The sequence below is a fragment of the Cucumis melo genome, chromosome 1 (genome assembly GCF_025177605.1).
Source record: "Cucumis melo cultivar AY chromosome 1, USDA_Cmelo_AY_1.0, whole genome shotgun sequence".
NCBI lineage: Eukaryota > Viridiplantae > Streptophyta > Magnoliopsida > Cucurbitales > Cucurbitaceae > Cucumis > Cucumis melo.
Window position 1 is genome coordinate 7,690,648 of NC_066857.1, and position 144,179 is coordinate 7,834,826.

Genomic DNA, 144,179 nt, shown 5'->3' on the forward strand with positions numbered 1-144,179 from the left:
CCTCCGCTCCGGGTCACGGTGAGTCTTCGGTAAGGTTTGTTCTGATGAATTCCCTAATGTTACCTCGTCCGATTCGAGTTTGAAGGTTGGATTAAGATGTGGCCCTACTTTTCTCCCTTGAAGGTAGTACAGAGTTGACGCTTAAGTTCTCGGGTTCCGCGGCAGACCTGGTTGGAGATAGCTTCCTTTCCTTGAGTAAGTCAACGGATAACCTTTTTAAAACAACTGCTACTAACGTCATCAACTAAAACCGTTGTGTTTTCGTTTAGGTTGATCTGTTGAGCATGGATTCAATCGAGAGGCATAACCGAGTATCAGGTAAGGGTTTTCCTACTACTGGACCCCGAGTCCAGGCTGAAAACGTAGTAGTTCACAGGGAATTACACGTTAGTGACTGTACTGAATAACTGTATGCGTGTTGGCTGTTAAGTACTGATATTATATTCTGTCTGATGTAAATATACTGTGACTGATAATTGTGGATTGAGATTTTATGTTGATGGACCTTGAAGTTATGGTTCAGTATGTAGTAAACACCGGTCTGGATGTGGTTCATGGAATTTGGACGGGGATGGACCGTGAGTCCGGTTTTGGTTGGTTAGTTGATTGGACCTAGGGTTTTTCCCTATTGGTGTGCGAATCGGTAATGCATATAGCAACTGAGGGTGTTGATGTTTAAACTTATACTATCTGACTGATAAAGCCTATGGCGGAACTGTGATATGAATGTCGTTGGGATGTGATTGATGTAGACAGTTTAGTTTGGACTGAGGGGTAACGGTTAGCTTCATCTATGGGGTAGTGTGCCTTACGGATATGTGCATCCTTCGGGAGCACTAGACTGATATGTGCATCCTTCGGGAGCACGAGACTGATATGTGCATCCTTCGGGAGCACTAGACTGATATGTGCGTCCTTCGGGAGCACTAGACTGATATGTGCGTCCTTCGGGAGCACTAGACTGATATGTGCGTCCTTCGGGAGCACTAGACTGATATGTGCATCCTTCGGGAGCACTAGACTGATATGTGCATCCTTCGGGAGCACTAGACTGATATGTAGGGTACCCCCGAATAGGAAGTTAACTGTTGTCCCCTAACGGGCCCAGTAGTGGGTCCCTTACTGGGTATGTTTATACTCACCCTTTCTCTTCTTTAACTTTTCAGGTAGGGGTACAGCGAGGGGCAGACCGACGAGAGGCAGGAAGGATGCGTGAAGGCCATATGGACGCGTCTGGTTTTCTTAATCGCTTCCGCTATGTATTTTGTCAGAATATTTTGACTTGTGATTTTGAACTGGTGCCTTGATATTTTATTTTGTGATTTTTTTTGAATTATTTAAAATAGGGCCCGAAACTGTCTTTTGTAAGGTTTATAATGTTTTAATGAATCGTACCTGGTCTGTTTTAAAATTTTATGTTGAATGGTCGAGTTTTGGTTTGGTAGTGACCTCAGCTTAGTCCGGAAAAGTTGGGTCGTTACAGTTGGTATCAGAGCCTAAGTTTTAGGTTCTGTAGACTGACTTATAATGTGAGTCTGTGTTTTGTGTCCTTATGGCTGAAGCGATCCTTGCCGCTCGTCAGGTACGCTCTCATGAAAGTATATGTATAACTCTACATGCATTACCTTACCTAAGTTAAACTGCAAATTCAATTACCATTTATGACTAAAGGAATCGTTTGGTGGTTGTTAGGAAAATGCCACCAAGGAGAGGTGCACGTAGGGGTGGCCGAGGAGGCCGAGGAAGGGGAGTAGGACGCGTTCAGCCTGAGGTGCAGCCTGTAGCCCAAGCCCCTGACCCGGCTGCGCCAGTTACTCATGCGGACCTAGCCGCCATGGAGCAGAGGTTTAGAGATATGATTATGCAGATGCGGGAGCAGCAGAAGCCTGCCTCGCCAACTCCGGCGCCAGCTCCAGCGCCAGCTCCAGCACGAGTTCCTGCTCCAGCTCCGGCTCCAGTACCAGTTGGGCCCCAGTTTGTGCCGGATCAGTTGTCGGCAGAGGCTAAGCATCTGAGGGATTTCAGGAAGTATAATCCCACGACGTTCGATGGGTCTTTGGAGGACCCCACAAGGGCTCAGATGTGGTTATCGTCCTTAGAAACCATATTCCGTTACATGAAATGCCCTGAGGATCAGAAGGTTCAGTGTGCTGTTTTTATGTTGACTGACAGAGGTACTGCATGGTGGGAGACTACAGAGAGGATGCTAGGTGGTGATGTGAGTCAGATCACGTGGCAGCAGTTCAAGGAGAGTTTCTATGCGAAATTCTTCTCTGCCAGTTTGAGAGATGCCAAGCGGCAGGAGTTCCTAAACCTAGAGCAGGGTGACATGACCGTGGAGCAGTACGATGCGGAGTTTGACATGTTATCCCGCTTCGCTCCCGAGATGATAGCGACCGAGGCGGCCAGAGCTGATAAGTTTGTTAGAGGCCTCAGACTGGACATTCAGGGTTTGGTCCGAGCTTTCAGACCCGCTACTCATGCCGATGCACTGCGCCTGGCAGTGGATCTCAGTTTACAGGAGAGGGCCAACTCGTCTAAGACCGCTGGTAGAGGTTCGACATCGGGACAGAAGAGGAAGGCTTAGCAGCAGCCTGTTCCAGTGCCACAGCGGAATTTCAGACCCGGTGGTGAGTTTCGCAGCTTCCAGCAGAAACCTTTTGAGACAGGGGAGGCTGCCAGAGGAAAGCCGTTGTGTACCACTTGTGGGAAGCACCATCTGGGCCGTTGCTTATTCGGAACCAGGACCTGCTTTAAGTGCAGGCAAGAGGGTCATACAGCTGATAGATGCCCGTTGAGAGTCACGGGGATCGCGCAGAATCAGGGAGCAGGTGCTTCACATCAGGGTAGAGTCTTTGCTACCAACAGGACTGAGGCCGAGAAGGCAGGCACAGTAGTGACAGGTACGCTCCCAGTGTTGGGGCATTACGCCTTAGTTTTGTTTGATTCGGGTTCGTCACATTCTTTTATCTCTTCCGCATTCGTGTCGCATGCCCGCTTAGAGGTAGAGCCCTTACACCATGTTCTATCAGTATCTACTCCTTCCGGGGAATGTATGTTGTCGAAAGAAAAGGTGAAGGCATGCCAGACTGAGATATCAGGCCATGTGATTGAAGTAACGCTGATAGTTCTGGATATGCTGGACTTTGATGTAATCCTGGGTATGGATTGGTTGGCCGCTAACCACGCCAGTATAGATTGTTCACGTAAGGAGGTAACGTTTAACCCTCCCTCGTTGGCCAGTTTTAAATTTAAGGGAGGAGGGTCAAAGTCGTTGCCTCAGATAATCTCAGCCATCAGGGCCAGTAAACTGCTCAGTCAGGGTACTTGGGGTATCTTAGCGAGTGTGGTGGATACTAGAGAGGCGGATGTATCCCTGTCATCAGAACCAGTAGTGAGGGACTATCCGGACGTTTTTCCTGAGGAACTTCCAGGGTTACCTCCGCACAGGGAGGTTGAGTTTGCCATAGAGTTGGAGCCGGGCACGGTCCCTATATCCAGGGCCCCTTACAGAATGGCCCCCGCAGAACTGAAAGAACTGAAGGTACAGTTACAGGAATTGCTTGATAAGGGATTCATTCGACCGAGCGTGTCGCCTTGGGGTGCGCCAGTCTTATTCGTTAAGAAGAAGGACGGATCGATGCGTCTGTGCATTGACTATAGGGAGTTGAACAAAGTAACAGTAAAGAACAGATATCCCTTACCCAGGATTGACGATCTATTTGACCAGTTACAGGGAGCCACAGTGTTCTCTAAGATTGATCTTCGGTCGGGATACCATCAGCTGAGAATTAAGGATGAGGATGTACCGAAGACAGCATTTCGTTCCAGATATGGACACTACGAGTTTATTGTGATGTCTTTTGGTTTGACGAATGCTCCGGCAGTGTTTATGGACTTGATGAACAGAGTGTTTAGAGAATTCCTAGATACTTTTGTGATCGTGTTTATCGACGATATCTTGATATACTCCAAGACGGAGGCCGAACACGAGGAGCATTTACGTATGGTTTTGCAAACACTTCGGGATAATAAGTTGTATGCAAAGTTCTCGAAATGCGAGTTTTGGCTGAAGCAGGTGTCCTTTCTGGGCCACGTGGTTTCTAAGGCTGGAGTCTCTGTAGATCCAGCTAAGATAGAGGCAGTCACCGGTTGGACCCGACCTTCCACAGTCAGTGAGGTTCGTAGCTTTCTGGGTTTAGCAGGCTATTATCGACGATTTGTAGAGAACTTTTCTCGTATAGCTACTCCTCTTACTCAGTTGACCAGAAAGGGAGCTCCTTTTGTCTGGAGCAAGGCATGTGAGGACAGTTTCCAGAACCTTAAACAGAAGCTAGTTACCGCGCCGGTTCTTACTGTACCTGATGGTTCTGGCAGTTTCGTGATTTATAGTGATGCTTCCAAGAAAGGTCTGGGTTGTGTTTTGATGCAGCAGGGTAAGGTGGTCGCTTATGCGTCTCGTCAGTTGAAGAGTCATGAGCAGAACTACCCTACACATGATCTAGAGTTAGCAGCAGTGGTTTTTGCTTTGAAAATATGGAGGCATTATTTATATGGTGAAAAGATACAGATATTCACAGATCATAAGAGCTTGAAATACTTCTTTACTCAGAAAGAATTGAATATGAGACAGCGAAGGTGGCTTGAGTTAGTGAAGGATTACGATTGTGAGATACTGTATCATCCAGGCAAGGCAAATGTGGTAGCTGATGCTCTTAGTAGGAAGGTGTCCCATTCAGCAGCACTTATTACCCGGCAGGCCCCATTGCATCGGGATCTCGAGCGGGCTGGGATTGCAGTGTCAGTGGGGGCAGTTACTATGCAGTTAGCCCAGTTGACGGTACAGCCGACTTTGAGGCAGAGGATCATCGATGCTCAGAGTGACGATCCTTATCTGGTTGAGAAACGTGGCCTAGCAGAGGCAGGGCAAACGGCTGAGTTCTCGTTATCCTCTGATGGTGGACTGTTGTTTGAGAGACGGCTCTGTGTTCCGTCAGATAGTGCGGTTAAGACAGAATTATTATCTGAGGCGCACAGTTCCCCATTTTCCATGCACCCAGGTAGTACGAAGATGTATCAGGACCTGAAGCGGGTTTATTGGTGGCGTAACATGAAGAGGGAAGTAGCGGAATTTGTTAGTAAATGCCTGGTGTGTCAGCAGGTTAAGGCACCAAGGCAGAAACCAGCGGGTTTATTACAACCCTTGAGCATACCGGAATGGAAGTGGGAAAACGTGTCCATGGATTTCATTACAGGGCTACCGAGAACTCTGAGGGGATTTACAGTGATCTGGGTTGTGGTGGACAGACTTACTAAATCAGCGCACTTTGTTCCGGGTAAATCCACCTATACTGCTAGTAAGTGGGCACAGTTGTACATGTCTGAGATAGTGAGATTGCACGGAGTGCCAGTGTCGATTGTTTCTGACAGAGATGCCCGTTTCACTTCCAAATTTTGGAAGGGTTTGCAGACTGCTATGGGCACGAGATTGGACTTTAGTACGGCTTTCCATCCACAGACTGACGGTCAGACTGAGCGTCTGAACCAGGTTTTAGAGGATATGTTGCGAGCGTGTGCATTGGAATTTCCAGGTAGCTGGGACTCCCACTTACATTTGATGGAATTTGCTTATAATAACAGTTATCAGGCTACTATTGGCATGGCACCGTTTGAGGCCCTGTACGGCAAATGTTGTAGATCCCCGGTTTGCTGGGATGAGGTAGGTGAGCAGAGATTGATGGGTCCTGAGTTAGTTCAGTCTACTAACGAAGCGATTCAGAAGATTAGATCACGCATGCATACCGCTCAGAGTAGACAGAAGAGTTATGCAGATGTGAGGCGGAAGGACCTTGAGTTTGAGATAGGGGATAAGGTGTTCTTAAAGGTAGCACCTATGAAAGGTGTCTTGCGTTTTGAAAGGAGGGGAAAGTTGAGTCCCCGTTTTGTTGGGCCGTTTGAGATTCTGGAGCGGATTGGCCCTGTAGCTTATCGCTTGGCGTTACCTCCATCACTCTCGACAGTCCATGATGTGTTTCACGTTTCTATGTTGAGGAAGTACGTGTCAGATCCATCCCACGTAGTGGATTACGAGCCACTAGAGATTGATGAAAACTTGAGCTATGTTGAACAACCTGTTGAGGTGCTTGCTAGAGAGGTGAAGACGTTGAGAAATAAACAAATTCCCCTAGTTAAAGTCTTATGGCGGAATCACCGGGTAGAAGAGGCTACATGGGAGCGTGAAGACGACATGAGATCCCGTTATCCCGAACTGTTCGAGGAATAAAACTTTCGAGGACGAAAGTTCCCTAAGGAGGGAAGAATGTAACGCTCCGAAAAATTTAGGTAAAATTTTTCTCGTTTTATGTAAAGTGCAAGTTGATATAATAATAATAATATATTAATTATATTATTATTATTAATATCTATTTTATTTGTTATAATATTAATATTATAATAATAATTATTATTAATTAATATTATAGAAATATTGTTATTTCTAAAACAATAAAATAAATTATTATTTATTTAATATTAATATTATTAATATATTATTATTATTACTTTATTATTATCATTATTATTTATATTTAATATATATATTATTATTTAATTTAAATTATTAATATTATAAATTTATTAAGAATTATATATATATATATATATATAATAAATTTTTTTTTTAAAACCAAAACCCTACCGCGCGCCGCCTACCCTTTTCCCTCTCCATTTTTCGTTTTTTCTTCTCCACCGCGCCGCAGCCATCCGTTTCTCCTTCTTCTTCATCTCTTCTCCTTCCGACCGCAACGCCACCATCTCTTCCTCTCCGTCTCCGTTGTTCTCTTCCGTTTTCATCTCCGCCTCCGTCCACGAACGTCGAAGCGGATTCCGCCGCGGCCTCCATCCAATCCCGACTCGCTTCCAACCGCCGGCAGCCTCTCCGTTCTCATCTCTTGTTTCCGACGCCGGCAGAACACAGAGGGGAGCGCCGTCGCCGCCATCGCCGTGTTGAAGTTGTCCATCGTCGCGCGCAGCCAAGGTGGTCGTGAAACCAGACCCGAGCCACGGATCCGATTCAAGCAAGCCGCGTGCTGGAGCCGAGCGAGCCGAGCGAGCCGAGCCGCGAGCCGCACTGAGCCGAGCCGCGAGCCGAGCGAGCCGAGCCGCGAGCCGCACTGAGCCGAGCCGCGAGCCGAGCGAGCCGAGCCGCGAGCCGCACTGAGCCGAGCCGCGAGCCGAGCGAGCCGAGCCGCGAGCCGCACTGAGCCGAGCCGCGAGCCGAGCGAGCCGAGCCGCGAGCCGCACTGAGCCGAGCCGCGAGCCGAGCGAGCCGAGCCGCGAGCCGCACTGAGCCGAGCCGCGAGCCGAGGGAGCCGAGCCGCGAGCCGCACTGAGCCGAGCTGCGAGCCGAGTGAGCCGAGCCGCGAGCCGCACTGAGCCGAGCCGCGAGCCGCACTGAGCCGAGCCGCGAGCCGAGTTGAGCCGAGCTGAGGCCAAGCCGAGCCGAGCCGAGGTGGAGCCGAGCCGAGCCGAGCCGAACGCCTTCAAGCCGAGCCGAACTCCTTGTTCACCAAGCCACCTAAGCCTTCCTTCCTCCGCTCCGGGTCACGGTGAGTCTTCGGTAAGGTTTGTTCTGATGAATTCCCTAATGTTACCTCGTCCGATTCGAGTTTGAAGGTTGGATTAAGATGTGGCCCTACTTTTCTCCCTTGAAGGTAGTACAGAGTTGACGCTTAAGTTCTCGGGTTCCGCGGCAGACCTGGTTGGAGATAGCTTCCTTTCCTTGAGTAAGTCAACGGATAACCTTTTTAAAACAACTGCTACTAACGTCATCAACTAAAACCGTTGTGTTTTCGTTTAGGTTGATCTGTTGAGCGTGGATTCAATCGAGAGGCATAACCGAGTATCAGGTAAGGGTTTTCCTACTACTGGACCCCGAGTCCAGGCTGAAAACGTAGTAGTTCACAGGGAATTACACGTTAGTGACTGTACTGAATAACTGTATGCGTGTTGGCTGTTAAGTACTGATATTATATTCTGTCTGATGTAAATATACTGTGACTGATAATTGTGGATTGAGATTTTATGTTGATGGACCTTGAAGTTATGGTTCAGTATGTAGTAAACACCGGTCTGGATGTGGTTCATGGAATTTGGACGGGGATGGACCGTGAGTCCGGTTTTGGTTGGTTAGTTGATTGGACCTAGGGTTTTTCCCTATTGGTGTGCGAATCGGTAATGCATATAGCAACTGAGGGTGTTGATGTTTAAACTTATACTATCTGACTGATAAAGCCTATGGCGGAACTGTGATATGAATGTCGTTGGGATGTGATTGATGTAGACAGTTTAGTTTGGACTGAGGGGTAACGGTTAGCTTCATCTATGGGGTAGTGTGCCTTACGGATATGTGCATCCTTCGGGAGCACTAGACTGATATGTGCATCCTTCGGGAGCACGAGACTGATATGTGCATCCTTCGGGAGCACTAGACTGATATGTGCGTCCTTCGGGAGCACTAGACTGATATGTGCGTCCTTCGGGAGCACTAGACTGATATGTGCGTCCTTCGGGAGCACTAGACTGATATGTGCATCCTTCGGGAGCACTAGACTGATATGTGCATCCTTCGGGAGCACTAGACTGATATGTAGGGTACCCCCGAATAGGAAGTTAACTGTTGTCCCCTAACGGGCCCAGTAGTGGGTCCCTTACTGGGTATGTTTATACTCACCCTTTCTCTTCTTTAACTTTTCAGGTAGGGGTACAGCGAGGGGCAGACCGACGAGAGGCAGGAAGGATGCGTGAAGGCCATATGGACGCGTCTGGTTTTCTTAATCGCTTCCGCTATGTATTTTGTCAGAATATTTTGACTTGTGATTTTGAACTGGTGCCTTGATATTTTATTTTGTGATTTTTTTTGAATTATTTAAAATAGGGCCCGAAACTGTCTTTTGTAAGGTTTATAATGTTTTAATGAATCGTACCTGGTCTGTTTTAAAATTTTATGTTGAATGGTCGAGTTTTGGTTTGGTAGTGACCTCAGCTTAGTCCGGAAAAGTTAGGTCGTTACAATATTACTAAAAAGAACACGATTTTTTTTTCAAATTAGTTAAAGTGAAAAAAAGTATAGGAAATTTTATTTCAAAACCTAATAAAATAAAAAATATCAATTTATTAAACAAATTAACTAGAGAAGTGTTGGGTAAAAGTTGATTATTGTTTAGAATAGTAATAATGATAAATAAAAACAATCTAGAAAAAGAAAAAAAAAAAATAAGGTCTCGTTTAGTTTGTGATTCATTTTCATTTTTACGTTTTAAAAATAAAATAAATAAAATAAATCGGGTATGGTATGCTTGTTTTGAAAAACGATTTCCAAAAACAACATTTGTAATAGCCCTTTCAAAATAATAAATGATCGTTTTCTTTATTTTAGATTTTGTTTTTAGAAATTGTAAACATGAGATACAATATTGCATTTTAAAATTCACAACCAAACACAAATTTTGAATTTTGAATCCAGATTTTAAAATTTTAAATTTGAACCAAATGTGTTTTCAAATACAATAAAAAAAAGAAGAATTTGTTTTTGTTTTTCACTAAATTCTTTATTTTCAAAATATTTCTTAGATCACGAACCAAACAAGGCCTAAATTTGTTATACTTCTTTTGTGTACTATCATCTTAGTGATCAATATTTTAATCATTCAATTATGAGTTATATGCTTTGTTTTAGAACTAATTTTGTACCTAAAAAAAAGGGGACTTTAAAGGTCATTTTTTCAATTCCATCTTAACCAAGATACCTTTCAAAATTACGAAAAGATGGACAACTTTTTAACATAAATTAAAGTTTTGTTAATTTTATATAAATGGGTGGAACATATAAGGGACGTTTGGGCCTCAAACTTGATTTTCATAATCCTTTTCTGTATTTTTCACTATTTCACATTCCTTCCCTAATCTTTTTCAAATTTTCCGAGGGACCTCCGTCATTTTTCACTTTTCTCAATTTTCCCACTTTCCTTTTCTCTCTTCTTTAATTTATTTAACACCCTTTCTTTTTCTAGTTTATTTTTTCTTTTTCTTCATTTTCTCTTTCATTCTCTTTTTCTCCTTTCGTTTTTCTCTTTCATTCTTACTTTTTCTTTTCTTAAAATATATGTTTAAAATTTATCGTAAATTTTTTCACTTTCTACATATGTATTATATTTGTTTTTTTTCCATTGTTTACTCATATATTCAATAACTCTTGTCTTTATGTTCTTTTTTAGTAATAATTTTAATAATATTAGTTTGTAATTATATTTCCATTATATGTGTACGCCAAAAATAAATTAGTGAAAGCTAAATTTATGAAATGAACATCGTAATTAAGAAGATTAAAGAAATTAATTTGAAGCAGCATTTTGTATTCCATGAAAAATATATATGTATGGAAAAAAGATCAGTTCAAAAGAAAGATCGAAGATGGAAAAATGTGTGTGCGTGCGTGCGTGCGTGCGTCTGTGTGTGTGTGTGTGTGAACAAAAAAAGATTGGTGAGAACTCAAGATCGAAGCTTAAATAATTGCTAGAAACGTCTAATTAGAAGCTTACTTAATTCGATGTACAATATATATGTGTGAATATAAAATCTTGAAACATCACGATTGATGCTAAATTTATTGAACGAATATCATAATTAAGATTATTTAATAAAATCAATTCTTGAAAATTGTGTATTGGATCTACTATATGAAAAACCTAATAGTCTGCACCCAAACACAGTTTAGATTATGATAGTCTGTACCCCAAACGCAATTGAGTTTTTTCTTCCTAAAATATTTTGTACAAATGCAAATTATCAAAATATAATAGTGTACGCCCCAAACATAGACTATCATAAATCACCCATTGCCTCAACATTCATTAAATTTAATTACATTTCCAAAAAATGAGATTTCATTTAAATAATTATTTCTATAATAAAAAACTATATCATACACTCTCTAAAATAACTAAAATAATCAACCTTTCAAACAGCAGATTAGAATAGAATGTAACTATACAAATTATAAATAACTACCCTACCAAATGTAATGACTATAGAATAGAATAACCTGCTCCCCGATTGTAGCCCTAAATATGTAACAATTTTAAGAAATTAGACCCTTCAATGTATTTTTTTTTTTCAATATAATTTTAGTATATGGCATAATTAAACAGTGCAACACTTTGAAGGCACGTGTTTGACAATCACATAAATACGAAATTCCTCTCCTCATTTCCCTCCGCGAGAGAACCCTAGCATCTTCCACAAACACCACACCGCTGCTCCATCCCCACAGCCGCCCACTCCAGTTTAGCTCCAAAATATGGTCACTGATCTCATTTTTAGCTCTTTCTTCTTTTGTTTCATTTGTGCATTCTATTTTTCCTTGTCCTTGTGGAACTTTAGACTTCCGCATCTGTTTTGGGTCTCTTGTTCGTCTTCAGATGGATTACTTTTTGATGTGATTACACCTTCTTTTTGTTAATTTTCTGAGACAATTTGCTGGGCACAACAATGTGAAAGTTTTCACCAATGGTTCATTCTATTTAAGTATAAATTGATTTAGGTGTCCTTGTACGGGACTGTATTCTAAATGCAAGATGAGTATTGGCATTAGCACGGTTTTGTCCACTGTTATTTATTTAGTTTTCCTCATGATGTCCGAATTTCTGTGTATATGCTTGTGTTTTGGTGTTCTAAATAGATACATTTTCTTTGAAATTACTGCCTATGGCTATGACAGGCAAGGGGACTGAAGAAACATTTAAAGAGGCTCAATGCTCCAAAGCATTGGATGCTTGACAAGCTTGGTGGTGCATTTGTGAGTCAAATTTGTTGTTTCATATATTTTACTTTTTCTCTCGAGTTGATGCATTACGCCTATTTCTGACAGTTAGTTCTACCTCTCAAATCTTTGTAGGCCCCCAAACCTTCATCTGGACCTCACAAGTCGAGGGAATGCCTCCCTTTGATCCTTATATTGAGAAACCGACTCAAATATGCCCTCACGTACCGTGAGGTAATTGCAATTTTAATGCAACGACATGTTTTGGTTGATGGGAAGGTTAGGACAGACAAGACTTTTCCTGCTGGTTTCATGGGTAGGTTATCTTAAACTTTGTAACCTTACTGTTGTTGGAGTTCCAATGTCTACTGACCCTTTTATATTAGAGTGCCACTATAGGTGTTATTATACGAGCTTGCTAAATTGTTCTTTTATATTCTTGGAATTGGCTGTTGATTTTATGAACTGAATTAGGAAGTAATGCACTCATCATTTCAATCCTTCCATGTTGACATTGTTTTCCTTCGGTTATAGTGCCCCCTACACTTTAGGCTGTAGATCGGTTAGTTAGCAATTTAACTTAAAATTGTTTAGTTGCAATTAGAGTAAAGTAGATCCGTTTTTTCCGCTGAGCATGTCGCATTTCCATAAAAAATGTCTTAATTGTTAGTATAGTGATAAATTTATTTTTAGTCATTAGGTTTTTTGAGATTGACAATATTTGTTTTTTTGGCTTCGGATATCAGAAATGCCATTGTATTGCTGTTGTTTTGAAAAAAGATGGTCTACAAAGATGTTGATTTTGCAAGATACTTATGAGTGGTTGTTCTTTTCTGTTTCTGCTGTCTCATCTTTCTTATTTAGTGTGTGTTTTCTATGGAAGTTAGGTTTCCTCGTTATGATTTCGCTTTGCATATTTAAAAAAAAAACATTTAGTCCTTTGGTTAGGGTATACTATTTAGTTTATCTTAAGAGCAACATTTGTATTATCTTATTGCAACTCTTTTAGCTTGTGTTAGAAGAAGGGATTGTTACATGTGTTGGAGATATACTCCATTCTCCTTATTATTGTGCAAACAATTTGGTCCATGTATTTACTTCCCGTAACGAGGAAAATCTCATTTAGTTGAGCCTCTCCACCTTTTTTCACCCAACCAAAGAATCCTCTTCGTCATCTCCATATGCTATTGTTTTTCTTTGTAGAATTCATTAGACAAATATCCTGTTTGGCCACATTTAAAACACTTACTCATCATGAGCCAGTTATTCGAATTTTAAGTTCTCTTATTCACTGGTTTTCTTCTCATCAACTTCTTGGTTGTCTTTATCTTTGTCTTTGGTTGGAGAAGAGTGGTCATATGTACTGTTATACTTGGTTGTTCTTTTGCCTACGAAGCATTCCAAGGACTTTTTCTTGCATTCTTCTTGGAGCGAACTTTGTTCAATTCTTTCATTCTTTCAGCATGAATAATTCCATCAATTAACAATTCAAAATGTCGTAGTTTTACATTTTCTTTGATGTCAACCTGCATGCCACCAATTAATCTTGCAATTAAGTGTTCCACATTCTCCACCAAATTTGTTCTTGCTTCCAATTGCTGGAATCCTTCAATGTAATCAGCTACGGATCATAGGCCATGTCCATAATTTTGTTATTGATTATGGTGTTTGTTCGTAGCTTGGTGGGTGCAACACTCCTTCATCAAACACTTCATCTTTTCCCAAAAATGGATTGGTTTCTTGCCTCTTGTATTGACCTCGAGTTGTTCCCACCAAGTCGACACACTTGGTCTTAGTTCTAAGGCCACCAGTTGCACCTTCTTATGCTCAGAGTTATTCATATATATTATATGCAAAGAAATTCTCGGTGTTCTTAAGCCAAGAATGCTCCAATATCACATTTCCCCATTGTAAAGTGACAAATCTGCTTCATCTTGTAATCATAGCGATCTCCTCTCGCGGCACACGTCTTCTTCTATAATCAACAAAGTCATTTTCTTGATCTTCCTCACTTGAAGAATCCCATTCTTGGAATTCTTGGTATCGTTCTTGAAAATTTGGTTGAGGTTCTTGGCGTTCTTGGAACCGTATTTGGCAAAAAGGAAGCTGCCCATGCTTCACCTACCTTTCTTCCTCCATTCTTGAATAAATTCTGGTTGTTTTGGCATTATGAGGGCCTAGAGTAAGAATTTTGGTGCTTCTTGCAAGCTTACACTTATCTTGGAGAGAGGACAAGTGTTTCATTTGCCTCTTGGTTTCATGTGCATAATCCTCAGCAATCGGGTTTGCTACCCCTTTTCTGGTCATAGTCCTAGGATTATTGGAGCTGTATTACCAATTTGGTCTAAAACCAAGAGTAATTTTGAAAGAATAATACTCTCCAGCTCTCAATGAGCGGAGATGGCCTTTATTTATCGGGAAAAAGTGGTTTCAGGTTTGTAAAGAATGCTAACAATTCTAAATAACAAACCAACTTATTATCAACTATCTAACCTGCTCACTCTTAGCTAGTTTACAATAAAAGCACCTCATGGTAGACGAAGGCCATTACTAATGGCTGGTAGCTTTAGTGTTAATTCTACCATCATTTTGTTTTAGCATTTCTTCCCGTTCTTTGTGGAAGATGCAATTATGTTTATTGCTTTTGTATTTACATTTTGAGCACAACACTAATATTTTTCTCTGCCTTCTCTCCAGATGTTGTGTCAATTCCCAAAACAAGTGAGAATTTCCGGCTTCTTTATGACACAAAAGGTCGATTCCGTTTACACTCAGTTAGGGATGAAGAGGCGAAGGTTAGCTATGGTCCTTTTGATATTAAAATTTGACCTATTTGTTAAAATCTTGTTGTATAAAGTGTTCTAGTTTCAAAGGAAAATAATTACAAAGTTTTTGGCATCTATTGTTCATGAATCATAAGGGAGAGATTTAGCCCTTTTCCTGTTGGATACATTCTATAACCTTTCTTTTCAAATAATTATCATGTGACGTTCGTGTAGGGAAGTATGTCAATATCTTCTCTGGAGTAGTAACAGGTTGGGCGCTGGAGGTGCCTGGACACCTGTGTTCATGATATAATTGGACGATTCAAGTTGACTTTCTTATTACTTTTTGCAGTATAAGCTGTGCAAAGTTCGCTCAGTACAGTTTGGGCAAAAGGGCATCCCTTATTTGAACACCTACGACGGACGCACAATCCGTTATCCTGACCCTTTAATCAAGGCGAATGACACCATCAAGCTGGACCTTGAGTCCAACAAGATTGCAGATTTCATCAAGTTTGATGTAGGAAATGTTGTGATGGTGACCGGTGGAAGAAACAGAGGCAGGGTTGGAGTGATAAAGAATAGGGAGAAGCATAAGGGAAGCTTTGAAACAATCCACATTCAGGATGCAACCGGGCACGAATTTGCAACTCGGCTGGGCAATGTGTTCACTATTGGTAAGGGGACTAAGCCATGGGTGTCCCTACCTAAGGGCAAGGGTATTAAATTATCCATCATCGAAGAAGCCAGGAAGAGGCTGGCAAGCCAAGCCGCAGTTACCGCTTAAGATTTAGTGTAGTGTAGTCATTGGTGAAAGGTGGGAGTTTGCTCTTGTCAGTTTTGTTTTTGTTTTTGTTTTTTTTTTTCTTTTTCTGGTTAAGTAGATCTAAAAAAGGTTGATACTTTGTTATTTCTACTACAATTGTGTAAGGCTACTGCTATGATTTTTGTCATTCCAGAACTCTTTGCTACAATGAACTATCTTACGGAAGTTTTCATGCGTTTTTATACTTCTCTTCCAATATGTAATTAGGTTAAATTAAAAAAACCGGCCATCGACTTGCCATTTTAGGTCAAAAATACCCTTAAATTTTCGATAGGGGTTCGAAAATATCCTTATTGTTAGTTTGAATAGAAATCGATAAAGTTTTGCGAAATGTTAAAAAAAATATTTTTGAACATAACAAAGTTAAAGAAAAGACTAGCTACTTCAAAATTATTATAGTGAAAAATTTATTTTAAGCCTTTGGTTTCATGAGATCGACAATATTTATTTGTTGGCTTCAGATATAAAAAATGTGTTTTGAAAAAAAATTCTACAAAGATGTTGATTTTGCACTTATAAGTGGTTTTTTTTCTTCTATTTGCATATTCCTCTATTTAGGGTGTGGTTACTATGGAAGTTAGGTTTCCTCGTTATAATTTATGTTTGCATATTTAAAAAAACATTTAGTCTTTTGGTTAGGGTTGATTATTTAGTTTATCTTAAGAGCAGTATTCGTATTATCATATTGTAACTTTTGTAGCTTGTGTTAGAAGAAGGGATTGTTACATGTGTTGGAGATATACTCTATTCTTCTTATTATTGTGCATTGTGATTTTTTGAGATGAGATCCTATAAGGGGTTGATGCCCTAAATCTCGTGGTTTTGTAGTTTGTAATTGTATTGTACAAACATTTTGTTTATCTGATAAAGTATGATTTATTTTTATTTGGCAGTTAGTTGCATTAACCCATAAAACTAATAAAGTAACATCCAAATTATCCTTTGTAACCTAAACACATATGTGGAAACATACAAACGGATCATGTTTAAATGATAGCCTAAACGTAGATGAACAAGGTTGGATACCTTATCCTAGTGACACTAAGAATACAATCTTGTTTGTAGTTATTACAATTGTTCTAAAGTGCTACAAATGACATGATCTTGATCATTCTACATTTTTTAATTTTTAGATTTCATTCATCCAAATTCTTATTTTAAATGTGAAAATTGCAACCTTATTTATACTAATTAAAATATTAAATGAAAGGTTACAACATTTAATTTTATGTCTTTTCAACTATTATAATAAATCAAAACAAATAGTAAATAAATACATTTAATTTTATTTCTTTTGGGTTGTCCAAATAACTTTTCAAGTTCCAAGCATTGCATCTCTTCAACTTCTTCATTTGATTCAGTTATGATTTCTTGATTCGTATCATCTGTATTTTATTATGAATATCGTTAGATTTGAATTTTTTCACGATCATTACATTGAACTATACGTTTGTTTACCAATATCAACAAGATCGTTTACCTATGTCAACACAATTGTTTACTATATCCAATACGATCGTTTACCATGGTCAACACGATCATTTGCTATGGTTAACATGATTGTTTACCATAGTCAACATGATCGTTTAATGTATATTATTTCACTGCACGATCCTTCCATAGTGTTTATGATTATCAATTTTTACTTTTTATTGTTTTATTCAGTGATAGATGTATATCTATGTCTATCTATTTATTTCTATCACTGCTACTAAATACTTAATTTACTTTCTTACACAATCCTATTTTCATTTTATAGAATATAATGTCTATTTCTAAAATTGTTGTTTTTTTTTTATCAAGGTCAATGGAACTAATACAATGTCTATGAGAATTACTCAATTGCCGAAACTTTTGGTAGATGTTCAAATCAACTTTAATTGTTTAGTTTGTTTAATATATGAAGAGATTAAATTAGATGAGTTGGTAGAATTCTCTGTTTTACTGAATTTTGGTAAAAACAATGTTCAAATTGTGGTGCCAATAAAAAAAGACAAGGATGTTACAATCTAGCTTTGATAAACATGCAACTAGGTAGACATCCATTAGTTGCTCATGTAAGTGTTAATTATTTGGAGGGGGGGGGGGTGGGGTGGGTCTTCTTCTACTGTTAGTAATGTACAAGCCAATGTTGAAATATCGTTAAATATAGGTTCTTTTTCTGTTTCAAATGATAAAGTTATAAAAGAGATTTCTTATCATGATGATTTGGAGGAAAAAAAATTATTTGAAAGTAAAGAAGTGTTTCCAAAGTGTTTTTACTTAATAACAATGAGGAACAATTAACTTGCAATTTAAGACTACAATATCAAATTTAAGGTCTCTTGAATTCAAATGTTTATAAGAAGGGTGCAAATTGTATATTAAGGCATCTTTTTATAAGAATAGTGAGTTGTGGATGCTATGAAAATGCATTTCTGACCATAATTGTGCATTGAATACAATCCAAAGTTGTCACATGCAAGCTTCTTCAATTGTAATTGACAGTTACTTGATAGATGATTTTAGGTTCATGCCTACTAACCATTCCATTCCAAAAGCAATTATCCATAAGGCGCTTACAAATTTGGGTGTTAATATAAGTTATCAAAAAACTTGGAGGGCAAAAGAATAGATAGTAAAGATATTAAAAGGTGACGTAGTTGAATTGTACACATTGATACCACTACAAGAAAATATGTATTTTCTGACGCACGACACAAACGTCGGGATAAGTGACATTGGGAGAAAAAGTTTCTCGCGACGCTGTAGAAGCTCCGTCGGGAAAGGTTGGTAATCCCGATGCAACATAAGGCAACGTCGGTATAAGGTAATGTAATAAAAAAATTTAACTTATCCCAACGCGGTTATGCATGGTGTCGGAAAAAGTTTAAATTTTTTAAAATTATAACATTCTCTCGATGTTGTTATTCATGGTGTCAGAAAAAGTTTAAATTTCTTTTAATATATTAAACTTCTCCCTACGCCATGCATAACAGCGTCGAGAGAAGATTATGGTTTTTTTAATATATTTAACTAGGAATTCTAAGATTCTTTGATAAATTTGTTGAATCTAACCCAAATATGATCTGCTTTCTATATCAAATTTACATTAATTTCCAGATAAATGGGGATAGACAAATATCAGAGTTTATCTTAGATGTAAGATTAACATCTATTATAGCTATCTATTCACTTTTGTTGGTTCTGATAGAAATGTTTTATAATTTTTATAGGTACATGCATTGCTTTAGAGATTGATGGTAGTGGTCATTTCAAGGTTTTCTTTATGGCTTTTGGTGCATCAATTGAGGGGTAGAAATATTGTAGACATATCATTATTGTTGATGGTGTTGGAATTTATGCCATAAAACTCGTAGTTTGTAGTTTAAAATTATATTATATTCAATAAAGTGGTTATTGAGGACATATTAGTGAAAATAGAATACTATAATCTTGAATTCAATAAACTAAGGTCCCGAAGCTATCTAGTGTAGACTTGAACTTTATTTAGAAACATCAACGTGAATCATGTTTGAGTATATAGCTTAAACGATGTATAGTATATGATAAGGTTGGGCCCCTTATTCTGGGAAAACTATGGACGCGGCCGGCTTTGTAGTTCGTACAATCGATGTGATCCTGAATCATTTACGTAGAGACATGGAAGTAGAAGCATCCTATGTAAAGAGTTTACATAAGACTCTAACTATGAAATAGTCACTTTTAAGTTATAACATCGTTGACTGTATAACATTGACTATTTCGATTTTTGATGGCTAGGTAACTTAATCTTAATCCTGAGTTAATTATGAACATCGGTTCATATGGAATTATTTTTAGATCAGTATAGGTGATGACAGTTGAACAATGCTGACCCAATAAGCCTTCCATTTCAGAGGTAAGATCGGGTGGATAGCTAGGGACATGGTGCAAGTTGGAATTCATGCCTACCCACTATAGGGTTAGTAAATAGGTTATTCCATTAAACACTAAATCCAAGTCGTGAACAAGGGGCCCCACCCTCTCATTGGCTCAAGAGGGAGTCAATTTGTAGGTTGGACCTTAAGCCAATTGTTCAATAGTGGATTAGTGGGACTTAAGGAGCAAGATGTATTCTCTGGGTAAAATAGTACTTTGACCTAGCCGAGGTTACGAACAACCTGTGAAGGATTAACTTACTGATCATGGTTATATCATATGGACACAAATATATTTATAGTGAGCATAATATAAATACAAGACTTTAGTGGAATGACCCATTAGTTAACGAATATTGATTAGCTCGGTTTAAAAGAGTAAGCCAATTAATCTCGGATCGTTAGAGCTCATGATCTATAGGTCCATTAGGTTCCCCTGCTAGCTCATATTGAAGTAACTTAGAACAATATGTTGAAATAATTCGAATTGTTCAAATTAGGTAAAGAGAGAGAAACCAACGAATATACACTAGAAGAAATCTGACAACCGACATCAAAGGGCTTTAATGTCACTTGGCAACCAACATCTTTGCAAGCGCTATTAAAGGCCTTTAATGTCGGTTGGGCTTTAATGTCGATTTATAACCGACATTAAAGGCCTCTTTAATGTCGATTCAAAATCGACATTAAAGGCCTTCAATGTCGGTTATAAACCGACATCTTTGATGGTGTTATTGAAGACCTTTAATGTCGGTTGACCTTTCATGTCGGTTTAGAACAATCTTTAATGTCATTTTTAAACCGACATTAAAGATGCCTTTAATGTCAGTTTAAAAACGACATCTTTGCCTTGTTCTGGGCCCATTTTTTCAAATCTATTTTTATTAAATTATTTTATTATTGTCCATTTTTTATATACCGACGTTGGGTCCGTGTAGATAAATATTTTTTTCTCACGCCAACAAATCAATGAAATTAATATTATTTAAGAAACTATAATATTTGTCTTTTACATTTGTATACACAAAATGAAATCTAATGTTGTGTTTATATATACATTCTACAACAGTACATGAAAAAAGATCACGATACAAGACTTAAATAATTAGAAATCTTAAATGTCTTCTTAGCCTTCAACCTTCAACGGTCGCCTAAAGTAATCAATTTGAAGTCAGCAATTTTCTAATGTCTTTTGCACCAAATTTTGACCTATTAAAAGAAAAGGAGCAATGTACCTAAGAATAGTATCAGAAAAAACATAATGGAAAGAACTGAATGTTGTAACTTGAAGTTAGTAAGCAGGAGAAGAACTTGTTTAAGAAAAAGCCACCAACTGAGTAATACATAATTGTCTGGATAATTTCTACAAATCATGTGGTAGTAACAGTTTCAGGATGGATCCAAAATTATATTGCCTAATTTACAGATAAAACTCAACAAAGGATAGCATTTTCCAAGTGCCATAGTTGACAAGTCAAATAATATCCTCTGCTACAAACCTAACTATTGAAAAAGATGAAAAAAATTAAAATGCAAAAATTAAATCAATCACAAATCTATTTTTAAATCAATAATCGATCTTCACCAACTCAAGATAGCGTGTGCTTCAGTCAAATACCTTAAAGTCATCACTGCTTGATACAAGCATGGAAGGTTCAGAACGTGAAAAATCAACACTCCAAGCTCGTTTTTCATGTTCTTCGTACTCCATAACACTATAAAATTACTTAACAAGCACCTTTCGTTGATTGAATTAAATACGTCCTTACCTCAAGCCAGCAACATCATGTCCCGATCTATTATTTTTAACAATAAATCTAAAAATAATTCAAAAAATTATGTTAGGTTGAAGAAAAGTACAACAATACAAATTACATACCAACTATGAAGTCAGCAAAACAAGATTAAAAAGCATTCTCAAAGAGGAAGTGTACGAGTCATGTATTGTAACTAGCTAAAAGATGCCAACAACTATGGATGTTCACTTGATACTTTCTTTTATATCTTTAAGGGGATCAACAAAGATAATAAAAAGAAAAAATGAGTGTGGGAGAAAAATACGTAGATAAGTCTACACAGATAAAAACAAATTCATGGTTAAGTATAATGTAACTATCATCTCATGGTGTTTTATTATAATTAGAGGATGTGATTCTAGCCTCTGCTCATATGGCTTAAAAGCAATCCAAGACATGTTCATATGAATCGTGAATCGATACTTACGCCAGCACTGTAAACACGAGGATCCCCACCAACATGTTGTTTTGGAGAATCTATATGTTTAAATTCTCCACTCCTGAAATGGTTCAATAATTTTAAAGGCCAAACAAACATATAATCAAATATTTATGAAAAAGAACAAAATCATCCCATCATACAAACTTTATACTTTTGATATTGGAGCTAAGCACTGGATTTTCACCTGCAAACATGACAAAGTAAACTTTTTAAAGGAAGGAATCCCATATAAAATTCATGATCAATAACTCAAGCCTTTAGATATTAGTTCTAAAACTATTACATTTGACAGCAAATTAAACCAAAGAACGAACTTTGTAAAATTTGATTACAGCTATTGGTTTTAGAAGTTAATAAACATACATCTAAACTAGTTTCAGAAGATAAAGACTCAGTCCACTGGCAACTTCCAGTACGAACTAATGCTTTGCTTGACAATTGTCTTCCCAGTTTGCTCAGAAATTACAGATACAAATTACGATTTCAGCTAACATGATTAACTTGAAATTTGACGCAAGAAGCAAAAACCTTCAATTCCCAAGTTGGATCATTGGATGGCATAAAATAATTGAACAAGCTAACCAATATGGAGGAATTTGAAAATGAGGAATAGAAATTTTAACAAATAGGTATGAATGGACGGTTATATTAAAGTAGCAAAAATTAAACAAAGACCTAATAGAAGGTCAGAATAACGAGAAACACTAAATATAATCTATTTTAGAATCAAATTCAATAAAACAAAACATATAACCTTTACTTTACAAATCACAAGAGAATCCAAGCATTTTATTCCATCTAAGTACAATCTAATAAACATAAAAAAGAAAAACTAATTATAAACAACTTAAACTAATAAAAGAAATATCACACAATTCAGTTATAGATTACGTACTTGATAAACTTACCAAAAAATTACATAAAAAACAATCCATAATCTAATTGTGAAAGGCCTAAATACCGTTGTAGATTCTAAAAAAGAATTCATAATCCACCCGTCCATGTTTCATTGTGCTTGAACCAAGTATGCTCTGATCTTCAAGTGGTGGTGGTTGAATCAACGTCCTAGTAAGTTACACAAAAAATTTGTAGGGGCATTCATTAAACATATCTCTCCTTCATCTCCCGATCATGAATAATATATTTACAACCTACATGTAAGTTTATGTTAATCTATCATCTTCAAAATCATTAAATCGATGATTAGAAGGAAAAAGAAAACAGACATATGATAAAGATAAAAGCAGTGTCTAACCCACCAACCACCTCACAGTAAATAAAATTTAAACAAAAAGAACTTACTATTTTGTCCTAATTCAAGATGAACATATAAGTTCTATAATTTTTTCTTAAACTAAAACAAAATTTCTAACTTATAAATAATTTGGAGGATCACCCACTACAAGAAAGAATAATGGAAAGACTTTATGTAGCCTTCATTCATATCTTCAAAACATAACAAATGAAAAGAAAGCTTACCAGTTCTCCATTGTTTGTAACAATTTATGCTCATTCGTAATCAAATAAAAAATCCCAGCTATTATTGCCCAGAATGCTATTTCAGCAAATATCACACACAGCAGAGTCCCCAATTTTCTTGAACGCCAAACATTGATGAATATATGTTTTTGAATCCAATGAACTTGTTTACTTTAGAATGGCTTTGGAAAACCCCAAATGTCAATCTATGTAGATGAAGGAAGAGACAACAATGAAACAAACAAAGGATTGTACTAAAATGCTAGAGATTCAAAGATGAAAAAATAGGTTTGAAAGAGATCTGGATTCCATTTTAGAATGTAGAAACATGAGAAAATTATCCAGCTGCAACTAAACAAAGGAATGAAGCAAAATTCTTTGGATGGTGAGCTATGCAATCCCTTAAGCTGAAAAGTAAATTGGAAGAGAAAATATATATTACTTCTTGAAAAACATTTTCTGTACTAAGTTTAGAATAACGTTTTTCTGCACTAAGTTTGCATATGAATAGTTACTTCAAATAAACAGAAAAATGTTAGCTTTATTTCAAATTTTGAGAACCTTTTGCAAGGATACAGAGAAAACTTAGTTTACAAGAAACAACTTTGCTGAACACCAACCGTAGCAGTAGAGTTAAGACGAAAGCACGGAATCCCACTTAAAAGAAAAGGATAAAGGGCAAAGAAAATATAAATTGTTGTCTCAGATGGTCCTCACTTAGTTGTTATGTAGGAAGTTATTCTTTCTCTTTTCTTTAATCAATAATGGTCGTATAAAATTTTCTATATTACTTTCTTCTAATATTTTTTCCATTCTCTGTTTTCCAAATTTTAGTGGAAGGCATATAGGCGAAGGTGCTTGTTAACAATGTAAACCAAAAGTAATGAAATAACACTCAAGAAATAAAAATACACAACCCAATCCAAGGTCATCTTTCAATTACGAATTACACATATGCAACAAGAAAATGCAACATAGATTCAAGAAAAATCTTACAATATCAGAATCGTGAAGATAAATTATTAGGAAAAAACAACTTACCAAAGGATAGAAAGTCAAAATACACATACCTCTTCAACTAAGGCTGAGCCACTTTAAAAATGGGTTGAGAGAAAAGAACAATTTGGGTCAACACCTCCAATACACAACTCCAACACCTCCAATACCCAACTCCAACACCACCAAATTCGAAAACCCTACAAAATTGCAGAAAAATGAAAAAATAAATAGAAAGAAACCAGTGAAGTAGCAACCAATAAACGATTTTCAAAAGAACAAAGAACTTTTAACACAAAGAAAGATTGAATAGGAGTATCGACCTATAGAAGTTGAAATTCGGAGAGGAGAAATTGTTTGTGGATATGGAACGGAGAGTGTGAAAAAGGAGGAGAATGGGAGAGAGTGGAGAGCGAGCAAATAATTAATTCATTTTTTCATAACAAAGAAGACGACAAGGTTAGGCATGTGGTGGTTCGACAACAACAAGGTTGGGCACAACGGATGACGGTATTGGATTCAATGACGACTGAGCACGGGTTGGCTTGATGAATTTCTTGTGACAGTTGTTTGGAGTAGAGTTAGGGATCCAAGGCATGAGATGAAGATTGAGAGGAGTAGGAAAGAAATTGAGAAAGTGAGAGGGATTGTAAAATCGTATGGTTTGGATGGAAAAGAGTAGAGTAAGAGAGAGAAACCATTAACTTTTTACAAAATTAAAAATGAGCTTTAATGTCGCTTTTAAAAAAGGAGGATGTTTAATGTCGGTTTTAAATCGACATTAAAGCTCCCTCTTTAATGTTGATTTAAAACCGACATTAAACATCCACCTTTTGAAAAGCGACATTAAAGCTCATTTTTCATTTTTTCCACCTGACGTTAAAGCCCAGATTTCTTCTAGTGATATGTGATATGGGTGTAAGAATAACCAGAATAACCAAACAACCCGAACTACCCAACCCATATTTTACGGGTTGGGTTTGGTTAGTTTAAAATGTGAGTTAGGTTGGGTAAATTTTTTTATTTTTTAGGTTGGATTGGGTCTCGGGTTCAAGTGTTAAAAATTTTGGGTCAACCCAACCCAACCCGAATTAATATAATATAAATATATAAATATATTATATTATATTATATTATATTATTTATTTAATAAAAGTTAAAAACTTAAAATATATAGGTTTAAGTCGTCTGTCTCCTCCTTTTCGCAATCTCTTACTCGTGCCCCATTCTCACTCTCAGTCTCTCACTTCTCAATTCTCAGCCGTCTGCACTAGAAGAAATATGACCTATAATGTCGGTTGAAAAAAATGAACACGGATCTTTAATGTCGGTTTTTAAAATACGGATCTTTAATGTCGGTTTTAAACCGACATCAAAGATGAAGCTTTAATGTCGGTTTAAAACCGACATTAAAGACTCCATCTTTTACAAACCGACATTAAAGGTACATTCTAAACCTATATCCAAACACCCCACAAACTATCCCATCAAACCTAACTCCCAATAACCCCTGCATATAAATGCCTTCTTTAGGGTTTTTTCAAGCTCACACTCTCAAACTCCTTATGTTGTTAATCGTCTACTGTGCATTGATCAACTGTCAATATCGCAAATTTTGAGTCATATAGAAACTCCTTATGGTGTGAATTCTTGGACCCATGCAACTCAACATTTCAATATTTCCTGCACGACTGCATTTATCGCTATCAAACTTGACCATAGCATTGCCAAGTGCATCTTTAGCTAATTAAATGTTTCGATTCCTAGCCAAAAGTATAGCATTTATTCTTTAATATTGGTATGTATATTGTAAATTTATCCGCAAATTTCTTATGGGAGACTAATGTTTACATTTATTCAGTTTCGAAATAAAGTTCTTTATTGTTGCACAAAGTATAATGCATACAGTGATATCATACTTTCTTTTAATGTAGAATTACAAATTCAATTCAGATTGGTGTACAAACTACTACTAAATGTCAACATTATTCAGTAGATATAATTCTTTACTGCTGCACAAAGTATATGGATTGAGATCATTTATTTATTTTTAATAATGTTGAATTACAAATTTCAGTACAAAGTATTAGTGGCAACATTTATTCAGTTTGGAAATAAAATTCTTTATTGTTGAAATATGCATTGAAATTGTCATATCTTTATCTTATCTGATCCATCTTTTACTGTTGTTATGTTTCCGTGTTCTATGTTACAGCCTTCTTCTCTTACAGAAATGAAATCTTGATTTAGCCTATTCCGATGGGTTTCAAATTGAATAATATCGTGGGATCTCCGGTCTCCAACAGATCATTTCCATGCCAAACACTTTTGATGGTTTATTTTAATAAATTGAATTAAAAGATATTAGGATCTTTCATGCCTGTAATATGGGTGTTTTAGATTGGACTATTCTGAATGCTGATTTTCCACTTGTTGGATTTTATGCTATGAAGGATGTCGCAGTTGCGGATCTTGCTCCCACTCATCCGATCAGGCTGGGGCTGGCACTCAATTTCTCCGTGTTTTACTTCGAGATTCTGAATCAGTCCGATAAAGCATGTAGCATGGCCAAGGAGGTAAGTTTGATCCTTCATGTGGCATTCCCATTGTATATCATGTCTCTTTGTTTTATCACCGATCACCGAGAGGAATGGGTTGATTCCAGCACACTTTTGCTTTTTTCACTGGGGCCTCCTTTTGTAGATCTTTGTCATATTTTGATCCATCTCCCTTTGCAAGAATTCTATCATAGATTGAAACTGCTCATTGACTAGGTATTAACTAACCTTACTGCACTGTGTTTGGAAAAAACATTAGTCAATGGGGCTATTTCATGATAACCGTTGGATTAGATTAAAAAAATTTGCGCTAGTAATTGCTCCTATGGTTGACCTCTTTATTTGATTGAATTATTAATAGATGTCTATTGTTCTCTCTCTCTCTCTCTCTCTCTTTCACACACACACACATATTAAAGAAACAGTGAATATAATACATGTATGTTGGTAAGTGTTTATAGATTTTGCTTCTCAAAACATTTACATCTTTAATTTCTTTGATGATATCATTTACCTATAACCACTAAAGAGATTTAGAGTGTTTTTGGTTGATTTAGATATTTGATATCATTTAGATATTTGTACAATAGTGTTCTTTGAGCGTTCCGAAGATAACAATTGTTTTTGTCGTGCTTGATTGAATGTAGATAACTGTATATTTTTCCAGGTCATTTTCTACTAGAGGAGGATGATAAGTTTCTAGATAAGGTTTGAGCTACAGTTCAGGAAGAGGAATGTCAAGCCCTTGCTGCATTTGGTGCCTGTTTCCAATATTAATAATTGTTTGAAGAAGCATTTTCGAGACCTTTAAAATGTCGTGATCTTTGAATTTATATAATTCTGTTTGGTTGCAGTTAATTTTACAAGCGTGTTTTCATTGTTGGTGGAATCAGACTTGAATAATATGGGATTTATGTACTTTAAGATATGAATGGGATTTATTGTTGCTTTAAGATATGAATGGGATTTATGTGCAATTGCTAATAGCATTTCATTGTTGGTGGAATCAGACTTGAATAATATGGTTTCCTACGGAATGTGACTTGTAGTTTCAAGTTTGTAGTTAATTTCACTTGTTGGATTCAATGTTGGTTTATAAAAAATGGACAATAATACAACAATTAAATAAATATAAATTTCTAAAAATGGACAAAAACAAGCCTTTGATGTCAGTTTTAAACTGACATTATTGGCCTCTTTAATGTCGGTTTTAAAACGATATCATAGCCCAATCGACATTAAAGGGCTTCAATAACACTATCAAAGATGTCGGTTTAAAACCGACATTAAAGCCAAACCGACATTAAAGGGCTTCAATAACACTATCAAAGATGTCGGTTGAAAACCGACATTAAAGGCCTTTAATGTCGTTTTTAAACCGACATTAAAGAGGCCTTTAATGTCGTTTTTAAACCGACATTAAAGTCCAACCGACATTAAAGGCCTTTAATAACGCTCGCAAAGATGTCGGTTGTCAAGTGACATTAAAGCCCTTTAATGTCGGTTTTAAACCGACATTAAAGCCCTTTAATGTCGGTTTTAAACCGACATTAAAGGTCAAATTTCTTGTAGTGCTGTCTCCCTCTTCTCATTCTCAATTTCTTCATTTTCTCACTTCTCAGTCGTTTGACTTGCCTCCTAATTCTCTTCATCGTCATTCTCAGTCGTCTCCCTCTTCCCTTCATCGCACCATCTCCCTCTTCATCTTCACTTCATCTCACATCGGGTCATCTCCTTCTTGGATGTCTCTCTTCGATTCTCCTTCCAATGTCCATCCCTCTCAACTCTTAGTCTCCCTCCATTTCTCCTTCTAACGATTAACAGGTTGGTACCCTAAATTTATTGACGCTGTTTTTTTTTCTTTGTATTTAACCGAATTGTTAGCTACCCATTTGCTTTCCTAAATCTTTGTTTCACTTAGATGGTAATCAACCTCAGTACAAAATATTTTGACAAAAAAGTAGCAATGATTTGAATATTTTCTAGCTCTTACTAATTATTATTAAATATTAAATACATTTTGGAAATATGTTTAAAAGGGGAATTTGATATAAACCATCAAATCTTGAAATCTTCAATTTATTGTATGAGCACCAATTATTGAACGGTACAAAAATTAAACTTTAATTTTCAGCATTGTGGATGTATATTTTGATGTGCTATGGAGATTATATTATAGGATATCTTGAAATCTGCAATTATATTTTGATGGACTATGTATACTTTTTTTTTCTTTTTGGGTTGTAGAACTAGAAAATTAGTTTACTTTTAAGATTTCATTGTTAGTTGCTGTTTACATTATGCTGTTGTGTGGGTGATTTGGCTTTAGTTTTTATACTCTTTTAGACCATGGAGACAAGTAGTGGACTACATAGTGAAACTAGTCCTAGTCTTGCCCCTTCCACTAATAATGCAACAGAACTGTGAGTTCAAGTAAACCACCAGTACCCGATAAGAAGAGAGCTAGAGCCACTAAGAAGACAACTTCCACGGTATGGGATCACTTTACAAAGTTGGAAGAGAATAGTTCTAGGTGCACATGCAATTATTGTGATAAAGAGTATTATTGTGATACTGCCTCATGTGGAACTAGCACATTATGGAAGTACTTAAAAAATCAGTATAAGAAGTACCCCATATAAGGAAGTAGAAACAAGACAAACTATTTTGACTCTTCAACCTTCCACTAGTGAAAAAAGTGGTAATAATTTTTTACTATTATTTTAGTCAACAATTATGTAGGAAACCATGTGCTAAGATTGTAATTGTTGATGAGTTGCCATTCAAGTTTTTCGAGAGTGAGGGATTTAAACATTTTTGTAGAGTGACTTGTCCTAAGTTTGACATTCATTCAAGAGTAGCAATTTCTAAAGCTATATATTAATTGTACCTTGATGAAATGAAGAAGTTGAAATCATCCTTAGTTAGCAATTCTCAAAGGGTATGTTTGACAACTGACACATGTACTTCTTTGCAAAATGTTAACTACATGGTACTCACTGCACACTTCATTGATTCAGATCGAGTTTTGCATAAAAGGATTTTAAACTTTTGTCAAGTTGCTAACCACAAGAATGGATAATATTATTGGAAAGCTCATTGAGAGTTGCTTACTGGAATGAGGGATCGATAAAATTTTTCTATAACTATTGATAATACAAGTTCGAACGATGGGACAATTTCGTATATTAAGAAAAGACTTAAAAGTTGGAAAGCCCTAATCTTGGAAGGAGAATTGTTACACATAAGGTGTTGTGTGCTCACGTAATTAACTTAATTGTAAATGAAAGATTGAAAGAAATGCATGATTCAATTAATTCTATTCGTAATGTTGTACAGTATGTTAGATCATCCCCTAAAAGATTGACAAAGTTTAAAACTTGTGTGGAGCAAGAGACAATTGATTGCAAAGCTCTTGTTTGTTTGGATGTTCCAACAAGATGGAATTCTACATATCTTATGCTTGAGCATGCACTTAGATTTGAAAAAGCTTTTCAAATATTAGAGGAAGATGAGTTGGATTATCAAAACTATTTTACAAAAGATGAACATGGAAAGAAGAGGATTGGGCCACCAAATAATTCTAATTGGAAAAATGTTGAAGTGTTTGTCATGTTTTTGAAGGTGTCCTATAATGTCACTAATAAGACTAGTGGTTCTTTATATGTGACTGCCAATTCTTTCTTTCATGAGATGTGAGGGATTAATGATCTTTTAATTGGTTGGAGTAACAAACATAACTCTATTTTACGTAGTATGGCTATAAATATGAAGTTAAAATATGACAAGTATTGAGGTTCAATTGAAAAAATTAACAAGCTTGTATTTCTAGCTGTGGTGCTTGATCCTCGATATAAATTGGACTATGTTGGCTTTTTCTTTGAAAGTATACATGATAATATGATCATTAAAGTTCTTGTTGATGGGATTATTGAAGATTATTTGATGTGTTTATATAATTGTTACAAATCACAAGTTGATGGCTTTGCCTTTAATAATGATTTGAGTGATCAAGGTGTTGTTTGTGAAGAAGTAGAATCAAGTGATAGTTTGAGACTATTGAGTTCGAGAACTACGATGGAAACTGACGCGGGTTGTAGAGTATTATCACGCTACAAAAGAAGACAAGGACAAAATACTTTAGAATTGAGGAATGATGTTGATCGATATTTATCTGACCCTTGTGAGGAACTAAATGACCAGTTTGATGTTCTTGACTTGGTGAAAATTAAACGACGTTAAATACTAAATTCTATAAAAAATTGCTCAAGATATTTATGTCATTTCAGTGTCTACTGTGGCTTATGAATCTGCATTTAGTACTGTAGGAAGGATTCTGGATTCTTTTAGGAGTTCCTTATCACCTAAAACAATGGAAGCTTTGATTTGTATACAAAATTGGGTTCATGGCAAAACAACCTTATTGGATATTTGTCCATAGCTCGAAGAAATAGAGATTTGTGAAAAAATTGAGAACAATAAGTATTGTCTCTAACTTTTATTTTTAATTGAAAATTGTATTCTTATATAGTTATATGACATTATATAAATTTATTTTGTGTTTTTAGATAATATCAAGTCCTCCATCATTTCACAAATATGATCTATGGGTTGACAATTTTCATGGTAAGTTGAACACTTATTTTCATCATTTCATTTATTTTATATATTTAAACTACTTACTTGGTATGTCTTTTGAATTTTTAGGACAAATTTGAATGGACTTTAGAAGTTTATACTTGGCTTCTCTTATGTTTATGAACTTTCTTATTCTTTTATTATTAAAGTTGTACTTCATGGACAATTATGAGTAATGTTTGAAATGTGAACTTTTATGGATATTTGAAACTTTGAAAATACTGATGTTTTTGAAACGTTGAATTTATGTATGTTTGTAACTTTGAATTTATGAATGCTTGAAACTATGAATTTATGTAATGTTTGAAACTTTGAATTAATGGATGTTTGAAACTTTGAATGTACAACAATTTTGAACTTTTTTTTAAAGGAACAATTTTGAACTTAACAAACATTAGAAATGAAAAGCAATAATACAATTCGACAAACCAACCCAATCATTGGGTTGGGTTGGGTTGAAACTCAATTTGGGTCGCCAACTCAACCAACCTGAAAATATGGGTTGGATTGAGAATGTCTCCAAACCCAACCCGTTTACACCCGTAATATGTGATATAGTAGTTGGTTATCAGTTTAGGATAGAGTTTTATATTTCATTGTGATCTAAATATTAAAAATATGAATGCAGATTCATATTCGGAAGCTTGGAATTGATGGAAATAGTTAGAGTTGTAAAAAGTCAAAAAAATGTTGACTTTGACTTTGAAAAGTAAAATTTTGATCGGCTTTATATTCAAATGAGATTTGAATTTTAGAAAAATAAATGTGGACTCATGCTCGGAAGGTCAAAATTAGTCAAGTGGACAAAGTGGTAAAAAGTCAAAATGTTGACTTTTGACTTGAAAAAGTGAAAATTTGACTTTGACTTGAATAGTCAAATGACCATATTGCCCTTGGACTAAAGTTAGTGGGAAAATCCAATATTATGTTGGATACTCCCACTAACACTTAATGGGATAAGTCGTCACATGAGATGTAAACACCTAATCCACTAAGTTCCACTAATGGTTAGTAGAATATTAGGTGTTGAGATTTGATGAATTAATGACATGCAATTTTGCATGTAATCAGGTTATTTAAAGGGTTTTTTTCAAGTATTTTAAGACTTTTGAAAATGTTGGTAATTTTTATTTACAAAATTATGCCAAATTCATATTTCTCTTCCAAATATTAAATCTAAATCTCACCTCCAAATTCCATCTCTCTCAATTTTCTTAACTTATCGGGTCCTACCACTTGGTTCTAAGTATAGAGAATAGTGGGTTAACACTAGTTGTAGTCCTGGGTTCGTGCTCTAAGGAGATTACAAGGAACTTGGAATCAACGAAGGTATATTTTACTTTAATCCTAATTTTTGTTTAATTAGGGTATTTATTGCATGTTAATTACTAAATTGTTTTGTTGCAATTAGCCTAAAATAAATCCTATTTTTCACTACACATGTCTTATGTTCCATTAGATGACACGTTTTTTAAGTATAAGTTTGGTAACATCCTATTAACAACTTTATCACAAGATGGTAAGAGTCAAATATTTCCTCTTGCATTTTCCATTGTAGATTCTAAAAATGATGCATCATGGACATGGTTTTTTTAGAAGATACGATGTAGTTTTTCAGAGCGAGATAATTTAGTCATTGTTTCTAATAAGCATCTTGGCATCCCTAAAAGAGTTTTAAGAGTATTTCCTAATGTTGAGTATTGTGTGTACATAAAACATCTCTTAAATAACTTGAAACTCCATTTAAGGATTCACTACTTGATAAATATTTCTTTAGTTGTGCTTACTACTAATGAATTTGAGTACCACATGAGATGTATGGAGTTAGTTTGTCCAAATATCAAAGATTATCTTAGTAGTGTTGGATTTGAAAAGTGGTCTCGAGCATATCACGAAGACGAAGGTACAAAATGATGACATCAAATTATGCAGAAAGTGTAAACTCAGTGTTTAAAGATCTTAGAGAATTACCTGTAACTACCATGCTTAGTTCTATTAGAGATGTATGGCAAAAGTAACCCCTACTACTGAGGTTAGGCATAACACCTACATCCTATAAATGCATTGTAAACCCATCCTACTGTAGATAAAATGTGCCCCTGGAATCTGATGAATCTCGAAGGAAACGCAATATCTGGTGGATCTTATAAGAATCACAAGGCATTTTGACAACAATCTCATAACACGAGTTGATTCGCTAGAAAACAAAAGTGGACAATGGAGTTGATGTGACTTGACGAGACTGACATCAATGCTAGTATGTTTAGAGAATAAGGACACAAGTTGCGCAGCAGAGCCTGGGTATTTCCCGCCTAGCCATGTTTATAAATATCCTTCTACTCCATTAGAGAAGAAACATAGAGATACATAGATACATATATGTATAATAGATAGACCAAGTGCCCACTCTCTATAGAAGTTTATCCTTCCTCACCTCTTCTTTGATCAAATTTTAGGTGAGAGTTTAGAGAGAGATTAGAGAGAGAAGCTCACAAGTCATTCCTCTCACTTGTAAAAGAGCCATGGAATACCTAGTAATGCAATATGTGGCTCAACACCATTTCTTTCTTTCCTGTTTCAACATTTTTTTCATGTACTGTTTGAACGTTATAGAGTCCATGGCCAAGAAAAGGAGTTTGAATAAGATGACCCTTGGTCTTGGGTACCTCACTTGAGATTTGGATGGTCCCTCTACCTCGAATTATAAGTGTTACCATGTGGTTTGTACCTTTTGTAGCCACCTAATGCATTTACTTCTTTGAGTTTCGGGCATTGATGTAACGATCCAACTTTTTATACTAAGCTGAGGTCGTTACTACTTAAAGAAAAATAAAAACTCTCTGAAGAAAATGGAAAATAAAACTATCTTTTACTGAAAATCCTGAAATGCTCGTTATAATTATAAATAAATCAAAGTATGTAGAAATAAATCTCTAAAATAAAATCCTAGCTTGAGTCCTATCTAGTTTTAAAAAGAGAAATAACCAAAGAATACAAAATACTGAAATCATAACTGTAAAGTAAAACCGGAAGCAAAAAGCTTTCCTATGGCACGTCACGGTCGCTTCTTGTCATTTGCCAACTTTCCTCTACCCTTACCTTTACCTCTGCTTGAAAGATTAAACATAGAAAGAGTGGGTATAAACATATACTCAGTAAGGGACCGACTACTAGTCCCGCTAGGTGTTTGTTAACTTCCTGTTAAAGTCCTTTAAAGAAGTACCCTTAAACTGGAAAGTTTTCGAACAAACGCAATTATCTAATGATCTCGTAAGAACATCTCTGGTTTTCGATGAATCTAAAGGAACACCTAGGACAAACTGGTATTCAGTAAACCCGAAGGAACATTTAAGACAATCGGGCTGTAAGTGATCTCGTCGGACCATTCATATACATAATATCTCATGAGGCTGATGATCTTGTTGGATCGTGCAGTCATAAAAAGGTGGTGATCTCGAGGGACACCCATATGAGTACGACTCTAATAGATAAAGTTAACAGACACCCTATTCATAGCATGTAGCACATTATAGCATCATAAACATGACATGAATATTAATCATAACTTTCTTAATCATGAAATTAATATTTCATGCATCAATATTAACATAACTCAATCATCATCATCAACATTACTCAATCATACTATTAGTCATCAACATATGTCATCAGTACATTATGCATTTTAGCTACATCAATGTATAATAGATAAACCACATGCAAACTCTTAACTTCAGTATAAGGGTCTAGTAAGAGAATCTTTTACTTCGAGATTAGCAAACAGATAAATATTCCTAACAGTAACAGTCAACGCTTTCCAAACAATCAAGTCCTAAACAACAAGGGAACCTAATAACTAAAATAATAATTTTAATGGTTGCTTAAAGACCCAAAATTTAATTAATTCAACTTACTTAAAGTTGAAGTTGAATTAAAATTCAACCTTGATTAGGAAAATTCTACAACACAAGTCATCCAATTTGATCTAGCCAATCCTTTCAGAAATAAATTCCAATTTAAATCCAAAATTAACTTTAATTAGGACCAAAATCAATACTTATTGGGCATACCTAAAACTCAACCAAAACTTACCAAAACTTATCACAATAGGTGGAAGAATAACAAAAAATTAGGTGTGCGGCTTGGCTGCAGGGAATCGACCCAACTTGCTTACGTGGCTGAAGGGGAGAGGACGGCTCGCGGCTGACGTTGCGTGCACGGCTCGAAGTAGGAAGCTCGGCACGCCGCTTGTGTTCAACTCGGTTCGCACGGATGATCGACTAGCGAAGGAGTGGCGACTTAGATGGACTTGGCTAGGACGCGAAGAAAGGCTCGACTGGAGACTTGGCCGACGACGTTCATGGAGGAGAAGCGACAGTTGACGGACGAACAGAGATCACATGGCACCCGATGACTTACGAACGGAGACGGTTTGGACAAAACGTGATGGTAGAAGGCGACAGAGGGGGCGCAAAATGGAGGATAACGAAAGAGGAAGACGACGGAAGTGGTTGCAAACGACAACCTTGATTGGTGGCGGCTAGGGTTTTGTGAAGGTAAAGTTAGGATTTTCTTGAGGAATAAGAAGATGAATAGTAATACACGTTTTCCAAGGTCTATTTAAAGAAAAAAATAATAATAAAATTATTTTTTTCTTTTCTCGTTTTCCTTATTCTTTTCAAAATAACCAAAACACCTTATCTCTCTTCATTTAATAACCAATCACATCATTCCTTTGTTTCTTATTTTATTTTTTTCTCCAAAATAAAAAACAAATATTTCTCTCTCTTCAATCACATCCATTTTTATCTTCCCAAAATAATATATATTTTCTTAAATAATTATATTATCTTCATAATAAAATTATTCTTTAACCTTCATAACTTAATTAATTATATAATCATATATAAATAACTACCCATAATCTCACTAATAAAAATCAACCAATAACATCCAAATTAAATCAAATCTTTCAACACCAAAAGTTCCAAATTTCAAATAATTAATTAAATATTTTTCCAAAAATATCTAATTAATTCAAATTTCTACAAAATCAAACAATTCTCAACAATATCTCAAATTATCTTCAATCAACACCTCAACAATTTCAACATAACTAAGATTATTCCAAGATAATTAAAATTAAATTTACCTTATATTTTGGGGTGTTACAATTGATCATTGTGGTGTCATGATTCTGCACAACCCATAAGTAGTTATCTTTGGAGCTTCACCCTTTATAAAACAAGTAATGAATTTAGAGATTTATTTCAAATGAGACCTTAAGTCACCTAGTTCACTAGAAGGGGAATCAAGGCCTTCCGTTGATCTACTCCCAAATTTTGTGAATTTTCCAACGTTCTTGCAATTAAGTTCTTAGCCTCGATAGGAGTTTTGTCTGTTAGGGTTCCTCCTACTGCTGCATCTATTGCATTCCTATCAAAAAGCTAGCATGCAAGAATAAAACTATTGAATTAAAAATTGTTCAGGAATTTTATGGTACGAAAAACTAGTACATAATTCGTTATACCGCTCTCAATATTTAAATAAAGACTCCCCTTGGCTTTGTTTAATCAAAAGAAGATTTTGTTTGTTTGTATTATTCCTATGTTTGTTTCCATTTTTTCTGTTTATTTTGTATCTATGTATGTTCTTTTTTCTCCTGCGCCTCAATTTCTTTAAAATATTTCAAATTTGTTTGAGATTCTTCTTCCATTGAATCTATTGGCATCATACAAAACTATAGGTAAAATGATGTTAGATGATTAGTGAAAAAGTAGAAACAATATTGATAAACAAAGATAGACAATATAGAAAATGCTGTAAATTTATTTACGTCCTCATATTAAAAAATGTTCATGTTTAGAGTCCTCTAGTCACTTGACTCTTAAAACTCCCATTGTCACGATTGTTGGCCCTTAAACTCCAAGCTTTCTTTCAAAACCAACATCTAAATTGGAAATTTTTTGTGTTGTCTTAAAAGCCCAATAGATTTAACTTTGGAATTTATGTCTTTTCAATCCAATGACCAAACAAAATTCTGCTATATGTCTATTGAAGTTGAAAGCAAGAACATTGGACTTTTTTATATGACATTGCTTCCTTTTTAAATAATTCAGGAATTGTGTTGGTATTTTGGTCATTTTAATGTTGAGGAAGTAGCCAAAGAGGTTGTTGAAAACTCTAGAAAGAATTGTTTGGTCTATCCAGGATTTGATTAGATTCAATGTTTTCAAACTATAGAGTGTAGTAATTCTAAGATTTTTGTATTCATCTTCCATAACTAGGTTATTTGGATGATGTTTGACTTGTGGAAAAGATATAATAAATAATATATTATAAACCAATAATTAGTGCTAACAGATAGACATTGACAAAGATAGAGTACTATACAGATAGACACTTACAAAGATAGAGTTACAAAGATAGATAAATATAGACAAAGCTGATAGACAAATATAGAGCACTATTCAGATAGACATTAACAAAGATAGAGCAATCAGACAAAGATATACAAATATAAACAAAGATAGACAAAGATAAAACACTAAATAGACAAAGATAAAACACTAAACCGATAGACATTGACATTCTATTTTGTTACCTTCACTTCTTTTTTATTCTTCATTTGTTTTTCTTTTGCCTTTCCTTTATATTTAATTGCTTTGCTCATTGATGTTGTTTTCTTTTTGCTTACCATCTATTTACAATATATATATATATTCAAATCTTTTTGTATCGAAGATAGATCAAGATAAATGGAGTTAGATGGAGATAAATGGATATAGATTTGGTTGTGGAACCGAAATATTAAGCAGCAAATGGAATGCTGGGAAATAACTTATGTGGAAGAACAAGACGAAAAAGAATTTCAGAAATTTGGTTGAAGAAGGTAGGTGAAAATGAACGATTGAAGAAGAAGATGTACGATGCAAATGATGTGAAGAAGACGAAGGAGTGTGAAGAAGAGAAAAAGTCTAAAGAAGAGGGTTCACCTTTTTGTATCACGTTGATTTTGATGGTATTTTTGTAATTATGTGTGATTGGGCTTGGTTTCTATTTAACTTTTCAAAACGATTGTTTATACTTAATAAACGATCATGCATATGGATCCAACGATCATATAAGATATATTAAATGATCGTTTATGAAGTTTTATCGCTTTCGTTTAGAGTTTACTATAAACATTTTTTTCCCATCCTCTAAATTGAACTACATGATCGTGTATCATTATCTACACGATTTTGTACAATCTAAAGGATCGTTTATGCCTGAAGCTTTCTCACCATCGTTTAGAGTTTATTATTTGATCATTTAAATTTAAACCTTTTCCTCATAGTTTAAAATAATCTATATGATCATGTGTCATTATCTACATGATCTTGTATCATGATTGTTTAGAAGAAGATTATTTGTGCGCGTGTGACCGATTAATTGCGTGTTGACTTGGGTATTTTTTGTATTTCACATTGGGGGCCTGTGAGTTTTTTTCATTTTTAAAATTGTTCTATACGGTATAGATATTTTCGCATTTTGTTCTATTTTTCAAAAAACCCTAGAAAATAATTATTATAATCGAGAAATATATACTTTAGATACATTAAGAAAAATTTGCAGACCTAATCTAGCTACAAATTTACACAAATGTCTTCAATTCTTAATTACTTTCCGTAATAAGATTTGGCTAATTTTATGGACTATTTGACCTTATCATTAATTTTAAATATAACATATAAATAAAAATTTGATATAATTTTTTGCCATAAATATTTTAAGGGCACTTGCAAAAATAGCAAAAAAATTATGATAATAGAGTCTATGTCACTACATTTTCTAAATTGCAAAAATAGCAAATTTAAAAGCGGATAACCATATGATAACCCTTTGATAACTCTCCAATAGTCGTCTGATACTATTAACTACTTGTCATATTTGCCATATTCGCAATATGCAAAAAAAAAAAAAAAAATATGAGCTGTTTTTTCTAAATTTTTTTGTCATCCGATACAATTTTCCAACATTTTATACTACATTTATTATTTATATCAAAACTTACCTATTTATACTATTAATTATTTAATAGGTTTCTTTTCATTTAATATAGTTGTAGTCATTTATTAGTATAGAATTTCCAATTATCTTTCTCTCCCCTCATTTCTTATCCTTCTGACGAGTTAACGTTTTAATATTTCCAATCATCTCTCTGTCCACTTTTTATTCTTCCTGTAAGTGCATTTTTCTCTCCAATCATCCAAATGAGCTCTCTCTCCATCCATTTTTATTATTTTATTCATCTCATTTTAAGTTTTCCAGTGAGTGCATATTTGTTTCATCTTATTCATGTTTTTTTGGTGAAGTAAATTATGGTATGTCGGTGAAGTAAATTTGTTTCATCTTGTTCGTATTTGTTTCTGGGTATTTTAATTTTTTCTTATATTATTTATCAATATTTTTGTTGAATTTGAAAGTAATGTATTTCAAATTTATATGTAATGTTTTTCATATATTGAAAGTTTAATTTCAAAATTTCTTACGGTATCTGAAATTATTTTTGGTTTACATTGATCGTTATATACCTGGATATATTGTCCATAATACTATAAAGTGATATATATACTTATTTTCTTTTTTTATCTGCTATGACCAACACTGGAGTATATAATGATGATTTTTTTAACGATTCATACAACTATATTAGTTATAGTGTATCAGAAATTTTAGTTTATGAATCTATGTCTTTTCAAGAGTTACACAACAGTCTTCTATCCAAGTTAGAAAGTTTTGTTGATATGGATAATCTAGACATTTACCTTTGCTTAGGTCCTGTAGAATGTCTGAAAAAGGACTTGTCTATTAGCAACGATAGCGATGTTAAATGAGTTTACCACATAATAATGGACACATTTCTCTCATTGTTCATTTTGTTGGTTGGTTGGCTGGCTATTATTTTTGATTATAGAGCTTCTAATTCATGGCTATTACAAGATATACCATGTTTTATATATAATATTTTTATAGTTGTTTATGATATAATATGAGGTATATATATGCGAAATAATTAAATATACATGTGTATATATATGAGAAAGTACGTAAAATATATATCACACTAATGTGTAACTTACTAAAAATCTATTATTGCTGTATTCATATTTGACATAAACATCATATATATTTGAAATTAATAACCAAAAAAGTGAATGGATATAACAATTTTACAATATATCATCTTATATACCTAATAATATATGGATGTATATTTTCATTTTTTTTATATGTTTATCGATACAAAAAATAAATCATGATATATTTTAAAAGAACTATAGAATTTGTAAAGTAAAAAAAATAAGAAATAGAAAAAACGTAGATTCGAATAACATAAAGATACTGGAATTAAAGAAAAGAAAAAATATTTAAAAAACATATAACGATGACATTACAAAATGAAAATAAATAAAATTTATACGATAAGAAAACTATTTTTATTTTTTTGTCTGCCATTATGAATTTCTTCTATTTTTTAAAATAATAGTAGCGTTGGTGATTTAGGCCTCATGTAACTTTTGTGAAAAAACCTTAATTTTAAGTTTACTATATAATTGAGGCTTTGTATTTCGCTGTATAAGTTTTAAACACAAAAAAATTAATCCATTTGCTATTCAACCCACGGAAAAGAAATTGAAAAATAGACTTCCTAAACAGTTGCCCGAAACAAAGGTGAAGCTCAGAACAAATACTCTCTAAGAAAATCTTATTCCAATATTCTCCTCTTTCTCTGCTCTGACGCTGTGGTGGTTTAGGGTTAATTTTTCTACTCAAACTTTTGTTCTTACTGCTTTGTGCCTCATTTGCTTTCTTCATCCTCGTTTCATATCTATTCTCACCATTCCTTTTCTTACTCGTCTTCTATTCTATTCAGATAATGCTTCTTTAATACTCATCCCATCATTTACTAACCTAAATGCAGCTTTGAAATATACGAAATTCACTGGTATTTTGTCATTTCTTGTACAGAGATTGATGGCTCTGATTCATATTTCAAATCCCACCCAGTGCTTGCTGAAATTCAAGACAAACCTTCCTGCTTCTGAGGCATCTTCTCGTCGATCCAATTGCTCTGTTGCAGGTAGAAGGAAGTGGGTTGTTGCTATGACATCTCAAATTCCAGCACAACATGTTCAGGAGACTCAACAAAGCTTGACTGGTGATTCTTTTATTCGTCCCCATTTGAGGAAATTGTCTCCTTATCAACCCATTCTCCCTTTTGAGGTGCACCATGCTGACCTTTGATGCTCCTGTTATACTCTATTTCTAACTAGCTAAGTTATTTTCCACCATTATGTTGGTGCTAATCTCCTTGGGTTGATCAAATGGAAATGGGGCATGTGATAAAAGAGGCATTGATTCTAACTCATTGGTGGCCACATTGACGGGTCAGAGAATTGAGTTTAATTTACTGCTTAGGGTCAGAAAAATGAGTTTTGTCGAGGGTGTGTGTAATTTGGCCTAGGCACATGAAGGACATAAAGATTGAATATTTGGTGTCTTCTTAGCCATGTGGATGCACAGTACATTATGGATTTATCCGTTGGTGAAATTTATGACTTAGTGGAATGGTAATATGTTTCTGGAAGTTTCATTAGGATATACAACCAAGGATTAAAACTTCGATGTTGATATTGATATTGAGATTTAAAATTTACAGATATATCGATATTGGCAGATATTTCTGTAAGTAAAAAAGTTTTTAAAATTTGTTTAGATTCAGTTATGAATATTGTTAATAGTATCTTTATTGGTATTGGATTATATGACATTCTTTTTATGGTTTTCAAAATCACATTGTTTATTTATCCCTCGGTGGAATTTAATGACTCAGTGGAAGTTTATGTTATCAGTCCTGGGATTTTCATTAGAGTATACAAGGGCATACAAAAGAACAACCTAAAAAAATAGAACTTGAACCCCAACTATGGAATAGATGTCTGTCCAACAAAATGAAACCAATCTTATCTTGCTTGCTTCAAGTGTTTAATCCTTTGATGGTAGGTGTGTACATTAATGAGATATAGATGTATTTGAAGAGGTTCTTGTTTTCTCTTCATGATTTTCAGAGCACATTGTGAATAAACAACCTATTATTAAATTAATGACTTGGTGAAAGTATGTTACCAGTATTGAACTCAATTGCACCATTCGGTACGAGTTCTTTAAACTGGGGTATCTACTCCCACAAAATTATGAATTGTGTTATATTACATTTACAACTCATTTGCATGTTATAGGCTGTCAAGGTGGTTCTTTAACTTTTTTTGCCTGTAGGTTTTGTCAACACGTCTTGGAAGGAAGCCTGAGGACATTATAAAATTAGATGCAAATGAAAATCCTTATGGTCCTCCCCCTGACGTAAGTACATGTTCCCTTCTGGTTGATTCTATATACAAAGAATCTTGGTTAACTGAAAATTTGTCAAATTTGTTTCTTAAAAGTTCAGTCATAGGGAAGTTATCTTTCTTCTTTTGCCTGCCAACTAATTATTTATGTTTGTTTTGCATTATGTTGGACTATAATTTGGGTTTGTTTTGTAGGTTCTTGAAGCCTTGGGAACAATGAAATTCCCATATGTCTATCCTGATCCTGAAAGTCGTCAATTGCGAGCAGCACTTGCCATAGACTCTGGTCTTGAATCTGATTATATTCTTGTGGGTTGTGGCGCAGATGAACTCATTGATCTGATTATGCGGTTAAAACTGAATCAACTCTGCCTTGTCAATGAGTATTTAAATTTGAATTCTTACTTTCCCTTAGACTTAAGATCATTTCTTGAATTGTTGTAGATGTGTGTTGGACCCTGGTGATAAAATTGTAGACTGCCCTCCTACCTTCACGATGTATGAATTTGATGCTGCTGTTAATGGCGCTCTTGTCATCAAAGGTAGTTATCTACTTATATATCACTTTATTTTTTGATTTCTTCTTTTTATAACCAATCTTTAAGCTTACCAAAGTGACCATATTTGTCTCTTAATGGTCTGTCATTTGAATCTACTTATCTACATATGTTGCTTTCGTCACATACAGTTGCAATATATCTTGCCTATGGTATTCTGCAGTTCCAAGGAAGCCAGACTTTTCTTTGAATGTGGATCTCATCAAAGATGTTGTTTGTAAGGAAAAACCTAAGTGCATATTCCTCACTTCTCCAAATAACCCAGATGGAAGGTAATTCTTTGTTTTTTTTTCAAACACATACGAGCCTCTTTATTAATATTAATAAATGAAACTAAAGCTCAAAGTATAAGAGAATCATACTAAGAGCAAAAAGGACCAAAGGAACAAATACAACTTAAATCCAAGACAAGGAGGCGCATTATTATGATGACACCCCTAGAGCGATCACAACAAGAGTACAACAAGTTGGTCATAACCCTCTAGAATTCGAGCAAACAGGAAAAACTAATACAAAGTTAAAGTAAATAATATTTCAAAAAAGGAAGCACCAAAAAAAGGCAACCATCCAGTTGCTTGAAGTCTGATTGACAATACATTCCTGTGCCTGGAACTGGAAGACTTGCATCTTTCATCCCAAAGATTCAATAACAAAGCTTTGACATCATTGGTTCAGAAGAAGAATAATCCTTGAATACAGCATCTATCCAATAAAAACTGCACTACATTGCATTGAATGTATATACCCAAAGACCCAGCATGTGGCACAGTACCACAATATATCTATAATTTCTTTTCGAAAAGGAAACTCACTTTTGCCCACTGTATAATGTTAAAAAATCCATCGATGGTCCCAATCAGTTAAAGCATAAAACAAACTCTTCTTGCTTTGAATCTTGAATGAGCACTTGATTCGGATTATGTTTTCCAAGAAAACTTTGGAAAGCCAAAACTCTTCTATGCATCCGTTGAGCCTCTCATGATCCATTGGGGCAGGCTCGCAACATTCATTAGAATCTCTTTCTGCAACCGAAATAGCCTCTTGTTGTTTTTCCTAAAGGGAAACTCTCATGTGCCCATCTTGTGATGTTGAAATCACTGCCAATGCCTCAAGCTTCCTAGCAAAATTTCAAAAGGATGAGAAGTTCAGGCCATGCAGATTTCCTTTCCCTATAATTGTTTGGACCATACACTGGATATCCAGCAAGTTTTTCTACACAAAGTGATGCATTTTCAAAGAGTAGCTGCCATTTAGTGTGTTGGTGACTGTTATCTTGCTTGTATCCCACATAATCAGCATTCGGATTGAAGTTCCATATGATTCGACAAAATACCATCCACTGTCCTTTGAGCTCCAAAGTGATTTTGGGAAGCGCAAATCAAATTCTTCTTTCTTAGATTCTTGGATGAGTACCAATTCCGGTTTGTGATATTTTAGAAATCTTTTGATGGCCAATCTCTTGTTTACATCCTTCAAACCACTCGTGTTCCATGATACAATTTTCATTATCCCTCAGCAAAAGTAGCTAAAGTAAATTCTCTGTCTGTATCCTTATCTGTGATCTTGCACTTTAAATTCTCTGTCTGTATCCTTATCTGTATCCTTATCTGTGATCTTGCACTTTTCAGTTCACTCAATCGTGCCTATAAGATTGGGAAAATCGTACCTGCTCAATAACAATATGACGATCATATGTACTCTTTTCATGCTTATCCTCTATATGATTCAGATTTAGGGGCTATTTAATGTGCCACAACAATCTTCATGGAGAAGAGATCCTCAGAAATAAATTTAGGGAATTATTAACAGTGTAATATGTTGTATGTTGTTTGAAAAATAGACCATTTTGCTTGACTCTTAGACATGCTAAACTTTGTATTTGAAGTCATTTTTATTCCATCCTCTCCAGCTAAGACTTTTACTTGTTTACAGTGTAATTAGTGATGAAGATCTCTTGGAAATTCTTGACCTCCCCGTACTAGTTGTTCTTGACGAAGCATATATAGAGTTTTCCTCAACTGAATCAAAGATGCAGTGGGTGAAGAAGTATGAGAACTTGATTGTACTTCGAACGTTCAGTAAAAGAGCAGGTGTACCATCTACATTTTTTTAACCACAGTTTTAGAATAATTTACTTGTTTACCTGTGTACGACTTCCTTTTTTGTATTCATGACTATTGTGTTACCGGAATGACAATTTGGTGTTACAGTCTAGTAAAGTAGATTTATCATGCACATATTACGTTAATTGATTCTAACTAACAAAAAGTCTTCCTATGCATATCCTACTAATTTAAACTTATGTCCCTTAAATTTTGTATGGAAAACGCTAAATCATCATGTAAGTTGGAAAAAACTTATCAGAGGCATGTCTTGCGTATTGAAACAGTCTCATGTTTTCGTACATTCAATGTATTCTTCTTGATGGAGATAGAAGTCTTATCTTATATTTGCTGTCAAAATGTAGAAGTTAAACATATTTTGGTGTAACTAGTTTGGCCTATCTGTTATGATTTTGCTGCCAGAAAGCTAAACCTAAAACACATTTTATCTATTACTTTAGTTGCAGGGTTGTGGCTATGATCTTCTTATTTTTTATGATTTAATTTACTATTTCAAAAGTTTTATTTTTTGAATATGTAAAATGTAAATGGTTTCCCGCAATTCTACTCTTGGTAACTGATTGACAATAGCTTTACTATCCTTTTTATGTGAGATGTAAATTTGCAGGTTTAGCTGGACTTCGTGTAGGATATGGAGCATTTCCTTTGAGTATCATTGAATATCTTTGGCGAGCAAAGCAACCTTACAATGTATCTGTTGCTGCTGAAATTGCTGCATGTGCAGCATTGCAGAACCCCTCCTACTTGGAGGTACACTTTCTCAACTAATGCTTGTTGGATGCATTCTTTTAGCTTCAACATTACTTGATATTCGCGATTGATTGACTTAGCAACATTGGGAGATGTGAGAACAGTAAGAAGACTACGGAAAGAGATTCAATCCTGCAGTGACTACCTATCCAACATTAAATGCTATGATTTCTTTTTTGGCAACTAGATATTGTAGTGTCAAGAAGTTGTCTCCGCTAGATTAGAAGATATTTGAGTAAAAGCACGTAGATACTCGGTATAAAAAGATGATGAAATACTTGGTAAGAAGGGAAAGGCATTTTGGTGCTCGATTCATTTCTAATTCATGTTTTCTATTTCTTGCAGAAGGTAAAAAATGCCTTGGTACAAGAACGTGAGAGGTTGTATAATCTTCTAAAGGATGTGCCATTCTTAAATCCATTTCCTAGTCACTCTAATTTCATCCTTTGCGAGGTGACATCGGGAAAGGATGCGAAGAAATTGAAGGTAAATGACTTTCTTCATATTTACCACTTTTGCACTCTAGACTTGCAACATAACTTCTACTCTTTTTATTCAGATTGTCAGCCATGAATCAAAGTAGAAAAGTATTTGAGGACCTAAATATACTAAAATTTTAGCATATGCTCTATGCAAAATTATTAACAAATATGCTTTCCATCATTTGAAAATTATATCTTTGTACACAAATGATCTCAAAATCTTTTGAAGTTGGTGGTTGAAGCGGATAATAATGTGATAGAACAATAAGAAGTGTGTTCTTATTATATTGATATGAACTTTGACGATTACAATATAGAATTGATGATCTCAATTCTGGAAATAAAATGCAGAAATTAAGACAATATAGAAACTAAGAACAAAGATGAATAAGACTTCCCTCTCTGCCTTTCTTCTCTCTCAAGGAAACTTGCAGAATTCTCTCACCAAATTCATGCCCTCTCTCTGAATTCCCTCCCATTTAACCACCTCCCTTGTAACTAACTGTGGACCTCACCACTGTGGTCTTCTCTCCTATTGCTCTCCCCCTCATTCGCACGTGTGTTTTTCCTTCTTCTGATTCCTATTGTATTGTAATACAATACGGGGTCTATCATTACAATTCTCCTCCAAACTCACCTTGTCCTCAAGGTGGAAATTAGGAAATTGTTATTTAAAGTCATCACAGTTCTCCCGCGTAGCTTCATGTGGGGGTAGGCTCTTCCAACTGATTAGCACTTCCCATTCCCGTGGATTCTTAATATACTCGAATCTTTCTTCTGGTGTTGCCATCCATTCATGGTTTTCATTTACAAAAGGACTCAGCTGGCGCACCTCGGTATGATCTCCGAGCATCCTTTTTTGAGTTGGAATACATGGAATATTGGGTGAATGGATGCTTTAGTCGATAATTCCAACTTATAAGCAACATGACCTATTCTTTCAATCACCTTGTAAGGTTCGAAAAATTTTGGTGACAAATTTTTGTTTCTTCTCTTTCTCAATGAGACTTGACGATAGGGTCTAATTTTCAGAAATACAAGCTCTCCCACTTGGAATTCAACATGTCTCCTCTTCATGTCTGCATACTTCATCATCTTTTCTTGGGCCATTCTAAGGTGTTCCTTCAATGCTCCTAAAATCACATCTCTCCTTCTACTGTTGATCAAGTGTCAAATGGGTGTCTCCATGTCACCATAATATATTAATGGTGGTGGTAATCGTCCATAAATAGCTTGGAATGGAGTTATCCAATCGATCTTTGATATGTGGTGTTATACCAGTATTCGGCCTAGTGGAGCCAATTTACCCATTCCTTTGACTTCTCCCCTCAAAAGCACCTCAGATATGCTTCAATTCTTTGGTTTATAACTTCTGTTTGACTGTCAGATTGTGGATGGTATGCCAAGCTTCTATCCAGCCTAGTTCCAAATAAACGAAACATCTCCTTCCAAAAGTTACTAAGGAATACTTTATCACGATCTGAAATTATAGATTTCGGGTATCCATGTAATCTCACTATCTCTTTCACAAAAATTTCAGCAACAGACTTAGCAGTATATGGATGATTCAAAGCTATAAAGTGGGCATGTTTACTCAATCTATCCACTACTACCAGAATTACCTCAAATCTTGCAGCTTTGGGCTACCCATCAATGAAATCCACAGTCACCTCACTCCACTCTGCATCCAGTATCTCCGAGGGCATTAGTAACCTAGTTGGTGATAAAGCTGGTGACTTATTACGTTGGCAAATCAAGCATTCTTCACAATATTTCTGCACATCGCTCCTCATTCCTTTACAATATAGTTCTCCCATCATTCCCTTGTAGGTTCTGAGATAACCAGAACAACCCCCAAACACGAAATCATGGTAAATGTGTAATATTGTAGGTAGTAGAGCCAAATTCTTTGATATCACCATTCTTCCTTTGTATCTTAACATGCTCTGATGCATAGAAAACCCAGGGACTCCTTCCTCATTCTTTGCTAGATTTGCAATAATTTCTTTCTAGCGTTCATCTTCTTCAACTTCCTTCTTAATTACTGAGATATCTAATATGGCTAGGGCAGTTATATGATTGAGATGCACAATTGGTGGTACACTCGATAAAGAATAAGCAACTTTATTCTCAAGTCCTGGCTTGTAAACCACTTCAAAATTATAGCCTTGTAGCTTGGCAATCCATCTCTAATGCTGAGGTTGCATCACCCTCTGTTCCAACAGAAATTTCAATGAACATTGGTTCGTCTTGACCACGAATTTCCTTCCTAGCAAGTAGGGCCTCCATCTTTGGACTGTTAACACCACGGCCATCAACTCCCTTTCGTATCCTGGTTTCGCCCGATCCCTCATGAACAGTGTATGGCTAAAGTAAGCTATTGGTCTGTTTACTTGAGTTAACATTGCTCCTATACCATATCCGGATGCATCCATCTCAATCTCAAATGGCAAGTTGAAGTCTGGTAATGCCAAACTTGGTAGAGTCATCATCGCTGTCTTCAGCTTCTCAAAAGCCTCTTGTGCTTCATTGGACCATTTGTAAGCTCCCGATTTCAATAGTTGAGTCAATAGTGCAGCTACAGTTCCATAGTTTTGTACAAATCTTCTATAATAACCTGTAAGGCCTAGGAACCCCTTGACTTCACGCACATTAGTAGAAGCTGACCATTCCTTAATAGCTCTGATTTTTTCTGGATCTACCTCCACACCTTTTCCAGAGATTATGTGGTCGAGATATACAACTCTTGCCTTGGCAAAGCTACATTTCCAAGTTGGCATACAACTTGTGCTCCCTTAAGATTTTTAGGACCAATTCCTGATGTTGTAGATGCTCTTCTAGGTTTCAGCTATAGATCAAAATATCATCGAAGAATACCAGAACAAACCTCCTCAAATATGGTTTAAAAATGGTGTTCATTAAGGATTGGAATGTAGATGGAGCGTTAGTTAACCCTATGGCATAACTAGGAACTTATAGTGGCCCTCATGAGTTCTAAATGCTGTCTTTTCCACATCTTCTTTATTCACAGCCGGCCTTAGATCAATCTTTGAGAACATATTAGGGACAGTGACATTATTTAAGACTAGGTAGTCTATATAGAATCTCCAACTACCATCGTTCGTTTTGACTAACAAGACTGGGCTTGAGTAAGGACTTGTGCTTCAGTGTATTATTCCTGAAGAAAGCATTTCATCAACTAGCTTCTCCATTTTCTCCTTTTGCTTATAAACATATTTGTAAGGCCTTATGTTATTGGATATGTTCCTTTCTTAAGGTGTATATGGTGCTCAACGCTTCTCTTTGGGGTAGCTCCTCTTGGCAGTCGAATACATCTTCAAATTTTGCTAGAACTGCTGGAATGGACTCCCTCACTGTGGGTATTTCTTCAATTCCATACAACTCGGCAAATGACATACCTCCTTCCATGGCTCTACACTCAATTAGAAAGCCCTGATTCGATGATGTTCATGACTTCATCATATGTTTCAAACTCACCCGAGCCTTAGTCAGACTAAGATCTCCCCTTATAACTACTTTACGACCATTGTGGAAGAAAGTCATGTTCAAATTCCTCCGATCAACTTCAATTACCCCTAGAGAATGTAGCCATTGCATCTCTAATATCACGTCCACACCTCCCAACTCCAATGGCAAGAAGTTGTCAATTATCTTCCAGTTTCCTATTGATAGTTCCACTTTACTGCAAATTCCCTTCCCCATGACGGCTGTTTCTGAACCGAGGATTACTCCATAATGTGATGTCTCTTCCATTGGTAGGTTTAGTAAGGTCACTAACATCTCTAATATGATATTGTGCAGTGCTCCACAATCTACTAAAACCACCACTGCCTTCTCATTAATCATTCCTTTTACCTTCATCGTGCCCAGATTGGTTAACCCAACCGTGGAGTTTAAGGATAACTCTATGATTGGTTTCCCTTCTTTCTCCACTTCTAACGGCTTCATCTCAGTTTCTTCCATATAGTGTTCTTCCTCAATGATTTCCATTTCCTCCCCATTTTCTCGGACTACCAGGACTCGTAACTCCTTTTGCTTTGCAATGATGACCTGCATAGTATTTTTCTTCACAACGAAAACAGAGCCCCTTCTCTCTTCGTGCTTGAAATTTAGCATCGGATAATCTCTTTGAAGTTCCTTCATGCTGGCTGTCACCTGTTGCAACTCCCCTCAACTTTATGGTTCTCATCGAAGAATTTCTTGCAGGTTTAGAGTCATTCACATTAATCGGTAGATTAGTTTTAATAAAAGATTGGGCCTTACCTTCTATATTCCTCTTTAAACCAGCTTCCCTCCTCATCAGTTCTTGATTTTCTACGTGTAGGGCCAGTTTCATCATTTGATCATTTTCATTTCGGCTTTGACTTCCTTCACTGTCGAGTTACTTCCGTCGATCAGACTTTCAATTGATTGCCCTTTACTTGACGAACCTTCCGTTCCTTTGATCATCGTCGATTTCTCTTTCACCATTCCTTCGATGCTTCAGTAGTAATTGTTGCTGTTGTTACTTCTCCGCTTGTAGGCCCAATCGTTCAATACTCTTTGCCATAGATGATAAATTTTCTTCAATCGTTGGTAGTTTATGTAATTCCGAATTCCAGAAATCTCTTGATCAAAGGTTTCCAACTTCTCTTCGATCCTTTTTTGTGCCATTGGAATTCTTTTTCCAGGTAATTAATAGCTCCAATACCAATATAATAGAACACTAAGAAGTGTGTTCTTATTATATTGATATGAACTTCAAGGATTACAATATAGAATTGATGATCTCAAAATGGAGAAATTAAGACAGTATAGAAACTAAGAATAAAGATAAATAAGACTTCCCTCTCTGCCTTTCCTCTCTCTCAATGAAACTTGCAGAATTCTCTCACGAAATTCATGCCCCTTTCCTCTCCGAATTCCCTCCCATTTAACCACCTCTTCCTTGTAACTAACTGTGGGCCCCACCATTGTGGTCCTCTCTCCTATTGCTCTCACCCTCATTCGCACATGTGTTTTCCTTCTTCCTCCTATATTGTAATACGATAGGGATCTATTATAATGCTGATGAGGGATGGGAAAGACATAGTGAGTAGGGCTTTGTGAAGAAGAAAAGGAAGGCAAGGAAGGCAGGAAGTTCATAAGTTTTAAAATTTTATTGATGACTACTGCAGCAGTTTTCCGTCCTCACGAAGCCTATTTTGAATTGAACTTGTTTGGTTTGCTTGATTTGGTCGTGTTTAATAATTTGGCTCAGTTCCTTACACCCTTGCTTGTTGAATGAGGGTTAGTTTCTCACCCCTTTGATAGTGATCAATTTATCTCTTTGATGAGAGAAACCTCACAAAACCTATTGATTAAGACAATGCTGGCCTGGACACTAACGCATATCAAAATTTCCTCCGTCAGAAACTTTAGCAGAATCTTATGGAAGTTTGGACCTTCAATCAACTACTTTAATCAGATGAACTTCTCTATTAATTTCAGCAAACCCTGGAACTTTTTGAAAAGTTCGTAAATTGATGCTTCATTTCAGCTTCTTTCCAAGAAAAAGATTTTAACAATAAGATTCATCTCTCTGGGTTTTGATTCGTTGAAAATTATCAAATAGATGCGACATAATTTTATCTCATAATGGTAGATTTTACCTGTATTGCTTATCTCTGAGATCGATGTAATGTGGTTGCTATCTTCCTTTCAGTGGTTGAGACTTGTGAACCTGAAATTGACTGCAAAATTTCAATGCAGGAGGACCTGGCAAAAATGGGAGTGATGATTCGTCACTATGACAAAAAAGAGTTAAAAGGCTATGTTCGTGTGACTGCCGGGAAGCCTGAACACACTGATGCTTTGATGGACTGTCTTCGATGCCTATCATAATCAGTCCCATTTATTGGGAAGCTTTAGAATCTAAAGGATTTAAGGTTCACCTCTCCGTATGACTTTGATCAAATTATTTGCCACAACTGCTGACTGTAAAACATGGACACGTTGGTTTTTCTTTTGGAAGGAGAACAAGCTGAATCTTTTTGTAAGCAGTTGAAGGAAAACAATAGCAAGGGATTTTGGTCCATGGAATTTTGCTAAACCTCACAAATGTTTGGTAACACAAGAGACTTGGTCTGCTCATTTTTCTCCCCCTTTATTCTCATTGGAAGACTTGAATATATATGCCTAAAGAATTGGGGAATTTTTATTCTGAGTGAACAATTTAACTTTTACCTTCTAGTGTTATATGAATCTAAACTTAAATAATTGACGGAATAAATCTTTTGTTCAGTATAACTTTTAGTTAATCACCGTTTTTATGTGTTGTAGTAGGATAAAACTTGGTATTACTGATTTTATTAGTGAAATTCAGCCTTTTGTAGTTGAGTTAAGTTTAGACGTATTTGTGATTTGATTTCCTGCATTTATCTTTATTAATTACTAGGTTGGATTTTATTGTTTTTTATCCAACAATGGCAGGGATAGGAGATCAAACTTTTTGTGGTTGCATTTTGTGAATCAATACAAATAAAGTTATATTTTGACTTAGTGATTAGATTTTAATTCAAACAGTTCTTGGAGATGTGTTTAATAATACCAGTGACAACACGTGTTATACATGTCAAATGTCAAGATTTTGTAAAAGATAAGGTTTTTTTTTACAAATATAACAAAGCAGTAAAATATTTATACTGTATAGAACAATTTCGAAAACAGAAAAAGTTCACAAGTCCACGTGAATACGCATTTATATACTCAAGAAGCTGGCGACAGCAAGGATTCGTGATCAGTATTTTTAAATTTTAACCATTTTATTTAAAGATTTTATCCTATTTATTTGTTTTTAGTTCTTTAAAATTGTTAGAACCCGCGGGTTACGTTTTCAAATTATTTTTGTTAATTTTGAAAATCTTATGTTCTTTTGTGAACGTCTTGATATTAATTTTATAAAGATTTTAGTTATCCTCTTTTCCAAAAAGTGTCTTTTGATGTTTATCTTTTAAGTAATGACCTTAACTTAGTTTAAAAGTTCGGATCATTATAATTTATGATGATGTATTGATGTGATGATATGTTCATGCTATGGATAGGGTGTACTGTTATTCACATTGGTAACCCTCGGGATCACCACCTTTTTATGACTGTGTAGTCCAACAGGATCACTAGTCCAGTATGACATAGACATGAGTATGAGCGATTCGACGGAGTCACTCACAGCCTGATTGTCTTAGTGTTTCCTTGGGTACACTAAAGACTAGTTTGTCCTAGGTGTTCCTTTTGGTTCACCGAAGACTTGATATGTTCCCTCGGGATCACAGATTGCACGTATTCGAGAATGTGCCAGTTTAGGGGTACCACTTTACTAACTCTAATAGGAAGTTAACTAGGTCCCTTACTGAGTATCTTTTTATACTAACTCTTTCTTGTTTAATTTTATAGGCAGAGGTAGAGGTAAGGGTAGAGGGAAGCTGGCGAATGACAAAAAGTGACCGTGGCGAGCCATAGAGAATACTTTTGCTTCCGTTTTATGTTATTTGTTCAGATTTCAGTATTTATGTTTTTTTTCTCCTTTTAAAACTAGATAGGGCCCGAATTAGAATTTTATTTTTTTTAATTTTATTTTTATATACATTTGTTTATGACTTTTATTGAGTAATTTAAGATTTTGTTTTATTTTCCATTTTAATTAAAGAAATTCTATTTATCTTTTAATTAGTAATGACCTCGGCTTAGTATAAAGAGTTGGGTCGTTACACAGAGCGCCATACAAAAAAAGATGCACAAATATACAATACTATACAAACAGATATTCACATTCTAGTTTGTTACCATTATTTCTTTTTCTTTCTTAATTTTTCATTCTTCTGTCTTTACTTTACACTTTATTGATTTGCTACATGATGATTTGTTGCTTCTTGCTCACTATCTATTTGTAAAAAAAAACACTAATATAAATTATTCAATGAAATATATACAATGAATATAGAAACAGACATCTTTGTATGCTGGATAGATCGTGATAGATATAGATAGATTGAAATGAATATAGATTCAGACATTTTTGTATGCGAAATAGATCGTGGTAGATATATATATAGATGATGGAGATAGATTGAAATGAATATAGATTCAGACCTTTTTGTATGCAAGTCAGATCGTCGATCGCGACAATTCTGTTGAAGTAGTTACCAGGATATAAACTATTGACAAGGAAGATGATGGACGAAAAAGTCTGAGCAAGTTCTTTCACCCTTTTATAGCCTCTTCATTTTGATGGTATTTTTGTAATTATGAGATACTTATTTATATGATCGTTGAAGCTACTCTACATGATTGTCTATATCTAAACTTTTTCGTCATCTTTTATTGTTTATTACCTTATCGTTAATATATATGGTAATGTACAGAATCGTGTATGATGATCGTTTTTTATCATTTATACTTCCATACATGATCAGACGCACATATGAGATAATCGTTAAAGATAATTTACACGATTGTTTATATATGAAGTATGTTGTTATCGTTTAGCATTTATTTTTTATCGTTTATATATACGGTAATTTACAAGATCGTGTACCAATTGTATATTTTTCTACACGATGGAGTCTAATAATCATTTATTAACATTAATCGGGAGTGCGCCTATGATTAATCGGGCGTTTATTGGGATATTTTTGGTATTTTGCATTCTAAAATTGTTCTATAAAGTGTAAATAATTTGCCACTTTGCTATATTATTGAAAAGACCCATTTACAAAATATCTATATTATTTTGCTACCAATTACAATTTTTCTTAAAATAATATAATTTTTAAATAAACTAAAATTTTTTATGTAAAATTATTATAAATGACAAAATTGTTAAAAATATTTACAAAATATAGCAAAATTTTAGATTTTATAACAAATTTCTATCAATGTCTATTAGTATATCATTGGCTTTCATTGAAAAAAGGGCAACATTTGCAAAAATAGCAAAAAAACATTATGATAATAGCAAAAAAAAAAACATTATGATAATAGGATCCATGTCACTACATTGAAGTAGCCAAATGTAAACGATAGTGTAAAAAAGTAAACGAGTAAAAAAAAAAAAGATTGTGTATAAAGAATCTTGAAAAAGAATCATTTAGATTGGAGTAGCTAAATGTAAACGATCGTTTAAAAAAGTAAACGATCGTGTTAAAAAAATAAAATATCGTGTATGAAAAATCTTGAAGAAAAATCATTTGGATTGGAGTAGTCAAGTAAACGATCGTGTAAAAAAAGTAAACGATCATGTAAAAAAAATAAATTATCATTTAGAGAAATCTAAACGAACGTGTACCAAAAATTAAAAAAATCGTGTACTAAATGTAAAAAAAAATCATTTAAACGATTGTATAACCAAATCTAAACGATCATGTAATCAAATTAGTAACCAAATTAAACGATCGTGTAAAAAAAGAAAGATTGTGTATAAAGAATCTTGAAAAAAAATCATTTGGATTAGAGTAGCCAAATGTAAACGATAACGTAAAAAAACAAATCGATCGTTTAGAGAAATCTAAATGATGTAACAAAATTAAACGATGGAATTGAAAAGATAAATTGTACCCATATCCAAACGATCGTGTACCAAACAATAACTAAATCTAAACGATCGCAAATATATTATGCGCGTGTTGTTGATGACGTGGTTGATAGAACATTTTTTGTATTTTACAAACTAAGTCTCTAAACTTTTTTCGTTTTTAGAATTGTTCTATAGATCGTAAATATTTTGTCGTTTTTTTATATTTTTTAAAAGAAACCCTTTTAATTAATTAGAAACACGAATAGCAATTTCATTACGATTTTATATGGAAGTAAACAAAACCAGCGAACTTTTAAATACAATAATAGTTAAGTTTGTCAAAAATACCGTCAAAGAAATTTCACTTTCTCTGCAATGGAGTCAATTTAACCGGATGATCAATGTACGTAAGTAAACACTACCTAATCAAATTCATCAATATATGTATTTGAATATTGCGTTCTCCCCTCCTAAATTCAAACAGACCAATAAGTCTGCTTGTTTGTTCCATATAATTGGATTCTTTATGATTTGGACAAAATAAGAAGAATTAGTTGGAAGCAACATTTTATTCTTTTATATCCATGAGTGTTTGAGTCGTGATGGATAAGAATCTTCAATAAATTAGATATTTCTGAGCTCTTTATCAAAGTCGTGCCCCTATTTACTACTAACCAATTAATGATGGTTAAGAATCACTTGGAAAGAGTTAAAAATTGCATGGTGGACGACTTAAAAAAAAACAAAAGAAAAGAGACATAAGCACTGAGTCAAAGCCTTACCCCAACCAACAAGCAGTCAATCATCCATCACTTGGAAGTGGAACTGTACAACATTCTCTAAAGGTGTTAAACCCACAACCAAAAAGACAAGAAAAGAAGATTAAAATGATAAGGAAAAACGAAACAAGAAAAAAAAAACCCTTTCAATTTGGCTTATATTATGGATGGGTCCTTTTCTCTATTTCTCTAAAAAATATGATGCTGATGCTCATTTTCATCAAGCAACTTCTTACTTTCCTCTTGTGCAACAGTAGTGGGAGTCATTTCCAAGCCAGCAAGCTTTTTAGCCTTCAAAGCCTCACCCTCCCAATCAGTGTTGGCAACAACCACGTAGAGCATGGAGACAGCACAAGCGAGCTGGGCCGAGAGCAGCCCAAACCAAAGCCCAACAAACCCAAGTTTAAGGCCGAAAGCAAGGCCCAAGGCAACAGGGGTGCCCACAAGGTAAAAGGAGGCTAAATTGATACGAGCACCAACAGCTGGACGGGCAGTGCCACGTAGGATGCCGTAGCCAGTGGTCTGCGGGCAGTTGAAAAGCTCACAGAGGCCTATGATTGGCAAAGCAGAAGAGACCAATGATTTAACCAAGACATCATCTGTGAAAAGTGTGGCCCATGTCTGCCTCAGAATCACCGTCCACGTCACGTTTATTCCGCCTATCACAAATGCGCATCCCAATGCCACCATTGCTGCAACTCTCGCTTTCTTTGGTTTTCCACTTCCCAGCTCATTCCCTACCTGCACTTTCCCATCGATACATCACATGCTCATCACCACATCAAAAACGTTTTGGGATTTCTTTTTTTTTTTTTTTTTTTTCTTATTTTGTCAGCTCCTTTCGTATCTTCATGAGTTTTAAATAAAATAATCTTCATATAAAACTATTAATCTTCTAAATTTGTTTTAAAAGAGAATGTTAAGTACGCATTTCAGCTGAGACCTTAACTTCTGAGACCTTAACTTACTTAAGTACATACAACCTAAAGAAATAAAAAACCCTAATTAAATTCCTTTTTTATTCTCTAATTTTATTAGTTAAAATATTTAAGAGAGTAATTTTTTAATTGAAGTTAAGAGAGACAATTATGTATGATCGTGGACTTTTGCTGGTCAATGGTCTTTCTTGGAGTTGTGAATTTTTTTACCTAAATTCTTATGTTCCTAGTTATTATTGTTTTATTTTATTTTATTCTTTTATAATTTTTCTGTTTTTTTCCTGCCGTAGAAGTGAGGTTATTGCTAAACAAGAATATAGTACACACTATATGTGCTTGTCTACACGTTATAAATTCATAGTATGAAAAAAATCCTTGGATGACCATCGTAGTTATTGAATCTTACACTTTGTTCATGACCAATACATGGTATTAGATCTTACATACTAATCAAAAGTTAATTTTGGGTCATTGGAATGCTTCCAGGTCAAATTTCTTTAAACTACAAATAGATGGAACCGTGATTACTAAACCACTCCAAGTCACCTGAGTTGTGAGAGTTTTTTCTTATAAAGAGTTTATTCTTTCTACATAAAAAAGAAAGTTTGCAACTCTTATTTTATATAGTAGAATTCGATCTTTAATCGAAACTTATTTAAGAAGTTTCCATGTAAAACCACTTTCGAGATGTTTGGGACGAGAAGTCGATTATTATGGTCATACACTACTATAGTTGAGTTATAACAATTTTTGTTTGGAGTGTAGATTAGTTTAGTTTGAGTTACTACATTTAAAGATATAAATGTGGATTCACACTCGAAAGCTCGAAAATGATGAAAATAGTCAAAGTCGTGAAAAGTCAAATCTTGACCGACAATATATTCAAATGTGATTTGAATCTTGAGAAGATGAATTCAGATTCATGCTCGGGAGGTCGAAATTAGCCCAGATGGCCAAAATTATAAAGAGTCAAAATGTTGACTTTTGGTTTAAAAAGATAAAGTTCAACTTTAACCAAATGAAATTATTGCCCTTCGACAAAAATTAAGGGAAAAATCCAACATTTTAATAGATAATCCATTAACTATAGTGGACTAGGTGTTGCCACACTATGAAAACATTAAGTCCACTAATTGTTAGTGGGTTATGTGTTGTTGGTCCATGAACTTGCATCTACATACAACTTTGCATGTAAATTCACTATAAATTAGACACTTGGGTCTTTTATAAAGAGTTGGAATTTTTTAAGACAAAAATTTGAGTACTAGTTTTTCCATTGTAATTTTTTAAATCAAAATATACTGGCCCAACCCTATTCCATAATTCCATTTCCATCTCTTTCTCGCTCTCGGTTCTTTCATCTAATGTGTCCAACCCAATTTCGAGTCTGGAGGATAGCAGAATCCTAACGGTGGTTCAAGCAACAATCAGAGCTTCAAATGTAAGTTTCCTTAAAAAAACTTAATTTCAAATTAATTTACGATTTAAGGTTTCATGTTAATTAAGTGCAATTAGGGTAGAATCTTGATTTGATTTCTGCGGTGTATGTTTTATTTCTATCATTGTGTTACCAAAGTCTAGGATCCAAGGATTCTTACCACTAATACTAATGAGACTAAAGGGCTAAGATATACCTGATTGGACAATAGCTTCAAGTGTGGTTGAACTAGCATTCTCATTCACATAGGAAGAAGATAAAGTAGGGAACGAAGTTACCAGATTCTCAGAATACATCGATACAAGAGTGTTGGATGTCGTCCCTAGGATAGCCCCAATTGTTGCAATCTGCTGTCGAAGCCTTTTCAATTGCTACTATGCGATCAAGGCATTACGTGAGGACTAAGCAAGAAGAAACAATGAAACTTCTTAAAAATTTCCTAAATTTACTTAATGGGCCACGTGTAAAGTTTACATTAAACATGATTAAGTTAAATATTAAGATTACACGTGTACCACTAAGAAGCAGGAGGTGTCGTCCCTAGGGTAGCCCCAATTGTTGCAATCTGCTGTCGAAGCTTTTTCAGTTGTTGTTGAGCTATTCCCGAAGAAGAAGAGGAAGCTTGCACATTAGGTTTAGAATGTGTTGAAGATTCACCAATCTCAAATATTGAGTGAATTTAAGGGTTCCTAACATCGAGATGATAACTAAGGTCAATGAGTGACAAGGCATACGAATTAGACTCCAGAAGCAATGGGGATGTAAGACCCGCACCTAAATTAAGAACAAAGAAGTAAAATTTTGGCTAAGTGTTTTGAAGTAAGATTAGGCAAGAAGAAGTGGAGGACTAAAATAGTTTGCGAGGAAGACGGTTGAAATTCAAGTGCTACTATGCGATCAAGGCATTACGTGAGGACTAAGCAAGAAGAAACAATGAAACTTCTTAAAAATTTCCTAAATTTACTTAATGGGCCACGTGTAAAGTTTACATTAAACATGATTAAGTTAAATATTAAGATTACACGTGTACCACTAAGAAACAGGAGGTGTCGACTTATCAAGAGCTTAAGGTGACTAAGCTTGTTTAAGGATTAGTATAAATAAGGGTCTACAACCAATTATTGGTCATGGTTATTCTGAGAATTTGAAGAGAAAAGTTTAAATGTTGAATTGCTGCCAAAGTGTCTATACGAGAAGAAGAAAAAGAGAGGAACGTATCGTAACAATGGCAAATCTGTATATTCTCGGATGTTGTTACAATAGTCTAAACGCGAAGTTACGTGACCTAGCGTAGAGAATGATTCGGTGTCCTTGTCGAGAGGAATGTATCGTAATTAAAGTGTGTTATGCACAATGAAGCTTTTATGTGAAATGAAATGTTATTATGAATTGATGTTTCTGTATTTATATGAAGTGGTATTCTCTCTGATATTACGAAAAGGATTTCCTAAAACCTCACTAAGTCTTTAGACTTACATTTTTAAATCTCACCTTCCAGGAGTCAAGCATTAAGGCCAAGTAAGAGAAGTTTGAAGGGCTTGCTAGGTGAAGAGACTGCCAAGACATTTTTTACCCTTTTAAGTCTTAAGAGTTATGTGTATGTATTTGTTGTAAGAATTGTTGTAAAACACCTATCGAAGTTTAATAAAGTTCTAGTTGGGTTAACTTCTCTATGTTATGTATTCGTATCGCCTAAATATTTTTGTTAAGTATAAGTTAAGTTTTAAGAAGGTCATGAGACAATTAAACATAGTCTAAGGACCCTAAGAATGAGTATCTTTGGCGTTTAGACGCGTCCAGGATGCCCAAGTCGCATCGCGTCTCACATACCAATCAAGGACTTGTACGAGGTGGGGTGTGACATAGGGCCAGCCAAAATTAGATGGCAACACATGAATCGACATGTAGGGGACACTACACGCCGCAGATGAAGGCAAGGGTGGCATAGTAGGTCAACCTACGACGTCTAAACAGGATGGACGGACATGCGTAGCTCCGACAGCAGTGTTTGGACTTTCGACGTTAGTGCGTGGCTGGTTTCTGATCACATGGAAGATGAGAAAATTTGCGAAATTATATTTCCTGGTATTTTCTAAAGGCGGCAGAACCATTCATCCATGTCAATGTTAATCCAAGCATCGATGGGGGCGGCGACGGTGGTGCTAAAACTGGCGATTGTCCCCTCTGATTTCCATCACTAGTTGTGTTGTTTAGGGCTTGTTCAAGTCCCTCTCTAATACCATAATGAAAGTAGAGACAAACAACACACAAATTTACGTGAAAACCCAAGTACCGAGAGAAAAACCACGAAATTTTTCTTTTTATTATTTTCTGATGATTGACAAAAGTAAAATAAGAGAGATTAAATAGAATACATACGGATACAAGAAGAAAAGGAAAAAGAAAGATTTATGGTAAGTTTTCCATAAATAATTTTTTTCACAAAAGTCCCTAAGGGTTAGACCCACAAATTCTAACACTTTTATCCAAATTTCAATAATTTTTTTTTAATAGCCGAGGTAAACTTTGTTTGTCCTAAGAAAAATGATGTGTCCTACAATAGGTCACAACACAATAATCGTGGCATTGCTTATACGAGATAATACTAGCCAGCTAGAAAGAGAGTGTATAACCACCTCTGACTAAAATATTTTCACTGGACCCATCATGCACATATTTTTCAATCATCAAGGAGACAGGCCTCTGTCCCTTCGTACACCAGCTGCCCTGTTCTCATCCCCTCGGTTTCTTCAAAACCCATGCTACCTTAGCATCATGGATCTTCCCTCCCAGACGTACAAATAGGCATAATTTACCCAAACAAAGGGTAATATAACTAAAACCTTACTGTTAACGGAGAACTCAGATTAGATTGGGGTTAGATTCATGATGATTAAATGGGTTTAACTTCAAGTTAAAAAGTAAAATTACCTATAAACCGAAGTTAATAAATTAATTTTATATTAGATGCTAAAATTTTAAATCATTGAACCCAAAAAGTACAGAAACTCATAATTCAATAATCTTTTTGTAATTAGTTATGTTTATTTTTTTGGTGTATAATTCAAACCCAGGCTATATAAACTCATACTTTCTAATTCCAAGCCTAACAAAGACTACACATGCTTTTCCTATTTGCAACAAGGCATTGCTTAGAAAGTCAAGGAAAGAATGCAGGTTATAGCTTCGCCATCTCCCAGCAAGATTCACTTTTGCGTTCTTTCTACATCTGAAACACCGAAATGTTGGGAATTTGGGTCTTGATTTGTACAGTTTTTCCAACTTGCGGAACAGGTTTGAAGAATGGAAACAAAAGTTAAAAACCGTAAACAAAACAACTGAAGAATCCAGATCCTACGAGTGAAAAAAATGAACCTAATGTCTACCCTCTTTTTTCAATTGGAAGAACAGGCATCTTGCTGGACTGATCTGACAATCAAACTGCCGGAAATGAGAACCACAAAACTGAGATTGGAATTTGAGTATTGATTCGCCTAGCCGTAAAATCAGGGCAAAATCTTAATACTAGATATGACCAAAAAATTAACAAGAGTTAATCTTGAAATATAGGGCTATAGAGTGACACTGACAAGTAAGATACTGAGGGGGGAAATTTTATCACCGTAAGGAAAATTATCACCGTAAGGAAAAAACTAAGGCCCCTAAATCGCTCTGCGATGAAAGATTTAAAGTACAGAGATAGCCAGAAAGTTTACCTAGAGAAAAAACAACCACTCTTTCAAGATTGCGTGATAGCTTACTGATGGGTGCTCTTGCGCTGAAGATGAACGGGCGGCTAAACAATTTGTCAAAATACATCGAAAAGAGTGTTCTACCCAAACAGAGAGATACCAGCACAAGAAGTGGACGGAGACACCTTCTGAGTAAGAACCACTAAGGTCTAATCTAAATTGGGAAAACCCACTAAGCATCTCGAGCCCTTTTGAAAATATGGAATTCATATACATGCGTGTCAGAATACAAAATGTCCTAAAAATGCTGATAAGCCTACAACCAAAGAAAAGAGAGAGAGACGGCTGAAAATGAAAGGTTCCAAATCAAAATATTGGATTAGAATATGACGTGGGTTATTGGTGCAAATTTGTCAATATATACTTTTACTCCATGGAAGGTTTTTACCAGTTGACCATGACGGGATAATGACCGGCAAAACTGTACAATTGACAAATGTTAAACTAGCATAATATAGTAGTTTTTTGTTGTTTCACATTATAAACAAGCAAGCATTTACTTATCAAAAATTAATGATTAAATAATACGCAATGATAATCATAATCACAGTTTGCCAGAGATAAATCTAGACAGTTAATATTTGCACAATTTTTTTTTAGATTTATAGATACGACCAAGAAAGAAAAGCCAAAAAAACAAAATAATAAGAGATTGGAGAAGGAACTTACCCTGGTGGAGACACAACCAGAGAGAGCCAGGGGTACGGTGTACATCATGCTTGTAGTTTGGATGAGAATCCCAGTGGCCGCCACAGCCGACGTTGGATTGGATAAATAACCAGATAACACTGTCACTATTTCATACCACCACCACTCCAAACATATTCCCAAGCAACTCGGTACAGCCAACCTCATCACTGGCCCCACGCCTCCACAAACTTCTCCCAACTTCAACGTCCATCTCATCTCCCCTTTTCTTCCCCATACCCACACGTATCCAGACATCAATCCCACAATGTTCAAATTTGTAAGCACCGAAGCCATTGCCACTCCTCGTATCCCCATCCCCAGCACCACCACCATCATGTAGTTCAGAGGCACATGAAGGCCAACTGCTACTAGAGTGCAATACATCATGGGCTTCGTGTCCTTTTGTGACCTCAAAAATATTTTTAATGGTTGCAATAAGGTGTTTGTTAAAAGGTCTGGCAGAGAATAAATGCAGTAAATAGCCGCCATACTTGTTATTAGATGGTCTTGACCTAAAAATACCATGATGTTGTCTAGGTTGAGCCAAAGAAAACCGATGGGTATAGTTGCAAAGAGGAGGATTAAGATCATGCGTTGCAGAGAAAGACAGAGGAGATCCCAATTTTTACTTCCGTAGGCTTGGCTGCATATGGGTTCCAATCCAGCGGCTAAACCCACCATAACAGAATAGCCAGTAATATTTGTAAATCCTATAGCTAGTGCGCCACCTGCTAGCTCCAGGCTTCCAATTCTGCCCAAGAACAAAACAGAGACCACCTGCCTAAAAAACACCAAGAAGTTCATGGCAGTGACCGGAAAGGTTATACCCCACAGCTCTTTCAACTCTTCTACCACCTGTAGTTAGCCGTAATAGAATCTTAAAAATCCTGAACAAAAACCGGGAGGAGGGATTTAGTTAAATTTTTAGTCCGTTTCTGTACCTGAGAAACAGAGGGGGCTTTGTTTGAAGAAGCATCTGGGTTTCCGTCTTCCATTTTCTCCAACCAAGAAATTATTTTTTTTAAGAAAATTCTCTACTAGGCGTATAAGCTGCATGAAACACTCGATCAAACAACGAACAAAAGAGAAATCCACGGTATAAAATTTATGAATGAATCCATCATCTACATCAACAAGATAGACAAGGCCTCCAACGGAAAGTGTGGCATTCAGAACAGTGAATAGGAAAACAACCTAAAGAATTTAACTCTAGATGACATACGGGTTGATTAAAATATGTTCGAATTTTTTTGATCGGCACGAAACGTACCTTCCTACGCTTGGAAATCTGCCTCTAAGTGCAGGAGTTAGAAGCACCAAGCAATAGCTAGGAATGAATAAGAGACTAAGGAAGACAGAAACAACCAAGCAGGAATCTCGAGTTTTAATTGTTTACCCAAAAAAGGAAATAAAATACGATGTAATGCTCGAGTACTTTTAAACAGCTATTTTATTTTATTAAGATACACATGCACGCCCATACCATGTTGTATTATATGCATAGCGACATATATTTGTGCTTAGAAAAGCAGAAATGACTTATAAGTGGCAGCTATGGTCTACTACCTAACACACGCACATATTGACAAATAGTTGGATGTTAAGAGCTTAGAGTGAATGAAAATGACGGAGAAATAGATGGGTTTCAGACTTTTGCTTTTCCATTTACGTGGTAGCAGATAAGGGTATAGAGAGATAAGCAAGCAGGAAAGAAAGCAACGAGAGGGGGAAGGCAGGACGGGCAGACGGAAAAGGGACGGCAAAAAGAAATGGATCCATTTGTTGGCGTTTCGATGATTGATAACTTTATCTTTCTACTTTATTATATCCAAGATTTTCTACTTTTTATGGTTTCTTTAAACCATGGGAAACCAAAAAAATTATCCTTTTTCTTTTGGACACGACCCACCATGTGTGACCATACGAATACGGGTGGGACGGGTCAAATACGAGGGTTGATTGGAAGAATTGGCAATTGAAAGCCAACAAAACGGGAAACTGAACTCAACTCCAAATTTCTTTTGCTTCTTACAACCAAAATTGTATATCCAACTTTATAAACATTGAAACAGAAAAAGGACATACATATCCACTTATCTCTCTAAAATTCACAACCAAACAAATATAAAAAGTCATTAACCCAAAAGTTTTTCTACAAGGTATAAAAGACCGAGCACGTGCTCTGTGAATCAATTAAAACAATATATTGGAATTCTTTCCAATATAAAGAAATAAATAAAAGAAACAACATATATGCCTTTTATGTGAAAAGTACCTCTATAGGCCACATATTTAAGAATGTGAAAAGGTAAATAAATAAGTAAATCGTGTATGAATGAAGTTTATAAATTAAATAAACACAAAATATACTCAACACATCAGAATTTTTGATCCATGAATCATTGGTCATTCAAATTCTGATTTAATATTAGCAACGTTATAGCTTTTAAAGATCATGTTTTATAATGGATTAATCTTATAGGTAAAATACAACTTGAAACAATACGTACTATTAGAAAAATCATAGCGCACACACATATGAAAGTGAAAGAGAAGAAAAAACTAACATTGAAATATTCATATGCAAACTAAAAAACAAAAATAAATACACATCTATCCCATTTCAATATGAATAAATGATTTTGTTAGGAATGAATTTGTAATTTGTGTACAAAATGACACATGCAAGGAGAGCAAACTACTTGAAGAAAAACAAGAACAGTTCCAATTAACCTACAAATAAATGACAAAGAATTATCACCAAACAAATTAAGAAAATCACTTATTGCAAAAAGAAAACCATTTGGCAAAGATATTCTAGCGATTCCAAATCAAATGCTATAATAATTTTTTTTTTCTTTAGTATACATGCTACAATAATTCAAGTATTTAAAAACTTAATACAAGGGTTGCCCTTTATTTTTTTTCAATTGCACTTAAATGTTTAATAAATTATACACTACGAACGAGTAATAATTTATTCTTGAAGATTAAACCATTCTAATGTCAATTTGAGTATTGTTTAATTGATCTATATGCATGGATGTTATTGAACTAACAACCCAAAAACAAAGATAATGATGTAAACAGATTCACTAATAAATACAATAAAATATATATTGGTAAGAGGTTAAGACACAAGACAAAGAAAACTATCCGCTCACAAATTAGAATTTGAAGGCCATGTTTGTTGGTACACTGACTCCAGTTAGCTCTTTCTGAATCAACGAAATATTATTTTAAGTTGTTGATTGACAAAACTTAAAAAAAGAAAAAAAAAACCGTATCAAAATAAATAGACAATTCTGATTCTGACATAACCAAGTACCTCATAGCCTCCATCATATATTCCTTCGTACTTAATAAACACCGCAATAATGCACATTCATCTTCTTCATTGCTTCAATTGTCTTCTACCTCACAAAGAAACCAAAACGCAATCACAAATCCTAAATCACACATTCAACAAAACTCTCACACTTTTCTACGCTAAACAAAATAATAATCAGTCAAGTTCCAAAATCCAAACCAATTCCATATCTGAAAAATAAGTCAAGGCACTCAAATAAACACCACATCACAGCACAAAATCTCTAATAGTCGAAACTTGATGAAGATAAAGAAACAGATAATATTGGAGTAATGAACCGACTAGAAATAATTAAGTTCTATTAAAGAAAACTCATATAGTTAGTAAGAAAAGCGAATATTGGGTAGTTTTCAGCCGGAAAAGCTTCCGGCGGGCGCTTTTGCATTAACGTCCTTCGTGTTCTTCTTCAGATCGGACGAGGGCGCAATCCGATGAGAAAATCAGTTTGGAAAACGAAAGAAAACATAAATGAAGGAAGCAGAAAGATAGATTGATCACCTGAAAAGAAAATCGAAGAGGAAGATTGAAGCTTTGTTGAAGTTTTTTTGATGAAGAAGAGAGTGAAAATGAAAGAGGGGAAAATAAAGGAAAATGGGAGGGAAGCGTCCATGTCTCTCCGTCATTTTCCCTCCAGATTTGTTTATTGAAAAAAAAATATATATTAATTATGGTCCTTGAACATTTTTTTTTATTCCGTTTTAGTCCTTCAAAGTATAAGATGCAACAAGGATGTCTTCTCCTACTTAGGTAAGGAAAAACTTAAAACGTAAACTTAACTCTTAGTTTAATCATACATTTAATTTAACATAACATAATGTGACTTCGAAACAAAACTATAGAAATATCTTTGTTTTGTCACACCCTATTTAGAGTTCTTATCTACCTCCTAACTTGTTCTCAAAGGAGGGTGTGAGGGTTGACGAGCATTGCCATAATTTGACAATACTTGCCAACCAACCTAACCTGACTCAACCAGAAGTCACAACACAGATAATGCATGCTTAAGAGAAACAACGCAAGCTTAATGCTTTGCAAACAACTTGGACTACCTAACTGCAACCTTTGACAGAAACTCAGTGGCAACATGGACTTGATAACAACTTAGCAAACTAGGCTCATAACTTAAAACTTATGTAGAAAACATAAACATGCTAACTAAATAATAAATCAACTTCAGCTTACAAATAGCAAATAGTAGCTATGTGGCAGGCTTAGCACGATGATCACTACCTGGAAAGTGAGAAACAATTTGAAAGAATATGTCGAAAGACTTGGTGAATGATGATTTTATAAAACATGTTTTTCTTAAATAGTTATGCATAAATCTTTGGCTTTTAGAAACATTCATGCAGTTAAATCACATTTTATAAACATGTAACTTGAACTTATAACCTTTGAAATACATATCATAAACTTTATTTTATAATTAACTCATTCATAACATGAAACATGGGTGTTCATACAACTCGTCGTCAATGACGTACTTTTCTCAACAAAGGCACATTTCTAACCTTAACATTCTCCATATAGGCACAATGAATTGCATCTTCAATAATGTAAAAAGAACGTAGGCTTGTTAGCCTTTCCATTAGTAACAGAAAACCATATGTGCACATAAACTGGTCATAGAGAGTAACATAGAACTTACGGGCATAGATTCATAAAAACATACTTAAAACCTTAATTTTGAACACATGCTTGCTTTAGATCTCTTTCAGATTTCATATTCATAAGACATGCTTAGAAATAGTTTATAAATAACGCTTCCATAAACTCATGCGTTTAAACATACACTTTTGAACTTATACCTAAACTCATGTCTTGCAAATCATTTACTAAATCAGTATTGAAATATCATTTAGAATTCTCAAACATGCTTATAAATATAAATGATTTCTTCATTTCCCGCTTGTTCTAGTTCGTGATTTCTTCATTTCCTCTACTAGAATTTCTTCCTTCTTTGATTTTCACTTCTTTGATCTTTTTCCACTTCTTCAAATTTCCACTTGTTAAACGATATTTGTCATCTCTCATATATACATTTCCTCTTTCAGATCTAAATGATTGTGTACCAAGATCTAAACGATCTTGGTTCAAGATTGGGTACCAAATATAAAAGATCTTGGTAAACGATCTTAAACAAAAATTGTTTAGATATTGGTACACGATCGTTTAGCTCTTGGTACATGATCGTGTACAAAATCTAAACATTTTTGATACATGATCTTGTACTAAATATAAATGATCTTGGTACACATCGTGAACCAAGATCGTTTAGACTGTGTATACACTCGTTTAGCTCTTGATACGCGATTGTGTACCAATATCTAAACAATCTTGGTTTACGATCGTTTAGAAAAAGAATTACACGCGCACGTGCAGTCGATTAATCGTGTATTGATAAGGACATTTTTGGTATTTCTATTGTTGACTTTTTTCGTGTTTTGAAATTGTTCTATACAACATAAATATTTTGTCGATTTGTTATAGTTTTTAGAAAACCCCATATTTAAATCTATTTTTAATTTTAATTTTATAATCTACAAATAACTTATAATTGTTTAACTAATTCTATCATTAATAAAAAATTTAGAAGTTAGAATCTTTGTACTTCCAATATTATTGAATTAGAAAAAAAAAATCTATACATATATTAGGTTGACCATCGAAAGATATTTTAATGGGCTGTCAACATGAGCCCAACTTAACTAACATCTGCTTGTTCTCGAGGACAAAGGGTTTTCGATTCAAATCTCTCACCCCTATGTTATACTTAAAACGACATTTTCAAAATAATAATGGGTCATTTTTTTAATCAGCATCATTCTATACGTACTTTTTCTCTTCGAACAAATAGGCATTATAGTTTTGGTTTTAAAGGGAAATCGTTAAAAATATAAAAATTGATGAAATATTTATACTTTATAGAAAAATCAAGTGTCATAAATTTTTCTTTCAACGATTTTTTCTATATAGAGTGAGAATATATAGTTTTTTTTTCTATTTTTGAAAAGAAAAATTCTTTATTAAATGAGTAATAATGGAACATTGATGGTAGGGGATTTAAGTATATAGTTTTTTGAATGGGGTCTTTTAAAAAATATAACAAAGTGGCAAAATATTTACAACATATAGAACAATTCTAAAAACAGGAAAAATTCACAGACCTACAATGAAAAATATCAAAAATGCCTTATCAACCACCTCGTCAACAATGCGTGTAATATATTTGGTACACAATTGTTTAGATTTGGCTATTGTTTGGTATACGATCGTTTAGATTTATTCGTTTAGATCTGGCCAAATCTAAATAATTTGTGTTTTTTCAATTCTATCATGTAATTTGGTTACATGATCATTTAATTGGGTTACACGATCGTTTAAATTTGGTTACACCATCGTTTAAATTTTGTCGTTTAGATTTGGTTACATGATCGTTAAGATTTGACTATCCCAAATTTAACCGATTTTTTTTTCAAAATTTGATACACGATCATTTACATTTAGCTAAATGAATTTTTTCAAGATTCTTTTGGTACACGATTGCTTATTTTTTCAATATTCTTTGGTACACGATCGTTTAGATTTGGCTAAACGATTTTTTTTAATTCTTTTGATACACAATTGTTTATTTTTTTTACATGCACGATCATTTAGATTTGGCTACTTCAATCTAAACGATTTTTTTCAAGATTATTTATACACGATCTTTTAGATTTGGTTACCCTAATCTAAACGACGTAAAAGAAAAGGAAAAGAAGAAAGTCGATGGACGCAACGAAAAAAAGAGAGAAAAAAGAAAGACGATCGAAAGAAATCAGATTTTGTTATCTAAATTTAAACGACGTAAAAAAAGAAGAGAAAAAGAAAAAAGACGATTGAAATAAATCGCAGTAGAAAAAAGAAGAGTAATAAAAGAAAGACAATAGAAAAAGTTGCAACAGAGAGGAGAAAAAAGACAGAAGTGCAAACCTAAAATATTTAAAAAATGACTAACTTTATGGGCTTTGTTACGCCGGCCACAAATATTTTAGCAATTTGTTATATTTATAAAAATTTTCCTTTTTGAATGTCAAGATTAAATTGTTTAAAAGGAAAATTGTCAAAAATAGAACATTTGACAAAATATTTATACATCATAGAAAAATAAAGTGTAATAAATTTTATCATTTATTGATTTATTTTATAAAGTATAAATAGTTTGTCAATTATTGTATTTTTTTTTTAAAAAATCTATTAAAATAGAATATTTGAAAATTAAGATACAAAACCAAAATATTACAACAATACTGGGCAAAAATGAAATAGACGGAGAACTAAATGAAATAGGTGGAGAATCACTATTGTGTTGGGTTTATGTCTAACTATTTGGTTTGTAAATATTAAACATACTCTGTTCTTTAATAAAGTTGTTATTGAATTATCGTTCAATAAGTTGTTACTGAATATATGATTTATACATTATAATCATAAACCCAATAAAGTAAGGCTCCATGAATATAGTCTAATTATGAACTTTTATTTATTCAAAATTATTCTTAGATCTGCATGTGTGAGATTAGCTTAACATCGTTGTCTTAATAAGCCTTCAAGACTAAGACAAGGTAGATAGTAGGGTATAGGGTGCAAAATGGAATTCGCTTATACCCACTTTTAGAGATATTAGAAAGATTGTTTTCTTAAGTGGGAACTTCTGGACTTGAACAAAGATCAACTCCATCTTCTCATTAACCCGAGAGGGATTCCATTTAGTTGTTAAACCATAAATCAATTGTTCTTTAGATGATGAGTGTGACTTAAGGAACAAAGAGTAATTTTGGGGGTAAAATGATACTTTTAATTCAACTGTTATTATGAACAGTCTGTGAAAGATCAACTTACTAATTATAGTTATATCAAAGGAACAAAAATATATTTACAGTGAGAAAAGTGTAGTTACGAGCTATAGCGGACAATTCCAGTAGTTGACGAATGTTGGTTAACTAGGTTTAAAGAGTTTAGCCGGTTAAACTCCATAACCTATAAGTTCATTACGTTCCTCTACTAGCTTATATCAAAATAAACCTCAGAACAATATGTTAAAGGAATTTGAATTATTTGAATTAATTTTGAAAATAAGCCGTCAAATATATTTGATATATTTAACGGCTTGGATATTCAATAAAGATTTGAGTATCGGAATTTCGAATAGATCAATAGAAGTTTGAAATTGGTCGATGGATTGATCAGGATTAATGAAATATAGTTTGCTAAATTGTTTAATTAGTTTTTGATTTAAATTAATTTTAATGAAAGGTCAAAATGAAAATTTTAGAAATTTGAAAAAAAAAAGTCAAATAGTTAATTTTGACCAAAGTCAAAATGCTGATCGACTTTAGGGTTGAGTTACTAGAGAAATCCACATTTAATAGATTTATCGAATGTTTAGTGCGAGGGTGAATAACCTCCTTGCTTGAAGTTGGTATTCATCCCATAACTAAGTTTGTAAATTCCACGTAGTTCATGATGCTCTAGGTGTCAAATTAAGATGCAAATAAGATTTGCATGTGATATAGCTATAAATAGGAAGAGTTATTAAACTCTCTAATGGAACCTTGATTTTCTGGAAAGTTTTCGATTCCTCAAACAGTCTTAAAAAAATCAAGTTTTTCTAAAATTCCTCATTCGTGATCAAATTCAACAACACAGTGGAGGAAAATTCGAGCATTCAAAGGTAAGTTCTTAAGATCTTAATTAAATTCTAGAACATTATTTTTTCCCAACATTTAGCATGTCTTAATCCTTTAAAATTAAAAGCAATTAGAGTGTTTTAATTATATGCTAATGCTAGCTAGCATGTCCATTTATCTTTCACATTGATTAATTTTGTTCAAAGTGGTACCCTTCTTCATAGTTCACATCTGCCACGCCCATTTGTGCTAAAAAGAAATTAACGGAATTTCTTTAATTAAACTATTTATTTTGAAATTATGTGTCTCGCATGCATGTACATGTCTTTCGGTTATATCTTTTTTTCATCTCCTAAGAGCTCTCTTCTTATGGTTTGGGAGATGGTTTGTCATTCACATCGATTCTTGAATATACGTATGTACGTACGTATTGCATTTCTATATTCTCGGGTTGCTCATCTAACTTAAAAGAAATAGAATTTTATGCTAGTCAGTTTGTGCTCATCTACCAAAAATGTTCGATTCATGTATGGATATTTGATTCTTTGAAGAGTACAAGTTGGTTGATACTAATGATGTATTTCAAGATTTCGTTACTTTGTTACATTTATTAGGAAGTTCTTTAACACTTTAATCAAAGTTAGGTTAATCACTAACTCTAGCTAATTCTTTTTATTTTTGTATAAATATTTTTTATGATGGGTTGTTGAATAAAATGAGGGGAATTTATATTTTGTTGAGGTTGTTTATGGTATCAGAGCAAAAGACTCACATTTGCAATTTGTCTCTCTTTTGATAGAGTCGGTCCAGTAGTCGTGACCGATCAACAACCCTTAAAATCTATCCATGTTTCTACTCATAAATGTCTACAATCATGTATTTGTTCGTTTCGGTTCTACAAATTATGGCCTTTGGAAGGATCATATCTCACCAATCCTGGAAGCTCATAAAACAAATTACCCTTTGAATTCTTTTCTCTAGTCTCCCTAACTATTATTCATCTCTCAGAAAATTTGGTTGTCCATTATCCTCTCATTCATCCTTATGCAAATAAACTTGAACCATGTACTACTCAGTGTGTATTTCTTGGTTGCCTTCTTTGGATACAAAGGTTACTTGTTCTATAATATCTCTCAACAGCAAATTTACATATCTCTGTCATGTTCTCTTTCATGAAAATCTTTTTCCATTCTTCAATTTAAAATCTGTAACACAAACTACATCCAATTCACATGATGCTTCTTCAAATTTCATTATTCCTTCAAATAACTTTCATCCTTTTACTTCATCCGTTAATCAAGCATCTCAACCTAGCTACATCCTCAAACTTGCCCATACAATCTGATGCAACCCAACCTACCTCAACTGAACAACCAAATCAATACTCTACTTATTCTAAACAACCATCTTATTCAACCACATCCAAATTCCCACTGTTAATCCCTATACTAATGATCCACCTACTACTTCTTCTTCTACTCTTGAAAGTACTAGTCATTCCATTATTCATCCTATGCAGACTCATTCAAAGTCTAGTATTGTTAAAAAGAAAGTCTATGTTGCAAAAGTGTTTTCTTCTAATAATTTTTTTGGATGAACCAACCTCATTACCCAAGCCTCAAAATTAAGTTAGTGGCAATTTGCAATGCTGAATATGCACTAGTAGAAAAAGGGCCTACAATTATAGTTAAATGCTGTCATTAAAAGCTTTCGTAAGAGCTATTTGTAGTCATTGATGTGGCAGCCACGGAAAGTATTTTATGACAGTTCTATAAAACTGTCACGAAAGGTATTTTTCATGACACAGAATAAATGTTACGAATTAAATATTAACTGTCATTATTTATTTTCGATGACAGTTAATAACTATCATTGTTTATATTTTATAATAGCGAATAACTGTTATTGTTAATATTGTATGACAGTTGTTAAATGTCATTATTTATCATTTATAACACTTAGTAACTGCCATCATTTTACTTACCACGACTTTAATCAACTGTCGAGAAAACTTTCTTGATGATAGTTTTATTTTTCAATTTAAATGTCATAATTGTGTTTTTAGTCATTGTGTTTCTTACACTATTTTTTTATTGAATCCTGTTTTTCTTGTCGCCTTGCCATTACACATACAATTACACAAATTAATACAATCACATATGGGAAGAAACGGTGAATGTTTTAATAGAAAGAAACATACACTTTCTAATATTGCTTTAATTGTTGGTACATATATGTTTTGATACGAACAAGCTATTTAAATAACTACATTTAAACCAAAAATTTTCTTACCAAACCTAAAAAAAATTCTATACATCAATGAATTGGTGAAAATATGGCCTCACTGCTCCAATTGATTGTGGCAAAACCTAGTAAGAAAGAAAAGGAAAAAAAAAATGATTCAACAAGGCAGCACATTCACCCACATAAACACAACACATAAAATTCAACCCACACTTCAACAATAGTAACTTCTAAGCTTGACAGTGAATTATTCTTTTCTATAACTTCTAAGCTTGGTATTGGAAATGGAGAGGTTATTCAAACGGAAAGCCTTACATATACGGGTCACAAAATTATGCTACTGTTTAAGTACACAATGTACAAAATTCATTCATATGAAAAAAAAGAAGAAAAACAAAATTGCAAACACCAAATTCAACCCACAAACTTAGCTAAATTCATTATAGAACTTCACAAAAAGTCCAAAACTGTAACGACCCAACTTTTCCGGACTAAGCTGAGGTCACTACCAAATACCAAAACTCGACCATTCAATGTAAAATTTAAAACGGACCAGATACGATTCATTAAAACAGTATAAACCTTACAAAAGACAGTTTCGGGCCCTATTTTAAATAATTCAAAAAAAATCACAAGATAAAATGTCAAGTCACCAGTCCAAAAAATCACAATCAAAATATTCTGACAAAATACATAGCGGAAGCGATAAGAAAACCAGACGCGTCCATATGGCCTTCACGCATCTTTCCTGCCTCTCGTCGGTCTGCCCCTCGCTGTGCCCCTACCTGAAAAGTTAAAGAAGAGAAATGGTGAGTATAAACATACCCAGTAAGGGACCCACTACTGGGCCCGTTAGGGGACAACAGTTAACTTCCTATTCGGGGTACCCTACATATCAGTCTAGTGCTCCCGAAGGATGCACATATCAGTCTAGTGCCCCCGAAGGACGCACATATCAGTCTAGTGCCCCCGAAGGACGCACATATCAGTCTAGTGCCCCTGAAGGACGCACATATCAGTCTAGTGCTCCCGAAGGACGCACATATCAGTCTAGTGCTCCCGAAGGATGCACATATCAGTCTTGTGCTCCCGAAGGATGCACATATCAGTCTAGTGCTCCCGAAGGATGCACATATCCGTAAGGCACACTACCCCATAGATGAAGCTAACCGTTACCCCTCAGTCCAAACTAAACTGTCTACATCAATCACATCCCAACGGCATTCATATCACAGTCCCGCCATAGGCTTTATCAGTCAGATAGTATAAGTTTAAACATCTACACCCTCAGTTGCTATATGCATTACTGATTCGCACACCAATAGGGAAAACCCTAGGTCCAATCGACTAACCAACCAAAACCGGACTCACGGTCCATCCCCGTCCAAATTCCATGAACCACATCCAGACCAGTGTTTTACTACATACTGAACCGTAAGTTTAGGGTCCATCAACATAAATTCTCGATCCACAAATAGCAGTCACAGTATATTTTCATCAGACAAAATATAGTATCAGTACTTAACAGTCAACACGCATACAGATATTCAGTACAGTCACTAACGTGTAATCTCCTGTGGATTACTACGGTTTCAGCCTGGACTCGGGGTCCAGTAGTAGGAAAACCCTTACCTGAAACTCGGTTATGCCCCTCGATCGAAATCCACGCTCGACCGATCTACCTAACGAAACACGAAAGTTTTAGTTGGTGACTTTAGTAGCAGTTGTTTTAAAAGGTTATCCGTTGACTTACCCAAGGAAAGGAAGCTATCTCCAACCAGGTCTGCCGCGGAACCCGAGAACTTAAGCGTCAACTCTGTACTACCTTCAAGGGAGAAAAGTAGGGCCACATCTTAATCCAACATTAAAACTCGAATCGGACGAGGTAACATTAGGGAATTCATCAAAACAATCCTTACCGAAGACTCACCGTGAACCGAAGTGGAGGAAAGAAGGCTTAGGTGGCTCGGCTCGGCTCGGCTCGGCTCGGCTTGGTTCGGTTCGGCTTGGCTCGGCTCGGCTCGGCTCGGCTCGGCTCGGCTCGGCTCGGCTCGGTTTGGCTCGGCTCGGCTCGGCTCGGCTCACTCGGCTCGCGGCTCGGCTCACTCGGCTCGCGGCTCGGCTTGGTTCGGCTCGCGGCTCGGCTCACTCGGCTCGCGGCTCGGCTTGGTTCGACTCGCGGTTCGGCTCACTCGGCTCGCGGCTCGGCTTGGTTCACGCGGCTCGCTCGGCTCGCGGCTCGGCTTGGTTCACGCGGCTCGCTCGGCTCGGCTGGAAACGGTTTCGGGTCGGGTCAGCTTGGAACCGGGTCGGGTTGGGCGAAAACGGCAGCCACGGTTTTGAGGGTTCTCTCTTCCGGCGAACGACGGCGGTACGATGGGGGCTGCAGCAACCGGCGAACCTCACGGTGGCGGCGTCAGCTGGGATCCGACGGACGACGACGAAGAGACGGGATGCGGCTGCTTGCAAGCTTTCGCTCGGACTGACGGCTGGCGGTGCGGCTTGCGGATGGTGGCTGCGGCGAACGTCCGGTGAGGCTAAGAACGCCGACGGGGATGGAGAGGATGGGTAATGGACACGCGTGCGGAAGAGAAGACGGAGACGGAGAGGAAGAGATGGTGGCGGTTGCGGCTTGAGGAAGACGAACGAAGAAGAAGAAGAAAAATTTGGAGGGGGGGCTCGCGCGTCTCCTTAGGGTTTCTTTTCTTTCTTTTTTTTTTTTTTTATAATATATATATATATATATATATATATCAAAACAAAATAAATATAATTAATATTAAAATATTAATATTAAATAATTTAAAATAAATAATAATATATATTAAATAAAAATGATAATAATAATAATAATTTATAATAAAACAGTAATACTAATTAGTTATAATAATATTAAATAATAATATTAATATTTGTATTAAGTAAATAGTAAAAGGAAAAGTATTAACATTAAAATTGAAATGACAATAATACCCAATACTAATAATATAATTAATATTATATTATTAAAATTCACTTAAAATGCGAAAATTTTTACCTCGAGCTTCGGGGCGTTACATTCTTCCCTCCTTAGGGAACTTTCGTCCTCGAAAGTTTTTATCCCTCGAACAGTTCGGGATAACGGGACCTCATGTCATCTTCACGCTCCCATGTAGCCTCTTCTACCCGGTTATTCCGCCATAAGACTTTAACCAGGGGAATTTCTTTATTCCTCAACGTCTTCACCTCTCTAGCAAGCACCTCAACGGGTTGTTCAACATAGCTCAAGTTTTCATCAATCTCCAGTGGCTCGTAGTCCACTACATGGGATGGATCTGGCACGTACTTCCTCAACATGGAGACATGGAACACATTATGAACTGTCGAGAGTGATGGGGGCAACGCTAAGCGATAAGCTACAGGGCCAATCTGCTCCAGAATCTCAAACGGCCCAACAAAACGGGGACTCAGCTTTCCCCTCCTTTCAAAACGCACGACACCTCTCATAGGTGCTACCTTTAAGAACACCTTGTCCCCTACCTCAAACTCAAGATCCTTCCGCCTCACATCTGCATAACTCTTCTGCCTACTCTGAGCGGTATGCATGCGTGATCTAATCTTCTGTATCGCTTCGTTAGTAGACTGAACTAACTCAGGACCCATCAATCTTTGCTCGCCCACTTCACCCCAGCAAACCGGGGATCTACAACATTTGCCGTACAAGGCCTCAAATGGTGCCATGCCAATGGTAGCCTGATAGCTGTTATTATAGGCAAATTCCATCAAATGCAAGTGGGAGTCCCAGCTACCTGGAAATTCCAATGCACACGCTCGCAACATATCCTCTAAAACCTGGTTCAGACGCTCAGTCTGACCGTCAGTCTGTGGATGGAAAGCCGTACTAAAGTCCAACCTCGTGCCCATAGCAGTCTGCAAACCCTTCCAGAATTTGGAAGTGAAACGGGCATCTCTATCAGAAACAATCGACACTGGCACCCCATGCAACCTCACTATCTCGGACATGTACAACTGTGCCCACTTACTAGCAGTATAGGTGGATTTACCCGGAACAAAGTGTGCTGACTTGGTAAGCCTGTCCACCACAACCCAAATCACTGTAAAACCCCTCAGAGTCCTCGGCAGTCCTGTAATGAAATCCATGGACACGTTTTCCCACTTCCATTCCGGTATACTCAAGGGTTGTAATAAACCCGCTGGTTTCTGCCTTGGTGCCTTAACCTGCTGACACACCAAGCATCTACTAACAAATTCTGCTACTTCCCTCTTCATGTTAAGCCACCAATAAACCCGCTTCAGGTCCTGATACATCTTCGTACTACCTGGGTGCATGGAAAATGGGGAACTGTGAGCCTCAGATAATAATTCTGTCTTAACCGCACTATCTGACGGCACACAGAGGCGTCTCTCGAACAAAAGTCCACCATCAGAGGATAATGAGAACTCAACCACTTGCCCTGCTTCTGCTAGGCCACGTTTCTCAACCAGATAAGGATCGTTACTCTGAGCATCAATGATCCTTTGCCTCAAAGTCGGCTGTACTGTCAACTGGGCTAACTGCATAGTAACTGCCCCCACTGACACTGCGATCTCAGCCCGCTCGAGATCCCGATGCAAAGGGGCCTGTCGGGTAATAAGTGCTGCTGAATGTGATACCTTCCTACTAAGAGCATCAGCTACCACATTTGCCTTGCCTGGATGATACAGTATCTCACAATCGTAATCCTTCACTAACTCAAGCCATCTCCGCTGTCTCATATTCAATTCTTTCTGAGTAAAGAAGTATTTCAGGCTCTTATGGTCCGTGAAGATCTGTATCTTTTCACCATATAAGTAATGCCTCCATATTTTCAAAGCAAAAACCACTGCTGCCAATTCTAGATCATGTGTAGGGTAGTTCTGCTCATGACTCTTCAACTGACGAGACGCATAAGCAACCACCTTACCCTGCTGCATCAAAACACAACCCAAACCCTTCTTGGAAGCATCACTATAAATCACAAAACTGCCAGAACCGTCAGGTACAGTAAGAACCGGTGCGGTAACTAGCTTCTGTTTAAGGTTCTGGAAACTGTCCTCACATGCCTTGCTCCAAACGAAAGGAGCTCCCTTTCTGGTCAACTGAGTAAGAGGAGTAGCTATATGGGAAAAGTTCTCCACAAACCGTCGATAATAGCCTGCTAAACCCAGAAAGCTACGAACCTCACTGACTGTGGAAGGTCGGGTCCAACCGGTGACTACCTCTATCTTAGCTGGATCCACAGAGACTCCATCCTTAGAAACCACGTGACCCAGAAAGGACACCTGCTTCAGCCAAAACTCGCATTTCGAGAACTTTGCATACAACTTATTATCCCGAAGCGTTTGCAAAACCAAACGTAAATGCTCCTCGTGTTCGGCCTCCGTCTTGGAGTATATCAAGATATCGTCGATAAACACGATCACAAAAGTATCTAGGAATTCCCTAAACACTCTGTTCATCAAATCCATAAATACTGCCGGAGCATTCGTCAAACCAAAAGACATCACAATAAACTCGTAGTGTCCATATCTAGAACGAAATGCTGTCTTCGGTACATCCTCATCCTTAATTCTCAGCTGATGGTATCCCGACCGAAGATCAATCTTAGAGAACACTGTGGCTCCTTGTAACTGGTCAAATAGATCGTCAATCCTGGGCAAGGGATATCTGTTCTTTACGGTTACTTTGTTCAACTCCCTATAGTCAATGCACAGACGCATCGATCCGTCCTTCTTCTTAACGAATAAGACTGGCGCACCCCAAGGCGACACGCTCGGTCGAATGAATCCCTTATCAAGCAATTCCTGTAACTGTACCTTCAGTTCTTTCAGTTCTGCGGGGGCCATTCTGTAAGGGGCTCTGGATATAGGAACCGTGCCCGGCTCCAACTCTATGGCAAACTCAACCTCCCTGTGCGGAGGTAACCCTGGAAGTTCCTCGGGAAAAACGTCCGGATAGTCCCTCACCACCGGTTCTGACGACAGGGATACATCCGCCTCTCTAGTATCCACCACACTCGCTAAGATACCCCAAGTACCCTGACTGAGCAGTTTACTGGCCCTGATGGCTGAGATTACCTAAGGCAACGACTTTGACCCTCCTCCCTTAAATTTAAAACTGGCCATCGAGGGAGGGTTAAACGTTACCTCCTTACGTGAACAATCTATACTGGCGTGGTTAGCGGCCAACCAGTCCATACCCAGGATTACATCAAAGTCTAGCATATCCAGAACTATCAGCGTTACTTCAATCACATGACCTGCTATCTCAATCTGACATGCCTTCACCTTTTCCTTCGACAACATACATTCCCCGGAAGGAGTAGATACTGATAAAACATGGTGTAAGGGTTCTACCTCTAAGCGGGCATGCGACACAAATGCGGACGAGATAAAAGAATGCGACGAACCCGAATCAAACAAAACTAAGGCGTAATGCCCCAACACTGGAAGCGTACCTGTCACTACTGTGCCTGCCTTCTCAGCCTCAGTCCTGTTGGTAGCAAAGACTCTACCCTGATGTGGAGCACCTGCTCCCTGATTCTGCGCGATCCCCGTGAGTCTCAACGGGCATCTATCAGCTGTATGACCCTCTTGCCTGCACTTAAAGCAGGTCCTGGTCCCGAATAAGCAACGGCCCAGATGGTGCTTCCCACAAGTGGTACACAACGGCTTTCCTCTGGCAGCCTCCCCTGCTTCAAAAGGTTTCTGCTGGAAGCTGCGAAACTCACCACCTGATCTGAAATTCCGCTGTGGTACTGGAACAGGCTGCTGCTCAGCCTTCCTCTTCTGTCCCGACGTCGAACCTCTACCAGCGGTCTTAGACGAGTTGGCCCTCTCCTGTAAACTGAGATCCACTGCCAGGCGCAGTGCATCGGCATGAGTAGCGGGTCTGAAAGCTCGGACCAAACCCTGAATGTCCAGTCTGAGGCCTCTAACAAACTTATCAGCTCTGGCCGCCTCGGTCGCTATCATCTCGGGAGCAAAGCGGGATAACATGTCAAACTCCGCATCATACTGCTCCACTGTCAGGTCACCCTGCTCTAAGTTTAGAAACTCCTGCCGCTTAGCATCTCTCAAACTGGCAGAGAAGAATTTCGCATAGAAACTCTCCTTGAACTGCTGCCACGTGATCTGACTCACATCACCACCTAGCATCCTCTCTGTAGTCTCCCACCATGCAGTACCTCTGTCAGTCAACATAAAAACAGCACACTGAACCTTCTGATCCTCAGGGCATTTCATGTAACGGAATATGGTTTCCAAGGACGATAACCACATCTGAGCCCTGGTGGGGTCCTCCAAAGACCCATCGAACGTCGTGGGATTATAATTCCTGAAATCCCTCAGATGTTTAGCCTCTGCCGACAACTGATCCGGCACAAACTGAGGCGCAACTGGTACCGGAGCTGGAGCTAGAGCAGGAACTGGTGCTGGAGCTGGCGCTGGAGCTGGCGCCGGAGTTGGCGAGGCAGGCTTCTGCTGCTCCCGCATTTGCATAATCATATCTCTAAACCTCTGCTCCATGGCGGCTAGGTCCGCATGAGTAACTGGCGCAGCCGGGTCAGGGGCTTGGGCTACAGGCTGCACCTCAGGCCGGACGCGTTCTGCTCCCCTTCCTCGGCCTCCTCGGCCACCCCTACGTGCACCTCTCCTTGGTGGCATTTTCCTAACAACCCCAAACGATTCCTTTAGTCATAAATGGTAATTGAATTTGCAGTTTAACTTAGGTAAGGTAATGCATGTAGAGTTATACATATACTTTCATGAGAGCGTACCTGACGAGCGGCAAGGATCGTTTCAGCCATAAGGACACAAAACACAGACTCACATTATAAGTCAGTCTACAGAACCTAAAACTTAGGCTCTGATACCAACTGTAACGACCCAACTTTTCCGGACTAAGCTGAGGTCACTACCAAATACCAAAACTCGACCATTCAATGTAAAATTTAAAACGGACCAGATACGATTCATTAAAACAGTATAAACCTTACAAAAGACAGTTTCGGGCCCTATTTTAAATAATTCAAAAAAAATCACAAGATAAAATGTCAAGTCACCAGTCCAAAAAATCACAATCAAAATATTCTGACAAAATACATAGCGGAAGCGATAAGAAAACCAGACGCGTCCATATGGCCTTCACGCATCTTTCCTGCCTCTCGTCGGTCTGCCCCTCGCTGTGCCCCTACCTGAAAAGTTAAAGAAGAGAAAGGGTGAGTATAAACATACCCAGTAAGGGACCCACTACTGGGCCCGTTAGGGGACAACAGTTAACTTCCTATTCGGGGGTACTCTACATATCAGTCTAGTGCTCCCGAAGGATGCACATATCAGTCTAGTGCTCTCGAAGGATGCACATATCAGTCTAGTGCCCCCGAAGGACGCACATATCAGTCTAGTGCGCCCGAAGGACGCACATATCAGTCTAGTGCTCCCGAAGGACGCACATATCAGTCTAGTGCTCCCGAAGGATGCACATATCAGTCTTGTGCTCCCGAAGGATGCACATATCAGTCTAGTGCTCCCGAAGGATGCACATATCCGTAAGGCACACTACCCCATAGATGAAGCTAACCGTTACCCCTCAGTCCAAACTAAACTGTCTACATCAATCACATCCCAACGGCATTCATATCACAGTCCCGCCATAGGCTTTATCAGTCAGATAGTATAAGTTTAAACATCTACACCCTCAGTTGCTATATGCATTACCGATTCGCACACCAATAGGGAAAACCCTAGGTCCAATCGACTAACCAACCAAAACCGGACTCACGGTCCATCCCCGTCCAAATTCCATGAACCACATCCAGACCAGTGTTTTACTACATACTGAACCGTAAGTTTAGGGTCCATCAACATAAATTCTCAATCCACAAATAGCAGTCATAGTATATTTTCATCAGACAAAATATAGTATCAGTACTTAACAGTCAACACGCATACAGATATTCAGTACAGTCACTAACGTGTAATCTCCTGTGGATTACTACGGTTTCAGCCTGGACTCGGGGTCCAGTAGTAGGAAAACCCTTACCTGAAACTCGGTTATGCCCCTCGATCGAAATCCACGCTCGACCGATCTACCTAACGAAACACGAAAGTTTTAGTTGGTGACTTTAGTAGCAGTTGTTTTAAAAGGTTATCCGTTGACTTACCCAAGGAAAGGAAGCTATCTCCAACCAGGTCTGCCGCGGAACCCGAGAACTTAAGCGTCAACTCTGTACTACCTTCAAGGGAGAAAAGTAGGGCCACATCTTAATCCAACATTAAAACTCGAATCGGACGAGGTAACATTAGGGAATTCATCAAAACAATCCTTACCGAAGACTCACCGTGAACCGAAGTGGAGGAAAGAAGGCTTAGGTGGCTCGGCTCGGCTCAGCTCGGCTCGGCTCGGCTCGGCTCGGCTCGGCTCGGCTCGGTTTGGCTCGGCTCGGCTCGGCTCGGCTCACTCGGCTCGCGGCTCGGCTCACTCGGCTCGCGGCTCGGCTTGGTTCGGCTCGCGGCTCGGCTCACTCGGCTCGCGGCTCGGCTTGGTTCACGCGGCTCGCTCGGCTCGCGGCTCGGCTTGGTTCACGCGGCTCGCTCGGCTCGGCTGGAAACGGTTTCGGGTCGGGTCAGCTTGGAACCGGGTCGGGTTGGGCGAAAACGGCAGCCACGGTTTTGAGGGTTCTCTCTTCCGGCGAACGACGGCGGTACGATGGGGGCTGCAGCAACCGGCGAACCTCACGGTGGCGGCGTCAGCTGGGATCCGACGGACGACGACGAAGAGACGGGATGCGGCTGCTTGCAAGCTTTCGCTCGGACTGACGGCTGGCGGTGCGGCTTGCGGATGGTGGCTGCGGCGAACGTCCGGTGAGGCTAAGAACGCCGACGGGGATGGAGAGGATGGGTAATGGACACGCGTGCGGAAGAGAAGACGGAGACGGAGAGGAAGAGATGGTGGCGGTTGCGGCTTGAGGAAGACGAACGAAGAAGAAGAAGAAAAATTTGGAGGGGGGGCTCGCGCGTCTCCTTAGGGTTTCTTTTCTTTCTTTTTTTTTTTTTTTATAATATATATATATATATATATATATATATATATCAAAACAAAATAAATATAATTAATATTAAAATATTAATATTAAATAATTTAAAATAAATAATAATATATATTAAATAAAAATGATAATAATAATAATAATTTATAATAAAACAGTAATACTAATTAGTTATAATAATATTAAATAATAATATTAATATTTGTATTAAGTAAATAGTAAAAGGAAAAGTATTAACATTAAAATTGAAATGACAATAATACCCAATACTAATAATATAATTAATATTATATTATTAAAATTCACTTAAAATGCGAAAATTTTTACCTCGAGCTTCGGGGCGTTACAAAAACCAACAGCGAATAACAAAACTCAAAGCTAAAACACCTACAAGCATATCAATGGCTTAAAGCAAAAAGAATGATCAAACGATGCACTAGCACAAAGTACAAAAGGAGAAAAAAACAACCTTAAGTAGAAGACTGAGAACAACTTTTAGTGTCTGACAAGTAAAACAGTGTCTCATCTCAGCATATTCAAGGTATCTTAAAAAACTGCATTTTACTAAGCTTTAAGATAACCTTACACTACTACAAAATCTATTTTACTTGAGACTAGGTACTTTTACATACTTGATGCTTTTGTTAAAAAAACGTCAAGTATTCACAATTTTAAAGGAAAAACGTCAAATATAGTCTAAAAAAAGCGTAGTTTTCACGGAGTCTTTCGAATAATTTTACGCTAACCTTTACTTGACGTTTTTTTCGCGTCAAGTATAAAGGACATTTTACTTGACGTTGTATTCATGTCAAGTATTGCGAAACTTTACTTGACGCGAAAACAACGTCAAGTATAGTTTAAAGAAGATAAAATTTTCACCAAAATTTTCGAATTATTTTTACTTGACGTTTTGTGTCGCGTGAAGTATAATGAAGCTTGTACTTGACGGTTTTTTAGCGTCAAGTATAGTACGGATTTTGCCTGACGTGGAAATAACGTCAAGTATAGTTAAAATTTTTATTTGATACTTTGAAAATTAGTATTTTAAAAATGTCAAATATAAAAATATAAAAATATAAAAATATAAAATATAAAAATATTTTTTTATTTCTCTCATTCCATTAAAATAAATTTATTAAAATAAAGTTACTAAAATAAAGTTATTACAATGTTATTAAAATAAACTTATTAAAATAAATTTACCAAAAGAAACTTATTAAAAATTAATTTAGTAAAAGAAATGTATTAAAATAAATTTAATAAAAAGAAACTTATTAAAATAATTAAATAATTTTATTGAAAACAAATTTATTAAAAAATTCCCTCCAAAAAACATTTCATTTTCCCCCTTTCTCTCTCCCAAAACCCTCAATCTCTCTATCTCCATCTCTATCTCCATCCCAGAACCCATGCTGACCAAGCCTTCCGTGAAGACCCACATCGCCGAGATGACGATCCACGCCGCGACAACCCACGCCAACGATGACCCACGCAGCAGACTCCTACCCACGACTATTTCTACCCAAATCTTCACCTTCTTGGTTGGTAAATCTCATCTCTTCTGTGCATTTGCTACAACCCATTATTTACAACTGAAGATACAACACCACCCATTATTTACATTATTTGCTCTGTGCATTTGCTCTGTACATTTGCTAGTATGAGATTCTAAAACATTTGTTGTTCAATATGATTTGGTTTTGGTAGAATTTTAGAGATTTTAAAACTTTTGATATTCTATAATGATAGATTAGAGATTTTAAAACTTTTGGTATCAAGGAGAAAAAATCAAGATATTCCATCAAAGTAGACATCAATGCCTTGTTTAACGAATATTGCATTAGAAACTTAGATTAATGGGTGGTGTTGGAAGTAATAAGGATGAATTGGTTCTTGACTTTTGATATGTTTATTTTTTATAATTTTTTTTAATTTTTATTTTCACTTTTGGTTTGAATCGGTTCTTTTTGTTTAGCTAAATTGAAATTTTGTCAATTTCTTTTGTTAGAGATTAAACACCAACTACATAATAGGGAAGGGTAACTGAAAAATTCAATTCAACGGTTCAAATCGACGTTTAGAACTTAATTAAGAGAAAATCGATTGGAACTTATTTTCTTAAGAAAATAAATCAAACCATTACAACACTTGTTAATTTGAGCTTGATTTCGATGTAAATGATCTTACTACTAGAGCATTTAGGCTAAATTGGGATTTGTTTGTTGATAGGATAGATTGCATGAGTCACCTGATTTTGAATATAGTAAATTTTTTTGTAGATCCAAGATTATCATATTATAAGTATGGATAAATCATGGATGTCAAAGAGTAGATTATCTAAAGAGTTTGAGTTGGGTGTAGAGAACTTCATCAGATTTGGATTTTCCAATACAACTAATACTTCTATACGTTGTCCTTGTTTAAAGTGTGAAAATTGTCAAAAACATAAAGCCAATGATATAAGAGACCATTTATTTTTTAATGGCATTGATGAAAGTTATAAGACTTGGTTTTGGCATGGTGAAGAACTTCCTAATTCATCCTTCCATGGAGAATCCTCTAAGTGTATGTATGAGGAGAATGATGTTGGAAATATCAAAGAAATGGTTGAAATTGAGCATGAGCAATATTCAAAGGATCCAAGTGGTTTTGAGAAATTGCTTAATGATGCTGAAAAACCGTTATACGAAGGATGCAAAAAATTCACCAAGTTGTCTACATTAGTAAAGTTGTATAACTTAAAAGTTAGGCATGGATGGAGTAACATTAGTTTCTCAGAACTATTCAAAGCGTTAAAAGACATCTTACCTTCTCCTAATGACCTTCCTACATCAACGTATGAAGCAAAGAAAATGTTAGGTGCACTAGGAATGGAATATGAAAAGATTCATGCATGCCCTAATGATTGTTGCCTCATTGATATTGAACATTGCAACATGGCAGTTGTATTTTCCTCCAACACTGTATTTTCCATGGCAGCTCGAACACAAAAATATGTGACAAAATATATGACAAAATATGTGACAAAATGTGTGACAAAATATCTTATCCTAAGCACAATATACGTGCTTCCCTACAAACTCAGCCCACTCAGACCTTATACAATCAATGTCATCCTGTGTGTAAGTACATGGTGAATCTTTCATCTGTAGGTAATAAAGTGGTTCTAAATGAGTTTCATTCGTAAAAAAGTATACATGCAGGCTAGTTTTATAACTGTTATGCTTACTATTTATGTGATAGAAGTATTCGTTGACAGTATGATGTCACACATAAACCGCATCGACGTAATAACCACATTCTACTATTCCTGATTGCTTAGGACATTGGAGATACACATAGAAATGACTTGACCTATGTTAGAAATAGAAATTAATTTACAACCCATACCAACATAGATATTCACATACCTTCACGACCCTCCAATTTGGTTTTTTCTTCTTCATTATGTTGAACGACCTACAAAAGAATATTAGAGTTTGATCTACTTAAACTATTATCTCATTAAGAAAAAAGGAAGTAAAGGTAAAAGTAAGTATGACATACATTTCAACTACTTCAGATACATCTGGGTCAATACGGTTTTTCAAAGGGTCTATCCAAAAGGCAGCACCCTTTGATCAGTTTATTACAACCAAAGTCTAATGATTCCTAAATATATGTGTGAAACAATAAGACTACATCTTAGATTACTGCAAGCACAATTTGAATCCTTTACTTTAGGTTATCGACATACCTAGAATTGTAAGGAATCAGTAAGAGTTGATTGTAATCTGTTCTAAGTAATCGAGTAGTCAACAATTGGGCACGTTCTTCTTTAGAACTCCTACAACTAATTGATCCAGCATCAACGAACTTGTATAGATTCAAAGTTCTCGATGATTCCATACGTGTGTATAGATACCTACAAGTGCATTACAAAGACATTGAAAAAAAATAAATTTCAAACATATTTACTAAAGAGTAACACTGTAATAACATATCTTAGATTATGTACGCATCAAGGCAAGCGGTAGCTAGTGATCACATAAAAGAGAAATCCTTCAACGACTCAATCATTATGGAACATTTTCTTCGGACCCCAAATACGTCATATGGTGTGGTGATTTGAATTGTTGACCCCATATGTTCAACTATTCGTAGTAAGAATCGTAGTGCAACGGGAGCATTTTGAATTGGTGTGGGTGCAAACGTTGGTGTATGATGATAAGACAACATAATCTATATATGGATATACTTCTTTAGTGTTCTATAAATGTGAAGATGTGCTTGCTTCAATTGTTGTATATCGGGACGAACATATATTTCCGCTGATAGCAGTCTATCGGGTTGTTTGTCTTTCTTTGAATTTAGTGATCCAAGACCAATTAGATCTAATCCAGAAAGGAAGTCCGAATAGAATTCAACAGCCTCTTCACATAGTTGTGCTTCTGCAATGCATCCTTCAAGTTGATTTCTATTACGAACAAAACTTTTTTAACACTTTCATGTATCTTTTAAATGGGTACATCCACCGCAAATATACAGGACCACAAAGCTTTACTTCTCTCACAAGATGAATAATGAGATGAACCATAATTGTGAAAAAAGAGGGTGGAAAATACTTCTCAAGATTACATAAAGTCATAACTATATCTTTTTGCAATGCATCAAACTCTGATACGAAGAAACTTTTAGCGTAAATCGCATTGAAGAAAAAACACAGTCTACTTATAGTGTATATCACATTCTTCGATAGGATTGAATGTATTGCAATTGTTGAATTAAGCTGTAACTGCCATGCGATTTAAGGCCATTAAGTTTGAAGTCATCCAAGGAGACAAGACTTCTAATATTTGATGAATACCCTTTTGGAACTTTAATTTCAGACAAAATCTTACAAAACCAATACTTTTCTTCTCTCAATAATGTATAACATGCTGTAGGCACTACAAGAAATAAGGCTTTTAATAGCCTGGTAAGATAGCCTATTTCAAACTGGGCTATTAAAAAGAATAAAAAAGAGAAAAATAAAACACCTACAAGCATTTCAATGGCTAAAAGTAAAAAAATTGATCGAACGATGCACTAGCGCAAAGTACGAATGGAGAGAAAACCAACCTTTTGAATGAAAATGGATTATGAAGTGTTGGAATTTGAAGTAGAAGGCTGAGAACAACTTTTAGCGCCTGGCAAGTAAAACAGAGTGTCTCATCTTAGCAAAAAGTGTATTCAAGTTACAGATACTAAATCAGTGGAGATAATTTGATGAACTTCAAAAACTGCATTTTAGTAATTTGGGTAAAAGTAATATCAGAGTTTGAACTACTTAAGAAAAAAGGAAGTAAAGGTAAAAGTAAGTATGACATACCTTTCGGTTACATCTGGGTCAATACAGTTTTTTAAAGGGTTTATCCAAAAGGCAGCACCCTTCGTAAGGTTTATTACAATATGAAATATCCAAAAAGGTAAACGAAGGAACTAAACGATCGGAAGTGTAAACGAAGGAGCTCAACAATTACAATACGAAATAGCTAAAAAGGTAAACGATGGAACTCAACGATCAACAATGTAAACGAAGGAGCTCAACGATTACAATATGAAATATCCAAAAAGGTAAACGAAGGAACTCAACGATCGGAAGTGTAAACGAAGGAGCTCAACGATTACAATATGAAATAGCCAAAAAGGTAAACGAAGAAACTCAACGATCAACAATGTAAACGAAGGAGCTCAACGATTACAATATGAAATATCCAAAAAGGTAAACGAAGGAACTCAACGATCGGAAGTGTAAACGAAGGAGCTCAACGATTACAATATGAAATAGCTAAAAAAGTAAACGAAGGAACTCAACGATCAGCAATGTAAACGAAAGAGCTCAATGATTACAATATGTAATTCATAAACGAAAAAGACTATCATTGAAGACTCTTTCTCTAGAGCCACAGTGCCCACTACTTCATGAAAATTTTCCTCCCCTTATCCTTCTCTCCTTTACCTATATATAACCTTCAGATGGTCTCCCCTTGTAACAAACAATTCTAACAGAAATGTGGTCCACCCTATACAATCGACTTCCACCAATTCGTCAAAACAAGTCCAACGAAATATGCCAATAGAAATCTCAACCATGTTGAACATACCAGTCCAACTAAGAATGCTTAGAAATCTCAAACTGAAAATGCAACCAGCCTTTAAGCCATACATGAAAATATCAAATAACGCACACTGCAGTTTTCCAGAAAAAGAAAAAGATTAAGGATACGTTTTAAGATGAAATATCCTCAAGCGGGGTAGTGCTTTTATCCATTGATCCTGCAGATAAAATGAAAGTAACGCGATTTTCACTCCAAATGTCAAACATAATCAAATTACAATTTCAAGGTTGGAATGTTTGAATACAATTCAACTACTGTGGGGGAGATATGCATTGTTAAAAATAGGAGAGACATAAGAAAAATGTAAACATAAAAGTGCCATGGTGGAATTCAACGCATTAACTTCTATTTTACAATTATAAAAGTGCCTTCAACTTCATCACTTGGTGAACATAACTATACCATAGAGAATATATGACATACTAATCTCTTCTTTGCAGAAGAGTTCTTGACAAATTAACTAAAGGTATGTGACATATTGATTCTAGCAAGAGTTGATCCATATCAAATAAAAGCAAAAAGAATAAATGTAGAAGAGTAAACAGGATCAAATGATTCAAATGTCGTACATAGCTTATCACATATAATTTCTCCTGTTTCAATACAACCACAAAACTCATCCCTCGAAGTCATACTATTGATTAAGAAATGAGTAATAAACTAATAACTATCCACTTTTTGGTAGAATCGTGAGAAGATGGAAAAGATAATAACAGAACTTCAACTTTTTAAAGAGATGAAAAACACAACTTAACAGTAAACAACTCTTTCAAGTATCTTTCAATTCAAGTAAATGAATTCTTAAGAACCAAAACATAGCTAAGTTCTTGAATTGACGAGTTCACAAAAACGTACCTAGTTTCAAATCGGAGTTCTTGAATTGACGAGTTCACAAAAACGTACCTAGTTTCAAATCGGTTCATGTAGTTCAACTAACAAACAACTAATAGATGATTTTTGGCACAACAAGAATTAATGCTTTTTGAGAGTTATTGAGAATTATTCTTTTTCCATTAGACTACGGATGAATCTAAGAGAGAAATGAAAAGCATCAATAGATCAAAAAAATCTATATTTCAAATGTTATTTTTTTTTTGTTCTGATGATCAATTAAACTGTTAAGGGATCCAAAAAAATATGGTAAAATGAACGAAATTGTGGAACAATTTGTAAAAGACATGGCCAGATTTAGAAGTTAAAACAGTTCATCCTTCTTTTGGTAAAAAAGTAAAGGCTCCAATGGCTTGATGCAACACAACAAACAATTCAATTAAATGCAAACGAGGCTGACAATATTTGAGTTTTATCTTACTAGAGACATCAAATACATACCTCAACCAATAAGTTACCTCCATTATTATATTCTTCACTAAAATTGTTAAAAGAAACAGAGATCCTAGAGAAACAGTTTTCATTGAGAAAGAATGAAAGAAACACTCAGCCGACATGCTAGACCTGATTTTTTATATCTATCTCAATGTAGTATATGGAAAAAGAGACAAGAAGGAAGTACCCATTTCTTTGTTCAAGAATACCAGAAAAATGCATCTTCACTTAGGTACAGGTACAAATTCCCAGAAGGATTACTGTCACAAAGGAATGAAAATTGAACAGAGCATACTGAAAACAAAAACAACTATGTTAGTGTTCAGTAGCTCCTCTATTTATCCAAGCTAAGAAAATATCCATAGTCCAAACACCAAAGACAAGGGTTATTTACCATGTTCAAAGTACCAAATATTAATCACGTTAACAATCCTCTTTCAATTCAATTTAGAAATAGGTTAAAAACAAGTTAGCAATGGACCAAATGAAGTTCGATCATAGCATATCCACAGTTATCCACGATTACAACTAAAATCAACAATTAACAACAACCACTTCTAATAATTTGAAAATATAGGGCGAACAAAATTAACTCTTTGAATACTAGGAATTCCAAAACACGACTCCTAAGTTTCTAGCGAGATTTAAGCTGGTCACAATAAAGCTAAACCAAACTATCTCTATGTAGAAACTACAACAAAATGTGGTTGCAAATACATATCAAAACCTTGAGGTGTTAACCACGAATTAGATTCACAAATCGGTGATAGAGAACAAAACAATGTTAAACCATTAACTTTCTACATCAAAGATCCGAATGTCCTAATACCCCAAGAAGCATTCTATACAAACCCATAAATCCAAAAACCTAAATTCAACTAAAACGCTAAAAGCCAATAACATCGAAACCACTAATAAATCACATAATACTTACCGAAGGTGCAGAAATGGAGATTAAGAAAAGAAAGCATAATTGCTTAAGTGATAGAGATCCTTTGAAATCTCCGGTGCAAGTCCTACATAGTACACAACCCCAAACCACAGTAAAAGAAAATGCACCTAAACAATAAGAAAGAGCATTCTTACGGACTTAAAAGGGTTTTTGAGAGGTCGTGGCAGACAGAAAATAAAGCTTTCTCAAGGTCGTGGGTCACCGATCGAAATAGTCGTGAGTCATCGGTCGATCGTGTGTCTCCGGTCGAATTGGTCGTGGGTCATCATCGATGTGTGGCCAACCGGTGGGCATGGGGAAGATTGGGGTTGGGGTTTTAAAAGATTGGCCAGTCGTCGTCGATTGAAGAAGGAAAGGGTTTTTGGAGCCTTTCGTGGAGATGTAGAGAGAAAGGAGATAAGAAAATATATAATTAATAAATTATTTTATTATTTATATTCAATGACATTTAAAATTTGTCGTAGATTAAAAACTGTCACAAACTGTCATAAATTCTTCAAATCCAAACAATTTCGCATTTTTCTGCCAAAAACGCGCATTTTGACATTTTATGACAATTTTTTCTTCCCTCCTTTTAATTTTGGATGAAATGAACTGTCATAGTAGATACCCTTTCTTGTAGTGAATGTTGAGTATGCTAAGTCATATCGGGCAATGGTTGGAGCACTTCATGATTTCACCTTTAAAAGGTCAGATATCTCATTTGCAGTAAGTTGTGTATGTAACGACCCAACTCCTTATACTGAATCGAAGTCATTACTAAATATAGAACAAGTGGTTTAAGTCATGAAATTTATTAAAGACGCATAAGGTTTAAGAAATTTTTATTTATGAAAATTTAAACAAGGTAGTTATGCAAAAAAGTGAAATGCATTCTAAAGTCCTACTCGGGCCCTGTCTACATAAAAAGATGCTCAGTAATGAAAAGTACTCAAACTCAAATACGAAAGTCTAAAATAAGGATAAGCGGAAGCAGTAGTCCCTATGGCCCTCCACGGTCACTTCGGGTCGCTCGCCAGCTTGCCCTTGCCCTTGCCTCGTCCTCTACCTGAAAACGTAAAATGAAGAGAGTGAGTATAAAATACTCAGTAAGGGACCCACTACTAGTCCCACTAGGTGCCTGTTAACTTCCTGTCAGAGTCCTGTAACTGGTACCCAATCTCTGGCACGTTCCCGAACACGTGCAACATGCGCTCCCGTAGGAACGTATCTCTGGTCTTCGGAGCCCCGGGGGACACCTAGGACAGTCGGGATGCGAGGACCCCGTCGAGTCACTCGAGTCATATCTATATCCATGCTAGACTGGCGTCCCGTCGGACCACACAGTCCTCAATAGGTGGTGATCCCGAAGGACACTCATGCAGGTACGACTCTAACAGATCAAGCTAACAGGTACCCTAATTGCAGTATACATACACATGGCATCAGCATATAACATATCATATAAATCATCTCTGCCCTCTCCGTCTCGACATTCGTCGTATAGCTATAACAGCTCTCGCCACACATAACAGGCTATAGTATAACCATACCGTCATTTACATCATCTCATATTTCTAAGCATGGAGCTAGTAGTAGAATCTCTTACCTGGAGATTTACTTGACGAGTCCTAACCGCGAGGCAGTACGCTTTCCAAGCGACGAGGTCCTAACTGTGTAATATGCCAAGATTCGTAATTAGGTCACCAACGACTAACGGTTCAAGACTCATTTGAAATGACTTACCCTAGAGAGAGGTTGCAGTGCTCAAGCCCCTACTGAAGAAATCCCCCGCTGCAGCAGTTACTTGGTCCAAGACGTCCCTTAAGGAGAAATAATCTAATTTAATTCCAAATTAAATCATTTAGTGTCCAAAAATTTGAGTCTTGCTGGGTAAGCCAAAATAATTAATTAATTTACCAAAAATTGGATGGAAAGAGCCAAATAGGCTTGGCGGCTCGGCTGGGGGAGCAGGGACTGGCTCGGTTTGAAGGTTGGGGATCGGCTCGGCTTGCGGGGCAGACAGGCGCGGCTCGTGGTGCAGACCGGTGCGGCTCGTGGCGTGGGATGGGCGTGCGCGGGCTCGGCTTACGACTCGGAGCGGGCGTGCGCGAGCGTGGAGCGGGTTCGGTTTCGGGCGAGCGGGCGCGGGTCGGTTTCGGGCGAGCGGGCGCGGGTCGATTTCGGGTTTGGGCGTCGGCCGAAACGTGGGTTCGGCTTCGACGGCTGGAGGCGCGCGGCTGACGATCGTCAACTGCTGCTGCTCGGCGACTCGGTAGGACGCGGCTTCACGCGATGGCTGGCGGCTGCGCACGATCCGGCTGAGCTGCTCGACGACGCGGCAGGACGCGACTTCATGCGACGGCTGGCGGCTGCGAACGACTCGGCTGAGCTGCTCGACGACGCAGCAGAACGAGGCTTCACGCGACGGCTGGCGGCTGCAAACGATCCGGCTGAGCTGACGAACAGAAGGAGGAGGGCTTGGCGGCTCGGGTACGCGGCGGCGGCGAGCGGCGGCTAGGGTTTTGTTTTCTCCCTTTTCTCTTTTCTTTTCCCCTTTCTTTTTTTTTTTTGATTTTTCTTCCTTATGCACGGGACCCAAGGCTCCTTTATAATAAAAATCTCTTTTCTTTTCCTTTAATTAAATCAAAGCCAACCATCTTCTCTCTCTCCCAAATCTCACCAAAATTTCAACCAACCCACCTTTCAATTAACAATAATTCACCAAATAATTTCCCAATAAAAAAAAATACTTAATATCTAAAAAATGGAAAATCCCAAGCCTTAATTAATCACAAAAATCAAAATGATAAGGTTCTTGTAATAAATTAAAAAAATTCCCATAACCACACTTAATATTGATGACAATGGCCAAAACAAAAAAGAAATATCGAATTTGTTGGGCGTTACAATCTTCCCTCCTAACAAAACTTTCGTCCTCGAAAGTTCTAATCCTCGAACAGCTCGGGGTACTGGGCTCTCATGTCCTCTTCTTTCTCCCACGTGGCCTCTTCCACTCCATGGTTCTGCCAAAGGATTTTGACTAGTGGAATTTCTCGACTGCGAAGCTTCTTGACCTCCCTCACCAGGACCTCGACAGGCTGCTCCTCGTAGCTCAAGTTCTCGCTAATCTGTAGTGGCTCGAAGTCCACCACATGTGTTGGGTCTGCGACATATTTCCTCAGCATGGAGATATGGAATACGTCATGCACTGCCGCAAAGGATGGGGGTAGCGCCAAGCGATAAGCCACGGGGCCAATCCGCTCCAGTATCTCGAACGGCCCTACGAAGCGTGGACTCAGCTTCCCCTTCTTCGCGAACCTCAGAACACCCTTCATGGGTGCTACCTTCAGAAAGACCATATCTCCCACTTCAAACTCGAGGTCCTTACGTCGTACATCAGCATAACTCTTCTGTCTGCTTTGTGCTGTCAGCATACGAGCTCGGATCTTCTGTATGGCTGCGTTGGTAGTCTGCACTAACTCGGGGCCTAGCATCCTCTGCTCTCCAACCTCGCCCCAGCAGACAGGGGATCTACAGCACTTGCCATACAGAGCCTCGAACGGTGCCATACCGATAGTAGCCTGGTAGCTGTTGTTATAGGCAAACTCCATCAGATGCAGATGGGAGTCCCAACTTCCTGAAAACTCTAGTACGCAGGCTCGCAGCATGTCTTCCAAAATCTGGTTCAACCTCTCTGTCTGGCCATCGGTCTGAGGGTGGAATGCTGTGCTGAAGTCCAACCTCGTACCTAAAGCAAGTTGAAGTCCTTTCCAGAACTTCGATGTGAAGCGAGCGTCTCTGTCTGAAATGATGGATACGGGTACTCCATGTAGTCTCACAATCTCTGTCATATATAACTGCCCCCACTTACTGGCAGTGTAAGTGGATTTCCCTGGCACGAAATGGGCCGACTTCGTGAGTCTGTCGACCACAACCCAGATCACCGTGTAGCCCTTTAGGGTCTTGGGCAGTCCCGTAATAAAGTCCATCGACACACTCTCCCACTTCCACCCTGGCACACTCAAGGGTTGCAAAAACCCTGCTGGATGCTGCCTAGGTGCCTTCACCTGCTGGCACACCAAACACTTACTGACAAAGTCTGCCACTTCCCTCTTCATGCCCCTCCACCAATAGACACTCCTTAAGTCCTGGTACATCTTCGTACTCCCAGGGTGCATGGTAAACGGAGAACTGTGAGCCTCAGTCAAAAGCTTCGTCTTAACTGCGGTGTCTTCCGGCACACACAGGCGTCCCTCAAACATAAGGCCATCGTCAGAGGATATGGAGAAGTCTTCACCTTGCTCTGTCTCTACCATACGACGTTTCTCTGCCAAGTAAGGATCATTCAGCTGAGCAGCGATGATCTTTTGCCTCAAGGTTGGCTGAACCGACAACTGAGCCAACTGTGCGGTAACCTCACCTACTGAGACTGCAATCTCGGCTCTCTCAAAATCCCTGAGTAAGGGGGTCTGCTTGGTGATTAGCGCTGCTGAATGTGCAACCTTCCTACTCAGCGCGTCAGCCACTACATTTGCTTTACCTGGGTGGTACAGGATCTCGCAGTCGTAGTCTTTCACCAACTCGAGCCACCTCCTCTGCCTCATGTTCAACTCCTTCTGAGTGAAGAAGTACTTCAGGCTCTTATGGTCGGTGTAAATCTGAATCTTCTCACCGTACAGATAGTGCCTCCATATCTTCAGTGCAAAGACTACAGCTGCCAACTCCAAGTCGTGGGTAGGGTAGTTCTGTTCATGAATCTTCAACTGGCGGGAGGCATAAGCAACTACCTTACCTTGCTGCATCAGGACACAGCCCAGTCCCTTCTTGGAGGCATCACTATAGATCACAAAGTTTCCCGAACCATCGGGCACTGTCAGGACCGGTACAGTTACTAGCTTCTGTTTAAGTTCCTGAAAGCTACGCTCGCATGCTGGGCTCCATACAAAAGGGGTTCCCTTCCTGGTCAGCTGGGTCAACGGGCTGGCTATACGTGAGAAGTCTTCCACGAACCTCCTGTAGTAACCTGCCAAGCCCAGAAAACTTCGAATTTCACTAACCGTGGACGGTCGAGGCCAATTGGTCACCGCTTCAATCTTTGCGGGATCCACTGAAACTCCCTCACTGGAAACCACGTGGCCAAGAAACGTCTCCTTCCTTAACCAGAATTCACACTTGGAGAACTTGGCATACAGCTTGTTGGCTCGAAGAGTCTCCAAAACCTGGTGCAAGTGCTCCTCGTGCTCAGCCTCAGTTTTTGAGTAAATCAGGATGTCGTCAATGAAGACTATGACGAACGAGTCTAGAAAGTCCTTAAACACCCTGTTCATCAAATCCATGAACACTGCAGGAGCGTTAGTCAAGCCGAAAGACATCACCACGAACTCGTAATGTCCGTACCTCGAACGAAAGGCCGTCTTGGGAATGTCACCGTCCCTAATCCTCAACTGGTGATAGCCTGATCGCAAGTCGATCTTGGAAAAGACAGTGGCTCCCTGCAACTGATCGAACAGGTCATCAATCCTGGGCAAGGGGTAGCGGTTTTTGACCGTCACCTTGTTCAGCTCTCGGTAGTCAATACAAAGGCGCATCGACCCATCCTTCTTCTTCACGAACAATACTGGGGCTCCCCAAGGCGACACACTGGGCCGGATGAAGCCTTTGTCCAGCAACTCCTGTAACTGGACCTTCAACTCCTTTAGCTCGACTGGAGCCATTCTGTAAGGGGCCCTCGAGATAGGGGCAGTGCCCGGCTCTAACTCGATGGCGAAGTCTACCTCTCTGGGAGGCGGAAGTCCTGGGAGTTCGTCTGGGAAAACGTCGGGGTACTCCCTTACTACTGGTTCGGAAGATAGGGAAACTTCTGGCTCTCTAATATCCACTACGCTTGCCAAGATGCCCCAAGTACCCTGGCTGAGTAGTTTACTAGCCTTCATGGCTGAGATGACCTTGGGTATACATACCATGCCTGCCCCCCTGAATTTGAAACTAGCCCCGGAGGGAGGGTTAAAGACAACTTCCTTGCCAAAACAATCTATATTTGCATGGTTGGCTGACAGCCAATCCATGCCTAGTATCACATCAAAATCCTGCATGTCTAACACTAGCAAGGTCACGTCTAACATACGATTCGCTATCTCTACCCGACATGCCTTTATTTGTTCCTTGGACAACAGAACCTCCCCAGATGGAGTAGAAACCGACAAAACACTACCCAAGGGTTCTACTTCCAAACCCACATGCTGAACGAAAACGGAGGATATAAACGAGTGGGATGACCCAGAGTCAAATAGAACAAAAGCATAATGCCCCAAAATTGGGAGCGTACCTGTCACCACCGTGCCAGCTCGCTCGGCCTCCTGCCGGGTAGTGGCGTAAACTCTCCCCTGCTGGGACGCCGAAGGCTGGGGCGGTGTCGTCTCAAAGGGTTTCCGAGGACACACATCAGCAGTGTGCCCCGGCTGTCTGCATCTGAAGCAGACTCCACTTCCAGCCAAGCAACGACCTCCGTGGACTCTCCCACAGGTAGTACAAGTGGGTAGCTCTCTCAGAGTCCTCCCGGCTGCTGCAAGCTCCCGTCGGTGTCTCTGAAAGACACCTCCTGACCTCAGTGTTCGCTGCGGTACTACGTCAGGCTGCGTCTCCACCTTTCTCTTCTCCCCCAAGGCTGACCCTCTGCCGGCAGCCTTAGACGAATTGGCTCTCTTAGGTAGGCTCAAATCCAGTGCTATACGTAGTGCATCAGCATGCGTGGCTGGCCGGAGAGCTCTGACAATGCCTTGAAGGTCTAGCCTGAGTCCTCTAACGAATTTCTCTGTCCTGGCAGCCTCATCCCTTACCATATCGGGAGCAAAGCGGGACAGCATATCGAACTCGGCGTCGTACTGCTCCACCGTCATGTCGCCTTGCTCCAAGTTTAGGAACTCTTGCAGCTTGGCGTGCTTCACATTGGCAGAGAAGAACTTAGCATAGAAGTTCTCCTTGAACTGCTCCCAAGTTATCTTGCTGACATCGCCCCCCAGCATTCTCTCAGCGGTCTCCCACCAGGCGGTGCCCCTGTCCTCCAAGAAAAAGACTGCACACTGCACCTTCTGGTCTTCTGGGCACTTCATGTACCGGAAAATAAACTCTATGGACGTTAACCACATTTGGGCCTTTGTGGGGTTGTCCATGGATCCGTCAAAGGTCTTAGGATTATACTTCCTAAAGTCCCGTAAGTGTTTCGCCTCGGCCGACAGTTGAACTGGTACTGGTGGAGCTTCCTCAGGGGCTGGAGGAGCGACGGCCTGGGCCTGAACAGGGGCGGCAAGGAAAGGCGCCAAAGCAGCATGCAGCATGTTCTGATAACGCTGCTCCATCGCGGCGAGGTCCGCCTGGGTGACCGGTGCGTTTGGGTCGACTGCCGGTGCAGCAGGGGGCCACGACCGGCTCCTCTGCCTCTCCTACCACCTCCTCGGCGTGCACCTCTACGTGGCGGCATTCTCCCTAAAATTCACCAACAAACTTTTCACCACAAGAACTTAACACCCTATCTCTAGGTCTAGACTATTCAGGCAAAATCGTAATCTTAACATTAGCAAGGCTTTAAACATACCTGGCGAGTGCCGAAGGACCGTATAGCCATAGGGTGAAGTAAAACCAAAACAAAAATGACTTACATCGTAGGTCAGTCTACAGAACCTAAAACACTGTGCTCTGATACCAACTGTAACGACCCAACTCCTTATACTGAATCGAAGTCATTACTAAATATAGAACAAGTGGTTTAAGTCATGAAATTTATTAAAGACGCATAAGGTTTAAGAAATTTTTATTTATGAAAATTTAAACAAGGTAGTTATGCAAAAAAGTGAAATGCATTCTAAAGTCCTACTCGGGCCCTGTCTACATAAAAAGATGCTCAGTAATGAAAAGTACTCAAACTCAAATACGAAAGTCTAAAATAAGGATAAGCGGAAGCAGTAGTCCCTATGGCCCTCCACGGTCACTTCGGGTCGCTCGCCAGCTTGCCCTTGCCCTTGCCTCGTCCTCTACCTGAAAACGTAAAATGAAGAGAGTGAGTATAAAATACTCAGTAAGGGACCCACTACTAGTCCCACTAGGTGCCTGTTAACTTCCTGTCAGAGTCCTGTAACTGGTACCCAATCTCTGGCACGTTCCCGAACACGTGCAACATGCGCTCCCGTAGGAACGTATCTCTGGTCTTCGGAGCCCCGGGGGACACCTAGGACAGTCGGGATGCGAGGACCCCGTCGAGTCACTCGAGTCATATCTATATCCATGCTAGACTGGCGTCCCGTCGGACCACACAGTCCTCAATAGGTGGTGATCCCGAAGGACACTCATGCAGGTACGACTCTAACAGATCAAGCTAACAGGTACCCTAATTGCAGTATACATACACATGGCATCAGCATATAACATATCATATAAATCATCTCTGCCCTCTCCGTCTCGACATTCGTCGTATAGCTATAACAGCTCTCGCCACACATAACAGGCTATAGTATAACCATACCGTCATTTACATCATCTCATATTTCTAAGCATGGAGCTAGTAGTAGAATCTCTTACCTGGAGATTTACTTGACGAGTCCTAACCGCGAGGCAGTACGCTTTCCAAGCGACGAGGTCCTAACTGTGTAATATGCCAAGATTCGTAATTAGGTCACCAACGACTAACGGTTCAAGACTCATTTGAAATGACTTACCCTAGAGAGAGGTTGCAGTGCTCAAGCCCCTACTGAAGAAATCCCCCGCTGCAGCAGTTACTTGGTCCAGGACGTCCCTTAAGGAGAAATAATCTAATTTAATTCCAAATTAAATCATTTAGTGCCCAAAAATTTGAGTCTTGCTGGGTAAGCCAAAATAATTAATTAATTTACCAAAAATTGGATGGAAAGAGCCAAATAGGCTTGGCGGCTCGGCTGGGGGAGCAGGGACTGGCTCGGGTTGAAGGTTGGGGATCGGCTCGGCTTGCGGGGCAGACAGGCGCGGCTCGTGGTGCAGACCGGCGCGGCTCGTGGCGTGGGATGGGCGTGCGCGGGCTCGGCTTACGACTCGGAGCGGGCGTGCGCGAGCGTGGAGCGGGTTCGGTTTCGGGCGAGCGGGCGCGGGTCGGTTTCGGGCGAGCGGGCGCGGGTCGATTTCGGGTTCGGGCGTCGGCCGAAACGTGGGTTCGGCTTCGACGGCTGGAGGCGCGCGGCTGACGATCGTCAACTGCTGCTGCTCGGCGACTCGGTAGGACGCGGCTTCACGCGATGGCTGGCGGCTGCGCACGATCCGGCTGAGCTGCTCGACGACGCGGCAGGACGCGACTTCATGCGACGGCTGGCGGCTGCGAACGACTCGGCTGAGCTGCTCGACGACGCAGCAGAACGAGGCTTCACGCGACGGCTGGCGGCTGCAAACGATCCGGCTGAGCTGACGAACAGAAGGAGGAGGGCTTGGCGGCTCGGGTACGCGGCGGCGGCGAGCGGCGGCTAGGGTTTTGTTTTCTCCCTTTTCTCTTTTCTTTTCCCCTTTCTTTTTTTTTTTTGATTTTTCTTCCTTATGCACGGGACCCAAGGCTCCTTTATAATAAAAATCTCTTTTCTTTTCCTTTAATTAAATCAAAGCCAACCATCTTCTCTCTCTCCCAAATCTCACCAAAATTTCAACCAACCCACCTTTCAATTAACAATAATTCACCAAATAATTTCCCAATAAAAAAAAATACTTAATATCTAAAAAATGGAAAATCCCAAGCCTTAATTAATCACAAAAATCAAAATGATAAGGTTCTTGTAATAAATTAAAAAAATTCCCATAACCACACTTAATATTGATGACAATGGCCAAAACAAAAAAGAAATATCGAATTTGTTGGGCGTTACAGTGTATCTCAATATATGCATTATTTCATGTTAGTTCAACTCAAGAACATACTAAATCTGTAAATATATATGATTCATAAACTGTACATCAATCCATTTGTTTAATTTTGCTGACTTTTCTTGGATGGGAGAGGAGTTGTTCTCTTGCTCTTCTCTTTTTCTTCTTGTCTTATCTTTTTCATCTTTCATCTATTCTTTCTTTCTTTGAAAATCATCAAATTCGGAGGGAGCGCAAAGCGACGTAGGAGGACTGAGGTTCAATGAAATTTGAGGAGTATAGAGGTCGAAAGATCTCAAGCAGGGAGGGCGGATCCAGTCTTCCTTTCCCTCATACAACCCTTCGCTCCTTCTCCTTCACTCTTCATACAATGATAGAGATCTATCTCATTTCTATCCAGATAGAGAAATGAGATTGATCTCTATCACCGTCTGGTATTTGAGATAGAAAGTGATAAACCTTTATGATTATCTATCCCTATAGAAATAGATAGACCACTATCATTGCCTATTTGAGATACATTTCAATAAATAAGTTTTGATGGTTCGATTGTAGTTTTGATTTGTTGTTTTTTTTAATTCTACTGAGATTAGACAGAGATAAAGAGTAATAATACTATATCATTGTCTATTTGGGATAGACATTGCTTTATTAATGTCTGTCTAAGATAGATAAATGTAAACTACTGTCATTGTTTATTAGAGATAGACAGAGATAGAGCATTATCGTTGCCTATTTGGATGGATAGTGATAGATACATCAAAATCAAGCTTCTTATATCTATAATTGCTAATAGAAAAATATTTAATTCCTTCGAGTTTGGTGTTTTTGTTTAATTCTACTTAGTTTATGTGAGATAGAGTTCTATTAGATTCTTATTATGGAGAAACTTTGTCAATCATAAAATATCTATAGCTCAAGAACATAAGAAATTGGAAAATATCATTCATAAATTGAAATGTCAATTCCCACACACACACACAAATATATATATATGTGTGTGTGTATGTATGTATTACAATGTAAAAATAAAATAGCATTTCAGATAGATGGTAAGAGACCTTTATCAGTGTCTATTAATGTCTACCACTATCTATCTAGATATACAAAGATACATCATATGTGTCCTTTTACATAATTTAATTTAGTGAATGATAATACTAGCAGGTGAAAAGAGAATGTAATAGCTGTATTAGTGTCTACAGGAGATTGAAATACTTAAATAGTTTTTGTGCTTCTTTCAGTTCCATTAAATATTTACAACTCAAGACCATAATAAATTATAAAATATCATTCATCATAAACTCTAATGTCAATCCATTTGTCTATACATGTATTAAAATAAAAAAGAATGATTACATCTTTTGGTTAATTGGTTCAACTTTGCAAGTCCTATTGTGACCTTTATGATTACAATTAGAACATCTTGATGAATTTTTAAATTCACCTATAGATGAAATTCTATGCTTTAGTTTCCAGGTCTTCTAACTTGATGTTTAACAGAAAGAGGTAATATTTTCATGACATCATCTTCAATTCTCCAATCCAAATGAACTCCAACAAGTCGAACATTACCCAGCATAATGTTTCTCTATAATAAAACTCAGCTACACAAAAATAGGTATCTAAATTAAGCATCCGGTAGAACAAGTGCATCTGCACGTGGAATTTTCTCAATATGTCATATTTGACAACTACAAGATCTCAAGTCTAGCTTCATTGTGAATTGTTTATTTCCATCCATTATCTTGTATCCAATGTTGCTAATGGGATCGACCTAATGGATAAATAAAAGAAAGGTAATCAATATAAACAAGTATTCAAGTCTAGAAATCTCAAATTGAGAATGCAACCAGCCTTTAAGCCATACATGAAGATATCAAACATCGCACACTGCAATTTTCCAGAAAAAGAAAAAGAAAAAGATCAAGGATATGTTTTGAGATGTAATATCCTCAAACGGGGTAGTGCTTTTATCCATTGATCCTGCAGATAAAATGAAAGTAACGCAATTTTCACTCCAAATGTCAAACATAATAAAATTGCAATTTCAAAGTTGGAATGTTTGAATACAATTCAACTACTGTGGGGGGATGCATTGTTAAAAATAGGAGAGACATAAGAAAAATGTAAACATAAAAGTGCCAAGGTGGAGTTCAACGCATTAACTTCTATTTTACAATTATAAAAGTGCCTTCAAATTCATCACTTGGTGAACATAACTATACCATAGAGAATATATGACATACTAATCTCTTCTTTACAAAAGAGTTCTTGACAAATTAACTAAAGGTATGTGACACATTGATTCTAGCAAGAGTTGATCCATATCAAATAAAAGCAAAAAGAATAAATGTAGAAGAGTAAACAGGATCAAATGATTCAAAGGTCGTACATAGCTTATCACATATAATTTCTCCTGTTTCAATACAACCACAAAACTCATCCCTCGAAGTCATACTATTGATTAAGAAATGAGTAATAAACTAATAACTATCCACTTTTTGGTAGCATGGTGAGAAGATGGAAAAGATAATAACAGAACTTCAACTTTTTAAAGAGATGAAAAACACAACCCAACAGTAAACAACTCTTTCAAGTATCTTTCAATTCAAGTAAACGAATTCTTAAGAACCAAAACATAGCTAAGTTCTTGAATTGACGAGTTCACAAAAACGTACCCAGTTTCAAATCGGTTCATGTAGTTCAACTAACAAACAACTAATAGATGTTTTTTGGCACAACAAGAATTAATGCTTTTTGAGAGTTATTGAGAATTATTATTCTTCCATTAGACTACAAACGAATCTAAGAGAGAAATGAAAAGCATCAATAGATAAAAAAAAATCTATACTTCAAATGTTATTTTTCTTTGTTCTACTGATCAATTAAACTGTTAAGGAATCCAAAAAAATATGGTAAAATGAACGAAATTGTGGAAAAATTTGTAAAAGACATGGCCTGACTTAGAAGTTAAAACAATTCATCCTTCTTTTGGTAAAAAAAAGTAAAGGCTCCAATGGCTTGATGCAACACAACAAACAATTCAATTAAATGCTAACGAGGATGACAATATTTGAGTTTTATCTTACTAGAGGCATCAAATACATACCTCAACCAATAAGTTACCTCCATTATTAGATTCTTCACTAAATTTGTTAAAAGAAACAGAGATCCTAGAGAAACAGTTTTCATTGAGAAAGAATGAAAGAAACACTCAGCCGACATGCTAGACCTGATTTTCTATATCTATCCCAATGTAGTATATGGAAAAAGAGACAAGAAGGAAGTACCCATTTCTTTGCTCAAGAATACCAGAAAAATGCATCTTCACTTAGGTACAGGTACAAATTCCCGGAAGAGATTACGGAATGAAAATTGAATAGAGTCGACTGAAAAACAAAAACAACCATGTTAGTGTTTTGTAGCTCCTCTATTTATCCAAGCTAAGAAAACATCCATAGTCCAAACACCAAAGACAAGGGTTATTTACCATGTTCAAAGTACCAAATATTAATCACGTTAACAATCATCTTTCTATTCAATCTAGAAATAGGTTAAAAACAAGTTTGCAATGGACCAAAATGAAGTTCGATCATAACATATCCACAGTTATCCACGATTACAACTAAAATCAGGAATTAACAACAACCACTTCTAATGATTTGAAAATATAGGGCGAACAAAATTAACTCTTTGATTACTAGGAAATCGAAAACACGACTCCTAAGTTTCTAGCGAGATTTAAGCTCGTCACAATAAAGCTAAACCAAACTATCTCTGTGTAGAAACTACAACAAACTGTGGTTGCAAATACATATAAAAACCTTGAGGTGTTAACCACGAATTAGATTCACAAATCGGTGATAGAGAACAAAACAATGTTAAACCATTAACTTTCTACATCAAAGATCCGAATGTCCTAATAACCCAAGAAGCACTCTATTCAAACTCATAAATCCAAAAACCTAAATTCAACTAAAATGCTAAAACCCAATAACATCGAAACCACTAATAAATCACATAATACTTACTGAAGGTGCAGAAATGGAGATTAAGAAAAGAAAGCATAATTGCTTAAGTGATAGAGATCCTTTGAAATCTCCGGTGCAAGTCCTACATAGTACACAACCCCAAACCACAGTAAAAGAAAATGCACCTAAACAATAAGAAAGAGCATTCTTACGGACTTAAAAGGGTTTTTAAGAGGTCGTGGCAGACAGAAAATAGGGCTTTTTCAAGGTCGTGGGTCGCCGATCGAAATAGTCGTGGGTCACCGGTCGAATTGGTCGTGGGTCGTCGTCGATGTGTGGCTAGCCGGTGGGCATGCGGAAGATTGGGGTTGGGGTTTTTGAAGATTGGCCAGTCGTCGTCGATTGAAGAAGGAAAGAGTTTTTGGAGCCTTTCGTGGAGATGTAGAGAGAAAGGAGATAAGAAAATATATAATTAATAAATTATTTTATTATTTATATTCAATGACAGTTAAAATTTGTCGTAGATTAAAAACTGTCATAAACTGTCATAAATTCTTCAAATCCAAAAAATTTCGCCTTTTTCTGCAAAAAACGCGCATTTCGACCTTTTATGACAGTTTTTTCTTCCCTCCTTTTAATTTTGGATGAAATGAACTGTCATAGTAGATACCTTTTCTTGTAGTGAATGTTGAGTATGCTAAGTCATATCGGGCAATGGTTGGAGCACTTCTTGATTTCACCTTTAAAAGGTCAGATATCTCATTTGCAGTAAGTTGTGTATCTCAATATATGCATTATTCCATGTTGGTTCAACTCAAGAACATACTAAATCTGTAAATATATATCATTCATAAACTGTACATCAATCCATTTGGTTAATTTTGCTGATTTTTCTTGGATGGAAGACAATGATAGAGATATATCTCATTTCTATCCAGATTGAGAAACGAGATTGATCTCTGTCACCGTCTATTATTTGAGATAGAAAGTGATAAACCTTTATCATTTTCTATCCCATATAGAAATAGATAGACCACTATCATTGTCTATTTGAGATAGACTTCAATAAATAAGTGTTGATGGTTCGATCGTAGTTTCTGATTTGTTGTTTTTTTTTTAATTCTACTGAGATTCGACAGAGATAAAGAGTAATAATACTATATCATTGTATATTTGGGATAGATATTGCTTTATTAATGTCTGTCTAAGATAGATAAATGTAAACTACTATCATTATCTATTAGAGATAGACAGAGATAGAGCACTATCGTTGCCTATTTGGATGGACAGTGATAGATACATCAAAATCAAGCCTCTTATATCTATAATTGCTAATAGAAAAATATTTAATTCCTTCGAGTTTGGTGTTTTTGTTTAATTGTACTTAGTTTATGTGAGATAGAGTTCTATTAGATTCTTATTATGGAGCAACTTTGTCAATCATAAAATATCTATAGCTCAAGAACATAAGAAATTGGAAAATATCATTCATAAATTGAAACGTCAATGTAAAAAATAGCATTTCAGATAGATGGTAATAGACCTTTATCAGTGTCAAATTAATGTCTACCACTATCTATCTAGATATATAAAGATACATCATATGTGTCCTTTTACATAATTTAATTTAGTGAATGATAATACTAGCAGGTGAAAAGAGAATGTAATAGCTGTATTAGTGTCTATAGGAGATTGAATTACTTAAATAGTTTTTGTGCTTCTTTAAGTTCCATTAAATATTTACAACTCAAGACTAGAATAAATTCTAAAATATCATTCATCATAAACTCTAATGTCAATCCATTTGTCTATATATGTATTAAAATAAAAAAGAATGATTACATCTTTTGGTTAATTGGTTCAACTTTGCAAGTCCTATTGTGACCTTTATGATTACAATTAGAACATCTTGATGAACTTTTAAATTCACCTATAGATGTAATTCTATGCTTTAGTTTTCAGGTCTTCTTAACTTGATGTTTAACAGAAAGAGGTAATATTTTCATGACATCATCTTCAATTCTCCAATCCAAATGAATTCCAACAGGTCGAACATTACCCAACATAATGTTTCTCTATAATAAAACTCAGCTACACAAAAATAGGTATCTAAATTAAGCATCCGGTAGAACAAGTGCATCTGCACGTGGAATTTCCTCAAAATCTCATATTTGACAACTACAAAATCTCAAGTCTAGCTTCATTATGAATTGTTTATTTCCATCCATTATCTTGTATCCAATGTTGCTAATGGGATCGACCTAATGGATAAATAAAAGAAAGGTAATCAATATAAACAAGTATTCAAGTCTATTTGAGATAGACATAGATAGACTAATATTTGTGTCTATTTGAGAAAAAAAATCCGAAGTGAATATAAAACCAACCATATAGTTTAGAGCTGATGGTTGAATCTCAAAAGGAATGCACCAAGTATACTCCTAGTCTTTGCATGCATAACCTTGATTCTCGATATAGCTAACCCTAACTTCAATCAAATATCTAAAGAACGATAATATTAAAGGCACATAAACTTACCTTTACTATTGCCAAGATGGACCGTTTTTTCGTTGATTCTTCTCGTTAATATTTCAAAATTACAATTAAAAAAATGACAACAAGAGGTTTGAGCAACAAAATACTCAAATTCATTACTATGAACAAATCAAACGCAATTTAAAGAATTGAAATGGGGATCAAAGGTTTTCCAGATCGATGAAATTTCATAATAATTCACAAAAGAAAAAGAAAACAAAACCTATTAGTTGAACATGCAAACAATTAACAAGAACAACATCAAAACATCAAACATCCATTAACATGAGGAATAGTATAATTTGAAGAAGAAGAAGAGAGAATATCTTGGTTGATGTTGGACGAAAAATCTTGGAAGAAACGGAGTGAGAAAAATACTTAGGGTTGTTACCGCTAGTGACTACTGTCCGATGTAATCTGTCGCTCGAGAGGAAGAAGGAGACTTCATATTGCGTATCTCTGTAGTTGAAGTGAAGAAGAAGGAGAAATTGAGGTGAAGTTGATTGCGTGAGGTGAAGAAAAAAGACATTTGTCCCACAAAATTAAAAAATCGAGAGTATTTTATAATTAATAAAAATGAAATCATGAGTCTCATTAGACTTTTTTTTGTTATGTTTTTACATTTTGTCTTATATATTTTTACATATATGTATACGTACATATGTACGTATATACATATATAAATACACACATACATAAATACATACATACATATATATATATATAGATAAAAGTTTACCCTTTTTTTTAACATGCCGAATTATTTTAAAAGTCAGCACAATCAACCCTAACTAAATATTCTAAAAACTCCCACTGAAATAAAAGTAACTTAAAATGTGGATGCTAGTGTGAATCAAAATGGAATATTGAGCCTATATTTATATATATTGGAAATAATAGGTGATTATATTAAATATGAAATAAATACTGATTATTCTTATGGTTTAATTAAGTTGAGTGGGGAACAGGCAATTCTTTTTAGAAAGAGAGCATTTTGTGCGTCTTTAAAAGAGATAGCACTCTTACATGTAAAGTTGTTCACTAATTTTTATAAATATGGTTTTAGATTAATTTAATTAGTAAACAAAAGATGATTTTACTTTGATATATAAAAGAATCAAATACATGCATCATCTCTTTATTTGTTTATCCAAAATTTGGAAGATTATGCAATTATATTTTACAAGTCTACAATCGAATTGGATTCTTCCCCTACCTTTTTCTCTCCATTATTATTTGATATAATATGTACAAATTCTTTACCTTCCAATGTTTTATTCAAGTCAATTTAAGATTTGATTATAAATATAGTGTATGATGTTTCTCAAAATGCTTAATCCAACACTCATTCAAATTAGAAGCCGATGATAAAAGTGAGTATCCAAAAAGATTTGACATTTGATATCACGTATGTAATGTTGAGGATTGTTGCGTATAATGTTTAAACCGTTACAGGTGTGCCCAAAAATCTTAAATAGAAATCTAGGATACAGTACTAGAGATCACTTAGATGTCCAACTAACCAATCAAATCAAACGAAATTATTACCAAACAAAAAACAAAAGAGTCAGGCTTGGTACTGAAACTCTACGACCTTGAGTGGTTGTAATCACCTTGATGTTGTCGACGCTACACGTAATCCTATGTTGGTGTCAAAGGACGGTCTTAAAAATAATTCAATTAGACAATCGAAAGGAGAGAAAGTAAGTAAACCATAAAAAGAGAATTCTAATTAACCATCTTGCATTTGTTTAGATGTATTAAATACTTCATGTACTAAGTTACACATTGAAATGTGTCTGGCTTGTGCACTTCACACAAGTTACTTAAGGCTACGAATATAATCTTGACCAAAGAAGTGGTGACAGAGAACACCTAAAAATGGCGATAGCTGAAGAACCTTGTGTGAGTTTCTTGCGCAATTGTTTATATAACTTATGCGTCTCCAATAGTGACAAGGATATTCTTCAAACAAATTAAAGACGTGTATGCATGAGAGTTGCTTAATTTATTTTCAAGCTAATATTTGCTATCATAATAAGAGAAGTTATGATAATTTTAAGAGAAGTTATGATAATTTTAAGGTGGTGTTTTTTATTTAACTTTTCAACGGTTTAATTTTAAAAATAAGTCTTTTTTTCCTTCTAGAAATTAAAGTATTTGACAATTACTCAAAATAGTTTTTAAAACACTTTCAAAATTTATCTTAAGTCTTTTTATATCAAAAGATCAGGAGTGTTTGAAAAATATATATTTTTTCTAATTAATCCAAACGAACCCTAAAACTAGATCAAGCATGTGTTCTTTGAATACAGACTGTGTGATCGAATAGATTAAAAATTGTAACTAAAATGGACTGAGAACAATAATAATAACAAGAAGAAAAAGGGAGAGGATAGAGCACAAGAATTTTATGTGGGAAATCCCTAAACAAGTTAGGCTAAAAACCATGGGCAACAATAGAAGAATTCACTATATAAAAATAGGTGTTACAAACTCTATTTTTTTAGTGAAAAATACAAAGCTCTCTTAGAAGAAAAAAACTTTCTCTATTTTATACCTCACTCAACTTGTTGGAGATTTTGGAATGGTTTGGCAACCATGGGTTCTCACCTATTTATAACCAAAAAAGATACTTGACTATCAAATAAATCCACTCTCTAATTTGTCCTTGATAGATTTGTATGATCTGTTATGACTTCAAATGTTCTATAGAGATGTGAAAGATCCAATGACCATAAATTAATCTTAGACAAAGTGTGAGATCTAATCGTCCAAAAATTGTCTTCAAGAAACTCATTGAATCTTAAAAAGAATTCTCGATACCTATCCAACAGCACATGTCCATCTTGTCCAAAGGCCTAAAGAGTTAAACATCCCAAACTAGATTTGGTTGAGAAAAGTGATATTTTCAAATGGTTCATAATTAGGTGGCAAAACTTTTAGTAATAGAAAAATGTGAGGTGAACGTCCAATTTTAAAAGAAGAAATATATATATATATATATATATATATATATATATATATATATATATGTAAGTTATTATTGAATTTATGTTGTATTTTTGAATCCTCAAGTAATTTATGCTTTCTAAAATGCCAATTTACTACGCAACAATTTTATCACCCATTCCTTGCTAGATTTGGTCATCTCTAGGTAGCATAAGGAAAGCAATGTGTTGTGCACTGTCCGATCAGATATGTTGGTCATATTAGCTTTAATTTACATATTTTAAAAACTTAATCGAAACCTCTAATCAAATCATTACTCCTTAATAATGATTATGATCAGGGATTTTCTTATTCTACGGAACAACGCAACACTTAGATAACTTCTTTTGTTGTGATCATTGGATTGATTTTATATAATAAATTGAAATCGTGTCTTCTTCTTTTTTTTTTTCTTTTCTTTTTTTGTTTTGCTATTTTTTTACTAATCATTACACTAATTTTTCTCCATCTTTTTCAACTGGGACAACACCAAGGTTCTTTGAAAATTTTGATCCAAATATTTCTCAAATTTAAATCTAAATCCATGTTTGATAAATTTCAAATTTTAGTCAATCAACTTTAGAGTTCAATTTCACAAAGTATGTTTTTTTTTCTTCTTATTCTATTCTAGATCTAAACTAACTTTTGGATATAACCTAATCTAATTAAATTTCGGACATATTCCAAACTTTATACCAAATATTGACAACTAATTTAACTCAAATATTCTTTTAAAAAAATATATAAAATTCAAATTTAAGTTATCTATAGGTAATCTCAAATTTTGAAACCTATTTTATTCGTTGAAAATCAAGTTTGAGTGAAATTGAAAATTAAAAGTAAAAACAAATAATATAGGAAATTTTGAAATCATATTTTTTATAATTGACCAAAATAGTTGGATTGAAATATAGATAGAAAAAGAAGAAAAGAAAAGTTTGGATCTAAACTTCAAAACTCTAATTGATTAAACAATAACACTGTAACACCCTAAAATAAGGTAATTTTAATTATAATTATCTTAAGTTTAATTCTAACTATGTTGAAAGCATTTTGGATGTTATTTGAATTATTGATTGAAAATGTTTAATTTTGTGGGAATTAGGATTAATTAGATATTTTTTTGGAGAATAATTATGTTGTTGGAGAAGTTTAGAAATTTGCTGTAATTATATATATATATATATAATTAGTTATTTAAGTTATTGAAAGGGAAGATAATTATATTAGGGAAGTAATATAAATTAGGTTTTGTTTTATTTTTGGGAGATGGGGAAAAGAAGGATAAAAGGTGATGTGTTTGAGGAGAGAGATTGTAAGTTATTGTTTTATTTTGGAAAAAGGAAAAGGGATTTGAATTGGTATTAAATGAAGAGAGAGAAAATGTGATTGGTTTATTTGTAAAAGATTGAGTATAAAATATGATTGGTTTATTTGGAAAATATGGAGTAAAAAGGAAAAGTAAAAGTAAAAGTAATAATAATAGTAATAATAATACTAAAATATTTTTATTTAAATAGGTGTCATGGGGAGTTGTCCACCCCATCTTCTTCATTGTGAAACCCTAACCTCACAAAATCCTAGTCGACCCTTGTTTCGCTGTTACTGCCCAGATTGCAGATTTCTTCTTCACCGTGAAGCCGTCGTGAAACCCGAGCTTTCTCTCTTCCCTCGTTCGTCTTGACCTGGATCGATTTTCGATCCAAGTTCATTACGCATCGCCTTCTTCATTGTTTACGTTGTTGGTCGATTTGTCGTTCTCCTTTTTGTTCGACAACTGCCACGAAACGTTGTCACCGTTTGCAAGTCGTCGTATCTCCTCCATCGTCAGCAATTAAGCCAATTCTTTGTTCTGCCTTAGTCGAGCCCAACCCGAGCCGCATCTTTACGTAAGTCGACCTGTAGTGTGCCTTAGTCGAGCCCAACCCGAGCCGCACGCGTCTCTTCGAAGTCGCCTCTTAGCTACGTGTAAGCCGCTCGATCTGTCTCTCCTTTTGCATGAGCTGAACTCTCCTACACGAGCCGAGAGCGTGCCATCAAGCTAGTTTCTCCTTTAGCTGAGTCACCAAGCTTAATTTAGTCTTCTCCCACTTATTTTAGTAAGTTTTGATTGAGTTTTGGTATGCCAATCAAATATTAATTTTGGATGCTAAATTATTTAATTTTGGATTAAATTAGATTATTTTTCATGAAGGCTCGATTAACTCTAATTGGAAGAACTGAGAACTTCGACTTTTCCTCAATCAAGGTTAAATTGGAATTCAACCTTCACTTTGGGTAAGTTGAATTAGTAGGATTTTTGGGTCTTTAAGAAAAGGTTAATTAAGTTATTGAATTTAGTATATTTTACCCTTACTGTTTAGGAGTTATTTTTGGGAAGCTTGACCTTGCTGTCAAAAATATTTTTGGTTAAGCTAATCTCTAGGTAAGAGATTCTCTTACTCGAGTTTGCATGTGATTTTCCTATTATGCATTGATGTAGCTAAAATGCATAATATATAGATGTTGATGATGACTGATAGTTATGACTGAGTTTATGTTGATGATGATGACTGATAGTTATGACTCATAGTTATGACTCATAGTTATGACTGAGTTATGTTGATGACGATGATTGATGATGTTAATGTTAATGCATGAAATATTAATCTCATGATTAAGAATGCTATGATTAATATTCATGTCATGCTTATGATGTTATGTTATGCTACATGTTATAGATCGGGTGCATCTAGTTTTTTTCATATTAAGTTACGTTCACAACAATAACAAGTTTAATTTTTGGGACGTTGAAGTATATTTTAAATAGTTTTTATGAAAAAAGTTTAAATAAAATCGACTTTTGTATAAACACTTTTTTTTTGTCTTTTAAAAAGTATAACAAAGTGACAAAATATTTACACCGTATAGAACAATTTTGAAAACGAAAAAAGACCACAAGCCCATAATTGAAAATACCAAAAATGTCCGTTAACCACGCCATTAACCACGCGCGTAATATATTTGGTACACGATCGTTTAGATTTGACTATTGTTTGGTACATGATCGTTTAGATTTAGTCGTTTAGATTTAGATAGCCAAGTTTAAACAATATATTTTTTTAGTTCTCTCGTTTAATTTAGTTGCACAATCGTTTAGATTTGATCATTTAGATTTGGGTAGCCAAATCTAAACGATATTTTTTAAGATTTGGTACACGATCGTTTAGATTCGACTAAATGATTTTTTCTAAAATTCTTTTTGTACATAATCGCTTAAATTTGTTTATACGATCGTTTATTTTTTCGAGATTTTTTGGTACATGATGGTTTAGATTTGGCTAAACGATTTTTTTAAAGATTCTTTTGCTATACGATCGTTTAAATTTGTCTACATAATTTTTAAAAGATTCTTTTAGCACACGATTGTTTAGATTTGTCTACACCATCGTTTATTTTTTTTGTACACAATCGTTTAGACTACCTCAATCTAAACGATTTTTTAGGATTTTTTTGTACATAATTGTTTAGATTGACTATTTTTTTTGTAAAGGATCATTTAGATTTGGGTAGCCAAATCTGAACAACATTTTTTCAAGTTTTTTATATTTAGTACACGATCTTGAACAACTAAATAAAAGTTTTAAAAAATAGATCTTTTATATTTGATACACGATCTTGAACCAAATAATAGTTTGAAAAAAAGAAGAGGAAAAGAAGAATGACGATGAAAAGAAAAAAATCAAATCACAGACGAAGAGGAGAAGAAAGACAATAAGAAAGACAATAAAAGGGAAAGGCAAACCTGAAATATTTAAAAAATGGCTAAATTCATGGGTTTTGTTACACGGACCGTAAATATTTTACCAGTTTGCTATATTTATTAAAAGTTCTTTTGTTTTTAATTAAGTCTAAGTTATTACATATCGAAGATCATTGACTAAATTGTTACTCCAACATTCAAGTTTTCAAAATGTTTTTTTTCGTGAGAATTTTACTTTAAAAATTACCTTAGTTTTAGACCTTTTTATTTTTGTAATATAATTAGTAAAATTATTCTTATAAAACATCTATCATATTTTGATATCTGTAAATCAACTTAACTAAATTCCGAAAGGTAGGAAAAACTCCCAAATCCAAACATTGATGAAGCATAATTAGAGGTAGCAGTAAGTTTTGGAAATAATTTGAAATATGCTTTGGATTACGGGTGGATTTCGAAATCAAGGGTAAAATGATTGAGCTCGAGTCCCTTCGGTAAGTCTAAGGTCAAAGGCCCCATATAGCCAAACTAAGAGGGATGAAACCTTAGTGTGCCTGGCAAGAAAGTTGGGCCAATCAGTCACAACCTGAGAGAGGTCCAAATGTGACTTGTCGAATCATAAATCCTAATAAGATAAGCAATAGGAGAAAGATTGAAACCTATTAATAAGACAAGGAGAGGTGGACATAAGACAAGTCAGTCTAAGCTTTAAGTTAGATTAATTGGAACCTTTGACTTTCCAAGTTAGGCATTAGCCACATGAGTGCTCAGCTTTTTCCTTGTCAGTAATAAACATTTATCATTGTTGTTACATGAAAGGTCATATGCATTTTTACTTCACTAAAATTTGACATCAACCCTTTGAAATGTGAAATATATAACATTTTATGTTTATTATTTGTGCATTTAATTTGTCAATTTTTCCTAATTTTTGTCTATCACTTTTACGTAATTCGTTTGTTAATTTCCTCTAAAAAACATAAAAACATAATAATGCATATAAGGAATTTTAAAAATAATTGTGTTTTTTTTAAATGACAATATCGATTATTAGTATAATACAATTTTGTTGACTTTGTTTTCTATTCTTAACTTTTTTTCTATCTATCTATATATATATATATATATATATATATATATATATATATATATATATATATATATATATATATATATATATATAATTTGGTAAGTACATTAGTAAATTCATATGAGTGTTGATATAGGTTTTCAGCTTTATGAACGATGTCTATTTTATTAAAATACAACCAAGTGTATTTTCTAATAACTTGTAGAAATACAAGTTATTATGGCCTCTTAGGTAGAACAATGGAGCTAAAACGCAGGATAATGCTTCAAAACGTGTAGCTTCTATCGCAAACTCATAAACATAAGAGAATATAACTTGCATAAGTCTCCATGCCTGTTTTACCATGTTTTCAATGTTTATCGCATGATTATAAAGAAAAGAAGAGACACAATAAATCGCAAAAATGAGCGCGTGCAAAAGCTATGCGATAGGAAGCTTGTCAAACGATTAACATCCCCAAGCGAGGAACCACATCATCACGCGTGAAGATTTACTAGCAGACAAGGATGATATATAGTTGGAGTTGATGTGACTTGACAGGACTACAATCGACGCTGACATGTTTAAAAGGATAGAAGCGTTTCACTTAAAGTAGTCTATATAAAGCCTCAACCCTTAACATGTAAAGGAGGCTTATCTAAATGGACCAAAACCAAGAGAGCTACATGTGAGCCAGCGGAAAGAACTAGCCTTTCTGGCTTCTATAAGACATATTCTACCTCTTCTCTGGTCAAACTGCAAGTGAGAGCTTAGAGAGAGATTAGAGAGAGAAGCCATCATCTTCTTCCCCCTAACTTGTAAAAGAGCAAAGGAATGCTTAGACATTCTGCGGCTCGACTCCCTTTTCTTACTTTCCATTTTGTATTTTCATTGTAATATATTGACATTTATATTGTATATGGTAATAAGGCCTACATTTATCAAAACATTGTAACTTTATTCCCTTTTAATCTATCACTTCTTTATTGTTCATCTGTTAAAGTGTTATAAGTAGTTTAGGCTTGTGATAAGTTCTTGATAAGAGAACTAACTTATAAGGTTCATCGTGTTTAGTTGAGCTCATTCCATCGCTTGGCCAGCGCTTATCGCCAATTGCTCGAGAAGATAAGTAACAAGGACATGGCTAAACACGCACAGGAAGGAGTTTGGAAACAAACCATCATGATAATTAAACATCCATCATTTGTGTTCCGAGAACAAGTGTGGTAATTTGGTGCCGAAAGGTTGTCACCCTTAAAAGAGAGTTAATGTGACCCTTACAAGTAATGAACTCTAGATTGCTATCACCTAATTACTCTTTAGCATTTGCATCTCGGGAGACGAAAAAGTATGGCATTTAAGGCACTGAGAAGTGTTCGTCGCAATTAGAAGATGATTGAGTTATCGCTATCGCATTAAAGACTATCGCATGGCTTAATCACCTACAACGAGGTGATATTCCTTCACACTTTCTTTAACACAAGTTTGTTCAAGCTCCATCTTTCCACCACTTCTTGTCACCCTTTACAGAATCTCTAGTGTAGATATTAGGTTTAATATACATACACACATATACTTTATTGTATAGATATTGTATACCATCTAGATAAGAAATTAACTTTATAACTAAGGTTCGATAGAATTTTCCTGTGTTTGACCACTAGAAGAAATATGGCCTTTGATGTCAGTTGAAAAAAATGAAAATAGATATTTAATGTTATTTGTTAAATGCAAATGTTTAATGTCAATTTTAAACCGACATCAAAGAGGAAGGATTAATGTCGGTTTAAAACCGACATTGAAAACCCATTTTTTTAAACCCAACATTAAAGATAATAATTTAAATTTTTGTTAGTAAGAGATGAAGAAACGAAAGAGTTCAGTCTCTCCATCTCACTATTGTCTCTTTTATATCTTCCTCCTATCCTCATGTCCACGAAACTCACTCGAACGACTACATGAACCACGACTGATGACCATTGCAATTTCTCCTTCGATGACGAAGACCCACGACTGATGGCGAACATCGACCATGACGATGCACGTTAACACACGACGACGACCATGATGACAAATATTACTTCATCCGTATTCTCATCCTCGACCACAATCGTCTATTCGAAGATTTATGAGGTATGATTCGTTGTAATCTGTTGTACTCCAATCGTTGTGTTCGTGCAAGTTGACTAGATTTGTTGCATTCGTACTTGTTATCCGATTGTAATGCTTAATGACAATGCATTGTTAATTTTTGTTAACCCAAATCGAGTATCAAAGGTAGAGGTGAAATGCCATTTTCTTGAAATCTTCAGCGGTGACGACGATGGAGGATGACGACGGAGAGTCATGACGCTTACCCAGTTTCTAGAAGTCAGAAGCATAAGTAAATACGTGTATTTACAGTATTACTTCCTTCTTTTAGATCATTGACATCTATCTACGAGTGAGAATAAATGGTTTTTTTTTATAATGACTATTTCTCCTTTAGAAAGGGAAAGAAGTTATTAAGAAGAAGGCATTTGTTCCTCCACCTCGTTTTATGAACATTGATGAAGCTAGGTAGCCCAATTGTTTCTCTGAACATAATCTGGCCTCCATATATTTAATGTAAATTGTTGTTTAAAGTCTATAGTAACTTACTGGATTGGTTGGTTATTTATTATTAGTAGTGACTTGGCTTGTGTGGTTCTTGTGTATTTCATGTGTCATAATGTGTCATTCATTCAAGATCATTACATGTAAAATGCTCCTTATGAATCTCTTGATTATGTTAAAGCTAAGTCCTTGTCGTGTACAAGTTTTCTCATTGCTTGCTCAAGTATAAGTGAAACAATAGGTTTATCTAGATGATCCAGAATCGAACATAGAGAACTGATATCAACAATTAGTTCTAGAATTTACTCATCAATTAGGCAGAATAAAAGAATAATGAATAATGAATAAATGAATGTAAGCGGAACTAAACTACTTATGTACTCTAGAGACTCTATAAAGGGAAATTAGATGGATGCGAAATGGAGAAGCGAACTAACTTGTATGAGGAATGGATGAAGGAATGTCTATGCATGACAAGAGATTAAACCATGAAAGTCTTGATTCAATATGGCTCTCATAACTAGTTGATGATTAAGGCGAGCTTCTCTCAGAGTCTTTAAATGCCACACTTGTCCTTCTTTCGACGTACAAATGACTCAACCTAGTTAGGCAAGATATATTTAGAAGATTTTACTTATAAAATGTATAAAGTTTCATGATTAAGGATAACAACCTCTCGGGCTTATTGCCCATACTTGTCCTCTTTTCATGGTACAAATGATGGAAGTTGTCTCGCCAAGGTGGAGTTTATCTCCAAACTCCTCCTTACGCGCGTTAGCCATATACTTGCTACTTGCCCTTTCAGGTAGTTGGCGATAAGCACTGACCATGTAATGAAAATAGCTCAACTAACGCGATAAGAGTTATAAACAAAGAAACTTATCAAGAACTTATCAGAAGACTAAACTATGAATAACACATTGTCAGGTGAATAGTAAAGAGATGAATGGATTGAAAGGAATATAAACATGTAATATATATTACAAAATATAGGCCTTTGGTCATTGTACAATATGAACAACATATATTACAAAGAATACAAAAATTGGAAAAAATGAGAGTGGAAAAATGTTTATAAGTTAGGGGAAGTGAGAAATGGGCTTTTTTCCTTCAAACTCTAAGCTCTCACTCACAGCTTGGTTGAGAAGAGAAAGATGACTTTTACAGATGGCGGAAAGGCTACTTCTTTCCATCACTCTTTAAGTTTTGGCCCATTCAAGCACTTCGGGTCTATTTAGACCTCCACTGAATGTAGCATATGGTTTTTTCACCCATTCAGTCACACCTTTTCTTAATGGTGATGGAGTCCTTTAAATAAGCAACTTTCGGTGGGAAACTTCCATTCTTATGATCATGTTAATGTCGAAAGCTATCATTATCGAGTCACATCATTTCCAACTACCATTTATGTCTTTTCGTGAATCGTCCTCACGTAATGATAAAGCTTCTCGCCTAGCATTTTTTCTAGCGTAGCTCTTGCCTCTACAATTCACTAATCTCTCATTTTGCTTTTATTCTTACGTTAAGACACTGAAACAAGGTAAATAGACATAGATGCTTATGTAAAGTGTATTTCTAAATACTTATGCTTTTTCAACATAATTAAGGCGTTTTGATACACTTCTACATTTTGGCCTCGTTATTCGATAAAAGAGGCTACAATAATTTTGTGCTTCTACAAGTTATCAGTCATGCACAGGAGGGGACTCCCTTCGGAGAGTGTTTACATAGATCAATATCAAGGTGAATAGAGGAAATAGTTCATAGTAAGTGGGTAAGGGATATGTTACAACACATCCCACGGTCTCTTCCATTAGGTCGCACCCTAAGCTTCCTATAACGTGTCTACTTGTCTGTCCTGGAGCGACATTCCCTTCGAAGGGTTGTGTTATAGGATTTAAAACATGATAAACTCTGAATATGGATAGATTTTCTTAGATCAATTTTCATATTGACTTTCCACTTTAAGTAACATGTTGATTAGGATCTATGAAATCTGAAAATGGTAAGTTACACTTACAATAATTACTAAGTGCTATAAAGAATAAAAGTTATTCTAGAGTTAGCATCTAGTCAAGATTGTCTTGCTTCGAAGGAGGAGTAATTGATACCCTTCGGTAGAGGTCATATTCTAAACCTTTAAAATATCCTTCTAAAACATAATAATGAATTGTAAATTATTAGTAATTGCCAAAATACATGGAATTATAAAGGATTATAGTTTTTTTACTAAGAGAATTTGTTTGTTGTTTTTAGCATGAATAGCTCAATAGTTTAACTTTTAGCTTCCAAAAAACTTAATGGTGATAATTATGCGGCATAGAAATCAAACCTTAATATGATACTAGTGGTTAACAATTTAAGATTTATCTTAACTGAGAAATGTCCTGAAACCCCTACCTTTAGTGCTAATCCAACTAGTCAGGAAACATATGATCGATGGGTGAAGGATAATGAAAAAGCTTGTGTTTATATTCTTGTCAGCATGTCTGATGTTTTGTAAAGAAACATGAATCCTTAGCCACGACTAAAGAGATTATGGATGCATTAAGGGAAACGTTTGGAAGACCAAAATGGTCCTTAAGACATGAGGCAATCAAATACATTTACACTAAGTATATGAAGGAGGAGACCTCTGTTAGAGAACATGTCTTGGACATGATAATGCACTTCAACATCGCCGAAGTAAATGGTGGTGCCATTGACGAGGCTAATCAGATTAGCTTTATTTTAGAGTCTCTTCTGAAGAGCTTCATACCATTTTAAACAAATGCTTCTTTGAACAAGATAGAGTTTAATCTAACAACCCTTTTGAACGAGCTCCTGCGATTCCAGAACCTTGCCATGGGTAAGGAGAAGCAAGTGGAAGTAAATGTTGCTACCACAAAAAGAAAGTTTTGAAGAGGATTGTCCTCTAAACCAAAGCTAGACCCTCAAAACCTAATGCTCAAATAAAGAAGAAGGAAAGGGAAGACTCCCAAACAAAACAAGGGAAAGAATACAGAAAAAGATAAGTGTTACCATTGTGGCCAGAACGGGCATTGGTTAAAGAACTGCCCACAATACCTTGCAGAGAAAAAGACAGAGAAGGAAACACAAGGTAAATATGATTTACTAGATGTTGAAACATATTTAGTGGAATATGAAAATTCAACCTGGATACTAGATTCAAGAGTCACAACTGTGTTTGCTTCGCATTTCAGGAAATAGTTCTTGGAAAAGGCTTTCAGAAAGCGAGATTACTATCAAAGTTAGAACAGGAGAGATGGTCTCAACTGAAGCAGTAAGAGATTTAAAGTTGTATTTTGGAGGTAGATATATTATACTTAAAAATGTCTTGTATGTACCACAAATGAAAAGAAATTTAATATCTCTATTTTATTTTGAAACAAATGTATAAAATATCTTTTGAAATTAATGAAGCATTCATTTTCTATAAAGTTATTCAAGTCTGTTTTGCTATACTTGAAAACAACTTATATAAGTTAAGACCAACCAAAGTAAATTTTGTCTTAAATACGGAAGTGTTTAAAACAGTCGAGACTCAAAATAAAAGACAAAAAGTTTCTTCTAACGCCTATTTATGGCACTTGAGACTTGGTCATATAAATCTCAATAGGATTGGGAGATTGATTAAGAGGAGATTGATTAAGAGCAGACTTCTAAGTTAATTAGAAGATAACTCTTTACCTCCTTATGAATATTGTCTTGAAGGAAAAATGACCAGAGATCTTTTACTGGAAAAGGTCTCAAAGCCGAAGTACCTTTAGAGCTTGTACATTTGGACCTCTATGGACCTATGAATGTCAAAGCTCGGGGAGAGTACAAATATTTCATTAGTTTTATCGATGATTATTCGAGGTACGATCATGTTTACCTAATACATCACAAGTCTGATTCTCTTGAAAAGTTTAAAGAATATAAAGCTGAAGTTGAGAATGAATGATGTAAAACAATTAAGATACTTTGATCAGATCGAGGTGGAGATTATATGGACTTACGATTCCAAGACTATTTAATAGAACATGAAATTCAGTCACAACTCTTTACAACTAGTACGCCTCAGTCGGTGTATCGGGAAGAAGAAACTGAACCCTGTTGGATATGGTTCGCTCTATGATGAGTTTTGCTCAGTTGCCAGATTACTTTTGGGGATATGCTTTAGAGACAGATGTCTTTATTTTAAATAATATTACCTTCAAAAGTGTTTTAAAAACACCTTATGAGCTATAAAAAGGTTGTAAAGGAAGTTTATGCCATTTTAGAATTTAGGACTACCTGACACACACATGTTGGTGTAAAATCCTAAGAAATTGGAACATCGTTCAAAATTATGCCTATTCGTAGGTTATCTAAAGGGATCAAGAGGTGGTCTGTTTTACGATCCTTAAGAATATAAAGTATTTATATCGACAAATACCACATTCTTAGAGGAAGACCACATAGTGAATCATCAACCTTACAGTTCAAAACTGTACAAATAGAACACTAGCCATGTATCAAGCATCTTATATAGACATAATGTTGTCGAGATATAAGATGTAAGATTCCAAAAAGAGTCTTTTGTCGTATAAATATGTAATTCATTTATAAAAAAACAATGTCCTAAGACACCTCAAGAGGTCGTGGATATGAGACCTATTCCCTATGCTTTCGCTATTGGGAGTTTGATGTATGCAATGTTATGTACAAGACCTAACATTTGTTACTCAGTAGGGATGGTCAGTAGGTATCAGTCCAATCTCGGACGTGATTACTGACAATCGTTAAGAATATTTTAAAATATCTTAGAATAACAAAAGAATACATCGTGTATGGTACTAAGGATCTGAGCCTTACTAAATACACTTATTTCTGATTTTCAAACTGATAAATATGCTAGAAAGTTTACATCAGCATCAGTGTTCGCTCTAAACTGAGGAGTAGTAGCGTGGAGAAGTGTAAAGCAAAGTTGTATAGCCGACTTCACGATGGAAGTTGAATATGTAGCAGCTTGCGAAGCAGCAAAGCAAGCAGTATAGCTAAGGAAATTCTTGACAGATCTAGAAGTTGTTCCAAATATGCATATGCCAATCACTTTATATTGTGACAATAGTGGTGCAGTTGCAAATTCAGGAGAACCTAGAAGCCATAAACGGGAAAAGCATATTGAACGCAAGTACCATTTTATCAAGGAAATTGTACATCTTGGTGATGTTGTAGTGACCTAAATATCTTTTGAGCAAAACATTGTTAATACTTTTATAAAGGTCTTCACGGCTAAAGTGTTTGAAGGTCACCTATAAAATTTAGGTCTACGATGTTTGTAAACTAGGACGAGTGAGAGACTTATTGGGTATGTACCTTGGTGTTTTATATATTCATATGTTTATTGTACTCATATGTATTATTCTCTCTCATGGTTAAACTCAACATTGTTTTATCCTACTAGGAGTTTTAGACCAAGTGAAAGTTTGTTGGAATTTATGTCCTAAAACTCGTAGTTTATGATCAGATTCTATTCAATAAAGTTGTTATTAGAAAATTAAATATTATAATCTTAAATCCATTAAACTAAGGTCCTGAGACTATTTTGAGTAAACTTTAACTTTATGTAAAGACATAAACGCAAATCAAGTTCGAGCATATAGCCTAAAACGGTCTATGGTATATGAATAAAAGTTGGGCGCCTTATTCTTGGACACTATGGATGCGGCCCGCTTTGTAGTTAGTACAAACGATGTGATCCTGAATCGTTCATGTAGAAACATGAAAGTAGGGGTATTCTATGTAAAGAGCTTACATAAGACTGGACCATGAAATAGTCACTTTTACGTTATAACGTCGTTTTCTGTTTAAAACTGACTATTTCGATTATTGATAACCTGTGTAACTTAATCTTAATCCTAAGCTAACTATGAACTCTTGTTCACACAAGATTATCCTTAGATATGTATAGATGAGGGCAACTCATTAGTGTTCGTCCAATAAGCCTCTCATTTCAAAGGTAAGACCAGGTGGATAACTGAGGACATAGGGTGCAAGACGAAATTCACTCTTACCCGCTTTAGGGTTAGCAGATAGGTTTTTCCCTTAAGGATCGAATACAAGTCTTGAATAATGGGCCCCACCTTCTCATTGGCCCGAGAGGGATTTGGCTTATAGGTTGGGCTTTAAACCAATTGTTCAACAGTGGATTAGTGAGACTTAAAGAGCAAGATGTAGTCTCAAGGGTAAAACGGTATCGTGACCCAGTCGAGTTTATGAACAACCTATGAAGGATTAACTTACTAACCATGGTTATATCTAATGAACACAAATATATCTATAGTGAGGGGAGTACAACTACGAAACTTTAGTGGAATGACCCATTAGTTAACGAATAATGTTGATTAGCTTGTTATAAAAGAGTTTAGCCAGTTAATCTCAGATCATTGGAACCAATGATCTATAGGCCTATTAAATTCCATGTTAGCTCATAAGGAATAAACTTAGAACAGTATGATGGAATTAGTTGAATAAAGTAGGCAATGAGAGAGAAACCAGCAAATATATGTGTTATAGCCATCAAATTTCATATTAGAGATAGAGCTTTATGTTTAAATGAGATTTAAATATTAAAAATATGAATGTGGATTTATACTCAAAAACTCAAAAACGATGAAAATAGTTAAAGTTGTAAAAAGCCAAAATGTTGACTTTTTGACTTTGAAAAATCAAACGTTGACCGACAATATAATCAAGTATGGTTTGAATTTTGAGAAGATGGTAAAAAGTCAAAATGATGACTTTTGGTTTGAAAAGTTAGCTTGACTTTTGACCAAATGACCATTTTGCCTTTTGACCAAAGTTACTGGGAAAATCCAACATTTTAGTGGATAATCTTACTAACTCTAGTGGGCTAGATGTTGTCTTTTGATGAAGATAAAAAGTCCACTAGATAAAGTGGAATTTCAGTTGTTGGGCTTTGGTGTTGCATGAACATGCATTTTTGCATGTAAATCTCTTGTAAACATGGTTAAGAAACTCATTTGATGGGTTGAAAAATTTGGGCTCTCATAAGAAAATAGTTTTTTTCTTCTTCTCTTAAAAAAGAAATAAAAAACTTTTCCAAACCCAATTATTTATTTCCATCCATTTTCCTCTCCCGTTTTCTTCATCTAATGGGTCCCACAATTTGATTTTGAGTCTGAAGGATAGAAGGTCAACCTTAGTGGTAGTTCGAACAATAAACGGAGCTTCGAATGTAAGTAATTTAAAAAAACCCCTAATTTAAAAGTATTTTTCGGTTTAGGGTTCCATGCTAATTAAGTGCAATTAGGTAGAATTTTGATCTGGTTTTCGTCGTGCATGTTTTATTTCTATCAATTAGAAGATCGTTTATATGTAATGACAAGGTCATTTAGATTACAATATATTAAAATATCGTGGAGACTATTACGTGATCTCTAGATTATTAAACGATCATTTACTTCTATCATGTGCGAAAGTGCACTGACATGTTAATAAAAGTGATTCCAGAGTTTAGGGTTCAGGCTACTGATATAAATATAAGATGAAGAGATTAAAGCCACGTGGCGACCATGACAAGAGTTTAATGTTTATGGGTTAAAATGGTAATAATCAATTCACATTTATTAACTTGCCAGTGAGTAACCCAAAACACTTTTCATTTTCAGTCTATTCATCTTACTTTAAAACTCATGCTCTCAAACAATTAGGTTTAGGATTTCCAAACCTTTCCAAACTTTTCCTCTAAAAAATTTAGAGAAGGAAAGAGGCACACGACACGATTCTCAGAAAATTTGGTTCAAGATGCTTTTATTTGGACCAAGAACAACATCTAGAAGAAGAAGGAAATAAGGTGGAAGATTTTGTGATGGTAAAGATACTGTGAAGGTTGGTTTGGTCCTCTTTAATCAAATTGTGATGATGATTCCAAAAATGTATATAAAAAACTATGGTAAGTTATTGTCAACTTCCTTGATTCTAAAGCCTCTTCCAACTCTAGATGGAAAATGATGGGTTACAAAATGGAAGGTGGGTTTGACAAAGGAAGATAGCGGCGCTGTTTGGCTCCAAAAGGGTTCAACCTTCGAATCCTGTGTATAATTTTCTCTTGTGTTTTTGGTTGAAATGTGTGTATAATTTTTTTAATAGATGGAGAAAATTATACATACATTTCATCCATAAACAACTGTGATCCTACTTTAAAAACATCTTCGGTTGGTTAGAAACAATAAGCTTTTATCAAGTTTTGTAATTTTGAAGCTTCTAGATAGAAGACATACATGTAAAGGATATGTAATCACATTTGTATAAGAAATTTTTGAACATTTCTATGTTTTATACTTCTGTAATTTGTGAGTTTCTTTCTACTCTAGTTTACGCATCTAAACTTAATCGTTTAAAATTAACTACATGATCGTTTAACATGTATAACAACATCACTTAGATATAATAAAACGATCGTTTAGAATAAATAGCATGATCGTTTAAATGTTTTACCAGATCATTTAGATCTAATTATTAGATCGTTTACTTACATAAACGATCATTTTTGGTACACTACAAGATCATTTAGGTTCAACAACATGATCGTTTAGATGTTATTAAAAGATAGTTTACATATAATGACAAGATCGTTTACAGTTTATGTTTACCGTTTACATATAATGACAAGGTCGTTTAGATGTAATTAAAGATCGTTTTGACTTAACTAAACATTCATGTTGATTAATAAAAATGATCATTTTGATACTCTTAGGATATTTTTTAGATCTAATTCCTAAGTTGTTTACTTACCTAAAAGATCATTTAGTTTTAGCAACACGACCATTTAAAGTTTAGCGTTTACATGTAATGACAAGATCATTTAGATGTTTTCAATGATTGTTTTAACTTAACTACATGATCGTTTAATACATATTCCAAGATTGAGTAGATTATTAACCGATCGTTTAGACTTATTGTTTACAAAAACTCGCAGACATGTTAATAAACAAAGGCACGCAAACTAACAATTTTGTCCCTTTGGTATAAAAGACCCATATACTTATCATTGTTTTTCTTTTTTGCTCACTTCATTTCAAACGTACTGTTTTGTTTCGCTTTTTTGCTTAAATTTTTCCAATTCCCTTAAACCTTTCCTCTCAAAAGTTTCCATTTTTCTCTTCAACATCAAAGAGATGTTTCTGCAACTCTGATTTTTTGTTGATTAATTATTTTATGACAGATTTACCAATCATATTATGCTTCGTCTTCTTCATATTTCAAACTTATAATCTCGTTTAGTCTTTTCTCTCAAATGTTTTCAATTTCCTTAAACTTTTATTCCCAAGATTATTAAATGTTTCCATTTCTGTTTTCAACAAGAAAGGTGTGTTTGTACAACTCTGACTTGTTGTTGATTAATTATGTCATGAATTATTTACTTATCATGTTATGCTTCATCTTCTTTATATTTCAAACTTGTACACTTGCTAAGATTTTACTCTTGAACGTTTCCAATTTCGTTAAATTTTTATTCTCAAAATTGTTAAACGTTTCTATTTATGATTTCTTGTTGATTAATTATGCCATGACTGGGTTACTGTTTGGATTGAATGATCCATTATGCCACGTAGACGATATCTTAACCTAGACTAAACAATATCGTGTAGATTTGTGTGAACAGTTGTTTAGGATTGCCTAAACGATCGTGCACATATTCTAAACGATATTTAGGGGTTTATAGTTCACTTTTAGGGTTTATGATTTTTAGGGTTTATGATTTAGTGTTTTCTAAATGATGGTCATAACTAAAATACTCTATGATCATTGTTTTTAAGATAGTTGTACTTAGGGACAAATACTTTCCTGCTAGCGTATCATGCCAAGGCCACAAGATTTGCACTCTTATTAAGGATAAATGGACGAAGGAATAGTTGTAGATGTTGCGCAAAACAAAATTTGGTCCATTGTTGGATGTGAACATGGACTTCAATGGCCAATTGATCCATCATTTCTTTCTCATCGGTAGATACATGAAGAAGTGGGGGCAAATAGAATCTATTTTTCGATTTTGGGGAAAGAAGTCAGTTTCACCCAAAATAAATTCAAAATCATAACTGGTTTGTGGCTAATCGGTGTAACATTGGATAAAGATTATGACATAAAGCGACTACAAAGACTCTATTCAAACCAAATCAGAACAAGAAGATAATAACATGATTTGAAGTTGAGGAAGCCTTCAAACAATTTAATTTTACAAACGATGAAGATGCTGTGAATGTTTCCTTAGCCTCTTTATTAAAACTGTGATGGTAGGAAAGTATAAGAAAACACAATTCGATACGAATATTTTTGGAAGAGTCGATGACTAAGAAGTTTTTAAGAATTTTGAGTGTTCAACTTTCTTCTATACTCGTTTTTCTAACAATTTAAAGGCAATTCTGCAAGGAAAAAATGAAGCATATGAGTTAAAGAGGACATGAAGTTCCAAAGCAGTCGCATACTATAACATCAAGGGCTATGTGCTTGTTTTTCAGGTGATTTTTATTTATTTATATATTTTAGTTAAATACAAACTAAACATTAAAAATTAACATATTTGTTTAACTGCTATAGGTTTGGGCTTATGAAACACTGTTAACTGCAAGTGAACACCTAGCCCCAAATAATAGAAAGGAAGCAATCCCTAGAATATTGAGGCGGAGTTGTATACAAGCTCCATCCTACAAAACGTATTAAAACTAGTTGATTGTATCGTTGCAGACTGTTGTTCGACCTAAACTGAAGCTATCACCCCAAGAGAAAGTTTTTAAGGAGAGAGTCGAATTTGAGGGGATGATAACATCGATATTGAGGAGGATGAATCAATACCAGATTATAACATTAGTTACACCAATACTCCTATTAATGGTATGAACAATCAGTCATCTGATCACGATGACTTGAATAATTTGTAATCAACCTTATCTTCACTGCTTCAGTCCAATTGAAATTTTAGTGGGGTTACTTCTATTGTACAACCATCACCATAAAGAATAGAAAGACAAACAATGGTTGACCAGCTTGAAACCATACCAAACACTAACAAAAAATGTTCCAGATCTAATGTCGAATCAGAACAAAGTCATTCATAATCTCACAAAAACTAAACAATGAGACTAAGAACGTTCATAAGGACTTATGGGCATAACTTCCATAGTCTGTAAGATGTGTAACGCAATTAGAAAGCATGCATTTGAGTTGTCTGAAAAGAAGCAAATGCTCGAGAGTTTGGTCCATGTAAAGTTTGATTTCAAAAAGTGTTATGTTTCATAATTGTTTAGATAAACGACCATTTAAGTGAAATAACCAATCTTTTAAATTCCCTTACACAATCGCTTATCCCATCGAAATAATCACTCACCCTTCGACACACGATCATTTATATAATGTACACGATCAGTTTCTTACGTATACACGATCTTTTAGTAACAATTTTTTTTATTTTACTTTCCTTTTTCTTTATTTATCATAATCATGGGGATGATGATATTCATCACATGCATGATGATTTTCGTGATGATTCTGATCATCACAACCTGGACAAGGATGATAACCATCACACAATAACGAACATGGATCATCGATGAGAGGGTCCATCTGTTCCAGGATCACATCCTCAAGAACCTATTTTAGAAACTCAATGGTTAGTATTTAGTTTATTATCTACTACTTTATTTTGTTTAAAATTGTTTAGATTCTAATTAAACAACAATTGCGTTTTTTTTTCTGTGAAGGGAAGAAAAAAGGACATTGCCTCAACATTAAGAGCAATCAAGCAGTGATATTAGCATAGATGACAGAGATGCACAGTTTCTATTTAATATAAATAATGTTGTTGACAATCTGAAAGTTAATACTCAAACAGTGAAGGAACTAGCAGTTATGTTTGAAAATCTTCCATTGGTAAGCCAACAACTTCCACTTTGTGAGATGCTACCATCAACTACTGTTAAAGACCTCACATTAGTTCCATTGGTATGTTTACCTCAGGAATAAACTTTGAGAGTTTACAAAGTGCAACCATTTATTTCAGCTATAAATGAAGAATCTTAACTAGTATATATATATGAGAACTGTGTAGTTCTTTGTATTAATTGTTTGTTTCTTATCTAATATTATGCATTGCAAAAAATCCCCAAACAACAAACACTCATCAAGAGAAGGAAGTTGATTAAATTGTCAACCATTGAGATAAAGAAGAAAAAGAAAGCTTATGTTGATCAACAACCGATTGAGATTCAAAAAAACGATGAAGTAGTAACTGAAAAATCGGTTGAAGATCGAAAGAAAGATGAAGCAATGACTGAGAAACCGATTGAAGATTAAAAGAAAACTCAAGTAGTAATTGAGAAATCAGTTGAGGTTCAAAAGAAAGATGAAGCAATGATTAATAAATCGGTTGAGGGTAAAAAATAAAAAAGATAGAGTGCCTGAGAAATCACTTGAGTCTAAAAAAAAGAGATAAAGTATTACCTAATCCACATTTTACTCCACTTAGACCACCTATTGGAGTTAAATCGAAGCCTATAGTGCTTGTCCCAGAGGCCGAACTAAGAGACATAGATCGATATTATCCCATGTGGCCAGTGGATCCTCACTTGTGGGAGGCATACCTAGTGTGGAGGAAAAATCCAAAAACGAAAGATCAAGAGAGGACTATAGTCACCTCATTCAGAAAGAAGAAGTTTTTCAAAATGCTTGAACAAAACACATGGATAATAGGAGATGTAAGTACTCTTTCTAAATTTCAATTTATATGTACAACAAATACATGATCATGTACAATATTCTTTAACTAACTAAACACTCATGTATATATAATACACGAGCGCTTAGTTTCAAAAAGAATGTTGTACATGATCGCTTGTATTGGTTAAGCAATCACTTATATTTACTAAGCGATCTCTTACCTTATCTTATACGATCATGTACTATTATTTTATTTATTTATTTAATTTTTTTGTAGACCATGGATATATTATTGCATCACGTTCATAGGAAGATGTTATAAAAAAAAACACCTTTGTAAGTCTAAATTTACAATAATAGATTCTTTATTTATGGTTAGTTATTTTTCTTTAATCTTTTTTGTATACAAATTAAATTGCATAATCATATGTTGGCTAAATTATTTTATTTGTTATTTAAGTCTACCATCAACAATGAACCAGTGCTTAATAAACGACTTTTCGATGATCGTGTGCTGATAAAAGAGAAAGAGGAGTTTGAATTGGTCAAACCAAATTGCACACATCGATATGGGCAGCACCCGATTTATTTTACTATTTTAGTTCCGCTCTTGGTTCGATCGAAGATAATATAGGATGGGCAGGTCTCGACTACGTGATTGTCTTCCTCAACATTAGGGAACACTGGATGGCTACTTTTTAGGCCCTAATCGCGTACCGCCAACGTGATAAAGACCCTGCGACAAGGGTATTAAACGAAGAGATTCCTAACCATAGAATATATTTCACAAAAGGAATATGTATGAGGCCCTGGCCTGAAGAAAGGAAGTTTGGATGGAGAGGATCCTTGTTGAGAAGTCATTCCAGATTCCTTATAGGACATCTCGCGAGGGAACATGCAAATAAGAAGAAGGTAACGTGAAAAGAAATGCTTAAGTTGAAGTTCCATCGTGAGAAGGCAAGTGTCACGACGAGAATAACTTGATGAGGAGTGTAGAGTTTAAGAATAATGTGGTGATGAGAATAATCGGCGTGAGTGACTTTCTTAAATTCTACACTCCTACGTGAGTGGCATTTTTAAATTCTACACTTTTGCGTGAGTGATTTTGTAACTAAACGCTCTTGCGTGGGTGATCTATCTTATTACTCTTACGAGGGTGATTTGCAAGCAAATGTTTTGTGAATGTTTTCTAAATTGATTCTTCTAAGTCTGAGTTATGCATAATGTGGCATTTATCTTGTGTTATTATTGTTGTCGTTTCACTACAACAAAATAGCCTTTCAATAACATTTTTTAATAACATAGATTATTAAATGTTATTAAAGAAAAGAAAATATAGGCGCGGGCAGGAATTAGAAAAAAGAAAAGTAAAATGGGTGCGAGACTAAAACACAACTTAGAGAAAAGAAAAGAAAAATTCGCGTGATCTAACCTAAGTGGAACGTAGAACTCGCGCCTTCTGCTTCACTCTCTCTTCTCCGATCTCTCATCTTCTGGTCGATCTCTCATCTTCTTTGATCAGAAAAAACTCGCGTGACCTAGCCTAATTGGAATGCAGAACACGCAGCTCCTTCTTCAATCTCTCTTCTCCCATCTTTCATCTTCTTCAATCTCTCATCTTCTTCGGTCTGTCATCTTCTTCCATCTCTCATCTTCTTCGTTCTCTAATCTTTTAAAAATGTTTTTAAAATAAGTTGTTTCACCTTTTCTTTGTTGAAGAGGTTACTCTGAAATTGTAACGCCCCGACGTTCGAGGTAAAATTTTAGCATTTTAAGTAAATTGTTCGGAAATTTGAGTTTTGGTAAAACGATAAAATAATAATATAATATTGATTAGATTATTATTATCGGGAATTATTATTACAATTTTAATGTTGATATTTTCTTTTATTTTATTTAAAATAAATATTAATATTCTTATTTAATATTATTATAATTAATTAATATTAATATTCTATTATAAATTATATTAATATTATTCAATATATATATATATATCATTATTTATTTTTATTATATTTAAGGTTATTATTATTATTATTATTATTTATTTTATTACATGTATATATGTGTTTATTATTATTATATATATATATATATATATACTTTAAAAAAAAAAAAAAAAAAAAAGAAGAAGAGAAACCCTAAGGAGACGCGCGAGCCCCCCCTCCAAATTTTTCTTCTTCTTCTTCGTTCGTCTTCCTCAAGCCGCAGCCGCCACCATCTCTTCCTCTCCGTCTCCGTCTTCTCTTCCGCACGCGTGTCCATCACCCATCCTCTCCATCCCCGTCGGCGTTCTTAGCCTCACCGGACGTTCGCCGCAGCCACCATCCGCAAGCCGCACCGCCAGCCGTCAGTCCGAGCGAAAGCTTGCAAGCAGCCGCATCCCGTCCCTTCGTCGTCGTCCGTCGGATCCCAGCTGACGCCGCCACCGTGAGGTTCGCCGGTTGCTGCAGCCCCCATCGTACCGCCGTCGTTCGCCGGAAGAGAGAACCCTCAAAGCCGTGGCTGCCGTTTTCGTCCAACCCGACCCGGTTCCAAGCTGACCCGACCCGAAACCGCTTCCAGTCCGAGCCGAGTGAGCCGCGTGAGCCGAGCCGAGCGAGCCGCGTGAGCCGAGCCGAGCGAGCCGCGAGCCGAGCCGCGAGCCGAGTGAGATAGCTTAAGTTCTCGGGTTCCGCGGCAGACCTGGTTGGAGATAGCTTCCTTTCCTTGAGTAAGTCAACGGATAACCTTTTTAAAACAACTGCTACTAACGTCATCAACTAAAACCGTTGTGTTTTCGTTTAGGTTGATCTGTTGAGCGTGGATTCAATCGAGAGGCATAACCGAGTATCAGGTAAGGGTTTTCCTACTACTGGACCCCGAGTCCAGGCTAAAACCGTAGTAATCCACAGGGGATTACACGTTAGTGACTGTACTGAATATGGGTATGCGTGTTGACTGTTAAGTACTGATATTATATTTTGTCTGATGAAAATTATACTGTGACTGCTATTTGTGGATTGAGATTTTATGTTGATGGACCCTAAAGTTACGGTTCAGTATGTAGTAAGACACTGGTCTGGATGTGGTTTATGGAATTTGGACGGGGATGGACCGTGAGTCCGGTTTTGGTTGGTTAGACGATTGGACCTAGGGTTTTCCCTATTGGTGTGCGAATCGGTAATGCATATAGCAACGGAGGGTGTAGATGTTTAAACTTATACTATCTGACTGATAAAGCCTATGGCGGGACTGTGATATGAATGCCGTTGGGATGTGATTGATGTAGACAGTTTAGTTTGGACTGAGGGGTAACGGTTAGCTTCATCTATGGGGTAGTGTGCCTTACGGATATGTGCATCCTTCGGGAGCACTAGACTGATATGTGCATCCTTCGGGAGCACAAGACTGATATGTGCATCCTTCGGGAGCACTAGACTGATATGTGCATCCTTCGGGAGCACAAGACTGATATGTGCATCCTTCGGGAGCACTAGACTGATATGTGCGTCCTTCGGGAGCACTAGACTGATATGTGCGTCCTTCGGGAGCACTAGACTGATATGTGCATCCTTCGGGAGCACTAGACTGATATGTGCATCCTTCGGGAGCACTAGACTGATATGTGCATCCTTCGGGAGCACAAGACTGATATGTGCGTCCTTCGGGAGCACTAGACTGATATGTGCGTCCTTCGGGAGCACTAGACTGATATGTGCGTCCTTCGGGAGCACTAGACTGATATGTGCCTCCTTCGGGAGCACTAGACTGATATGTGCATCCTTCGGGAGCACTAGACTGATATGTGCATCCTTCGGGAGCACTAGACTGATATGTAGGGTACCCCCGAATAGGAAGTTAACTGTTGTCCCCTAACGGGCCCAGTAGTGGGTCCCTTACTGGGTATGTTTATACTCACCCTTTTTCTTCTTTAACTTTTCAGGTAGGGGCACAGCGAGGGGCAGACCGACGAGAGGCAGGACGGATGCGTGAAGGCCATATGGACGCGTCTGGTTTTCTTTTCGCTTCCGCTATGTATTTTGTCAGAATATTTTGACTGTGATTTTGGACTGGTGACTTGACATTTTATTTTGTGATTTTTTTTGAATTATTTAAAAATAGGGCCCGAAACTGTCTTTTGTAAGGTTTATAATGTTTTAATGAATCGTATCTGGTCCGTTTTAAATTTTATATTGAATGGTCGAGTTTTGATATTTGGTAGTGACCTCAGCTTAGTCCGGAAAAGTTGGGTCGTTACAGTTGGTATCAGAGCCTAAGTTTTAGGTTCTGTAGACTGACTTATGGCTGAAACGATCCTTGCCGCTCGTCAGGTACGCTCTCATGAAAGTATATGTATAACTCTACATGCATTACCTTACCTAAGTTAAACTGCAAATTCAATTACCATTTATGACTAAAGGAATCGTTTGGTGGTTGTTAGGAAAATGCCACCAAGGAGAGGTGCACGTAGGGGTGGCCGAGGAGGCCGAGGAAGGGGAGCAGGACGCGTTCAGCCTGAGGTGCAGCCTGTAGCCCAAGCCCCTGACCCGGCTGCGCCAGTTACTCATGCGGACCTAGCCGCCATGGAGCAGAGGTTTAGAGATATGATTATGCAGATGCGGGAGCAGCAGAAGCTTGTCTCGCCAACTCCGGCGCCAGCTCCAGCGCCAACTCCAGCACCAGTTCCTGCTCCAGCTCCGGCTCCGGTACCAGTTGCGCCTCAGTTTGTGCCGGATCAGTTGTCGGCAGAGGCTAAACATCTGAGGGATTTCAGGAAGTATAATCCCACGACGTTCGATGGGTCTTTGGAGGACCCCACCAGGGCTCAGATGTGGTTATCGTCCTTGGAAACCATATTCCATTACATGAAATGCCCTGAGGATCAGAAGGTTCAGTGTGCTGTTTTTATGTTGACTGACAGAGGTACTGCATGGTGGGAGACTACAGAGAGGATGCTAGGTGGTGATGTGAGTCAGATCACGTGGCAGCAGTTCAAGGAGAGTTTCTATGCGAAATTCTTCTCCGCCAGTTTGAGAGATGCCAAGCGGCAGGAGTTTCTGAACTTAGAGCAGGGTGACATGACCGTGGAGCAGTACGATGCGGAGTTTGACATGTTATCCCGCTTCGCTCCCGAGATGATAGCGACCGAGGCGGCCAGAGCTGATAAGTTTGTTAGAGGCCTCAGACTGGACATTCAGGGTTTGGTCCGAGCTTTCAGACCCGCTACTCATGCCGATGCACTGCGCCTGGCAGTGGATCTCAGTTTACAGGAGAAGGCCAACTCGTCTAAGACCGCTGGTAGAGGTTCGACATCGGGACTGAAGAGGAAGCCTTAGCAGCAGCCTGTTCCAGTGCCACAGCGGAATTTCAGACCAGGTGGTGAGTTTCGCAGCTTCCAGCAAAAACCTTTTGAGGCAGGGGAGGCTGCCAGAGGAAAGCCGTTGTGTACCACTTGTGGGAAGCACCATCTGGGCCGTTGCTTATTCGGGACCAGGACCTGCTTTAAGTGCAGGCAAGAGGGTCATACAGCTGATAGATGCCCGTTGAGAGTCACGGGGATCACGCAGAATCAGGGAGCAGGTGCTCCACATCAGGGTAGAGTCTTTGCTACCAACAGGACTGAGGCTGAGAAGGCAGGCACAGTAGTGACAGGTACGCTCCCAGTGTTGGGGCATTACGCCTTAGTCTTGTTTGATTCGGGTTCGTCACATTCTTTTATCTCTTCCGCATTTGTGTCGCATGCCCGCTTAGAGGTAGAACCCTTACACCAGATTCTGTCAGTATCTACTCCTTCCGGGGAATGTATGTTGTCGAAGGAAAAGGTGAAAGCATGCCAGATTGAGATAGCAGGCCATGTGATTGAGGTAACGCTGATAGTTCTGGATATGCTGGACTTTGATGTAATCCTGGGTATGGATTGGTTGGCCGCTAACCACGCCAGTATAGATTGTTCACGTAAGGAGGTAACGTTTAACCCTCCCTCGATGGCCAGTTTTAAATTTAAGGGAGGAGGGTCAAAGTCGTTGCCTCAGGTAATCTCAGCCATCAAGGCCAGTAAACTGCTCAGTCAGGGTACTTGGGGTATCTTAGCGAGTGTGATGGATACTAGAGAGGCGGATGTATCCCTGTCGTCAGAACCGGTGGTGAGGGACTATCCGGACGTTTTTCCTGAGGAACTTCCAGGGTTACCTCCGCACAGGGAGGTTGAGTTTGCCATAGAGTTGGAGCCGGGCACGGTCCCTATATCCAGAGCCCCTTACAGAATGGCCCCCGCAGAACTGAAAGAACTGAAGGTACAGTTACAGGAATTGCTTGATAAGGGATTCATTCGACCGAGCGTGTCGCCTTGGGGTGCGCCAATCTTATTCATTAAGAAGAAGGACGGATCGATGCGTCTGTGCATTGACTATAGGGAGTTGAACAAAGTAACCGTAAAGAACAGATATCCCTTGCCCAGGATTGACGATCTATTTGACCAGTTACAGGGAGCCACAGTATTCTCTAAGATTGATCTTCGGTCGGGATACCATCAGCTGAGAATTAAGGATGAGGATGTACCGAAGACAGCATTTCGTTCCAGATATGGACACTACGAGTTTATTGTGATGTCTTTTGGTTTGACGAATTCTCCGGCAGTATTTATGGACTTGATGAACAGCGTGTTTAGGGAGTTCCTAGATACTTTTGTGATCGTGTTTATCGACGATATTTTGATATACTCCAAGACGGAGGCCGAACATGAGGAGCATTTACGCATGGTTTTGCAGACACTTCGGGATAATAAGTTATATGCAAAGTTCTCGAAATGCGAGTTTTGGCTGAAACAGGTGTCTTTTCTGGGCCACGTGGTTTCTAAGGCTGGAGTCTCTGTAGATCCAGCTAAGATAGAGGCAGTCACTGGTTGGACCCGACCTTCCACAGTCAGTGAGGTCCGTAGCTTTCTGGGTTTAGCAGGCTATTATCGACGGTTTGTGGAGAACTTTTCTCGTATAGCCACTCCTCTTACTCAGTTGACCAGAAAGGGGATTCCTTTTGTTTGGAGCAAGGCGTGTGAGGACAGTTTCCAGACCCTTAAACAGAAGCTAGTTACCGCACCGGTTCTTACTGTACCTGACGGTTCTGGCAGTTTTGTGATTTATAGTGATGCTTCCAAGAAGGGTTTGGGTTGTGTTTTGATGCAGCAGGGTAAGGTGGTTGCTTATGCGTCTCGTCAGTTGAAGAGTCATGAGCAGAACTACCCTACACATGATCTAGAGTTGGCAGCGGTGGTTTTTGCTTTGAAAATATGGAGGCATTACTTATATGGCGAAAAGATACAGATCTTCACGGACCATAAGAGCCTGAAATACTTCTTTACTCAGAAAGAATTGAATATGAGACAGCGGAGATGGCTTGAGTTAGTGAAGGATTACGATTGTAAGATACTGTATCATCCAGGCAAGGCGAATGTGGTAGCTGATGCTCTTAGTAGAAAGGTATCACATTCGGCAGCACTTATTACCCGACAGGCCCCATTGCATCGGGATCTTGAGCGGGCTGAGATTGCAGTGTCAGTGGGTGCAGTTACTACCCAGTTAGCCCAGTTGACAGTACAGCCGACTTTGAGGCAAAGGATCATTGATGCTCAGAGTAACGATCCTTATCTGGTTGAGAAACGTGGCCTAGCAGAGGCAGGGCAAGCGGTTGAGTTCTCGTTATCCTCTGATGGTGGACTTTTGTTCGAGAGACGCCTCTGTGTGCGTCAGATAGTGCGGTTAAGACAGAATTATTATCTGAGGCTCACAGTTCCCCATTTTCCATGCACCCAGGTAGTACGAAGATGTATCAGGACCTGAAGCGGGTTTATTGGTGGCGTAACATGAAGAGGGAAGTAGCAGAATTTGTTAGTAAATGCCTGGTGTGTCAGCAGGTTAAGGCACCAAGGCAGAAACCAGCGGGTTTATTACAACCCTTGAGCATACCGGAATGGAAGTGGGAGAACGTGTCCATGGATTTCATTACAGGGCTACCGAGAACTCTGAGGGGATTTACAGTGATTTGGGTTGTGGTGGACAGACTTACTAAATCAGCGCACTTCGTTCCGGGTAAATCCACCTATACTGCTAGTAAGTGGGCACAGTTGTACATGTCTGAGATAGTGAGATTACACGGAGTGCCAGTGTCGATTGTTTCTGATAGAGATGCCCGTTTCACTTCCAAATTTTGGAAGGGTTTGCAGACTGCTATGGGCACGAGGTTGGACTTTAGTACGGCCTTCCATCCACAGACTGACGGTCAGACTGAGCGTCTGAACCAGGTTTTAGAGGATATGTTGCGAGCGTGTGCATTGGAATTTCCAGGTAGCTGGGACTCCCACTTACATTTGATGGAATTTGCTTATAATAACAGTTATCAGGCTACTATTGGCATGGCACCGTTTGAGGCCCTGTACGGCAAATGTTGTAGATCCCCGGTTTGCTGGGATGAGGTAGGTGAGCAGAGGTTGATGGGTCCTGAGTTAGTTCAGTCTACTAACGAAGCGATACAGAAGATTAGATCACGCATGCATACCGCTCAGAGTAGGCAGAAGAGTTATGCAGATGTGAGGCGGAAGGACCTTGAGTTTGAGGTAGGGGATAAAGTGTTCTTAAAGGTAGCACCTATGAGAGGTGTCTTGCGTTTTGAAAAGAGGGGAAAGTTGAGTCCTCGTTTTGTTGGGCCGTTTGAGATTCTGGAGCGGATTGGCCCTGTAGCCTATCGCTTGGCGTTGCCTCCATCACTCACGACAGTCCATGATGTGTTTCACGTTTCTATGTTGAGGAAGTACGTGCCAGATCCATCCCATGTAGTGGATTACGAGCCACTAGGGATTGATGAAAACTTGAGCTATGTTGAACAACCTGTTGAGGTGCTTGCTAGAGAGGTGAAGACGTTGAGAAATAAAGAGATTCCCCTAGTTAAAGTCTTATGGCGGAATCACCGGGTAGAAGAGGCTACATGGGAGCGTGAAGATGACATGAGGTCCCGTTATCCCGAGCTGTTCGAGGAATAAAACTTTCGAGGACGAAAGTTCCCTAAGGAGGGAAGAATGTAACGCCCCGACGTTCGAGGTAAAATTTTAGCATTTTAAGTAAATTGTTCAGAAATTTGAGTTTTGGTAAAACGATAAAATAATAATATAATATTGATTAGATTATTATTATCGGGAATTATTATTACAATTTTAATGTTGATATTTTCTTTTATTTTATTTAAAATAAATATTAATATTCTTATTTAATATTATTATAATTAATTAATATTAATATTCTATTATAAATTATATTAATATTATTCAATATATATATCTATATCATTATTTATTTTTATTATATTTAAGGTTATTATTATTATTATTATTATTATTTATTTTATTACATGTATATATGTGTTTATTATTATTATTTATATATATATATATATATACTTTAAAAAAAAAAAAAAAAAAAAAAAAAAAAAAGAAGAAGAGAAACCCTAAGGAGACGCGCGAGCCCCCCCTCCAAATTTTTCTTCTTCTTCTTCGTTCGTCTTCCTCAAGCCGCAGCCGCCACCATCTCTTCCTCTCCGTCTCCGTCTTCTCTTCCGCACGCGTGTCCATCACCCATCCTCTCCATCCCCGTCGGCGTTCTTAGCCTCACCGGACGTTCGCCGCAGCCACCATCCGCACGCCGCACCGCCAGCCGTCAGTCCGAGCGAAAGCTTGCAAGCAGCCGCATCCCGTCCCTTCGTCGTCGTCCGTCGGATCCCAGCTGACGCCGCCACCGTGAGGTTCGCCGGTTGCTGCAGCCCCCATCGTACCGCCGTCGTTCGCCGGAAGAGAGAACCCTCAAAGCCGTGGCTGCCGTTTTCGTCCAACCCGACCCGGTTCCAAGCTGACCCGACCCGAAACCGCTTCCAGTCCGAGCCGAGTGAGCCGCGTGAGCCGAGCCGAGCGAGCCGCGTGAGCCGAGCCGAGCGAGCCGCGAGCCGAGCCGCGAGCCGAGTGAGCCGAGCCGCGAGCCAAGCAAGCCGAGCCGAGCCGAGAACCAAGCCGAGCCGAGCCGAGCCGAGCCGAGCCGAGCCGAGCCGAGCCAAGCCGAGCCGAACCGAGCCGAGCCGAGAACCAAGCCGAGTCAAGCCGAGCCGAGCCAAGCCGAGCCGAGCCGAGCCGAGCCGAGCCGAGTCCAAGCCGAGCCGAGCCGAGCCACCTAAGCCTTCCTTCCTCCACTTCGGTTCACGGTGAGTCTTCGGTAAGGGTTGTTTTGATGAATTCCCTAATGTTACCTCGTCCGATTCGAGTTTGAATGTTGGATTAAGATGTGGCCCTACTTTTCTCCCTTGAAGGTAGTACAGAGTTGACGCTTAAGTTCTCGGGTTCCGCGGCAGACCTGGTTGGAGATAGCTTCCTTTCCTTGAGTAAGTCAACGGATAACCTTTTTAAAACAACTGCTACTAACGTCATCAACTAAAACCGTTGTGTTTTCGTTTAGGTTGATCTGTTGAGCGTGGATTCAATCGAGAGGCATAACCGAGTATCAGGTAAGGGTTTTCCTACTACTGGACCCCGAGTCCAGGCTAAAACCGTAGTAATCCACAGGGGATTACACGTTAGTGACTGTACTGAATATCGGTATGCGTGTTGACTGTTAAGTACTGATATTATATTTTGTCTGATGAAAATTATACTGTGACTGCTATTTGTGGATTGAGATTTTATGTTGATGGACCCTAAAGTTACGGTTCAGTATGTAGTAAGACACTGGTCTGGATGTGGTTTATGGAATTTGGACGGGGATGGACCGTGAGTCCGGTTTTGGTTGGTTAGACGATTGGACCTAGGGTTTTCCCTATTGGTGTGCGAATCGGTAATGCATATAGCAACGGAGGGTGTAGATGTTTAAACTTATACTATCTGACTGATAAAGCCTATGGCGGGACTGTGATATGAATGCCGTTGGGATGTGATTGATGTAGACAGTTTAGTTTGGACTGAGGGGTAACGGTTAGCTTCATCTATGGGGTAGTGTGCCTTACGGATATGTGCATCCTTCGGGAGCACTAGACTGATATGTGCATCCTTCGGGAGCACAAGACTGATATGTGCATCCTTCGGGAGCACTAGACTGATATGTGCATCCTTCGGGAGCACAAGACTGATATGTGCATCCTTCGGGAGCACTAGACTGATATGTGCGTCCTTCGGGAGCACTAGACTGATATGTGCGTCCTTCGGGAGCACTAGACTGATATGTGCATCCTTCGGGAGCACTAGACTGATATGTGCATCCTTCGGGAGCACT

General features: G+C 36.7%; 3 protein-coding genes and 2 long non-coding RNA genes across 12 annotated transcripts; 2 read left to right on the forward strand and 3 right to left on the reverse strand.

Annotated features, from left to right (window-relative positions):
- The first annotated feature begins 11,201 nt into the window (after positions 1-11,201).
- On the forward strand, positions 11,202-15,574 carry LOC103500053 (40S ribosomal protein S4-3-like). Its single transcript, XM_008463241.3, has 5 exons — positions 11,202-11,359; positions 11,777-11,854; positions 11,954-12,134; positions 14,516-14,613; positions 14,936-15,574. Exons 1-5 carry the CDS (start codon positions 11,357-11,359, stop codon positions 15,368-15,370), a joined length of 795 nt encoding a protein of 264 aa, XP_008461463.2. The 5' UTR covers positions 11,202-11,356; the 3' UTR covers positions 15,371-15,574.
- Positions 15,575-40,848: 25,274 nt separating this feature from the next.
- Positions 40,849-52,810, forward strand: LOC103500052 (histidinol-phosphate aminotransferase, chloroplastic). Of its 2 annotated transcripts, none has more exons than XM_008463240.3 (10): positions 40,849-40,934; positions 41,232-41,486; positions 42,540-42,623; positions 42,806-42,960; positions 43,055-43,152; positions 43,331-43,439; positions 45,100-45,257; positions 45,898-46,040; positions 46,386-46,526; positions 52,274-52,810. In XM_008463240.3, the coding sequence occupies exons 2-10, from the start codon at positions 41,238-41,240 to the stop codon at positions 52,403-52,405; spliced, it is 1,269 nt and encodes a 422-aa protein (XP_008461462.1). In that variant the 5' UTR covers positions 40,849-40,934; positions 41,232-41,237; the 3' UTR covers positions 52,406-52,810. The 2 variants fall into 2 exon arrangements, with proteins under 2 accessions (XP_008461462.1, XP_008461461.1); XM_008463239.3 differs by having other exon boundaries at positions 40,882-41,018.
- Positions 52,811-56,796: 3,986 nt separating this feature from the next.
- LOC103500050 (protein DETOXIFICATION 54) lies at positions 56,797-67,659 on the reverse strand. 5 transcript variants are annotated; one of them, XM_008463236.2, is made up of 6 exons: positions 67,538-67,658; positions 66,998-67,082; positions 66,834-66,887; positions 64,611-64,719; positions 63,649-64,524; positions 56,797-57,592 (listed from the first exon to the last, which is right to left on the reverse strand). In XM_008463236.2, exons 4-6 carry the CDS (start codon positions 64,662-64,664, stop codon positions 57,041-57,043), a joined length of 1,482 nt encoding a protein of 493 aa, XP_008461458.1. In that variant the 5' UTR covers positions 64,665-64,719; positions 66,834-66,887; positions 66,998-67,082; positions 67,538-67,658; the 3' UTR covers positions 56,797-57,040. The 5 variants fall into 5 exon arrangements, with proteins under 5 accessions (XP_008461458.1, XP_008461457.1, XP_050945813.1 ...); XM_008463235.2 differs by lacking the exon at positions 66,834-66,887 and having other exon boundaries at positions 67,538-67,659; XM_051089856.1 differs by lacking the exon at positions 66,834-66,887 and having other exon boundaries at positions 66,998-67,086; positions 67,538-67,654.
- On the reverse strand, positions 57,599-63,629 carry LOC103500049 (uncharacterized). 2 transcript variants are annotated; one of them, XR_007823569.1, is made up of 3 exons: positions 62,944-63,436; positions 59,743-59,916; positions 57,599-59,628 (listed from the first exon to the last, which is right to left on the reverse strand). It is a non-coding gene; the product is annotated as an uncharacterized LOC103500049 (long non-coding RNA). The 2 variants fall into 2 exon arrangements; XR_001764107.2 differs by lacking the exons at positions 57,599-59,628; positions 59,743-59,916 and adding an exon at positions 62,172-62,721 and having other exon boundaries at positions 62,944-63,629.
- Positions 67,660-94,357: 26,698 nt separating the features above from the next.
- Positions 94,358-102,205, reverse strand: LOC127150942 (uncharacterized). 2 transcript variants are annotated; one of them, XR_007823573.1, is made up of 3 exons: positions 102,128-102,205; positions 101,991-102,054; positions 94,358-94,485 (listed from the first exon to the last, which is right to left on the reverse strand). It is a non-coding gene; the product is annotated as an uncharacterized LOC127150942 (long non-coding RNA). The 2 variants fall into 2 exon arrangements; XR_007823572.1 differs by lacking the exon at positions 94,358-94,485 and adding an exon at positions 101,323-101,450.
- Positions 102,206-144,179: the final 41,974 nt, after the last annotated feature.

Bases quoted from the DNA above. Each gene is read 5' to 3' on its own strand.
- LOC103500052 (XM_008463240.3), top strand. From the start codon at position 41,238: ATGGCTCTGATTCATATTTCAAATCCCACCCAGTGCTTGCTGAAATTC. The intron at 41,487-42,539 runs GTGCACCATGCT...TTTTGCCTGTAG, and splicing joins AACCCATTCTCCCTTTTGAG to GTTTTGTCAACACGTCTTGG. The intron at 42,624-42,805 runs GTAAGTACATGT...TTTGTTTTGTAG, and splicing joins CTTATGGTCCTCCCCCTGAC to GTTCTTGAAGCCTTGGGAAC.
- LOC103500050 (XM_008463235.2), bottom strand. From the start codon at position 64,664: ATGGAAGACGGAAACCCAGATGCTTCTTCAAACAAAGCCCCCTCTGTT. The intron at 64,525-64,610 runs GTACAGAAACGG...GGCTAACTACAG, and splicing joins AAGCCCCCTCTGTTTCTCAG to GTGGTAGAAGAGTTGAAAGA. The intron at 57,593-63,648 runs GTAAGTTCCTTC...GGGAAAGTGCAG, and splicing joins CTGGTTGTGTCTCCACCAGG to GTAGGGAATGAGCTGGGAAG.
- LOC103500053 (XM_008463241.3), top strand. The intron at 12,135-14,515 runs GTAGGTTATCTT...CCTTCTCTCCAG, and splicing joins TTTTCCTGCTGGTTTCATGG to ATGTTGTGTCAATTCCCAAA. The intron at 14,614-14,935 runs GTTAGCTATGGT...TACTTTTTGCAG, and splicing joins TTAGGGATGAAGAGGCGAAG to TATAAGCTGTGCAAAGTTCG.